Source organism: Amblyomma maculatum, chromosome 9, assembly GCF_055883805.1.
Source record: "Amblyomma maculatum isolate TAMU_Amacu chromosome 9, ASM5588380v1, whole genome shotgun sequence".
Lineage (NCBI taxonomy): Eukaryota > Metazoa > Arthropoda > Arachnida > Ixodida > Ixodidae > Amblyomma > Amblyomma maculatum.
The window spans coordinates 64,715,942-64,824,990 of NC_139352.1; the positions used below are offsets into that span (position 1 = coordinate 64,715,942).

Here is a 109,049-nt window from a genome sequence, read left to right on the forward strand (position 1 = left end):
TGGCAGCATCGATTATAGTTTTAAGCAGTTCGTAGGGCCGGATGCGGGGGATAGGGTGCCAGGCGGGAGCTGCAGTCCGACCGATATGATGTCCAGGCGAGATCTGGCAGGTTTCGCGGCCTTGCGAGTGGCACCAACCGTTTTCCAGCCATCGTCCGGGGATGGAGTGAAGTCCATGGTCGGGTGGATTGCAGCAGCCGTGAGATCTAGCGGGTCAGAAGAGGCGCCTGCCGTCACTTCATGGAGAGGAGGCGAGTCTGAAGCAGACGACGCAGCTGGCTGGCCATGAGGCGGCGGCGGAAACACTTGAGACGCGGGCTCGGGGGTGTGCGTCTGAGATGTATGGACGAGGGTCGGCGGGGATGCGGCGGGTGCAGCAGCCCCTTGCGGCTGGTGCAGGGTACGGTCAGGCATGCCTTGAGATGCGGGCTCGGGGGCACACGTCTGGGATGCATAGGTGAGGTTCGGCGGCGATGAGGCGGGTGCAGCAGCCCCCTGCAGCTGATGCAGGGTGCGGTCAGGCATGCCGGCAGTCTGCGTTCCTGCAGGCTTAGCGCTGCGTGGCGCCGCTTCAGTACTCTTAGAAGTCCTGGCTAGATGGTGGAAAGCCTGACCTTGGTAAAGATGGTATCACCAGGTTCCATGGAACGTTAGGGATCGCTTGATGCGAGTCTCGAAGCAAACGGAGTCTGTCAAGTGGTAGGGACTGAAAGAACGGAGCCCGTGAAGAAGCCGTGGCTTTTATGTGTGCTTTCAAAGTAGAAAATATGCTGATATATATATAGCAGCACTAGCAGATGTAATGCCTGCACCTCCATTGTAACGATCTAGAATTGGGGAAATGAGTAGCAGTTGAAGAACAGTTACATGGCGGAAAATATAGAGCAGGCTTTAGCTGCAAGTATAGAGGTACATATTTCTCTATTCTCTCCCTGAAATCCTTTACCCAAGAATATAGCAGAACCAAAGTACCCGAAGAGGTACGCTCAGATTTCTCATTTTTGAATGTGGTAGCAGTCTTCTCACTTTTTTTTTTGCATTGTGTAACGCGCGATCGATGAACGAGTAAGGGAGAAACGTAACACTTAGGGCAATTTCGAAGGCATTATAACGCAGGAAAAAGATTTGTGAGCACGAAATCAACTCAAATATCGCATATGGTTGTGCCTGGGGTCCAGTAAGCGAAATACTTGTAAAAGGTGAAGCGAATTTCCTTTATGTGTCGCTTGAGGAGCATCATGTAATGCGTCATACTATGAAAAACTGCTTTAATAATGATGAACTCGTCGAGTGATGAAGTTTGCCGAAGATTTCACAATTCCGAGGCTTTTCAGTGACCATTATAAGAATTTCACAGGAAGCAAGTGGGAAAACCGGGGACCGAACGACATTCAACGAGGTGAGTTCGCTATCTATAAGCCCTTGCACAGGACAGGCATCCAAACGCTAGGTGCTGCCCAAACAGATTATCCTCATTGTGTTTGAGGCGCAAAATGAAAATTAGGGGAACACGGCCATTAAGGGTATGACGTGACAGTGTTGCGGTTTTTGTTGACCAAATAGCATATGGCACATACCCACAGAGGGGGATCGGCCAAGAATTGGGTAGCAAAGAAAATTTGATGAGGAGTCGAATTGCGCAGAGTTGATCGGTAGCGGCGGGTGTACAAGAGGAGAAACGATGAGTTGATCGCGGGCTCGGTGAAACACAAGACACTTTGCCAGAGCGGCCACGAGAGAGGCCCGAATCACGGCCGGTCTCGAGGGAGAGAGCGCGCTCTCCCTCAAGATCGGCTGTGACTGAATCTTCCCAGAACGCACTGCCGCGATCGTGCCGAAGCCTGCGGTTTGCCTTTTTATACCCTCGGCTGGCTGCGCTGTGGCCGCGTCAAGGACGCGCAGTCGCTGTCCCGAACATCATGACGAAGCATGCTAGGAGGAGCGAGGAGATCCCGTAAGTTCCGCTCTACATGCGAGGAAGGAGGTCCCGTAACTTCCACTCTATAGGTGAGGCAGCTTGTGACAAATACTATCTCTACCGATGTTTTTTTTTTATTGCGAAAGCAATACTACTTTCACTTTTCAGCCCTTCGCGTAGCGAGGCGGTAGCTACCATTGACCTTTAGCGTGACCTTTGGCACGCCGCCAAGCACAGCTGCGCAAAAACAGGGACCCCAACTCGCGCCGTCAACTCGCGAGGCGGTAGCTACCAACCGCGGCCTCCCTCCGTGAGGGAGCGCTACAGCCGGAGTGACGTCATTCCATCTGCTGCAAAACCAGGGGCCCCAACTCGCGCCATCAACTTGCGAGGCGGTAGCTACCAACCGCGGCCTAACTCCCGCTCCTTCCACGAGAGGCGCTACAGCCGGAGTGACGTCATCCCATCCGCCGCAAAAACAGGGCCCCAACTCGCGCCGTCGGCTCGCGAGGCAGTAGCTACCAGCCGCGGCTTAACTCCCGCTCCCTTCGTGAGGGAGCGCTACAGCCGGAGTGACGTCATCCCTGAGACTGTTGTGAGACCGTTTTGAACGACGTTTGGGGCGCAGGTTCGGGTACGCCCTTACACACCGAGAGTTAAGCCCAATGTTGATCTACGGCCGGGCGGAGCTGCACTTGTGCCACATGCTCCTAAAGCTAAGAAGAATTATGAGGCTGCAGCCGCAGCTACCGCCGGCGGTGCAACGTTGGATACGTTGGGCAGGTGGAACCAACGCAGTTTCCAGGGATGCTTTCACTTCTGCTGGCGTAAAGTATGCCGTTGCAGCCGGTGCCGGAGCGGCAGTTGTACACAGCCAAGTACATCGTTGCAGCCACGACACTCCTTGCCTCGCTACTAGTTATACACATTGAAAGGGAGTTTTTACTGTGCTTTAACAGGGATAATAGCCCTGTCGAAGTTTCACGGCGAACCACACAAGAACACAGCCAGTCTCAGTCTCCACAAGCGAGCACGAGCAGCGCAGCGGCACTTCGTCGTCCTTATCCTCGTCTTCGTATATCCTCGTGTAGTTCACTACAATTTCCCCCGGAGCGAGGATGAGCCATCCTGGCAACGAGGGCAAGAGGAGCGGATCGTAGTACGTTTTGAGGCGGCTCACGTGCACAGTTTCGCGGCCGCGATGACGCATGTCCGAAGAGGTAGTGAGTGGCTCCACGATGTAATTCACAGGGGAGGTTCGACGGACAATGCAGTAGGGGCCGTGATACTCGGTCCGAAATTTTGATGACAATCCCGGTGGGGTGCCGGGAACCCAAAGCCAAACAAGGGATCCTGCAGGAAAAACGTGTGGCGTCTGATCTTTGTTGCGGTGATGCTTTTGGCGGCCTTGAGATTCCGATGTAAAACACCGGGCCAACTGGCGACATTCCTCCGCATGTTTGGCAACGTCTGAAAGGAGAGTACACTCAGAGGAGTCGGGACGATATGGTAAAATAGTGTCCATCGTGGACGACGCCTCACGCCCACAAAGGAGGAAGAAAGGGCTAAATCCAGTAGTTGACTGCGTGGCGGTGTTATAAGCGTATGTCACGAAAGGAAGGACAGCGCCCCAGTTAGTATGATCGGCGGCAACGTACATCGTCAGCATATTTCCGAGAGTACGATTGAAGCGCTCAGTCAACCCGTTTGTTTGAGGGTGGTAGGCTGTTGTGGTCCGATGTATGATGCGACATTCGGCCAGTAGAGATTCAACGACGTTGGAAAGGAAGACGCGTCCTCGGTCACTCAGCAGCTCTCGCGGCGCGCCGTGGCGAACAAAATGATGTAGCAAGAACAGGGCAACTTCACGGGCAGTAGCGGCGGGTAAAGCGGCGGTCTCGGCATACCGGGTGAGGTGGTCGATGCCGACGATAATCCACCGGTTCCCAGAAACCGTGCAGGGGTGGCCCGTAAAGGTCAACGCCAATGCGGTCAAAAGGGCGGGCCGGGCATGGAAGTGGTTGTAAGGGGCCAGAAGCACGAGGTGTGGATGACTTCCAGCGCTGACAGGCGATGCAGGAGCGGACGTATTTGCGAATATAACCGTACATGCCGCGCCAATAGTAGCGTTGAGAGATCCTTTGAAACGTCTTCACTACACCAGGATGGGCACACTGAGGGTCGGCATGGAAAGAGGTACAAATTTCACGTCGTAAATGGCGTGGAATGACGAGAAGCCACCGTCGACCATCAGTCATATAATTGCGGCGGTAGAGAAGACCGTCTCGTAGGGCAAGGTGTGGTGCTTGACGGCGTAAAGCCCGAGAAGGCGCAGCAGCGTTAGGAGGAGTGGACACGATCTCGATAAGAGATGCGAGCCACGGGTTATTTCGCTGCTCCGCAGGCATCTCAGCGATGGTTAGAGAGGAGAGGACGGGATCAGCCGCCGTAGAGCAAGCAGGTTCGTTGGAGACGGGAGAACGAGATAGTGCGTCGGCGTCCATGTGTTTACGGCCAGAGCGATATATAACGCGGATGTCAAATTCCTGTAGGCGGAGAGCCCATCGTGCGAGGCCAGACGGGTCTTTAAAGAGAGGACAGCCAACATAACGCGTGGTGGTCCGTGACGACGTCAAACTGGCGACCGTAAAGGTAGGGTCGGAATTTTGTTAATGCCCACACAATTGCCAAACACTCCTTTTCCGTAACTGAGTAGTTGCATTCAGCTTTAGAGAGGATACGACTCGCGTACGCGACGACGTATTCGTGAAAACCGTTTTTCCGTTGTGCCAAGACAGCTCCGAGGCCAACGCCACTCGCATCAGTATGGACCTCGGTGGGTGCTGTCGGGTCGTAGTGGCGAAGGATTAGTGGCGAAGTCAAAAGACGGCGCAAGGCGTTGAACGCTTCGTCGCACTCGACCGACCACGCAGTTAAGTCACTGTTTTCTCCGAGTAGTTTCGTCAGGGGTGCAATTATCGAAGCAAAACTCTGCACGAAGCGCCGAAAATAGGAGCATAGACCTATGAAGCTTCGAAGTTGCTTGAGCGAAACCGGCTTAGGAAACTCCGCCACTGCGCGCAGCTTGGCCGGATCAGGGCGAACACCTTCCTTAGAGACGATGTGCCCCAAAATAGTCAACTCCCTGGCACCGAAGTGACACTTCTTGAGATTCAGTTGTCAGGCCGGCGTCAGTAAGGCAAACCAAAACTTGCCGCAAGCGCTCTAGATGCGTAGCGAAGTCGGTGGAAAAGACAACAATGTCGTCCAAGTAGCAGAGGCAGATGTACCACTTGAACTTCCGCAAGATGTTATCCATCATCCTCTCGAATGTGGCGGGCGCATTGCACAGACCGAAGGGGATCACATTAAATTCATAGAGGCCATCCGGCGTCACAAATGCGGTCTTCTCTCTGTCACAGGCGGCCATTGGTACTTGCCAGTAACCTGAACGTAAATCAAGAGATGAAAAGTACTCGGCACCTTGGAGACAATCAAGAGCGTCGTCTATACGCGGAAGGGGGTAATTGTCCTTGTGGGTAATTTTGTTGAGACGCCGGTAATCAATACAAAAGCGAAACGAGCCATCTTTCTTTTTCACTAGCACCACTGGTGAAGACCAGGGGCTTCGTGATGGACGAATTACACCACGTTGTAGCATGTCCTCAACTTGTTCATTGATCACGCGACGCTCTGCCGCTGACACACGATAGGGGCGCTGTCGAAAAGGCGAGTTAGAGCCGGTCTGAATGTAATGCGCGACTGTGGAAGTGCGGCCGAGAGGTGTGTGGGCGGCGTCGAAAGCGAAGCGAAATGTCTGTAAAAGGGCCACGAGCCGAGTCCGGTAGGTGGAAGGAAGAGCGTCATCGATGGCGGTTCGGAAGAAGTCGTCTGGCAATGAATCAGGCGTCGGATCGGACTGCAGAGCATCAATGTAGTTACTGCGGTAGGTCTCGGAGGCATCCAGGTCAGAGAGAAGGTGGGCTGGTTGAATGGAACCGGGAGATTCCCCACGTAGCAGAGTAATCGGGCGTGGGGACGGATTGTAGATGAGTAGCTTCGTGAAGCCACCGTGAACATCGAGAACAGCAGATGGCAGCGGCAGGTGCTTGCGGTGGATGAAGGATGCAGACGAAGTGCCGCTGCGCTGCTCGTGCTCGCTTGTGGAGACTGAAACTGGCTGTGTTCTTGTGTGGTTCACTACAATATAATAACCAGGTAGTACCCCGCAATAAACAATAATTGAACCACATGCCGTGGCCAGAGTGAATCCCTGCATATAACCATAAGCATAACCACAAGCACCACAACCAGCTACACCACCAGCTGAACCTAGGCGTAGCCATAGCTATTGCTTTCGCAATTACCAGGCTTAACTAAGCTAAGCCACTGCTGATTTTTTTTCTATGCGTTCAAAAGCTAACGCTCCAAAACTCGGAAGGGATCGTCGTGTGAAAAATGTGAAGTGTTGTAAGTAAAGTAAAAGAGCACAAAGTCAGTCATTTTCCCTACGAACCGCCTCTGGTTTGGCTGATCACATTGTGTTATGTGTTGGAAGGGCAACAAACAAAAAACATAAGAATCAGTGGTGCGCTTCTTTGTGCATGGTCAGGTATAAGTTAGCCCATACAAGGTGCAGTCTTTAGCGTGAAATAAGAAGGAGACGGATGGCTTTGGGTTCCAGTTTTCGTAGACTGCATAATTAACATGAGCGCAAAAACCCGAACACAGAAGAACGCTTTCTCCTGCGTTTTGTTTTTCTTATAATTTAGTCTTCAAGAAGCATAAGCGGTTGTCTAGTTAAGTACACGCGGTGAAAAATAACAATCATCCAGTTTGCGATAGGACGGTGCAGGAATTTGCGTTCTAGAAATTTCCGCAAGGCGAATTGAATTAGGTGCAGTGGCTGACCTGTTTTTGCCGAAGGTACGCGTGGCCTATCGTCATGAGCTGTGATCTCGGGCGTGAACACGGGCTGAGTGATCGAACGTGCCGCATGATCCAGATGAAAAAGAAGCAACGTCTCTGCTCAATAGGCCGCATCTCATCCTCTGTCTTCGTTCAGTTGACTGGATACACTCGACCGCAACAGTATTATGGGTGCGTACCAATCAAGTCTATGCTTACTTGCAAGCAATGCATAGACAAAGAAACCGCACGTCTACAACTAGCGGTGATAACATGCTAACCGTGCCGACCGTAAGCAGATCGTGTAATTCTGAAGGTTAATCTTGGACTCGGAGTAAAAGTAATAACCTGCTCGGCATGGCTCCTTTGTAGGAGACATGCCTTCCCTGCTCGGAAGTGTTCATGCCCGCCAATCATCGTCTGATTGCCTCTTCCTTCACTCCCGTTACGACGAGTCGGTGGCTGTGGCTAGAGGATGCGCAGCTCAAGATCATGGGCCCTCTGTTTCTAGACAGCGGCGTTAGTATTCCGGCGACGAGAGATGCAAACACGCCGGTGTTCTTCGACTTAGGTGTACAGTCGTGAGCAAAAGTGGTACACGTACAGCAAGGTGGCGGACCTCGGGAATAATGGGAAACTAAAAACTGCATTGCAGTGCCATCTACTAACAGTTATCTAAGATCGAGACAATCGTGACGGTGCCTTATTTTATGGACATGCTGCGTCGCTGTGACAGTCTCTATCATTGTCGCTGGATGGCGTTTCAATGCAGTTTCCCCTTAGTTTTCCCCCAGCTCCGCCACCGGCTACGTGTTGTTGACCACTCACGACTGTACGTTGGGAAAATCCTAATTGCTGTAACGCGTACACTCAGGAGAGCGGGAGGAGGGGGTTGGAGGGGGGCTGTGATAACCCTCCGCCAGCATCTGGTGCCAAGTTTGAGAACACTGAACAGTACAATGTGCCAAAGGCGATGTATCCTTGTGTGAGCGCGATTTCCGAAGGAACTTCATCTAGATCTGCCTCCTTTGGGCTCTTGCATTGACATTTCACGCCAGATATTAAAAATAAAAACGAAGAAATTAACGAAGCGCGTGCTCTGCGAGTGGGGAAAAAAACTACGACGATATCTCTTGGAAGATGGCAGCAGAGCAGGTAACAACACAAAGCATAAAAAGCACACACAAACACAAGGACAACGCTGCACTGACAACTATATTGACAATAAACCGCACATCTCCTTTCACTTCACGTCTGCAGCCAACATCTTCCTTGTCTTTAACATCCAGCCGGTTTGGCAGAAATTCTAATTCCTTCTTCAATCCTGTCATTGAGATATCTTTCTGTCTGTCTGTCTGTGTCTGCTTTTTATGTTTTGTGTTGTTACTTGCTCTGCTGCCTCCTTCCAAGAGATGTGTGACCAACTAGCTCAGCGTTCGGCTATTTTTGTACGTAGATGTGTCTTGTGAAAAAATGTATTGATGTCGGTGGTAGATTGCTCGTTCGATATCTAATCCAGATAGCATTCCGTGGTGCTGGATTTAAACGTTCTTGCATCGAGAAAATCAGCATACGTAGCAATGCTGATTTAAGTGTGCTTTGTTCAGACGAAGAGCACGATGAAGAGGAGCAAGAGCAACCATTTGAAGGCGAGGAGCCCATATGTAAGTGCTTGAAGTCGAAATGAACGAGCGTTTTCTCGGGCCTGGCATTCTGATTGTGAATTACTGATTCTTAGCCAAAAAGACAACTGAAGCTGGGACCGCGACAGAACCAGGTAATTAAGCTTGAACCGCACTTGTTTCTCAATTGCATTTCATATTTATTAAGTACCGACGCTAACTATAGCAACTGGATTCCTTTCAGGTGTTGATCAAAGGTAATCCGAGGTCCTTCTAATTAAGAGGTTGTTACATGTGAACAAGACTGGCGACGCAGCGATGTTGTTTTCAATATGCCCTTATAGTTAACTTCAAGTTCAATCACCATGATTGATTTTGTGTGACACCGTAATTGAAGATCTTAGGAAGAGATCGTTTTGTGACGACCTTTTTTTTAGCTTAGTTTCACTTTGCATGTCTGGCAGTGCCCGATTGCGCAAATCCTTGCATTGCTTGATGATATTACATACGCTTGCTAACAAATTTACATTTTGTAGCGAGAGCTAAATTGGCCGTAGGCTTGCCAATTCGCTGTGTCTGTCCGGTGCCTGACCGTGCCTGTCCGAAGAGCGAAGAAAGAAGTAGAGGAAGAAGTAGTAAAAGAAGGGCGCTGTGGACATTCAGCCGTTTCGAGGTTGTTAGGGCCCTGTGGAAGTTGGTGGCCGTACCTGGGCCCACCTACGGAAACTCCGTACTGTGCATCTCTTCAACTACACGGGGGCCCTCGAGGTCCGCCAACGTGAGGCTGGCCGTCTTGCGCTGGGAGTCCATGGATATGTTACGAACGAGGCCGTACAGGGCGAAATCGGATGGTCGTCCTTTGAAGCGTGTGAGACCACTGGCAAACTTGCCATGCAGCGTCGCCTGAGTGCTCTGCCCGACGGTAGATGGTCCAGGGAGGTGTACAAGTACATAGTATTTAAATGCTCCAACACCAAGTGGATGCTGCGAACTCGGAGGCTGGCCGAAAAGTACGAAATTCCGCAAGAGGTACCCCAGCCTGCGTGGAGAAAGAAGATCCGCAACCAGGTTCGGGAAGCGGAAACAGAGAGATGGCTCAGAGAAACACAGGCGAAGTCATCTCTGGCGGTATACTCCAGTGCCAAGCATACCATCACTAAAGAAAACCTCTACGACAACACACGAGGTAGCGGGCTGCTTTGCGAGGCACGGAGCGGCGTGCTGTGCACAAGGACAATACGAGCCAAATACACCGAGGGCTTGGATACCCGGTGCCCCAGGTGCGGCGCGACCGACGAGACCATCCAACATGTAGTGATCGAGTGCCCAGAACTGCGACCCGCCCCCACTACAACAGCGACAACACCAACGGAGGCGCTTTTGACAGCACTCGGTCTACAGTCGACGTCACCACCCGAAGAGACTAGGGTAATCATGAGGGCAGTGGAGACGACAAAGCGCCGCCTCGAGGACTGGTGGCGCAACAGAGAAGCCTGTTAAATTTCTTCTTTCTCTCTCTATCTTAATTCTTCGGACTATTTGACTGAACATTTAGCATAGAATTTTCTCTCAATCCTCAATTTTTTCTAACCGTTTCTCCTGGCCTTATCCAGAATTTTGTGATCCCCCGATACAAAGGGGAATGGCCGCATCAGCATCATCATCAGAACAAGGAGTAGGAGAAGAAGTAGAAGTAGAAGAAGAAGTAGAAGTAGTAGAAGTAGTAGAAGAAGAAGTAGTAGAAGAAGGAGAAGAAGAAGTAGTAGAAGAAAAGAAGAAGTAGTAGTAGAAGAAGAAGAACTTTCTGACATTACATTTGGCAGGAGCTACCAACTCGGGGCTCTCCTTTCATATGGGAGAGTGATATCAGAATCAGCTTGCCAAAACTCTTGCATTCACGTTATCCCTATGCCACGCAGGCATGTTCATACGGCTCGGTTAAAGCGGGGCTTTATCTGTTGGCCGGCAGCTTACGCTATCGCGTCATCGCGAAGGTGGGAGTGAAAGCAGGAAAAAGAGGTACCGTAGTGGAAGGTTTCGGACCTCCACGCTATAGAGGCGTTCGCCTCATCGCACTTTAGTGGTCAAAAGTTCCCCCTATGGCATAAATAAAGCTGAAACAGTAGGGCAAACTACTATGCGCAAAAGCCATGTTTTTACTTTCAAGCCAAATCTAAGCGCAGCCATGCAGATAGCTCCCGCGTAACTCCAGGTTTAACTACAAGGTAAACTATGGCAAATTTTTTCATTGTTATTTTTGTCTGACATTAGTGCGAATAACAGACAACTAGTGACACATTCAGATAATTAAATTAATTACTATACGCTTGTGGCAAGAGAGTGAGCGGTTGCGGACAACGCAGTACTGTCATGACATTTCAAACAAACAATGACACTTTGCAAGCCTGGAGCAGCAGGTGTCTCGGAACGCTTATACAATATACCCGGCATTATATTTTTAGCATACAAGGCATAAGCATAGCAGGCCCCGCTACGGCGGTGGAGTGGATAGGGCGCTGGACTCCAGTGTTTAGGGATGCGGGATCGAATCCTGGTCGTGGCGATGGTTTTTAGACGGAGGCTGAAAGCAAGGCGTCCGTGTGCTGTGCGATGTCAGTGCACCTGAAAGAATTCCAGATGGTCAAAATTTTCGGTGCCCTCCATTACGGCGGCTCTTATAGCCTAGGTCGCTTTGGGACTAACCCCGTAAACCAAACCAAACCACAAGGGTAGCGGAGACGTACGAGCTTAGACTTATACCCCAGATCAGTGGAGTGGCTGAAAAGCACTCGCAATGACAACATTATTTTGCTTCCTGGTTACTGCAGATCTGAACGAATCACACCAGCAGTCCCTATATGCGCTAGCACCACTAGACATAGTCTTCGCTATTGTCGAAGAGGAGATTGAAAACTTCTTTTTATTATTTTCTGATGACAATTGCAGGCCAAAGATCGGGGCCGTGCTCTGCACCATCTTCAGTATCGCCATCGTTATCACGTTCTGCATTCTTGTGGTGTCCATCCTTTTGATGCCCGCGGGAGGTGAGCATTGCATCTCTTCAAGATTATACACCAAAAAGGAAATCTCAAATGTGGATCATATTTTTAAAATCTATGCATTCATTAAATATGCTCGCCGGCTAAGGCAAGGTAAAATGTTCGAAATCCGAGTACGTTTTTGAGCACATTTACCTTTTTTGCACGTGCACAGGTTCTCAAGCGCGGAAGGAGCCCCTGATTAACGACAGTTACGTGGGCCCCAGCGGAAACGACAGCGACTCAACGAGCAGAGAGAGTATCTCTGCAAGTGGAACATCCAGCACAACACCTGAGGAGGAAGGTATCCAACGCTCAATCCCGATCGACTTGCAGTCATCGCGCCAGAGTGTGCCTCCTGTCCTAACAAACAAACAAACAAACAAACAAACAAACAAACAAACAAACAAACAAACAAACAAACAAACAAACAAACAAACAAACAAACAAACAAACAAACAAACAAACAAACAAACAAACAAACAAACAAACAAACAAACAAACAAACAAACAAACAAACAAAAGCAAACAAGCAAACAAGCAAACAAACAAACAAACAAACAAAGAGAGAAAGAAAGAAAGAAAGAAAGAAACAAACAAACAAAAATTGTAAGATCTGTATACAGGTGTATGCTTGCTCATACATCTAAATGCGAGCTGCCGAAGTGTGATAGCAATTACTACTTCCACCATGCCGTGTTGGCACAGGGGCTGGGGCATATGGCGTTCGTGCTGGGTCTAAGGGGGCAGGTTCGATGCTAGCCGCGGCGGCGCGTTTCAACGGGGGCGAAGAGTTGTATTGTACGATGTTAATGTGCGTTAAGGAATTACGTGTCAAAATTATCGGAACACTGCACCACAGTCCTTAATAGCTAATCATGCCCCCCCCCCCCCCTCCTCGTTCTGTTCGTTGACCAATTCGCTTAATTCACTTACCATACTGGCAGAAACAAAAGCTGCGCTTTTCTGAACTTTTGCTGCAAAAAAAAAAAAAAAAAAAGAAAGAAGCCTCTTGCCACAGCCGGCACATAACTCAAATGGCACTACGGTGCTGTATCTCTGAAAGGACGAAACTCAAGTGGCCAGCCGATGGCAGGAAAAGACAGAATCGATAATTGGTTTCAAGCATTTATAATACTCTACAGTTACAGGCCTGACTCCCCCATAGTCTATGTATGTTCTTTGGCGCACCATCATTCTTCTTTTTTTTTTTAATTCACGCATGTTTATTATTTTTCTTTGCGAACATGCATCGCAGCATATAAATGTACCTTTCAAATAGATTTAAAGGTTTTGGCTGTTGCACTAAAGTCAGTCTCATGAAAAATAGAGCCTTGTTATGAAATTTGGTGATTAGCTGCATGGCAGCACGAGGCCTGAACGGATAAGGACGCAAGTGACGTTCCCCAGACCGGAAGGGACAACTATGGTTTCAATGCGCCTTTGTTGCCACCTCTAGACACATTCGGGGAAAGGTCTGAGCACCAGCTAGGTGATTAGAGCTAGACGTCTTGTGTGCACAGAGACAGGTTCTTCACGCTTTAAAATGATTTCTGGAGGCCTTTCGACAACTAAGACCGATTGCAGTTATCGGAACGATTTTTTATGTGAGAAGCCGGAACTATGTCCTCCAATGGTGCAGCAATCACAGCAAGACGGCATAAACACGCCGAAAACAGGCGAGGAACACGCTCATCCTCGCTGCTGCCAAGTGGACGCTCACAAGTGACATAACGAAAGACTGCGTGAAGGTTTCTTTAGTGGCAAGCTTATCTCATTGATAATGATATTGATATTGAGTAGTATGCATGCATTCCAGTAGTGAGGTAATCTATAACGTGACACAGATTGCACCACAAATGTTTATTTAAATAATGCCTCTGCATCCCGGCCCACCACGTATCCTCACTCCAAAATATAGGCTGCAGTGCATGTCGCTGAATTAGGAAATACGTTTTTTAAACTTTTTGCGTGTTGTTGTTTTTGTTTCTTTTCTTTTCCTTCTTATTTTTTTGCAGAAGACGAAACGACTGCAAAGGAACAAGAGGGAACAAGTGAGTGATCGATGCGTAATAACACTTTCAGAGTGAGCGCGTGAACTGTTGGTCTGGCTGCATGAGTCACAGAAAAACTATAACAATCATTTATAGTCTATATAATGCATAATACTGATGTCGATGCTGGCGACCATGCGCATACTGACATGGCACTCTCAAAGCGGCCTTGACATTGCGTATAGATGTTTTCACAGAATGTGCAGCGGGGCTAAAATAGGGAACCCTCTTCCTGCATTATTACTCTAGTCTCACAGAAGTGATGTGACCCCGCAATCATGAAGGAAATGTCTAGCGGAATGAGACAGTGGACTTACTATATGCCAACAGCAAGGGCTTTGTTGCTCTTCTTCATAAACAGCATATTATTTTCCTTATGTAAGGCACCAAGCCGTGCCAACGCTGAGCACACGCAGAAAGCAATGCACCGGACTGCACCGGCGATGTGTAGTGATGGTGCATGACTCAAGAGAGGCAGTGTGTGATATAGGGCCGCAATGAATGCATTGCTTATATGAGGCATCGCTATAGGGCACCTCTCGAAACATTTGTGTTGGCTACATGGGGAGGTTGCCGTCCTGAGGACGCGAGGTCCTCACGTGTTCGGAAGGTACCGACATTCTTTGATGTTCCCGCAGACCTCTTCACTTTGGCTTATACTCATTTATGCAGGCCTGATTGGCCCTGCAATGCCCACATGGTTTTTACTTTTCCACATCTCTGATCGGCTCGACTACAGCAGAAACAGCTTTGGTTTTTATTTAAATTGTCAGAATTTAAGGCAATATGTAAGACATGACTATATCGTGTAGTGAATTGCGGTGAGCAATTGTACCGATGATTAGCAAATGAATAAAATGAGGTTTTACGACGCTAACTGACCGTAAGCGCGGCTCAAACCAGTGCAAAGCTTCGCGCTTTTAAATCTGCTTAACGTTTTTACCCTTACTGGGGAGGCTAGCGAGGCGAGGCAACGTCGTTTTCCCATCCCCAATGTCTTTAGGGCAAAACCTTTCTAATGTTTCATTCTGGTTAAGTGCTGCTGAAAAACATGTAAAAAACAACGCGGACAAACTACAACTCAGTTCGTGGGAAAACCATCATGTACGCTGTAATAGACACTGAGGTTTATTGTTTTCACTAGGAGCTGCACATATCCTTCTTCGTCAGGGAGGCGTTGCAACTTTAGGATAACACGAGAATTCAACTAAATCGCATGAGCTCATCTGCGGGAACGGCACGAAAATAAACACTAAAGTTATTTTCCTTTCTTAAGCATTTAGTGCATGGAAGTTTACCGGTGGGAGACGGCATGCTTCGGGCGGCCTCATTCCCCATAATTAGTTTCCGAAAGAGGAACATCTTGATCGTAATTTTCCTCTTTTGGAGAAGCCGTCAGCGTTGCTGTTACGATGGATACTGGTTTTACTATTTAAGAGCGTTAGCTCCTACTCATCTCTTTTCTCCATTTCTTGGGGTCTGCTACCACCTCCTTTCGGCGTGCCACCTCCTTTCGGCGTGAAATGTACCGAGGAATTCAAGATGGTGGTCCCCATAGTAAATCATTAGCAACCCAATTGGTGATTGATTGTTGATATCACTTATAAATTCAAGATGTCGGCCAATAATGGTAATTATTTGATGACGTCATTGATTATTCCGAGATTGAGGCCGAATTGAGCCGCCACGCGACTATGACGTCATAATTTAAGATGGCGACCAAATTCGGGTGTCAATGATGACGTCGTAATTCAATATGATGAATATACGTGAAACCTGGAGACTAAGACGTCATAATCAAAGATACCGGCATAGTTCCGGAGTCTCAAATCCAAGATGTCGGCCAAGTTCGGGGGCCAATGATGAAGTCAGGGTTCAGTACCGCGGACGGAAGTGAAACCATGTGATTATAACGTGAGGTAAAAAATGGCGTCATAGTTTCGGTTTCCCAAATCCAAGTAGCTGCCCTCGGTGTGACGTCATAGCCAAGATGGCGCCCACTAATATTTGCTGTGCTCGCACACTCCTCATGTAGTGAAATGATGGTGATAGTAGCTATGATAATGACGATTTATTTAGTTAATAATGATGGTAGTAGCGATAGTGATGATAATAGAGATGAAAATGACTATGCAGTTAGTGAAAACAGTCCTGTAACGTGGCCTTTGCCATTTTTGCTCATATGCAGACTCAGCACAGTCGTGTAGTTTTTGCGGAAATCTATTGCTTTTGTTTGCCCATTCTTCCTGAAGATAATTTTGGGATCAGTTGGGGGGAACCAGAACTCAGAGCGCGGACGATATCTGAAACATTCTCTGCGTAAAGCCTCGTTCAATTTATGTTACTGAGCCGCAAAATGTATCGTATGATGGCACGCTCTTGCCTTTGCAGCCTGGAGTTCGAGCAGGAGAAATAAGATCGGCTACTAAGTGTTTTTGTAACGGTAACGCAGGTAGGCCACGTCAAGAGCCACCATCAACTCCAAAATCTGGTAAGATTTTAATTCGACGCTCCAGTGAAGAACAAGAAAAATTGTGTTTTGAAGCACGAACGGAACTTCAACACATGTCTTAATATTTACCTTTTGTACGCACGAGAAAGCAGTACACTATACCGGAAGAGAGATGCTAATAATTCTCGAGTATTGGAGTACCCGACGGCCGGAGCAGAGTTTGCTCACTTCCTGTCATGAGCATGGAAAAGCTCCAACCGACATGTGTGTCACAGTTTAGCAGTTAGAGTTGCAACGCGCCTTTCTTGTAAACACAGTATATTAAAGAAGTGTTCCGAGACAATAACGGCTCTCGATTTCATGAACTGACAAGCCTCTGACGTGGAACAGTCGCCGCTGGTTTCCCCACTAGCAGGCCAATTCCTGACGTCGGCGATTTTCTACAGCTGTCACAAGCTCTCGATCGGTTTCTTCATGCATTCGCGGCTTTGGTTTTGAGTCGATGTCGCCCCTACAACCCATTATGTCAATTCTAACTGCGCTCAAATCTGTTCTGTAAATGGAAAATCGGATTTCACGCGGTAACCAAAGTTGTAAAAATATCTTGATTGTGGCGATTCTTATTATTAACGCTCTAAACCTGCACACAAAACTGTTGTAGGACATGCATCTGGTTATCCACATAGACTCGCATCAGCAGCCTGCCGAATATGCAGTGCTCAATAAATGGCCGCCATAACTGGCCGCTGCGAATAAGTTTTATATTACTTTAAGCAATTAACGATTGTTTACTTGTTACTGCCATTGTTGAGTTTACCGAATTTCCCCCTACAGACAGACTCAAGTGATTTTTCCGACACGCTTCTGGCAATTTCAGACGGAGGAAAAGGTAGCGAAACGAAGCCGGAGGCGACGACTGGAGGAGACGACATAAGGAGAGGACGCCACACCACGAAAAAGGAGCCCGAGAAGCTCCGTGAGAACTCTCTTCTAGCTAAAAGTCCGCTGTGGTTAAACGCGGTTAAACCAAATTTGACGAGTGATAGCTGTTCTATTTAATGCTGCTAATTCCACGGGTTGAGCAGACGCCACCTCACGCCTACATGTGATCTCTGATATTATTGAGATGAACCACCTTGCAAGGGCAAAAGTCAAGGTCAAAGGTTAATTATGTGCTCGTTGAAATGTTTACTATAGCATAACACACTAAACGAGGCTTGCCGCTAAACAGCGTAAATCCCGGTTTGACCTCAGCTCAGCATCACGGTCACCGCCCAGTCGGGAAAAACTAGAGAAAATTTTCTTATGTTACGACAGAATTTCTGTGCGGTTTTTGACGGGAAACTTGTTGTGACAACAGAACATTCTGTAGTAACATCAGGAGTTTCTGCTTTAACAACAGAAAAGGGCTACAGAACTACAGACAACAGAAATATGCTACAGAAAAATTACAGAACTACAGAAAAATCTGATGGTTACTACAGAACTACAGGATATTTTGTCGTATTTTTGACACAGTTCTGTAGTTTTTTTCGGGTGGGCAGGATGGAACCAAGAGGCTCCCGGGCTTGCACGTGGAGGAGTATAGCTATCACGCTAAAAATAATTCTAAGGACGATTAGGATACTATCTAACGCGAAATCGGAGAGCAGCTATTAAAAGTGTTTTTGTGATGTATTGAAGCAAATAATTTGAGATATCCTAGTACGTATGTGCGTGCAGTTATAAAGCCCTTTTTTTTTCTCATGAGCCAGAGAGAACGTCTCAGAAGAAGAGAAAGAAGAGTCACGAACGAATGGAACAGACCTCGTGGCTCTTCTTCTGAGGAATTCTGTTTTACTCCTGACTCTCCCAGGATTCCCAGTCGGAAAAAAACTACAGAAAATTTTCTGATGTTACGACAGAATTTCTGTGCGATTTTTGACGGGAAACCTGTTGTGACAATAGGACATTCTCTAGTAACATCAGAAATATCTGTAGTTACAACAGAAAAGTGCTGCAGAACTACAGACAACAGAAATGTACCACAGAAAAACTACATAACTACAGCAAAGGACTACAGAACTACAGAAAAATTTGATGGTTACGACAGAACTACAGGATATTAAAACAGTTCTGTAGTTTTTTTTTCGACTGGGTTGTGGCTCTCCACCCCGTTACACCGGTATGTGCACCGACGGCGACGCGGCCCAACTGCCGAACGGACGCATAAGAGCTCTATTATACCAACAATAGCGTGAAATTCCATCTTGCGATGATGAGCAGGAATTTCATTTATCATGGTCACAAGAAATGAAAATCTGTTTGTTCTTACGCAGCGAGCGACTGCCGCCAAGTGGCTAATTCTAACAATTTATTCGTTCCTCAGCTGAGACAACAGAAAAGAAGACAGAACCGAGTAAGTCGAAGAATACAGTTGATCACGCTTGGGTGATCAAGGCAGCTTTTTTTACAACGTGAAAAAGTTTTGAAAACACTTCTCGTGCCATGGTTTGCAAGATTCTGCGGCGTGCCATGATAACCTAACCGCAAATGCTGCTCTTATCTACCTCTGGAACACGAACCGAGCCTCGCGATGCGTGTCTCCTATTTCTTTGTTTTTCAGGAAATATGATGTACAGTATGACTTTGTTTAACTTGAAACACACCGATGGTAGTGCGGTCTGCTCTCAACAGGTGGAGTTTTCACAGACGTTGTAGCAGTTCGCATGTCGGTAAACCAGAAGTGCGACGGAAATCCGCTCGGTTTTCTGATCCACTTATCGCCATTTGTTCCAATCTGCATTTCGCGTGTAATAACGACCGTGTAATAACGACGCCACTTAGAAAATGACCTTGAGTGCGCAATGATACAGATCACAAGTCCTGCTGCCTCTAATGGCAGCGATATTCAGGACCTTTAACCACTACCGGGACGCTTCCGCTGGTTTGTTAACTATGTTCCGGCCACATTACTTACACATCGCAAATTATATTGAACGCGGCTGTACGCTTAAGTTCCGGCAGCCTCACCGGGTCAATGTCCATCGCTTTCGTTGAAAGCTCCGACCCTGCACTGAAATCAACAGGCGTATAACCACAGAGGGCAGATGGGGCTTTACGTGTGGCGGTCTATAATTGCACTTTTTTCTTTTCGACCACTAGTCTTAAGTTGAGGATAACTATCAGTGAAATCCTTGACAACACTAAACCAACGAAGTACGCTCCTGTCGGTCGTCTGCTGTGCTGTTATAACTATTCTGTTGAATTCGAGCTCTTATGTCACTTTTGTCCTCTGCGTGTTTCTCCTTGACAACACACCAGCATAACCGCATTCACATTTGTCGCCGTTGAATTGGCGTCGTTTGGGCAGCGCTTTCTAGATATTCCTCCTCTTCGGTGCGTTACAAGTCGTCGTCGTACCTCATCCCTCATGCTTTCTTCACATCCCACTGCTCTCGCCCAAACAATTGTTCCTATGGCATTTGCTGGTCACACCTCTTTCACTCCAGTGTTCCGGGTGCCAGTCATGTGAATACACAACCAATCGTTAATTTTTTTTGGTATCAGCAACGTTCTTAGATAGACAATTGGAAAACTGCGCGATGCGAAGTGGGCCAAAACAATTGCCGATCTAACGTGAGTTGATCGCAAAGCGATCGCAGCGCCCCTCTCTCCCTCTGCGGTTGATAGGTGAGGCCATAGAGCTAATACACAGGCGAACATTTTTAAAATATTTCTAGGCCTTTATTTTCAGCAACGCAACGAAAAATAAAACTGCGCCTGCATTTTTTAAACACATATTTGTACGCATGAAACGTCACCGCGTTTGCATACGTAGCTCAAGCAGGCAGGTAGCAGACGACCCACTTGAGCCGCGTCTGCGACCTCCTTGCTTCAGACGCGTCTACGCGGTGACTGCCATATTCGTGAAAAAGTGTGTTTAAAAACGCAAATGCAATTTGTTGGTGAAAAGAAAAGGTTAATAATATTTTAAAATTTCCGCCTGTGCATTAGCACTAAGGCCTCGCCCATCTACCGCAGCGGAGGAGAGGCGCGCTGCGGTCACTTTGGATCAACTCAAGGGGGACCGGCGATTGATTGGGCCCACTTCGCAGCGCGGCGCGCCAGTACAGTTTTCCAACTGTCCAGTAAGTCTATCCTCAAAGATAGAAACTATATAGCGCGCCTATGCAAGCAACCATGACATGTAACAAGACGTTGGTCGCATCGCAGCATCGCCTCGCGGCTACAGGAGTGTGATAGTTAATTAATCCGGTTCTCCAGCATATGCGATAATGACTGGAATCAGATATTTTCGGGAGAAGAGTTCCTAATGAAGTGAATCATTATAGGAGACGTTGCTTCTTCGATTTTGTCGTTAGCCGAAAAAGTTCTGCGTTGCTTGAAGGCCTCGGTACTTAATGCCATTAATTAGTAACAGTACTCATTGACACTTGAGGTCGCTATTGTTACGAGTAAAATAGATAATTTAGGTTTGTTCTTGTGAAATGATCTAGTGCATTTTCAAATTTTTGTTCGAGCCATGTGAAACATTCCGTGTATTACGATTGCAGCAAGTTGGCTTTGTTGCACTAAGGTGCATTTTGTGGCGAAGCCACCTTTTCAGCAGTGCTAATATTGGAAAGGAATATGCTGGGTAGTGGACACCGTTCTGCGTTTCTTGAATGCCTCCGTACTTAATGCCATTAATTAGTAACAGTACTTATTGACACTTGAGTTCGCTATTGTTACGAGTAAAAATGAATAATTTAGGTTTGTTCTTGTGAAATGATCCAGTACATTTTCAAATTGTTGTTCGGGCTACGTGAAACATTCCGTGTATTACGATTGCAGCAAGTTGGCTTTGTTGCACTAAGATACTTTGTGTGGCGAAGCCACCTTTTCAGCAGTGCTTTGGAAAGGAATATGCTGGGTAGTGGACACCGTCATCACATTTTTTTCTTGATCAGCCGGCCACCGTGCCGAGAAAAGCGGTGTCAAGTAACTACTTTTCAGATGCAGTTATGATATTTTGACATAAATTTTGCAGATTTACGTCGATGCTATCATGAAGAGGGGCAACGTAGACATGTTCAGTCTAGTTTTAAGAAAGTGTTTTACCTCATGAGTGAGTGAGTGAACTTTGTTAACTGCTCGGGGATCTTTTTCTTCGCCTCTTCAACCGAGGCTTGTGCGGTTATTGGGTCGACATTTCATTTAAGAGGAATGATGCGTGTCTGCGCTGTGGACCAACTAGCCCTCCAAAATGCCCTGGTGAACGCACAGTCCTTACGTTCCTGGTAATTGTTGTCAGGCTGCAACAAACCGCTGAACATGCGAAAACATGATGGCGGAATTTGTCACCATCTTATTAAACGTTTATCGCGCACTTTGATATATACCTGGGAGGGGGGGGGGGGGTCATACGTGGTGAATTACTCGGTGCTTCTTTTCACATTGTAGTAACAACAGCTGCTCGGAATCCACCTACAGTTTCAGTCAGCACCACCACCACCACCACTACCATGACGACGACGAAGACGACAACAGGTAAATGCCAATTTATTTTCTGCTGCTTGTTCTCCTGCATTGACCTAACAAGACTTATATGCATAGCTTTTGCCTCAACGCGGAAATAGCTAGACCCGGAAAGAAATAGGGCTGCTACAAAGCGAAAATTTTATGGTGGCGAGTTCGGCACATGTGCATTTGAGAGAAACTGCAGACTGCTTTGTTCGATAACACTTTCGTAGTAAAGTGAAATTGAATGTTTTTTTAACACGACAGCCCCTCTAAAGGCCTTACGAATACAAGTAAAAGAAGTTGACGCAGTCGCAGATGGTTGCTTTAGGGAAATGGGCATTGTCGCTGATACCTGCATTAAATTTCATTCCTTTTAAGCTCCTAAACGTTTGTTATCAGTGAGAGCAACCTATCGCTAGAACGTGTTAATGAATCATTCGACACTTACTAAATTGGGTTTTTCCTAGGTTTTTATAACTCTGCATGGCGATTGGCAATGAAAATGCCAGTTAAAGGTCATAAACTTTACTGGTACACTTGCTCTTACATTGGCGAAAAGCAGGAAGCTTGTAAAAATGATTGAGCTAAATATTAATGTATAAAAAGTAGCAACTTTTCTGAAGCTCTAATAACGCTAAAACTGTATTAGTACCCGAGACCAGTAGTCACTTGACTTTGACAATCTTAACCACATCTCTTCGACAATGTGGATTTGCTTAGATGACTTGTTTTCTTCTTTTTAATCCATAGCCACTACAACACCCGGCACATCGAAAGAGCCGAGTGAGTCGTTATTATCATTATTATCATGCGCATGTATCTTTTTCTAAGAGGTGTAAATAACTATTCAAGTTATACATTCAGAGTACTCAAAAGGGGAGCAGCCACCAGCACCACTAGGCATTTACTGCCACATAAACTCGTGATACTTTACTTCATAATGAAACCCCGTGCTACGTTTCACATGGGAGGATTACACATGCGCAGCATGATTAGTATAAAATATTTGGGGCATTAATTCGTTTAAGTTCGTTTGATTGGATCCCAGCCGCGGCGGAAGCATTTCGACGGTGGGAATGAAGAAAAATGTCTGTGTGCTGTGTACTGCAACTGCAGAGCGCATGTAAAATAAAATCCGCAGGATTACCCGCAGTTGCCCACAGCTGCATCTCTCATAACTTGCGTGCAGTTTCGTGATGCACTCTATGGCAAGGCAAATCAGCGTGTGATATGCCACGCAGCCGATGTTAAATGAAGCTCCAACTATTGACAAGGTTCTTAGCGCTTCGTAAATTAAACTGTGAGGATGTGGCGAGCAGGGTGTTGTTACCTGAGGTGAACGGAGCGCGAGAAGGGGCGGTCAGAGGCGAGAGACTTGACTGTCGGATGCTTGTATCTTGTCTGTGTTCAACCTATTTTTGTGCTTCATTGCACCCTGTTTGTTGTATTCTTAGGAATGCTTTAGTCTTGTAAATGTTCCTAATACTAGTAATCTTAACCATACTTCTTGCGTTACTTTCAGCGACAACGACGACGACTGGTAAGTATACTTAGAAAAGGAGGAAGTAAGGCGAGTTGATTGAGATGTATAGCTGAAAAAAGTGCGAAAGGGACAACCGAACGAAGAATAGACAAGGACTAGGCTAAATTACAACTGAAGTTCGTTCGACAACGACAAAAACGCAAGAGCAGTTATCTTCACTTGACACCCAGGCAAAAGAAAATGAAAGCACAACGCCAGAATATCTTTGAAACCTAATAGATAAGGCCACCCTGTATACGCAGTGCCTGGTGTCATCGACGGTACCGGAAGCATGCAAGAACGCAAACATTATCTTAATTCATAAGAAAGGAGATGCTAAGGACATGAAAATTACAGAACAATCAGCTTACTGTCTGTTATATATAATGAATTTTCTAAGGTAATCGCTAATAGAACCAGGACAACCTTAGACTGCAATCAAGCAAAGGATCAAGCGTGTTTTTGGAAAGGGTACTATTGATAATATCCATACCATCAACTAGGTGATAGAACAATGCTCGGAATATAACCAGCCCTTATACACAGCACTCATTCATTACGAAAAAGCATTTGACTCAGTAGAAACCTCGGCAGTCATGCAGGCATTGCGAAATCAGGGTGTAGATGAGGCGTGCGTGAAAGTACTGGAAGGTATGTATAGTGGCTGCATAGCAACCATAGTTCTGCATAAAGAAAGTAACAAAATTCCTACTAAGAAAAGTGTTAGGCAAGGAGACATGATCTCCCCAGTACTATTCACAGCTTGCTTAGAGAAAGTATTCAGAGATTTGGAATGGGAGCAGTTAGGGATAAGGGTAGATGGAGAATACCACAGTAATCTGCGATTCACTGATGACATTGCCTTGCAAGTACTCAGCGGATGAACTGCAAAGAATGATGTATGACCAAGACAGGAAAATTAGAAAGGTAGGCTTGAAAATCAATATGCAGAAGGATAAGGTGATGTTCAACATTCTCGGGAAGGAACAACAGTTTACGTTAAGTAGTGAAGCACTGGAAGTAGTAGGCGAATATGTCTACTTAGGACAGGTAGTAACCGCAGATCCGGATTGTGAAAGGGAAATAACAAGGAGAATAAGACTGAAATGGAGCGCATTTGGCAAGCACTCGCAGATTATGAGTAGCAGCTTACTGGTATCGCTCAGGAGGAAAGTATACAACAGTTGCATCTCACCTGTATTCACCTATGGGGCTGAAACGTGGAGGCTAACGAAGAGAGTTCTACTTAATTTGAGGACCACGCAGAGGGCTATGGAACGAGAAATGGTAGGGGTAACATTAAGAGATGGGAAGCCAGCAGAGTGGGTCAGAGAAATAAGAAATTCTATTGGAAACCAAGAAGAAGAAATGGGAATGGGTAGGAAATGTAGTGCGAAGAGAGGAAAACCGATGGTCGCATAGGGTAACAAACTGGATTCCTAGGGAAGGAAAGCGTAGCAGGGGCCGGCAGAAGGCTAGGTGGGCGGATGAGGTTAAGAAGTTCGCAGAGGTGAAGTGGATGCAGCTAGCACAGGACCGGGTTAATTGGAAGAATATGGGAGAGGCCTTCGCCCGGCAGTAGGTATAGTCAGGCTGATGATGATTGTAATCATGAGATAAGGCTAAAATTAATTCGCTATCCGTCAAGCATACGACCATTTGACTGATGCAGTTTTCACTTTTCAGGCGCATGTAAAGGGCATCCATTACTTTTCGAACTAATCTGTCACGGTACCTGAAATGAGCAATGCGCTCCAAAAAGAGCGATGTGCACGGTTTCTGTTTCCCTTTCGAGCTTTCTTTAGTTATGATAAATACCCGAATTGCACATAGGTTGTTTCTCTCATAAACTTTGTCGTATTGTCTCTTATTTTATGACAGGTGTAATTTGGCAACGAGTGCTTTGGCGCAGCTCCGTATTGCTTGTGGTGTTCGTAACGGTGTCGGTTAGTAGTGTGCGCGTGTCCATTAATTGGAGGCCATTAATAGGAGTTCATTAAAGGGAGCTAGCGCTTATTCTTTAGATACAAACCTTTAGTACAGTACCGGGTGGAAGCTTTCTATACGTATACGTACACTCTAGAGGGAGAAAACGCAGGTGTAGATACTACCTGCGCCATTAGGTTGTTCGAAATTAAGCAGTTTGTGCACTTCACAAGGTTCACTTCTCACCGACACAATAGAAATTTGTTACCGTTGTTACCGCTTATGGGGCACAACTCTCGATAAAAATAATAATAAATAAAAATAAGAAATATGTAAATAAATAAATAAATAAATAAATAAATAAATAAATAAATAAATAAATAAATAAATAAATAAATAAATAAATAAATAAATAAATAAATAAATAAATAAATAAAAAATATTGAACAGAAATGCTAGAGGTCCACACATCGTAATATCACTTTGCGGTCTAAGGTAAAGATACATAAATAAGCCCCATGGGTGCAGTTGCGTCACATATAGAAAATCTGGGGGAACACTTAAGCCCTGACTTAACACCGGAGGCAGAAGGAAGTTTCTGTTTTGTTCCTGGAGGGAGTTTTCGTTTTGCTTGGTAGAGATGCGAACATAGGTTGAAATCGACGCCATAATCATGTTGCTAGAAAATGAACACGTGCGTTTAAGAGACGCCACATGCATGCTTACAGCGGCGAACACATCGACTCATAGCAAGCACGGCAAGGGCCTCAAAATCATGAGGGCTCAGGTTATCGGAAACATGTGGAATGTCGAAAAAGTAGTAATTTTTTATACTAATAACTCATCTATGTAAGTCTGTGCGAATGTTGCCGTTATGTTTTTTATATATGCGTTGTTGATTGGAGATGCACGTAGTGCTTATTCAAGGCAACCCATGTGTCCTATGTGACAAGCCCTTGTGAACGCTTGTATATTCTTTCAGACTGAGGTTCCTTATCGTCGACTTCCCGGAGGCTATCAGGGCCAAGTGTTTCACACAAGCATAAGACCTCACTCAAGACATGAGCAAAGTTGCCTGCTTTTAGACTAATTTTGCGTTGTTAACAAGAGCTTCGCTGAAGCGTAGCGTCATCGCTCTTTTTTCTTCGCGCACAGTGAAGCCCATGCCTTACAACTCCCTGATCTGCACCCTGAACGCCAACATGAACCAGAAGAAGGTGTCCGAGCTGCCGGAAGACGGCCTGTGCGACTTGTCCTTCTACCAGGCGGACGAGACGGACCACGCCGTCCTTGAGGGTCCGGGGGGTCCTTTTGCAGCGACCCTAGAACTGATCGTGCAGGCGGCCGCACAGCACACGAAGACTGAGTACGGGCTGAGCTTCGACTACTAGTGAGTATGCCGGCATAAAGATTCTCAGGTTTGGGGGTGAAACTCTATCGACCTTGATTGGTACAGCCTCGCCGTGTGTTACAGGAAGATACAGCAGGAGGCTCAGATGATGCTCGAAGTAAAACAGACACACTCAGTCGTCTAGTACACAGTAAATACTGTGAAATGGGGAACGTAACAATAGACAGTGGAATATGAAGCGAAGAAATTAGGCTGTAAAATCCCCAGTTGCAGCTAGCCACAGCCCTGGCTTAGCCATACTGAAGTGTGATTAGGCATAGCTACGCTCATTAGCTTAGCGCAGAACAAATAGGAATGTATAGAACAATGAGGGGTGTCTCCTTCGTCACCGGTTTTAAACGACTGGAAGTTGGTATTTCAGGACGTTCATTATGTTCTCGCCCTCGAAAAAGAGCGATAGCTCATGTACTGCGTTTTCCGGTGCATAACATGCACCCCTCATATTCAGAGTTTTTTACCGAAAAAGTTGGTGCATAAGGTGCAGCATGAATTTACTCAGTTACGGCAAAGGGATTCGGCTGTGCATGCTTGCGCGGCCATCGCGAAATATTCCGTGTCTATGGGAAAAGTCACTACGCGAAATAATAAAAAAAAAACAAAAGGAATGATCACACCCAAAAATACTGTCGCACGGGCAGTTCATAAACAAATAATTTTTATGCAAAGCTTGGAAAGGCGGATGCGCTATCAAAGCGTTCGCCAATTCTGACTACAGAGATGCTGAGACACACTCTTCCCACTCATAATCATAATCGCCGTGCTCTGGTGTCTGGTGTACGCTGCGCAGTACACGCAGGAATTGGAAAACACACATGCAGTAGCCACTAAGCAATGTTTTAGCCGACAAGCGGAAGAGTGAGCTGACCTCTCCTGGATTGTCTTCGTTGTGAGAATGGGCGAAGAGAGTGGGTGTCGCCTGCTTTTGGCTTATGAATATGAATATGAATATGAATGAATATGAAGCGATGAAATGAGGCTGTAAAATCCCCAGCTGCAGCTAGCCACAGCGCTGGCTTAGCCATACTGAGGTGGGATTAGGCATAGCTACGCGCATTAGCTTAGCCCAGAACAAATAGGAATATATAGAACAATGAGGGGTGTCTCTTTCGTCACCGGTTTTAAACGACTGGCAGTTGGTATTCCAGATGATATAGGTTTCATAATCACGGAAGTCACTACCACCGCCGTTTCACGGTGAAATTCGCCTAAAAACGTTGCGAAAATGAAAAAAAAAAGTATGAAGCAGCATTGTACAGAAAGCAATGGCAAAATGTCTGTAGACATAACGTTTTATACACCAGAAAATACGGTAGTGCTTTCACTTGTTGAAGGTAACAATTATACATTCTATAACTGGTTCCACACAAATGCTTTCATGTTTTCTATTCAGCCACATGAAAGCCACGGAAAAGCTGCTCGCTGATGATGTCGCCAAGAGGACGCTGGATGATCTGTGGAAGAAAAAGATCTACCACTACGGGTTTCTCCTGCTTTCGTACTTTAAGTTGGACGTGAAAGGGTACAGACAAGTATTCCACAACCTACAGGTGAGCTCGCGAGCAGTCTTATTTGGCATGGCGTAGTCTGAACAACAACGTTCTAGTAGGTCTGGAAGGAACCGAAACGAGTCGTAATTTTTCTATTGACATACCGTACCACTGCTGAATTCCAGCAGGCAAGCGGCAGGTTTTGCAGTTGACTTGATCATAGCAGCTGCGAATCAGCAAGGATTCAAAAACAAACAAACAAACAAACAAACAAACAAACAAACAAACAAACAAACAAACAAACAAACAAACAAACAAACAAACAAACAAACAAACAAACAAACAAACAAACAAACAAACAAACAAACAAACAAACAAACAAACAAACAAACAAACAAACAAACAAACAAACAAACAAACAAACAAACAAACAAACAAACAAACATACAAACAAAGAAGCAAGCAAGCAAACAAACAAACGGGTCCCTAAACACTTACAATTTATTTCTGCAGAAACACCATTTGTTTGTTTCCTAAATATTGACGACATATTGCATTCTGATTGTTATGGGATTATAATTGTTTGCAATGTATTTTAATTTAATTTGGATGTTCTCGGTTTATTTTATTTAGCTGGTGCATTTCTTTTTCCCCACTATTTTTGTGCGATAAGCAGCACACATATTCGGTCGCACTAATATATCCCTCCTACATCCTTTGTCCTGAGATGTCGTTTCGCTCCAGGCTCATCGATGTATAAATATCTGACACGAAAATACTTGATACTGATAGCCGTCATGTACAGAGCCATTATTTTGTACTTTAGGGAGATCCTAGGAGCTTCTTGCGTTACTTCCCCATGACCGGAGATGTTTACCTCTGGTTTCCTAACATATTCGGGAGCCGGTTGCAGGAAGTTTGCATGTACATTTGAAGGCGCTCATAATCGATCTTTTTCTTTCGCGCCAATGTTATTGCACAGAAAGTGAAAGATATCCTTCAACGAGACTCTGTGCCAACGCGGCCGAGCTACTTTCTTATCGGCGAGACGTTTTGCACCGAACCGTGGTTAAACCACGGATTTAATAATATTAGGTAAGTGACCTGAATTTAGTGACTCAAGTAAAAGCCCGACATTCGTGTATGCGTTTCCTGATGGAACACTATGCTCGATACCTTGTGCGAATGTTCAATGCAGTGGACATTTCTATGAGAAACCTCTTTTACCCGTGACACTAGATACTTAGCCTAAGTTTAGGTTTTATTCAATTTCATGGCTTCCTTTCTTTGTACGTAGCTCATGCTTCGTAACTTCGCTCACTTTACGTTTTTTGAACGTCATAATTAGTTAACATTGCGCAAGAAGGTACCACTGAAGATGCAAAGATGTACACTAAAAACTTATATAAAATTATTGTTCTAACACTGCAACATACAAGCCGCGGTAGCTCGATGCACATTTCTGCTACTGAGGAGAAGGCTTGGTTTGTTTGGTTTGTGGGCTTTAACGTCCCAAAGCGACTCGGGCTATGAGATAAATCATAGTGGAGGGCTCCGGAAATTTACATCACTTAGGGTTCCTTAACGTGCACTGACATCGCACAGCACATGGGCGCCTTGCTTTTCGCCTCCATCTTAAAGCGGCCGCCGCTCCTGGGATTCGATCCTGCATCCTTGGGCACAGTAGTCGAGCGACCTAATCACTGGACCACCACAGTGGGGCTGAGAACTGTGGAAAGCGGTAGAAATAGAGAACATATATAGTTCACTCTGGCCATTCCGAGGCTGTTTTAGTAAAAGCTTTTTTTTTTTTTTTCTCGTTAGTGAAGGAACTATCAATAGAGCCATGTTTCGAAGTGTGTCGTGCTGACTGGTCCAGTAATTGCAGATCTGCGAAATATTTATGCCTTTTGCCATCCAAACCTTGCCTTAAGCCAATAAAAGGTTGAAACTAATTTGCTTCAATTTAGGAGAGATTGCAGGCATTTACCTTTGGCATTATTCTGTTTACTCTTGATGGATTCCAGATATCGAACCACTGTTGTGGTATGATCAGAAGCCTGTTTTTGAAATGCCGCTGCTCACGGACCAGGGCATGCAATGCCATAGCTGTGCCGAATAGGAAAATTTTGTGTCTATTATGTGAACTCAAAGAAATTGTAGCTCTTAGGGAAAATGAATGATAATGATAGTTGTATGAAGTTATTACTCGATATCACCGCAGGAATGTTATTCGGTTTCATTATGTTCTAAGTAGCATTTACTAGTAAGCACTATTTTTTCTACTTTTTTTCTAACCCCTGGGGCCTAGGGAAAGAATGCACGTCCACGGTGCCATCGTGTACGGCCATATCGTCGAAGACGACCGGGGTGTCGGCCAGATTCTGCCGCCAAGCTTCTGGAACTGGACGAGCATAAGGAGCCCGAAAATATACGAGTATAATTTGGTAAGTGCCGTCAGTTCTTTGCCCCGTTATAGATTTGTAGAGCTAAGACCAATTAAGTTTCGTGGAACAACTCGTTACCGACAGAGGGCTGGTCCTTAGCTTTGAGCACAGCAGTTGTCTTGTAGACCATAACCTTACACTTTCTACGAAATATTTTCGAAAAATGTAGACGTACGCTTTATTTCGGAAGGAAGTCGCCATAGCGAAAACCGTGGCTTATTCCGCAAGCCACTGATATTCTCTACTGATATTCTAATCGAAACTGCACCTAATGCGAGGGCAAATAACCGATGCCGCTAAGGGTAACAATTTGGATTCCAAGGGAAGCAAAGCGTAGTAGAGGACGGCGGAATGTTAGGTGGAGGGATGAAGTTTGCAAGAATGGGTGTTTGTACTTGGCAGGAGCGGCTAATTTAGAGGTAGAAGGGCATTGCCCTGCAGCGGGTACAGTAAGGCTGAATATGATTTCTTTTAAATTCAAAATATTCCAGCTTTCATATCGTCTTCGCATTGATAAAAAATAAAGTACCCCCCCCCCCCCCTCCCTCCAAAAGAAAGGAAGCACTTTATAATTGATGGTGCTTGGGCCCAGCATCACGCAGAACAGTGAGCACCGAAATAGATCGACGTTCTCTCACGGCAAACAGTCATTATAGTTACAGTACGCGTGTGAACGTTGCGTTTATGAAGTTCATTGTTTTAATTCGGTGGTGAATATTTCCTTATTCCACCATGCTGAAAAATGAGCTACCATTTATGGTCGAAATTAATCCAGAACCTTGCAGTAAGTTGTGCTTCGTGTACAGTATGTCTGGGAAGTTAAAGATTTAAATAAATATTAAAATAATAAAGAATTTGGCACAGGTTGCGGGAGATGCCGACGCCTCCAGAATTTTAGTGGTGCAAGTACTCCGACTCCCCCACCTCCCCTAAAGATAAAAATAACGACATTTCGAAAAATGGCGGTGGAGTACAGAGCGGCAAAAAACGTGGTGGAAAATGTAATTTAGAAACGGAGAGATAAATTTTCAGAAGGGAATCTCCCAAAGTAGAGTACAATATGTAAACATTAGCTGGTGGTTTGAATATGGTTAACCCCGGAGGGAAGCGAAAGCTTCATGTACATGGCTACGCTCATTGCCAAGCTTGGATTAAACACATTATGCGTTTCTCCAAACGTAAAGCCCGTTCTTTGTCGGTCTCTTCTGCATGGCGCCTTTTCAGGGCCTCATTCCAACGTGCCTTCGCATTTCGACGCGCTACTTAGCAGGGTGTTCGTCCTCCTGCATCTCGCGCAGTGTTGTAACCTACACAGGAGCCCGAGGGTCTCGCAATCTAGCACCCTCTACTTCCACATTACACTGACGTCATCTCACGTGACCTTGACCTTGACAGTGGTCACGGGCCACTTGTTGGCTTACGTGAATGTGCCCCGGTCACACGGCGACCACCAGGCTTACACAGAAGCTTGCCCTCTAAATCTGATGACCTTCACCTTGACAGTGGTCACGGGCCACTTGGTGGATTACGTGACTATGCCCCAAAGTTACATGGCCACCACCAGGCTTAACACAGAAGTTTGACCTCTAATTTTTGTGATCTTGACCTTGGCAGTGGTCACGGGACACTTAGTGGCCTACGTGACCATACCCCAAAGTCACATGGCGACATCCAGGCTTAACACAGAAGTTTGACCTCTAAATCTTGTGAGATTGACTTTGGCCGTGGTCACAGGCCACTTGGTGGCCTACGTCACTATACCCCAAAGTCACACGATGACCACCAGGCTTAAAACAAAAGTTTTACCTCTAAATATTCGTTACCTTGACCTTAACAGGGGTCACGGGCCTCTTGGTGACCTACATAACCATGCCCTACAGTAACATGATGATCACCAGTTTTAACACAAAGGGTTCACCTCTAAATCTCGTGACCTTGACCTTGATAGAGGTCACGGGCTACTTGGTGGCCTACGTGACTATGCCCCAGTCACATGGCTATGTGACTGCCCAAAGTCACATGGCGACAACCAGGTTTAACACAGAAGTTTGACCTCTAAATCTCCCTCTATGTGAAAACCGTGCATACCCGACGGCTCGAACTCGCTTCGATAAGTGAGTGATTACTCACCAAAGCGCTGTAATGCGGCTACAAGGAAAGCTGTACAACTTTCTAGAAAACTTCGTACTTAACGAAAAATTCGGCCTGGTCCGGTATACTCACGGGGAGAGTAATCACTCCCTTATCACAAATTCTAGTCCACCTTGGAAGATTTCCTTAAACCTTGAACAAACAATTTTTCCTTCGTGTTAATAGACTCTGTATGTGCTTCCAACTATTTCATTTGAACTTCTAGGCGCATAGATATGCTTTTTGATGACCTGTGCATCCTCTTGGAATAAATAATTGCCTTTGAGTCCCACTCCCAATATAAAAAACGTTATTTTATACCTTCTTCATAAGCTTCCTCTGGCTTCCTTCATCGTGATGGAAACAACGTCCCTATTACTTTTGTTCCCTACAATCATTCTACTTATCTTATATTTTATTGCACGCCGTAGACTTATTTTCTACAGGTGCTGTTTGATGATGCTCTTTAAATGCATGCTTTGACACTGGTTTTCCATTCAGAAAATTTACCTTTCTTTCAACGAAGTTTAGGCATTAAAATTGCCGAAAAAATAGTGTTCTTGAGTCTTGAGAGACCTTTAGGATTGAAAGCTTTTTTTGCAATGAAATGCTGTGTTCGAGCGACTGCCGAGAAAAAGGGTCAGAAAAAAATTTTTGGTACCAGTTGAGAAAACACTGAGTTACGAAAGGAAATTTAGAGTATTTAGAACACTTTCGGCATGTCCCAGAACGGCATCCAATTTGGGACTTTTATAAATGATCGGCACGGCTATCTTTCAGGACACGGCACATACAGCTCTTTCGAAGCTTCCATACAAGAAGCTCGGCTACACGCAATTCTTTCTATCAGTGTCGCTGGGCGGCCGCTATTACACGCCCACCAAGGGCGAAAAGCATGAAATCCTGGCCGGCAACGGATACCTCACCAACGAGACGTTGCTCATCGACATTGGCAAGGTGAGCCGCAAGTAAAGAGCATCAGAATGCTTCGTCGAACTCTAATTTTCTTAAGTTGCACGTGGCCAAGACTTGGCGCCCAGCATGGCTCCTTGGAGACTGCTATCTCGGGACGATGTCACGCGCCGGCTTGGGTTGCCCATGTAACACAGCGCCGTTATAGCCCAAACCTCTGGAATTCGCTCTTAATTAATCAAAAATTAATTACTTTCTTATATTGAAGTGATGGTGACTCTGAGATGATTATGAACTTGGTGATTATCGGCTGTTGCGATTTAACCTCAGGGACCCACCTTGAAAGCCTATTGACATCAGGGAAGGTTATTGAGGGAACAGCCGGAAGGGGTGTTACTTCCTTTATTTGTAGGCCTTTCCTAGTTTATTCGGAGAACCTAAGCTTTTAGCAAAAATAGCCCCTTTCTCATCACGAAGCTCTGATTAGCCGAGATAAGCCAGCTTGAGTTTGTATTGGACGATCCTTGTGAACTCATTTCATGAATACATATTTCGTGAAAGTATCAATTTTTTGAAGTTAATTGACAGGGTCACATTAATGGAGCTTTTTTTTCATTACTTTCTACATAAAACCGACGTCGTAAACAAAACTTCAGTCAGTATTTGGGCTTAAAGAGCAGTGTCTCCGTTAATGTGTCTGGCCGCCAGCAGCTACGAGGCTCATGGCGAAATCCATCGAGATGGCAGCGAATGTGTCCACTTACCACACAGAATAATGCCTCATATGATAATTCCGCATGGTGCCTCATTGACTCTACTCTCACTTTTTCCAATGGTCGTTAGGTCTGCACGGACAAAGACTGGGTGGGAGCATATCGTGAAGAGAGTCCCATGGGTGGCTATTACGACAACAGCAAGATCGAAAGGGTGGTAACGTACGACGATCAGAAGTCGTTCCGTTGGAAGGTGAGCGGCGAGCTTCAAAACTGCTGCATAAATTTAAGCTTAGAAATTAGGAGGTGGAAGAAAAAGTGGGACACACTGCGGCTTATAGAAGATCTGCACATTTGTTTTTATTGCGAAAGCAATACTGCTAGCACTTCGAGCCTTTGGCGTGTCGTGGCGCCTCCATACATGACCTTTCACGTGACCGTGTGACGTCACGCCAGACTGAGAGACGGGGCCCCAGCTCGCGCCATCGAATGGTGGCGGTGAGTCTTTACAGGAGCCGCAGCGGTGACGTCGCGCCATTTTCACGTAACCGTGTGACGTCACGCCAGACCGAGCTCGCGAGACCCAGCTCCCGCTATCGGATGGTGTGACGGCGAGTCCATACACGGCGCTGTGTCGCAGCCGAGAGAGGGCGCTCGCTGTTTGTGACGTCACGCTAGGAGGATAAATGGGGCTGTGGCTCGGCTCCTCGCAGTAGTCGGAGCGCAGCCGCCGAACAAGGCGCAGCCAAGGGTATTGCTTTCGCAATCTTCCAGGTTTAACCAAGCTAAGCCGTCAGCCAATTTTTTTTTGGGGGGGGGGGGGTACGTGTAACTCGAAAACGCGATGCTATCTTGACATTGGCACATGACTGTTTCCTCTCCGTGCCTGCACTAGTGTGGGCAGCCTAAGTATAGATCAGCTTTATGACAGATTAGGGCAGAATAAGGGCAGTGCGGCAGAGGGCTGATCAGTTCAGTATTATCTGGAATTGACTTGCGCCCAGAAGAGAGCCAAGTAATCGGCGGCGGCGGCGATAGCAACAACCGTGCTCGGCGGTCGTCGAACAAAGAATGCCGGTTTTCCGCTTTAGCGCTCGATTTAAAGGCTGCAAAAAAAAAGATCGAGATAAAACCGCAAATGGTGACTAGCACAACCTTGAACATTGCAGAAATATACACGAGTCGCCGGAATCTTCGAGAAACATCTAGCACGACATAGCGACAGAGCATCTAGCACGACATAGAAACTGATAAAGCTGCGTCTCGCGACAAGCATGATCAAACAAAGAACACAGAATTGATACGCGTGCCAGAATCAGAGTGACGAATCCGCATGCCGGCGGCTGTCGAAAAAAGAACAAATACCGGTTTTAATTGTTTTATCGGCACTATGAGGAACAATGCAGCAGACAGAGTTCGACTAGACCTGGTGTGTGGGTTTTAGCGTTCACTGACGTCACATAGTACACGGGCGCCTTGCTTTTCGCCTCCATTAAAAAGCGGCTGCTTCTACCGGGATTCGATCCCGTGCGTACTTAGTCTCAGCATTCGGATGCCGTAAACACTGAGCCGCCACGACGGGGCTGGTCAGAAGTAGGCCTTGGGATAACAAATTTGTTTATTACACAAAAATGAAAACAACAATGATCATAAGATGTCAATTTCTGTAGTCATTTGTTCTCCCTTCTCCCGCTCATTAAAAATCTCCATCTCATGTACGCTTCGCGTCCTAAAGTAATTTCATTGTTTCTTTCTTTCACTTATGATCAACTTTACCGTTGATATTCACACCGGTCTGTGCATTATCGCACGCGTCCGTGTTATCCTTTGTTTATAGGTTATGGTTGTTGAAAATTTTATATTGTTTCGTTAATATCTCTCACTCGACATTTGCTTATTCCCCTATGCTCATTTGCTTCATTAGACATTTAGGCAAATGAAACAGCGGCAACAAGACAAGTAACAGCATCAGCATCAATTGGAATATTATGATGAGTACAAGGTGCTGTGCAGCGGGCTTTCGGTTAAACAGGATAAAGAGCTTCTGAGAAGCTTGTATATAGCTAAGGCAGGTGTCAGTGCAGATATTATATTATTATATTATATATACTGTACATTAATATTAATGAGATCACTACTCGAGATAATTTTCATGACAATCGAGCAAACTGTCCGATGTGAGCAATAAACTTATTTTTCTGCCATATTTCCTTGTAAATTCATGCTTAGCTATTAGCTGTGGTGCACGCATGATAGAACGTCTGCAAATGGTGCAGTGCATAGATAATGGAAGATCAATGGAAAAAGCCTTTTCCCAGAATGGACGTAGTGAGGCTTAAGTTTATGGTGATAGGAGACAAATGGTAATTATGTGTTTGTATTTTCCTGACGGAACGCAGCTGTGCAAGGGCAAGAAGCAGATCGTGAAGGAGAAGTACGGCATAGCCGCATACGACGCCGACTTGGACGACCCGGGAAACGTTTGCGGCAAGGGGGCGTATTCACGTCTGCGCTTCCTCAAGAGCCTGCTGCACTTCTTGAACGAGAAGTTCAAAGCTGAAGGCGACTACGACGCGTGTATGAAGCTGCAATAGCATAAGTTTAGGCTGCGCACTGGCCGTCATCGCGTATTTGACGAAGGGTGTGCGGAGCCTGACGGACGCCACGTGGTTGGCGGTTCGTTGAAGCGCAGGGTAGCGCATAAAATCGTTTTCAATTTTGGCTCCCTCGGATCTATATCGAGGCAAAAGCCTCTCTTGGCCATGGGAGGTGTAGACAGGGAGAGTCTGCAGTAAATGCCCACAAAAGTGCCCGCACGAACTGACGCTGAGTGTCTCGACTGGGAATCGAACCCAATATCCGCCCCGATCCTCCGCCAAGCGCGCAGACCACTACTCCACTCCAGACTCGTAAGATGTTCAGTTCAGGCGTTCAGTTGTGTCCGACTCTTCGTGACCCTATGGACCATGTCACGCCACGCTTTCCGGTCTCTCACTATCTTCTTAACATCACATAGCTTCATCTGCAATGCCTCGAGAATGCCATCTAACCATCGCATTCGCTGCCTACCCCTTCTCCGGCGACCCTCAACCTTTCCCAACATCAAATCTTTCTCCAGCGACTCCTCTCTTCTCATCAGATGACCAAAGTAGCTGAGCTTTAACTTTAGAATTTGACCCTCCAGTGAGCAGTCAGGGTTTATGGTCGACAATATCGACTGATTTGATCTTCTGGCAGTCCAAGGAACTCTTAAGAGTCTTCGCCAGCACCACAATTCAAACGCGTCAATTCTTCGGCGGTCAGCCTCTTTCACAGTCCAACTCTCGCATCCATACATCACAACTGGAAAGACCATAGCACGGGTTATACGGATCTTGGTTGGCAGACTAATGTCTCTGCTCTTTACTAGGCGGTCAAGGCTAACCATTGCTCTCTTTCCCAGAAGCAGGCGTCTCCTAATTTCATGGCTGCAGTCTCCTTCCGAGGTAATCTTGGCGCCCAAGAACAGAAAATCTGTCACAGCTTCCACTTCTTGTCCATTGATGCTCCAGGACTTGATAGGGCAAGACGCCATGATCTTCGTCTTTTTAATGCTCAATTTAAGCCCAAACTTCTCACTCTCTTCTTGTACGCGCATCAGAAGTCTCTTGAGTTCCACTTCACTTTCTGCCATTAAAGTGGTATCATCCGCATATCTAAGGTTGTTGATATTTTTTCCAGCAATCTTCACTCCAGCTGAAGACTCGTCCAGACCGGCCTTCCTCATGATGCACTCTGCATATAGGTTAAATAGGCAGGGCGACAGTATGCAGCCTTGCCTCACCCCTTTCTCAATCGGAAACCAATCAGTAAGACCATGCCCAGTTCTGACTGTGGCCTCTTGCCCTTCATAAAGGTTCCTGAGGAGACAGATGAGGTGAATTGGAACTCCCATCTCTTGGAGAGCTTGCCACAATCTGCTGTGATCTACGCAGTCAAACGCTTTCGCATAATCAATAAAGCAGAAGTAAATGGGTTTCTGGAACTCTCTTGCTTTTTCCATGATCCAGCGAAGGTTGGCAATTTGGTCTCTAGTTCCTCTGCCCTTGCGAAACCCAGCTTGCACGTCCGGAAGCTCCCGATCCCCATACTGCTGCAGCCTACCTTGCAGGATTTTTAACATCACCTTGCTAGCATGCGAAATAAGCGCGATCGTGCGGTAGTTGGAACAATCTTTGGCACTGCCTTTCTTTGGAATGGGGATGTAAACTGACCTCCTCCAATCCTGTGGCCACTGCAGGGTTGTCCAAATCTTTTGACATAATGTATGCAGTGTGTTAACAGCGTCGTGGTTGAGGTTTTGAAGCAACTCAGCTGGAATACCATCAATTCCGCTAGCTTTGTTCTTAGCAAGGCTGGCTAAGGCCCATTCAACTTCACTCTTCAGGATGCCCGGCTCGAGATCAGTAATCACAACCGTCCTATGTTGGGTTTGCACATCCGGGTCCTTCTTGTACAGTTCTTCTGTGTATTCCTGCCACCTCTTCTTTATCTCTGAGGCTTCAGTGAGGTCCTTGCCTCGTTTGTCCTTTATCACGCCCAGCTTAGCACAGAAGCTTCCTTTGATATCTTTGATTGTCTTATACAGAGCTCTTGCGTTCGTTAATTGGCTGTTGTCCTCAACTGCTTGACACTGTATGTTCAGGAAGGCATTCTTATCTCTCCTTGCTATTTTCTGAAAATCCGCATTGAGAACCTTGTATCTTTCTCCTTCCCCCATACCTTTTGCCATCCTCGTTTCCTCAGCTATTTGCAAAGCCTCTTCAGATAACCAGTTTGCTTTTTTGCATTTCTTTTGCTTTGGAACTACCTTAGTAGCAACTTCTTGTATTATATCACGAACATCAGTCCACATCTCTTCGGGCTCTGTCTTCTAGATCTAATTCTTGAAATCGATTCCTCACTTCCACAGCATATTCTAATGGAATCTGATCCAGATCATACCTGAAAGGCCTTCTAGTTTTCTGCGTTTTCCTCAAGCGAAGCTTAATTTTGGCAACAAGAAGCTGATGATCGGTGCCACAATCGGCCCCAGGCCTTGTTTTTACTGCTTATATAGCGCTTCTCCATCTCTGCCGGCAAATAATATAATCGATCTGATTCCTGTACAGACCGTCCGGTGAAATCCATGTGTACAGGCGCCTCTTGTGCTGTTGAAAATGAGTATTCGCTATGGTCAGGTTGTTTTCTTGACAGAACTCTACTAGCCTCTGCCCAGCTTCATTTGGCTCACCAAGACCGAACTTGCCTGTAATTCCGGATATTTCTTCACTCCCGACCTTAGCATTCCAGTCTCCTATGAGAAAAACGACGTCTGATGGGGTGCGGTCTAAAAGGCATTGTAGGTCCGCATAAAATCTCTCAACGTCAGCTTCTTCAGCAGCAGTGGTCGGTGCATAGACTTGGATACTGTTATGTTGAAAGGGTGACCTTGGATCCGAAGTGAAATCATTCGGTCGTTTTTGGGGTTGTACCCTAGCACTGCTTTGCCCATTCTTCTGTTTACTATGAGAGCGACCCCATTCCTTCTCTTGGATTCGTGCCCACAATAAAAGACATAATGGTAGCCGGAGTTAAATTCTCCCATTCCGGTCCACTTGAGCTCGCTGATACCCAAGATATCAATGTTCAATCTGTCCATTTCTCGCTTGACGATATCCAGTTTACCTTGCGTCATAGATCTTACATTCCATGTTGCTATGTGATATATCTCCTTGCAACATCGGACTTTCCGGTCGCTTCCCGACACATCCACAACTGAGCGTCCTTTTGGCTTTAGTCCAGCCGCTTCATTCGTCCTGGAGCTACTAGGAATCGCCCTTTGTTCATCCCCAGTAACATGTGCGACGCCTTCCAACCTGGGGGGCTCATCTTCCGGCGCCATATCGATAATGGTATTGTGACTGGCCATAGGGTTTTCTTGGCAGGAAATACTGGAGTGGGTTGCCATTACCTTCTCCAGTGAATCACATTTTGTCAGAACTCTCTGCCGTGACCTGTCTATCTTGGGTGGCCCTACACAGCAGAGCTCACGACTTCATCGAGTTTCGCAAGCACCTCACGACAAGACCTGCCTTGTCGTAAGATGTAGATCGTCGTAATTACTGTTGTCTATCGTGAGGATATTAGCGATGACAGTGACGATGCAGTTAGTGACAATGATAGTAGCGATGATAATGATGCTGCAGTTAGTAATAATAATAATAATAATAATAATAATAATAATAATAATAATAATAATAATAATAATAATAATAATAATAATAATAATAATAATAATAATAATAATAATAATAATAATAATAATAATAATAATAATAATAATAATAATAATAATAATAATAATAATGCATTATTGCACAAAAAATACTAAGTTCCAGAAGCGGGCCTGTCAAAGCCACCAATGGCTTGAGGGACTAGGCCCGGCAAAAGTCAGCGAACGAGCGTGTAATAACCAATATTAACATACAGAAAGGTCCTGTAATAGTTTGGAAGAATTATATCAGCAAGAGCAAATCACAAAATAAGAATGAACATCAAACAACTCAAGAGTACATATTACATACAGATGCATTTTTCGTGTGGCAAAGAGCCAAGCATTTTCTGTAATATAGTTTTGGTTGTAACCGAGAATATCTCATCCGGCAAATCATTGAAAATTTTCGGCACGTAAACACTATGTCTAGCTTTTTCCATCGTGTGGGGCAAGCAGCAAACACAGTAATTTCGTGTCGCAGAGTGCTGTAGACAAGAGCATGTGCAATAGTTTTTTTATATGAAATGGAACGAGAGATCTAATATGAAAGAATAACCATGCAGCGCGTCCAAGCTTATTGCATATGTGTAATAAGTAAGTGTTCCACTACAAATCACTGTCAAAGAATACTCCTAAGTATTTCACCGAGTTCATGCAGGTGACAGGCGTGCATTGACACGGATGGCAATTGTGACCGTGGAGAAAAATTGGTGCATATCTATTACTGTTAATTTTAGAGGGGATCTGAAACAAGCTGCGTTTTTGAGACGTTAACATGTAGACAGTTATCAGCGAACCAAGTCATTGCTTTATGTATATTATTCTGCAGATTGGAGATGGCCACACTGTAAGAAAAATGTTTTGAGAACAAAACAGTGTCATCAGCGTACTTAAAATACTAAACCTTTGGAAATTACCTGCGCGAAATCATTAATACATATATTAAAAAGCAGAGGTGATAGAATGAACCCTCGAGGAACTCCGGCCTTCACAGGAAATTTACGACTTGCATTTGTAATGTCGTCTAAGAAACCCATTTGTAATCGTTCGGCAAGGTAGCTTTTGAGGATATCGAAAAACGGACCCCTGAAACCACTGGAATAGAGTTTTTGTAATAAAATGTCGTGGTGAACTGTATCAAAAGCTTTAGATATGTCTATAAACAAAGCAAGATCGAAAGTTGAGAACACTTCATGAGATAATTCCTCTAGAAGGGCGACTGTACCACGGTCGGAGACGAAACCAAACTGACGAGTAGACAAAATAGAAACTTTTTTAACAAACAAAGACATTGATTTCAAAAAGAACTTTTCAATAATATGAGAAGGTATAGGAAAAGAATGGGTCGATAGTTCTTCATATCATCTTTTTGTCCTCCCTTGAAAAGTGGTTTAACTACAGCAGTTTTTAGGTTTTTTTTGGAATACACGCGGTATCAAGCCGTTTAACATAAACAGCAAAATACCGGATAAAGCTGCAAAGTTCCTTTGCAGCACACTGGCTGATAAGACGTAAATACCAGGAGGCTTATTGCGCTTAAAGCTGGAAATTATATGATAGGAGTTCATTTTCTGAAATCCTGGGTAGAAAAGTAGATGCTGAATGAGATTCTTTAAGCGTGCATTGAATAGTCTGACATGAAGATGCGTTCTCAGAAGCCCGTGCAAATAAATGGTTGAACTTGACTGCGACCTCGACCGAATCGCCGAAAAAAAAAAAAGGAAAGCGGGGAAATGTTTACAGCGTTGGTGCCACGAAGGTGGTTTATTAGTTACTATGCTTTAGCGGCATTCGTCAACGACTGGCGAAATTTTAAGAACAAATACTGGCGCTTTGTTGATCTTACCAAGGCGACTACTCGATTCTTTGCGGCTTTGTGCTCGAGACGTAGGTTTTTATTTTTTGAGGCATGCTTACAACGCTTCCAAAGCATGTCTCTGTATGAAATGGCACGCATTATATTCTCGGTCAACCAGTTGTAATCCTTTCTGCGTTTCTTTATTACAACACCAGAAGTCACCATAGACGATCTGTGGTGAATTAGAACTGGTTAGGGCCATCCAGTGAAAACTACTGATCAGGTTATATGAGATCACCTTGTCAGTTATAGTGATGCAGAATATCTTATTGGGTGGGGTGGACCGAAGTGAACTTGGCAAAGGAAAAGAAGGAGATGATCGGCATGCGACCAGGTAGTGGTCCGCAAAACGTTGCAGAATAACACAAGAAGTAAATGAGTAGTTAGGTGCTCGGAAAGCGATGTGGTCTAGGCAGGACGTTGTTAAATGGTCACCAACTATTTCTTCGCGGGTGGGAGCTGTTTGTATTTGCAACACCTTACGACGATAGGAGAGACAAATAATCAGATACAGAGCCAACTGTAGGGCATAAGGTATTTATATTCAGGACTCCTACAAGACATAATTCTTCTACTGAATTCCATCCATGACTTCAACGTTTCCTCGAGCTCCAACAGAAAACGGGTAACACTGTTGCAGTGTGGCCGATAAAGAGTTATAAATTTTAAACACCGGGCACCGCAAGTTATCGTCGTCAGCGCTAGGCATTTCGCGTGAGAGAAGTTCACGTCAGTAGGTGAAATATCAAACGTCTCTTTTTATGAAGATAGCGATTCCACCTCCTCGTCGATAAGGCCGCGTCACAAAACGGCACTGATAGCCCGGTACTGAAAACGTGTTCATGCAAGCGTCTGAAACAATAATTTCTGTTAAAACGAATACGTCAACAAATCCGATTCCTGACGTGGCAAAAAGCTTAAATTCTTCCCTGTATTTCCGAAGACTTCTGACGTTTGTGTTAACGACGGTAAATTCATTCACTGAGCTGTGACCGAATGTGTTCTTGAAAGACCTAAAGTTTGGCAACTGGCAGCAGGTGTTGTCCATTGCAGTTAGATAATTTGATCCAGGTCAGCTGGCCTAATTATCCGAAGAAGAGACGAGTTCTCAGCCTTTTTCACGTAGATCTTTCCACGTTTAGACCAGGCAAACTTACTCATTTTGCTTGGCCCTTGATTTTGCTCACTAGAAAAAATCTCGATTCGGTCTTGTCAAGTTCTTGTTGAAAAATATCGTTTGGCGCTTTCCAGGTTCGCAAAGATTTTCAAGCTTCCTGCGCCTCGAATAGCTTTTCCCTGGAAGCAATGGAAGCGAAGCGCACTAGTACCTTCGGGATAGAATCCCGCCTGCCGGGCAGACGTTGGATTGCTTCAACCTCTGGCAGCGAAAAATCTTGAATTTCTAGTTTTTCAGCGATCTCCCGTAGACTTCCTTCAGATTTTCGTCAGTTTCTTCCTTGAGACCGTGAATTTTCATATTTATGTTGCGACTGTATTGCTCGTTGTCATTTAGCTCCGCTTGTATCTGATCAAGTTGTTCGGCTTGAGCATGGATAATTGTTCTCATTGCGCGTACTTCCTCTTCTTGAGAGCTTGCTTGTTCTTTCGTTGCTTTCAATTCCTCAAGGATATAATCGTACATTTCCGACAGAAAACTCACTGAGCTCTCCAATCCTTGAACTGTGTTGGTTAGATCGACCACTTCAGTTCTCAAAAACAGCAGTGAATCAACCTTCGAGTGAAGCGCCGGTAAGCATTCTAGACTCTGATATTTTGCAGTTCCAAGAGCAATGCCGATTCCACGCTCCTACTTTTATCGACCTCGACAGCATCCGTCAGGAAGTTGTAATCACCTACGCGTTTCTTTGCCGCTCTGTATGACTTGCATACCCATACGTCCCGTTTTGCTGTACCCACTGTGTGAAATGTGTCAGGCGCGATTCCAGAACAATTTGACCAAAATGGCAAGAAAAGTTACAGCCAGTACAGATAATGAATTTCCCGTCATCGGGTAGCGACTTGTGACAAGCAGCAATCGAAAATTCAAGTTTGAGTGATAACAGCCAAAAAGGAACACGCTACCTGTTGAAATACAAAGTGTCAGCGCCCTCGCCGTCGACTGTAGAGGCTCACCGCTATCCACTGGCTTGGGTAATTTGCAGGCGTTTTCAGCCGAGCTGGCCGCTTGACGCCAGCGACAGCTGGATGGACGGCACTGAAAAAGGTGATAGCAGCATTCGGGGCACACACGAGAACAGCATGGGCCCTATTCTCGTCAATTCGCCATTTTGTTCATATTGTGACGTATGTATAACGTGTGCAGTAGTACGGTGCCAGGTAACGTAAGCACGCAATCGGGTTACGCATTCTGAAGAAAAGGAAAAAAAAAAAAAACTGACAAAAAGCACGCTGTCGTCTGCTGCTATATATTGGCACCAAGTATGAAAAACGACGATGCTCCTGCAGGAACCGATACGCTGCGGTGCATTCCGTGATTCGGAAGCCTCGGGTTGCAGCGAAGCGAGTGAAGTATGTTGTGGCGTTGCGGTATTAGTGTGTCATGACATACTTGCGGTCGAACATTCGTCATCGGCTACGGAAAGGCTGCGCGAGTTTCTGCTGAACAGCAAGAACGCCAACGAAATATTCGCAGTGGTGCAAAATGGGAGCGGAAAGTAGCATTACCGTTCATAAGCGCAGATGATCTCTCACATTCACCTAACAGCGGCTTTTAAATGCAGGAACTAAAACGTTTAAGGAATTGCTCGTAAACAGAAGGAATCGACAGATTTCTAAAGTTGCTCCAGCACTGACAAAGAGGCGCCGGCGCAGCCGGCATTGTCCATGTCCGAGGACAACGCTCGCAGTCTCAAAGTATCAATTACTGTTAGGTACTGGCTGTGCTACCCACCTTTTTCGAAAAGCCGCGTTATGACCAGCTACTGTCAGGTCATCAAGTTGCTTAAGTTTCTAACGTATTGTGTCGGCATTAGTTGTTTAGAGCGCGGAAAGCAGCGCAGAGAGAGAGATGGAGGGAGACAGAGAGAGAAAGACAGTCTTCCACACACACCCGAAGTGGAAGGCATACGCTGGGCCTTACACCTAGTTGGGTAAATTTTCATGCGCTGGCGTGCGAAAGGCTCTAGCGAAAAGCAAAACACGTCCGAGAAAGAGAAAGAAACAGAAGAACGGAATAGCAGGAAGGTTAATTAGGCGATGCTCAGGCTACTGTACACGTGGAGAGGGGGATAAACGGAAAATAAGGAAAGAAAGCGAAACATGATCAAGGAAATCTTGGTATGAAGATAGGGTCGTGGCGCGCGCTCGTATTTCTTACTGTCCAAACGGTAAAATGCAAATCAAAAAGGGATATTTTCCGGCTGTATTAAAAAAAAGCAATCAATACATGTCACTCAACAATATCATATGATTAGAGCGTACCGTCATAACGTGCTCTAGACTTTTTTTTCTTAAATAAGCATATGGTGAGCCCGCATGCATATTAAAAGAAAACGTAATATATGAAACATCACATGTGGCAAGCAAACATCTGCCATGTACACGAAACATACATATAGAAGCTGTGAGTATTTCTGCTTTCTTTTCCCATCGTGGAAAGGCTGCTCAATTCACTAACATTGCAGTGAGCGCATAGTGCAAGGCAAAGAAAGGCAGTGTTTAGGGCCGACGTTTAAGACAGTCTTTGGTGATCCGTCGCTGCCAGTCGCGCGAAATTCCAGCACAGCCATCGAACCATATGACCCCTCAGGTTCTACTCCCGAACTGACCAGACAGATAAGTATAAAGTATCGCGGTGCACTCTGAAATTCATGGTGGTTTGGTGGGCGCGGTTTAACACAAATAAAAAGAGAAGAAAACACGGGACTGGCGCCTTTATTTCTCTTCTTTGTCTCTGTGTTAAAGAGCACCCACGAAACCACCATGAACAACATACAACTCGCCCAACTTTCCCTTCTGATCTCTGAAATGTCTCGTCTCGCGCAGATCAACTGCTTGAGACAGGGGGCCGCATTGTTGCGCTTGGCACCGACGGCGCGAATCAATGGTTTCTCTATGAGAGCAAAGCATTTGCAATGGGAGGGTAGCTACGACCCTCGTGCGGCTGTAAATCTGCGTCTTCATTATTAATCCATCTAAAAGATCATGGAGCTGAAAAGTTTCCTTATGACGTCGTTGCAGTGCTTTTTGAAATTACAACAAGATGTGTCAGCTTACTTCACCACCCACAAAACTCTCTACCAAACTGCGGTGAGCTAACAGCCGCCTGAATTGCACGTCGAATTCGCCATGTGTTTTTCGTGGCTGCCTCAAGTGGTTCGAAATGCGGCGCCCAACTTTGGTCATTTACAACAATGGCAAAACATCCTTTACGTAATGAAACGTCATTTTGACGTCATCTATAAATGTTTATGCATGACGTATTTCCCTCCATATAACGTCAACCAATTAAGAGTTGACTCTTGATAGTGGGCAGTTCATTTCAGCCCATCTGTAATGCAAGTGTAACTGCTTCCCTTTCTACACTACACTTCGTCGCCCAGGTCTTCGCTGGGCAGCATGGCCTTTCACTGCTCCGGTATGTGATTTTCCGGTATGTGCGCGTGTGTGATTTTGTCAGCCCCGTATTTTGTGGAACCGTGTCAGTCTGCCCCGAACCAACGACATGTGTCTGCTGCAGGGGGGCGAAACAGTGTCAGGTGAACGGAGGAGGCTAGGAAGTTTGCGGCGTTGAGGTGTTCGCAGGTGGCACAGGATGGGAATAATTGAGGAACTATGGGTCATTCCTGCAGTATGAAGAAGGTCAGGAAGGGAGATCCGCTGACAGGAATGCCAAAAACGTCACAGCATAATTGCAGTATATTTGCCAAGCTCTGTTGAATTTAATAAGAAAGCCGATGTTCCTTAGCTAGCCTGTGACACCCTGTACTCGCGATTAAAGGACGTGTGCTAGTCCCGAACAGCCAGAACATAGAACACGCGACAAATATTGCCGATTACAGAATACTCCGCTGGAAGCAACCTTTAGTTGTGAATCCAGGAAACATATGACGCCGGCTGCTACTACAAAACAGGTAGGTAAAAGTTAGGCTGGAGCGCTTGAATGGGCACATTTCGTTATGAAACCGCAATAATGCCCAGCCTCTCGGAAAAATAGCTTGCTTTTTCTCGTAATGGTGCTTCTGCCTAAATAAAAAAAAAGCTATTCAATTGGAGGGGCGGCTTAAATTGGGATCCGGTACTGAAACTTAGCCTTGCTAGCCGAGGGTTAACCATCACTGATGAAAACCTCATCTCTTATCAAAAACGAATGAAGTGGCCGGCGGCGGCCACTTCAAGTGGCAAAATTGAAAAATATTTTCCTTCCTCCGCGATATTCGCCTTGTCCACTATCTAAAAGGCCTGACCACTGCCTTGGTGAAATGCTCCCAGTTGTCGGAGGCAGAAAGGCGATGGGTAATTTACAGATATATAAAAAGCAAGAAGACGAAATATATTCTTTATTGAATGCGAGGTGTCGGTGTCTTTCTTCTTGAGGGAAACTCTCCGTCCAAGGTACCGCTTGTCGCAGTGACTCGGCAAATGGCTCGCTCAGCCGTTGCTGCTGTTTAATTCAGGTTGTAGTTAGTCGGAACAGCTTCTAAGAAAGAAGGGTTGGGAGTTGGGGGTGGTAATTGCTTTTGTTGTGGCACTTCCAAGCGGAAAACAGGGGCGGTTACAAAGGACGGTTGTCAAGTACTAAACTTTAGCTTTACCAAACACTGTTGTTGTTTAGAAGGTTATTTCTTGCTCTTCACTGAGCGTTTTTATCACAGCTCAGTCCTCATTGCGATCGCCTCATGTCCTCATAGCCAATTCACCAGTGTAATATCGGAAATGCAGCTTGTTTTCAATTCTATACACACACCTTGCCAAAACCTGCGAACATTTATAGCAGCGTAGAGTTCTGATACCAGCAGCTCGGAAAAGTTACGCTCAGTGCAGAGCCTTCCAGTTAAATGTCATTAATGCGGTTATTATTTGCTTACAAACACACATTTTGTAATGAGGCATACGCTAAACAAAAACGTCTGATTGCGAATAATTACTTCTGGATGGCCATCGCATGTAGGTGCATGAGTAAGAGGGCAACATTACGGAGTCGCCAAAGCTTCTTGTACTGGCCACTTGCGCAGCTGGCCGGGTTGACATCAAATTGATCTTAATGAGGTCACCATGAAGAGGTGGATGTGGCGTCGCTTCAACAGGCGCACCTGCAAGAAAAACAATTCGCGGATGGCGTTAAGAATAAGACGTTCACACAAGAGCCCACTGCACTTGTATTGCGTCGTCTTCTTCTTTGTTGTCACTTTTTGCGCTAAGTATCAGAATTTGTACAACTACCATTTCTTCTCGGCTAAAAATAGATGGCGCCTGACGTCTAACCTATGCTTTTCTCATGTAGTTATATTTTTATATACCTGCTATAGCTGTTCAGTACACTAGGTGGTCAAAATTAGTCCGGAGCCGTTTTCTGTAGCATTTTTTCCTTTCTATACTCTCTCTGAACATCAACTTATTTGTTTCTACCAGCCAAGGAATTGTCACAGAAAGCAAATAACTTAGTACAATAACTTCGTTTGAACTGTAATTGATTTCCATGCTCATTTACAGCCCTTGAGCAGTAAGTGAACAGCTATACAGAGAAGTAATCGATTTCTGTTAAGATATAGCTATTCTGTCCTTTGTTGAGAATTTACTCATACTAGAATGATCTAGGGCAGGTCGTTTGGCCTAAAGTATATTGTAGTACATGCGTTGCTGAGTTCACCTGGAGAGCTTTCTCAGAATTTTATTCGGCATATTTTCCATTTTTTTAATGCTCAACCATGTATGATGCCTATGAGCCACAAAACCAAAAATAACAAAGCCACCTCGAATACTGTAACACGTTACAATGGAGAGAACCTTGCTGTAAGCGCAAACACTCTTTCGAGAATTTCACAAGATGCATGCGTTAGAATATACAAAAACTTGTAGATTAAGCTCAAGCAGCGGTTTTGCGCTGCGATTTCAAGGTATACCATGTAATCAACTATTAAAGACGATCTTCAGGCTTTTTCTCACAGCAGCAAAGTAATGCGGAGAAACTTAACAATGGCGTCATCATTGATGATGCTTCAGATTTCAACGCTTTCGCCCACTTCTTTTTTTGAGCCGTCCGATGCTGCAAAGCAACGGCCTGCGGCCATTACCTTCTTTGGCGTTGTTTTCTTATTCAGTGCAAGCGTTTATGCGTTCAAAATTCATCCGTGTGCTGCAGAAAAGCCTGTACGTCGAAACAGATTTAGTCAGCGATTACGGCGTCAATTTAAAAGCTTGTGGAAAGGAACTTAGCATACTTAGCAAGTTTCCTTGTAAATAAAACGAATAAAAATTTATTGATTGATTCATTTGCCATTAGCCTTCGTAGATTCGACTTCTTTTTGAATTCTAAAATCATTTCAGCTGCCTTTACCATACGAACACGCTGAGAAACGTCCAGAAGTTGCGCAAAGCCCCGCGCTTTTGAGTTGTTCGCGTTCTGAGCGGACGCAGTCTAACTGGACAACATTTCTTTGTGGCATCGAGAAGAAATGCGAAGTGCGAAGGCAGCCTCAGGGCAGGTCAAATACATGTGTACGTGCGGACAACGCCGCGCCACGGCTGCTCTGCAGCTTTGCCATCGTCGCCCCAATGCGGGGAAATTTCATGCTATAGAAGTGTTTACCAGCTGGTCGAGGTTCTCGAAGTTACATTTTGTTTATTAAACTAATAGAGTACTGGTAATTTAAAACTAAGAATCGTTACTTTACCGAGAAAGTTAAACTTTGCAAAAAGTAACCGATACATAAAAAAATTCTAAGATAATTTATATTACCGCAAGTTATCAATTACTTGTAACGCATTATGTACAAGTCGGCCTTGCGCCAGAATGAAGGTCTAGGCGCGAGAACCATGAGGGCGCCATCTGCGCTAGACGTTATTACGTTCTAACTAGTATCGTTGGAAGGCAGGTAATAATCAGGCGCGCCCTGGAAAATAGGGTCATGTGAAAAGAGTAGCAGGGGAAATAATAATGGAGATCGGTGATAGCGTAAGCTCCGCCAGTGACGTCAGTGGCAGTGACGTCAACCCGAGGATATTTTTCGGGTGCTGTGGATATTTTTAATGCGTAAGCAGTAATACACTCATGCCGCAGAAAAGCGCTTGCTGAAAATATTTGCAGAAAGTGTCTGTCCGCATTCCCAAAATGAGTCTACCTGGAGCACCAAAACTGGACCTCCTCAAAATTTGACCGATATCTATGGTTAACCAAATTCTAGTATGGCGAATTCATTAGTGACTTCCAAATTTAGGTGAGCCACACGCCAATTTTGGTCTCCTGGCACCCCGCATTTTGACTTGTCAGAATTCGATGAAAACCACAGTTGTGTCTTCAAAATTTAGGTGGGCCGGCCCCTAAATTTGCCATGCTTAAGTGTTGTTTTGTGCGTGGCAGGTTACGTGTACCCTTAGATGTTTTTAAAAAATCGAGTACGCATGTTATCTGCTTGACACTCGACACAATAATCCCTATCACAAGCAAAATACATCTGCGGCAAAGGACTAGTTTGACCTTGGTGAGCAGGTGCCTTGAACTCACTACTTTCAGCGTCTGTTGCTATGGCTTAACCTTTGGCAGAAGTGCAGACGTCTGCGATGACGATGAAATCTGGGGCCTCGCAGACGCATCGGCCCTCCACGCAGCGGGCGGCGCCACGGCAGGCACTGAAGTTGTCGCACGTGCTGTTCACGCTACCTGCTGCATTGGTCGTAAAATTATTTGGGTTATAGGGAAACTGAGGTCAAACTGGAATTAGTTCGTATCGACACGTTTTGCCATTCTAACAATAAACAGGGAGCTTCTGTAATTCAGAAAGAAAAGATGTACACAGGTTTCCGCCAGCAACCGTATTTTCAGGATTATCAGGTATCAATGAGATTTTTTAGACGCCGATCCTTGAAGCTAGACTACGCTGCTATACGTTAAACCATCGAGCGGTAATAAAGACTTCGTTAATTACCATGAAACACTAATGATGCAGTCCTTTGCGTTCTTTTAGTGCTATTATTGCCAATTTGAGTCTTTTCGCCATGGGTTCGAGTATAACATGAAAAACCCTTATATACAATTTCTATCATGCAATAAATGCAACATTCCGACAAGGGGAAATCACAAAATATTTATTTAGATAAGGAAACAAGATCGATTACGTTCGTAAGGTGGCTTTACTGAATAGCGAAAGGCACAAAAAACATTTCGCTATTCAATAAAGTCACTTGCGAACGTAATCTGTCTTGTTTCCTTATCTAAATAAAGGTTTTGTGATTTTACCTTTTCTTTTTTTGCTTTTTTGCTTTGCTTTTCTGTGCATTTCGCTTCGATTTAAATCTAGGCCGTGGCAGCAACTTTTCTAGCAGGCGAAATGCAGACCGAATTGGCGCGCTCCATACAGTGCCTGTGTATATAACGAGATCCTAGTTGGCATAAATTTATTGGGAGTGTTCCATCACAGGTGGATATTTGTCTTTTATATATTTATTTATTTTGAGGTACTGTCAATCCCAATCAGGGATTTTTACAGGATTGGGTTCATTTGCTCATACAGGATATACACACATATATGTGCAGAAGGGTAAAATCGAAAACACTTACAATAAAAGAAAAATGAAAAGGAGGCAAGCTTACGAAAAATAAAAGATACTGTCATTCACAGGTTGACGTCATCACAGGTTCACATTATACAAGGAAATAAAACAAACACATTAATGATGTCATCACTTCCTCGTGGTTGATAATACAGAATTTCCGGCAAGTTCAACAAATGTGTCGATAGTGGACTTTGAGACCACTTTCTGACCTAAAGAGTTCCAGTCTCGCATAGCTCGCGGGAAAAACGAGAAACTGTATGTGTTATTAGCGCAAAAAATGTTCTTGAAGTGTGAGTTGATGCTTATGACGGGTTTCTCTGGAAGTATGTAGGTGTCAGAATTTACTTTATTCTTGTTATGCAGGATGAGACACAGAAATTTGAGACGTTGTAGCATCGCACGGCTAGTTAATGTATGAATACCGATCTCGGCCAGCATCTGCGTCGGCGAGTCGGTTCGCCTATATCTGTTACAGATAAAACGCGCGGGTTTTCGCTGGACAACTTCGAGCGTAGATATTTGATTTTGGGTGAAAGGAAACCACGCCACGTTCGCGTATTCAACTGCTGGGCGTATAATCGTCTCATAAGCCAGAAGAAGAGCTGTGGAGGTCGCCATATTTAACGAGGCAAATTCTACCGAAGCCGCAGTTAATTTGCATATCTGCAACGTTTGAAGTAAGACTCGCAGCCAGGTCAGAACCCTGTTTTGAGTTCAGACAAAGAAAGGGCACACGAGCTAGAATGTAAGCCCTAATACATATCACTCGAACACTAGAAATGCGAGCAGTTACTCACGCCAATTGCTGACGACATCCGTATAACTTGTGGTAGTAGTAGCAGTGCCTGCATAGTAGATGTGATACTGCATTAGACCTATCGATACAATTACTGTACAAAAAGGTAATAGAAAATGACAAAACGGCGCAGCTCTCAACAACTTTCAAGAATGGAAGTCCATTTAGAATAAGAATTACAGCTCTGTGTATGTTTAGCTGTTTACAATTACATTAACATTACCAGCGGCGCCGACAAGTGACTTGTTTTCTTCACCACGAGAGCAGTTGAAATATTTTTCAGTTTGACAGGAGGTTAAGTGAGGTGACATCCATATGCTTCGTTACGGTGTTTCATAGGACACGTGGTTTGTGTACTGAGCTGTACAGTGGGAAATTAACACTGCCGATTAGTGCAGACAGAAAGTTTGTTTACTTACTGTATAGGTGGTTGATCAAAACTGCGAGGAGGAAACAGAGCGACAAGTTTAAGTATAGTTTATGTAACAGAAGAGTTTAAAGCAATTTTAAAGTCCTTGAACATTTTTCTGGCATTTGTAATTGAGAAATAGTACGAGCTTAGTGATAAAACCATTTCATTACTGGTGTAAGCACTGACCTTTCCGAAAGCCTACCAGGCTGGCGATGAACACGATCAGGCCAGTAAGAGCCAGCCACATAATGAAGAGTTGCCACACTTGAAAGATGGACACCTTTCTTTCGAAGAATCTGGAAAGAAAAGTCGATCTCAGCTGATCACGTGTAATTAAATGCAATCCCCTGCAGGGGATTTGTCTAGCCGGGGGGCTGATATTATATTTTCGCTGACTGTAACGCTTAAAGACAGGGACGAATTTAAAACTAATTTATTGCATTGAAAATGCATATTCACAGCAGAGAGTTCACGTTTTCTCTAACGACAGTCCTATAGGTCTTCAACACACAGGTAAGGAAATTATATTTAAAGCATAGCATGCTCTGCTTCCATTCTTTGTTTGACCTGAAGGGAACTCGTGCTGAACCAAAGGAAGCTCACACAATTGCATTAAATGCTCGAGGCCTGAAAACCTTGATGGAATCGTTGGAGTTTCTTGAAGTGCAGAAAAGAAATGCGGCGAACCAAGCGCCGAATTATACGCGGTGAAAGAGATTTTTTGAATAAAAATTTCCACCAGGATACGTCGAGTGAAATATTTTGGCGCTAATAAGCAAAACGCGTCTGTGGTACTTCATCCGGGATACCTCTTGCAGAGAAATTAGCAATAATTGCGTGGGTATAATTGGTCATCAAACAGTGTTCAACGCTTGGTGTTTTGGACGTAAAACATGCTCAGTGCATGGCTTGAAAATGTTGGAGTATGATTTCAGTATTTATCTTTGCTTCTCTTAAGCACTCAGCAAAAGAGCACAGGGCCAACAAGCACCTCTTGTAGACAGACGTTGCCGAGAAAAAGACCCAATCTTGATATTGAAGGAACTTCAGATTCTTGCAGGTTTTTCAAAACCAAATTCTAGATTCCTGAAATCTTGTTTCTCAACATATCACAAAGGGGGATATAAATTTTCCTTGGTACGATCAGAGTCGTTCAATGCTCTGGTATAACGGAGCATGTGAAGAGTCACGGTCAATACCGGAGGCAATGCTAAACCACAATAAGAGAAACAGAGAAAATCCGCGGCCCCATTGCAAGGATAAATATCTTACGATTAGTTTTACACGGCCAAACGTGTGGTTTACATCGTCACCTAATATACTTTGCCATTTTTCGCATTTGGCAGGTACTTAATGTAGTCATTACAGACAAAGCAGTACAGAACGCGCCTTAAGTTGGAAACAGGGTCAGTGTTTCGTGACGTAGAGCTCGGAATACTCCGTTGCGCTATAATTAGTCTACTTGTATCTTACATGCTAATTAGGTATGCGACAGTTCGGAACTTAAACCACTCTGTGTGCTTTGTTGGGAAAACTCACAGCGTCTTGGTTTCGTCCAGGGTCGACTCAAAGTCTTCGGACATGGGGTGTCCGGGCTCACCGTAAGCGGGCAGTGCGACATCTTCTGGCGCACTTCTTCTCAAAGCGGGCCGTCTATGCGCAGCGGCAGAAGGAGCGGCGATCCTGGGCCGAGAAGCAGGAGACGGAGGCCAGATTCGATTGTACGGTCTGTATGGGTAAGCTGGCCGAGCCCCGGAAACTGAACCAGGGACTGGTGAAGCCCGACTTGGACGCCAAGGCTTTGTGTATGTCGAAAAATGTGGCGAAGGGTTGAATTCTGGCCTCGATGATCCAGCCGGCCGATTTCTGGGACGTTGTAGGCGGAACGGTGTTTGATTTGAACTCGGTGGTCGCATCTTCTTCTTCTTTTCTGGTAGGTATCGCTGGCAAACTAGTTCCTTGTTAGAGAATAGTTTCCCTAGTCCGGCTATTACATGGGGGCCACACAAAACCCACCTGCTCTAATTCATGACACCTGGGACAAATAAAGTTGTTTCTCTCTCTCTCTCTCACTGTGTTTTACTTATATTGTTTCTCACGTCGATTTATCGACTGTTGATTACGGCACTTTGTGATTACTTCAATTATTTTAGTAGCCTGCCGCTTAACTAATACTTCTCAGCCGCAGTAACCTGTAAAAGTTACGGTAGATATAGCTAGGCGGACCGTCTGAGGTTGCCTCAATATCAACGACCGTCGATAGTAAAAAAGAATATCAACTAGCCATTGTTTAACCCTGTAGAAAAGAGCCAATGCCGAGAGTCTCGGGGGCGGTAATGGAATGTCAGTTTATCGCATAGTTGGAGGAATGATGTCAAATATTGTGATTACAAGGAAGGCGGCAAGGAAAAGGATGCTTCCTAATTAGTCTCCTCTAGTATTAGAATGAATATAACTACACCGATGCTACCTTTAATCAAATTGACCCACCGCGGTGGTGCAGCGGTTAGGGTGCTCAACTGCTGTGACTGAGGATGCGGGATTGGATCCCAGCCGTGGTGGCTTCTTTTCGGTCGAGGCGAAAAGCAAGGTGCCCGTGTGCTGCGTGATGTCAGAGCACGTTAAAGAACCCCAGGTGGTCCAAATTGCCGGAGCCCTCCACTACGGCGTCTCTCACCTTACATTGCTTTGAGATTTTAAATCTCATTAGTCAACCCAAACTTTTAATCACAGCATCTTACGAACAAAAGCAGGATAAGATCTCCAACATTTCGACTTTCTATCTGAATCAGGCAACTGACGCGCCATGCACGTCTTTGCGCTTCGTGGCTCTAAAAATAATTAAAACCATCTGGCAATGCCTATTCTTTTTATAGCACCAAGCGGCCAAGCGAAACAGTTTACCTGACGTGGCACTACGCGGATGCAGTTTTAATAAGATGGAGTGTAGTGTGTACGTCATCAGCGGGCGTCCCACTTCCGCCTAGATTCCCATGAGTCTAGTGCGCACAGTTTTGGTTTTGTGGGGGAAAATGTTCCAGACGTCACGGTTATGTGGGGCTTCAGAAAATGATTTTTTTTTCATCGTTTCGAAAACTAGTCAATGGCTTAGAGCTCTCCATTCGTACTAAGTACCCAGTTGAGCTATCAAAACATTGCGATCACGCCGGTTAGGAATGCCACATTGTTTTTAGCGCTCTCTCTGTTGGTTGGTTGGTTTATGGGGTTTAACATCCCATAGCGATTCAGGCTATGAGAGACGCCGTAGTGGAGGACTCCGGAAAGTTCGACCACCTGGGGTTATTTAACGTGCACTGACATTGTACAGCACACGGGCGCCTTGCTTTGCGACTGCACCGAAAAGCGGCCGCCGAGGCCGGGATTCGATCCCGCATCCATGGGTCGAGCGCCGTAACCACTGCGCCACCCCGGCGGGGTACCAACAAACCAACCAACCTTGACCTACGACTAGAAAACGTTTCTTTTACAAAGAGAAACCTTCGTTGCATTTGGCTTTCACCTATAATTATTGCGACGCGGGATTTGTAAACGTCAATTTTACTAGGCATAATCTAACCGTACAGCACTGCCATTGTACTGGACATAAGCTACATAACGTGTCCTGCGATCTGCGTTTCGGTGACGGCGTCCGGGTGGCGTATTTGGGTTTGCTCGGTACGGTGGCTCCGCAAGGGACAAAGCAACAGAAGAGACGAAGAAAACGGGCTGTTCCGACTAGCATCTACCGCCCCCAGGAGCCGAGCAGCCTAGCGATTAGCGGCGCATGCTTTTTCAGTGGGCGTCACGTTGGACGCCCACTAGCTTGAGAGAGCCTATACTACTACTACTACTACTACTACTACTACTACTACTACTACTACTACTACTACTACTACTACTAAATAATAATAATAATAATAATACACAGTAATATTTCTCCGCTAATTATTGTTATTAATATTATTATTATTATTATTATCATTAGTAGTAGTAGTAGTAGTAATATAGAGGAAGACTCGTTTCACGAAGCTGGCAACTGAATTGTCTAGTTAACGGCCGAATTAACTGGCTAAATATTATCTTCACAGTTTTAATTATTACTAATAATAATGATTGGTTCACAGGAAGGGAAAGGCGCAGTATCTGTCACACTTATGTCTGTGGACACCCGAACTACTCCGTAGCCCTCCGCTACGACTCCTCTTTCTCTCTTCCTCCCTTGTGGCTGTGGACACCTTCATCCCTTGGTGTCCACAGACACAAGTGTGACAGATACTGCGCCTTTCCCTTCCTGTGACCCAATTAATATTATTATCATTAATAATTAAAACTGGGAAGATAATATTTATCCAGTTAATTTGGCCGTTACCTACAGACAATTCAGTGCCAACTTAGTGAAACGAGTCTTGCTCTATACTACTACTACTACTACTACTACTACTACTACTACTACTACTACTACTACTACTACTACTACTACTACTAATAATAATAATAATAATAGTAATAATAATAATAATAATAATAATAGTAGTAACAGTAGTAGTAGTAGTAGTATAGGCTTTCTCAAGCTATAGTGCCGCGTCCAACATGACGCCCATTCAAAAAGCATGCGCCGCTAATCGCTAGGCTGCTCGGCTCCTGGGGGCGGTAGATGCTAGTCGGAACAGCCCGCTTTCTATGTCTCTTCTGTCGTTTTGTCCCTTGCGGAGCCACCGTACCAAGCAAACCCAAATACGCGTCCGGGTGCTGTACGTTGTCAGTGCACGTTAATCCCAAGCGGTCGAAATTAATGCGTTGCCCTCCACTGCGGCTCCTCTTTCTCTGTCTACTTTCAAACCCACATTCCTTAGTTTATAACGTTGTTCAGGCGTGTACGGAGATGTGTGATAGATTCTGCGCCTACCCTTTCATGAACCAGTGTAGATTTATGTGCTACAAAAGTGAATCTGAAACCATAGTGGGGCTCTGTATTATGTTCGGAACTTAATGACTAAAGTGCGGATGCGATCTCCGTGTGTCCGCGTGTGGGGCTTCGCTTGCTAGAGTGTAAATACCTGACCTTGCAGATAATCGTAAAGTATAACAAAAACTTGAGTAGATCAACAGAACGTACAGCTAGGCTTGCGTTTTCATATTCTTAGAAAGTTCTAAGTATCCCTCGTAATCCTTATTTGTATTGGTGGCATCTTCTTATAGACATTTTAGCTGAGCTAGCAAGTCTCTTCGTAACTCGTAACTCGTCGCGGTGGCTGAGTGGTCAAGACGCTCGGCCACTGACTGATCCGGAGTATCGGGTTCGAACCCGATTGCGGCGGCTGCGTTTCGATGGAGGAGAAATGCAAAGACGTTCGTGTGCAGTGCAATGTCAGTGCACGCTAAATATCCCCAGGTGGCCGATATTACTTTGTAGCCCTTCACAATGGCTCCCTGTCCTTTCTCTTCCTACTTCTTTCCCATCTTCCTTTCTTTTATTTTCGCACGATTCAGGTGTCCACCCAGATTGCGGCAAATACAGCACCTTTCCTCTACTGTAGATTGATTGATTGAATGTCATTTATTGAATGGGAAGGCATTCAGTCTTCACATTCAATAAAGGACATTCAATGGTAAACGAGTTTCCAATTTCGCTAATAAACATACTGTCCGCGACAGTTTACTACAGTGATCATAATACTGTGTTCGTAATCATTGCAGCTTGAAAGAAATCAGTAACAATAACATTGACACTAGCACAGTGGTCTTATATCAATACAGTTGTTTCGCCACATTCCTGAAACAGCAATGAACGCTAGTTTTTTAAGCGATATATTTTAATGTTTCTAGCTTTTTGTGCAAAACTTAGCAAAAGGTCATATCATGATATGCCCAGTGGTTTGTTATGATTTTTTTTTACAGCATTGCCGTCATGGAGGAAGGAAAGCTTAGGAGAGGCCCTGACGTCATTTTTTTGAAGCCGGCGCGGCCGCGCCGCGACCGGGCGCTGCAACGTCTCTCCTCCACCTTTAACCTTTCTCCGCGACGCTCACGTAGGTAGGGCCCTTAGCAACGCTGTTGCTAGTGGCCCGAGTTTTCATAGCAACGCGTCGCCGTTGCTAATGGCCCGACTTGGCTAACCCTAAATTTTGACGTCACTTCCGCCACACTTTCTCCAATGCATTGGGAATGGCAAGGGCCTCTCCTGAGTTGTTTCCTTCCTCCATGATTGCCGTACATTTACAAGACATATACAACTTAAAGGTCCCATTGGTTCTGGAAGAAAAATTAGCTGTGGCTTAGGTCTGGTTAAGCCTGAGTGATTGCGAAAGCAATACCTTCCTGGCTGCGCTTGGCTCTGCTGGTGGTTTGGCACGGCTTCGCCTTTTGTGCAACTAAAGGGTTTACTCTGGACACAACATGGTTTCTACTGTTTGTTTATTCCAATGAACACGCTTTGGTGGTGTGTAAAGTAGTGACTCTTGGTCTGAACACTGGTTTGCTCACTGAACTTGTAGCACGCCGTTGGGCTCGCCATTCTGCGGCATAGACGCGTTGCTTAGCCAACCGCTCTTGCCTTTCTTCATCTGTCCTCCTCTGCACGGCGCCGGCGTTTGCGCGCAGCACGTCGCTCCAGCGACGTGCTGCTCGCAAACGCCGGCGCCGTGCCGAGGAGGACAGATGAAGAAAGGCCAGCGACGCCTTGTACAACTCAAACACGACTAAGCGAACCGCGCCTGCGGCGCCCAGTTTATCCTGTCCTAGCGAGCGCCCTCACGCGGCGGGCCGAGGAGGCAGTCACGTGGTAGCCGCAGCGCCGAGCGAAGGAACGATTACGGCCGAAGAGACGAGTTGGGGCCCCTGCTCTGATGATGATGATGATTAAACTTTAATTTCCACCAATTTGGGAGGCCCCCTACTCCCCGCTCCTGGCACGCAGGCCTGAGGAACGGGGGCGGGAACCTCCGCGACTAAGGACTGGCGAATATACATTGGTTATTCGCGGTCTCAGCCGCCAGGCGGACGGCTTTTTGCTGGTCAGCGGGGATGTCGCTTCGCAGCAGGGTTACCCAGGCTTCTCTACTTTTAATGTTGTCCCTAGCGCCCGGAGACGTAGGGCATTCCCAAAGTATATAGTTGAGGGTCCCCCTCGCTTCGCAGGCTTTACATTTATCATGTTTTCTCTCATCTATCTGGGTGTGAAACCGTGAAACAACCAGACACTGGTCGTGACGTCACGCTGTCACGTGGTAGCCGGAGCGAAGGAACGACCTCCACCGACGGCAGAAAAGTGCTAGCAGTATTGCTTTCGCAATATAATACGGACGTCATGATTAAGATGGCTTCTTCAGAACTTTCCGACTGCATAAAAAAAAAGAAGCGCACTTCTTTTGGTTTTGGCTGGGAGTTCGCGGTGGCGCCAACACACCGACACCAACGGCGGCTAACCGAAGTGCTCCTGCGATGTGCCTTTCCATTCGACATCGAAACGGACCATGTTCTGCTCGGATACCCACGGTGGCGCAAATCACCGAACAGCGGGGGCGTGCCACTCTGCTGCTCCTGTGGGGGCGTGTCCACAGCCTGAACCCCGAAGGGCCCAAGTGCTTGCTTTCCCGCGACGGCTCCCTGGCGGCAGAGAACCGACGCGGAAAGGGGCACTGACCGCTGCCTGACGGCAAAGCTCTTATGGCTAGTGGGCAAAGCACGGTGGCGTTGCTGACGGTCGAAGCACCCCCTGTTTGGCTCGGTATCCCCACGGTGGCGCCACTCACCGACATCCGCTGCATACAGCTACGATGGCCTGTGGAGTGGGCCCCCCGGGGCTCAGGTTGGAGACGCGCAGGCGCACTGGCCAACGTTTGCTAGCCAACGAAGCTCTGGCGCCGCTTCGGAGTCCGCGGTGTCGCCACACACCGACACCCAAGGGCCTGCTAAGGTGCTCCTGCGGGGTCCTGTTTCGACGGATATATGGAAAGCACTTGGCTCGGAAACCCACAGTGTCGCCACTCACCGACACGCCACGTAATGGGCGTGCTCCTGTGGGAGGATGTTACTGCAAGTAGTGGCCCAAGTAGCTTTGGCCAACCTGGGCTACCACAGGCACCTGCTAGTGTTTATACACATGCATCCTTCTATACTCGCTAGAGTAATCGCCACCGACAGGTTATGTGATGACGACAATGGAAGAGTTATGCAGTCGCTAATAAACCAGTAGCGATCTTTGTAGTGAGGAAAATGCATGGGGCTTCTGTTACTGGCTGTGCCAACTGGAGGTGTAAAGTCGGACTAACGCTCGTTGGAATAGATTGAAACATAAGTTTTGACAGCTGTATTCTTATTTCACGGCTGGTCTGTGATGTCTTTGCTTTGTTAAAAATAACCGAGCATATCTTAGAGCGTAGTGTGGTAGCATGAAACGGCATTTTTGAGGCGTACTTAAATACACGCGATACGCCCGTGGGGGAGTCGCCGATATAGGGTGCACAAGAAGCAAGCACGGCCCATGCTATTCCAAGCAAGTAACAAGACCTGAAATAAGTTTGGTTCGGTTCCTGGAGCTTAACTTCTCAAAGCGACTCAGGCTATATGAGAGACGCCGTAGTGGAGAGATCCGGAATTTTCGACAACTTGGGGTTCTTTAACGTGCACTGACGTCAAATAGTACACGGTCGCCTTGCTTTTCGCCTCCTTCGAAATGAGGCTGCCACGGCCGGGATTCAATCACGCGTCCTTGTGATCAGCAGTCCCGCGCCCTAACCACAAAGCCACCACGGCGGGGCAAGACTTGAAATAGTCTTTCGCAGTTTCAAAGTGTCCCCATGGGAGCTGATGTTCGTTAACGGATGGATTTTCTCGGTTTTTTGAAATTGAAACTGGCCCGAGTACGCATTTTGGCCAAAGTAATCACCGTCTCTAGATTCTAATAAACGTTCATATCATGAGCCATTCTTTCTTGGGTAAAAGAAGAGGAGGAAGAAGAAGAAGAAGAAGCAGAAGAAGAAGAAGAAGAAGAAGAAGAAGAAGAAGAAGAAGAAGAAGAAGAAAGTCCGGTTACCGGTTAACCTCCCTGCCTTTCCTCCTCATCTTCCTCCTCCTCCTTTCTTGGGTAAAGCGTACTATGGACGCTCTCGCTTTTGAATGTTTTGGAAATACTGCAATATTATTTTTGCGTTCGGTTAATATTATGCTACAGTGGTTCGCTGAAATGACGCGATGACATTAAGAGCACAAGGATGGGGCGGGCATACATCAGTGTAAGAAGTTTCTTTGTTCCCCCGATGACATTGATTTTATGGATATGATGATCAACCGTGCTTTTCGCTCACCTTCCGCTTGGCGCAACGCAGCCTGTGTATCAGATTTTCTTAGATCGCTTTCTTCCACAGCGCGCATATAGGCTTTGCTCAGAAATCCCTTTGCAATATAGCGCTATACACTCTTAATCTGGTTCCACATAGGTTCCAGTTATAAGTAGAACTTTTAAAAAAGTTCCGCTTATAAGTGGAACATTTTTAAGAGTTCCACTTATAACCGGAACTTATGTGGAACCAGATTAAGAGTGTATAAAAACATGTATATTTGAAAGCGGCGCTGGAGCTCTGAAGCAGTAAGTAGCAGTAGAAAGCATTTATTTGTAAATGTTTTTTCCAAATAACTGGGCGACGCCTACACACGCGTTTGGCAAGAAAATGATCGACCAAAACGTATCAGGTGGTTTTTCGTATAATGTGGCAACTTACTCCCGTTTGCTATGCATATTTGATATGATGTGTGATGTGTGCAATAGCATAGAAGAAATTAGCATTTAGTTTCGCGCTGTAGCTTACCGCCACTGTCTATCACTACTGCGCGTCGTCAGCGGTACACGCGCTGGTTCTCTCTGAAAGGGTCTGTTATGTTGTCTTGCTTTTTTATTTTCCTGGTAAGTCTTGAATTAAGCATACTCAATTTCCTAAATATAACGTACGCAAATACGGTATTTCCGTTTTTTAATGCATATAAAATTTTGGCTGCCGGTTTTCTTGCCAGTTGTGGCTGTCTGGTCTCTTACAGGTTCCTGTCTTCAGTATCTCAAAATGTAGCGTGGTACACATGGGAAAATGAGCATCAAATTTTACATCAATATTCTAAGAAAGCGGTTTATTTTTGTCTCACGTTTTCACTGCTTGCTGGGGTGATAATTTCGATTATTCTTTAGTGTATTAGAAATAAAAACTTAAGAAATAAATGTCCCGAGAGTAGCACATAGAGTCACTGGAAGTATCTCTTATAGATCTTTCTGAACGAGAGGAACACTACGTACGTTATTGAAATTGCGTTACTTCAACGAATATCATTTTTCACTAAAACATGCACATAATTATTATCAGCGTCCGTAGCTGTCGTTGACTCGCGCATACACAGTTGTTATGCTGGACGTCTTCACAACCGTCTGAAACTGCTTTGAGGCATTTGAACAGTCCCAGGTAGCCTGTTGCATCATTCCCTTGATCATGATGATCTGCCCCTGTGGGCGACATCCCCAGTTTATTGCAAAACTTCACCGCTTATTTTTTTTTCATTTATTTGTCCCTTAAAGGCCCGAAGGCATTACATAAGGGGGGGGGGGGGGGGGCGTACATACAGGTTGGAGGGTAGTAGCAGAGAACACAAAAGAAAGCAAGGGGGAAAAATACAAGGGGTACCAAAAAAGTGTAAAATAATATACAAACTAAAAGCAAGAAATAAACATACAAAAAGAAAACAAGGAACAGTTGGCACTTCGGTGTCGCCGTATGAATATGTTTATGAGAAGTGATTAGCCAGTTTCTCGCGGAAAAGGTGGCGATCGGAGCATGTAATTACGTTGTCGGGAAGGCCATTCCAGAGCACTATGGCGTCGGGAAAAAATGAACTGCTCATTGCGGAGGTGCGGGTTTTAATGCGTATCTCTGTTTTGACGTTCGCTTCAGTTTCCTCGACACAGATATGAAACAGTGGCGCACGCAAAACCATGTATGCTCGCTTTGCCGGCTTGAATCCAACTGAACTCTCCACATTGTGAAGCTGAAGGGTCCTCCAACATCCCCCGAAATCAGTTTCCTAACTTCGCTTATATGCGCACAACGCCACTGGTTTCATTATATGTAAAGCGTGTTCCGAAATGATATGCGTGCCATACAGAATGCTTCTCCCAGCGAAACCGCTGAATTCTTGCAGCTCACATTTCACACATAAACGGCATTTGGGCTTCAATATTTTTAGGCAAAATTTGTTTGCGTGGCACTTGCTTGATTCATGCAAAAGAAATCGGAGGTTCTCATTGCCTTTGGCGGCAGCGAAGCAAGATGAGTTACTGCTCCGGCAATGACACCGGTGGCGCTTCTCATTTTGTATGCGACGTGATAGCCGCAGAATGAGAAATTTGATGCCCAAAGCAATAGGCTAGCAACAAAAAAAATTAAAAGTAAGGAGTTAAAAATTAATATGGGTTTTAAATTTCAAGTCGAATGTTCGCAATAGTCACGGAAATAACTCAAAAGCAATGTTTTCGACTATTCATAGTGGTATAGACTCTCTATCACAACTCCGAATTACGTGTCACAGAAACGAAAACCATCTTTTGATAATATAATAACAAATAGAAATTAAATAGCTTATGCCGAATCGTGCAATAAATGTGCAGCTAAGCTGTAAATCACTAAGGAAATCATATGAATAAATATTTTCAACAATATTTGCAAGTTCTTCCAATATGATAGAAAGCGAACATTGGCACCAAAACAAGACACATCTTGCGGCTTACACTACGATAAATCCTTTAGTTGCAATTTTCCTTTCAGAAAACGATTAATCAGATTTATTTTAACCTCAAGAGCCCCCAGATGGAACATTACATGAGGGGTGGGCACTTGAACGGCGGTTAACAATGGTTTTTGTGAGATGATTACAAAGATGATGAGGCTGCTTCGATGGCAGTCTTGAAATGAGCAGGGTCGGAGATTTGGGCAAGGCTGCTGGGAAGGTCACTCCAGTCGCGAGCTGCGTACACGAAAAAAGACTTCTGGAATGTAGTAGTGCGGGAACGATGCGGGATGACGCTGTTAGAATGGCCTGTGCAGAATATTCGACGTACCGATTGGATGAGCTGGCTGTCACGAGGTGAACTATGAAAAAACTTGTGATAAAGGCAGAGGCGTGAAATATGGCGACGGGAAGCGAGAGAAGGAAGTTGAAGCTTTAATGCGGATATGCTAGAATATCTTGATACCGTATGACATCAAAAAACTAATTTAGAGGGCTTTTCAGTCCAGTATGGGTACTTGCAAAGAATGGATGAATACACTATCTTCCGTGTTTAAGACAGCAGTATCTAACGGATGCTGGTTATACTTTAGAAGAATGATTCCTACCGGGCAGATTTTGTTGTTTCATCCATCCTTGATAACTATTAAACTAATACAGTATATGGATTATTTTTGGCTGTCTTCCCTGAACCCTGGCATATCCCTCCTCGTGAGTATGTGCCATGATACAAGGAAGAAGAATACGGAACGCGCTCTTCGTGCTCCCGTGCTCGTGGCAGCTTCACGAGCAGCGCAGTCACGAGAAGAACGCCAGAGCCGACGCCCACCCGGTCGCTTCGATTAGACGCTGTTCTCTTTCACGACTCGTTGCCTCAACCTCGGATCCACCGCCGTCCAGCAGCAGCTAGAGGATGCACCCGAGTGAGTGGTGGTCGCACGAACCCCGACCCTTGTCTCATTAGCCACTGCTGGCCGTGGCACTGGCGAGTTTCTCCACTAGGCTTCGTGGCCAAGGCCTGGTTTAGTAAAGCATGCCCAGTTCACTAGGCTTAGCAGCATCAATGCGACGAACAGTTGTCTGTAGCCAAACGGATTGATTAATAAGTGGACAGAGTTGTATAGAGGTATAATCCTTTCTGTCCTGAGAAAAGAGCTTTCAATCTTTTATTTTGTATAGGTATCGCATGAGGCCCTCCGCATGTGCCGGATACAGTGCAGGCGAAAGGCTGCTCAGCTTCGGCAGCAACGCTGTTGATGTGATTGAACGACGCGCAAGGCGCCCTTGCTCATAAGCGTACTCAGAAGGAGGGGGGGGGGGGGGGGGGGAGGGGGCGACCGTCCCCCCTCCCCCGCTGCGTGCGAACGCAGCTGATGCCACGCAAGGAAAGAAAAAAAGGAAGACCATGTTGACGAACGTACATGTGTCGCACACCAAAAAAATAGAGGAAAAATGCGTTCCTATGAGCGTATGATTAGAAAGCTTGAGACATCGACTCAGTACTGATTTCCACAGCACTAGACTGTAATATGCTCCATTAGCGCCTTCAGAATAATAAAAAGAGGAATGTTTAAATACATTACCCCGATATTTAACTGCGAAAATTTTCGTCCCATCCATCTATCCGTCCAGGCACGAAATGTAGAAACAATAAACATCTTGTCGATAATTTACGAGATACCATCTCAAATCTGTTTTTTTATTTCTGCGCCTAAAGAGGCCCCAAATCAAAAGGCTGCCAAGAGACATGAAATTATGAAGTTACCAAATCTCTTTCCCTCCTCCTTTTCCCTGCATTGCTCGGTTTCGCTCGTATTCGGGAGATGAAGAATGGACCTTATCGCAGCAAGAGTTCTTTTTCATTGGTCTATGAAAATGTTTTTTGCCTCTTCATAGTAAGTATGCGCTTGTCGACGGGTAACATCCGAAGCCTTCTTTCCTGTATGTCAGATAGGTCAGATAGATAGCTGCACCGCCCGTCTCATCCTTTTGAACACGACAAACAGTACTCTCTAGGCAACCCGACTGATTTCTTTGGTGCTTTTTTGTTTATTTGCGGCACCAGACAAAAAATTGTGTGGCCCATGATTTTTGCTGTTGCCGCGGGATATTACAGTGAGCGCCCCTTCTGATGCGGAATTTGAGTGTACCGCCGCAGCGTGCATGTGGAGACGCTTGGTGTTCGGTCACCTCCCGTTTAGACGATCGGGTGTGGTGGTGCGTTTGCTGGCCTTGAAAGCCAGCAGCCGATGCTAAAACCTATTGTGATGCTTCTTACAGGCACAATGCCTTTAACTGGATGCAATGCACAAACAGATATAGTGTTCATCTGTAGGATTTGTGCTTGTGACTATGTCAAAGCCAACTATAGGATTGCAGAACTGGTTGACGCTGTGTTCATGACGGGAGGTTCTCCATCAATACATTGAATCAAGTTGTGCTCTGGCAACTGCGATGCCTGAAAGTGATCCTTGAGCAACTGCTGTGAAAAACTGCTCCTGAATTGGCTGGCCGCACAGTTTGTACAGGTCCTTGAGCAGGGCTGATGCCCAGAGTTACACGTGCACACCTGGGATCTCGTTGGAGAGCTGCATGGCAGGCGTGACCATGTTCATGCTCTCCCGTCTATTGCCCAATGAGAAGATGTGGCCCAGAAGCACCAACGAGCATGTGAGGCCCATGAAGGTGCCCACCTCTGGATTCAGCACGGAAATATACCTTCTTATATCGTCCGTGTCTGTCATCTTCTAAGCTGCTTGATATGCACTTGCAGTGGAGACCACGGTTCGCGGGAAGAACAATCGCTCCTTCCTGTGGGCGCGCCAGCTGTATATTATTCTGTGGAAGAACATCTACGTGACACGCCTGTGCCGCCACTACCCGACGACGGTGCTGGAAGTGGCGCTGCACGTGGTCCTGCTGCTTGGTATCCAGGAGGACGCCGTGTCCAGGGAGCCCTTCGTGCGCCGAGGGGACACCGTGTTTGTGGCGCACCGCACTTCCGAGTTCTGGAACACACAGCGTGACATGGCCAGCATAGACACGGTGAGCCAGCCAGCGTGCGCGATGCTCTGGAGAGAAAGCGATCTCTTTTGAAGTTAGATTATGTACCGCACTGCCCAGCATGAGCGGCATCGTCACCGGCTTTTGAAGTGGCATGGATAGTATACCATGCTTAGAAGACTCAGTACGCAAGAAAAAAAGGTCGACAGAACGAAGTTTTCAATTAACTTTTGGTTAGAAAAATGGCGAACCCGTGTTTAAGATGTGCCTATCAGGTCACATGACTACAGCAAAAGTAACTGGCAAAGGCAAAAAAAATAGCAATATGGTACACTCAATGATCACGACTTGCAATTTACCAGTATCCCTAAAGAAAAAAAGTATATAACTACAATTTTTCTGGTACTCATCTACAGGGCAGAAATGGGAGGCTAACGAAAAGGGTTGAACTCAAATTAAGTACAATGCAGAGAAATTTCAAAAGGAAGAAGTTCGTTTGATGTAACGATAAGACACAGGAAGCAAGAAGAGTGGGTCAAGAGAGCAAAGGTGAGGTACTAGCCACATTGTTGAAATCAAGAAGAAATGGGTGTGGGCAGAACACGTAAGGCGAGGAGAGGATAACCTATGGTCGGAAATGATAAGTTGGAATCCAAGGAAAAGAAAGCGGGGCAGAGGCGGCAGGAAAAATAAAGTGGGAGGATGAGGTTAAGAAGTTTGTGGGGATTCGTTGCATGAAGATAGCAAGATGTGGTTTAGTGAAGCACTTCATGCCCAGCTAATTAGGCTTAGCACCATAGACTGGCTGGTGATAATTGTGGTTTCGATACTTTTGACAATAACTCGCTTCCTTTGTTTTCATTTTCAGAGCTTGCAAATTTGAATAGAGGACATATAGTCTTTTATGACCTATCCCTGCTTTGTCAATATTCTCTCATCCGAAGACAGGTCTGAGCATGGATCGAATTTAACCGCACGCAGTGGCACAAAGTAGAGTCTAATAATAAGCGACAGTCAACCGCCATAAGAGAGAAAAGTGCAGCGATAACCCCGCACTGACTTTCTTTCTGTGTAGTCTACTTATTTAAATTCGAAGTTGACCACACTGTTCTGTATGCCGGTGCAGTATTACAAGCTGAAAATAGGTTTTTGTTTGCATCCTCAGCCTGCATCCTCGAAGTATTGAAGGCAAGCCTTGTCTGCGCGCAGGTCTACTTCGCGCCAACGAACAGGTACCTGGACCTCCTGACGCACTCGGTGATGGCCGAACTGGGCGTCCAGCACGTGGTGGCGATGAGCTCCAAGCAGCAGCTCCTGATGGCCGCACGTAAAGCGGCCAACAGTTCACTGCCAGTGCGCAAGCTGGCACTGTTGTTCACGGGCTTCAACGCCAATGACACGAGCCACGAGCCTGTGAGCCTGCACGTGTCCTTCTTCGCGGGACGCCTTCCTTTCGACCTTCAGGTATTTCTCGACAGCCGCTTTCTACCTGCCTGTCTACATTACTGTATAAGTACAGTTATCGTGGAATATGTTGTAGGTAGGCTGACACTGAAGTCGCGCCGGACGATCCGAGACCACGAAAGCGGTTGAAAAAAAGGGCATTTTTTCATGCGCGCCGATAAGGGCAAGTTTACTTTAGGTCTTTCGATGCCTGTTCGCATTTTATCTTACGTCCGATCTGAAGTAGCGGTTCTTTTCCCGCTACAACAATCTCGACCCGTTGTGTTGACGTGCGCTGCACAGCTTATGCTAGCGTCCGAGATTTCAACCTAGCATCCGTAGCATCCGACATTTCACATGGGACCATATCTGCATATGTAGTATATACGGCGGCTGCACGTGCCCGATCACTGCTTTTCTTTATTTTCTATTTCGCTGTGGCCCATGATGAAGCTTCTATGTTATCGCTAGCTGCATGCTATTTCATCGACATTATCCTTCCAGTAGATGCTTGAGCTCAGCTAATTTCACCCGGGGCTATATTCTTTATGGTGCGTTGCCATATATAATTTGCATAATGAGCAGTACTTGATTCTTTGTGCCATGTTTCAATTCAATTCATTGTTCAATACCTTCCCTGCTTTAAAGTACTGCGGGACATCTTTCAGATACAGCTTCAATTTCAATCGAGCCTTTCACTCGGCGCTGATGAAAACACTTTTGTTAATGATGAATATTTTAATAAAGACGCGAATCGCCTGTCCTAATTAACCTATCTCTTTCACGTTGTGAGAAGGAGGTGAACTAGTCGCCTGTTCATTGGCGCTATGCATGGCAAGAAGTAACCATTCCCGCGGCGTCTGCGCAGCTGCACTACGCCCAGCTGCTGATCTCTGAACCCGAGGGCCCCGTGCAACAAGAGCAGTTCCCCGAGATGAACACCCTGCTGCCAATTGTGGGGGCGCTACAGCAGCGCCACCTGGAGCTGCAGGCGAAGCGCTTCGGGTACCCACACCCGGTGGAGAAGATCAAACTGCAGCGCTTCCCGTACCCGACGTACATCGAGCAGAAGGACACCAAGAACTACGCGCTGGTGCTCACCCGCTTCTGCATCGGCATGCTCATCCCCTTCTCGGTGTTCGTCGCGCGGCTCAGCGACGAGAGGGCCACCGGTGAGGGCTCTATTCGCCTATGGTTGTTGATGATGATGATGACATCAAGGTGACGTCCACTCCATTAAACACGCGTTCACAGTTAATTTACCATTCACCACAGTCCTACACCTGCTGGGACTCCTGTATCCCAGCATACTAGCCCCATTCTGCTCCTTTTATGTCAGCATATTGCCTAATTTAATCTCTCGACCTGGTATCCTGCCACCAGCGGTAAAGTTTGTACTCCCTTGAAATGCGATCCTTCCTAGTGTGGCTCGTGTCAGCTCCTTTCACAACGAGTCGCATAAGGATAAGAGTTCATATTTCCTGCTTCACACCAGCTGGGAAGACAAGCACAGTCATTGTGCCCAAGAAAATGGTACAAGAATAAATTCAAACCGAAGGCGACACCCCAGAGAGCGGTCGTATAAAACCAGGTGTGAAGCGCACTGGAATTTTTCTGCTTTCACGAGGCTGCTGTAGAGCATTGTACGTAACCTTCAGATGCGTAGCAATATCTTATCTTTAGAGTATGTCCTGAACTTGCGGCGAGGAGTTAAGCTTGTCCTTATGGCCTCTATAAACACGTGCGGGCCATTCCTCAACTTTAGCACCCACGTATCTGTGCGTATCAGGAGTCATCGGCGTGCACATATAAATAGCGTGTTTTCAAGGCCCCACGTACTTGCATTATCAAGCCATCGGCTCGATCTTATATCTCATCATCGCCCTCTGCCCTCACTCCGCAGGTATGAAGGAGATGCTTCGGGTGGTGGGGCTCAACGATTGGGTCTACTGGATCAGCCACTACGTGAGCGGCTTCTTCATGCACATCATCACCGTGACGTTGATGATGCTCTTCACCAGCGTCAAGCGCAACGAAGAAGGACGCGCCTTTATCCAGTTCAGCGATCCGTCGCTGCTCTTCTGGATACTGATGTGCTTCTGCAGTTCGTGCCTGATGCACGCCATACTGCTCTCCATGTTCTTCGCGAGCCGTAAGTGGCACATCGGTTGGTCCATTCATGATGCGGGCAGTTGAACTATATCTTCGCGCTACCACTGCTCGCATTGCTTATTATAATTAATGCTATTAATACTATGCTTTTGATAATGCTCACTCTGGGTAGATTAAACTCTTCAACCACAGTGCGCTGAAGACGAAAGCTGTTCATATCATCTTGACTACTAGTACTTTGGTCTCAACCGAATAAAGCGTACGTTGTTTATGAAGGCGAATGACCACCAGAAATAAAGTTCTCCCAGAGCAAATGGCTGCTCCTTTTCCAATGAAAGGACCATGCGAATGACAGGACCATACAGTAATAACCGATTCTCAATCGCTGTAGAAGTGTACTGGATAATAAAACAAGCCTCTCACAGTGTTGAAGCCGTGCTCTCGTTATAGCTGACAAGTCAGGAGAGCCGATATGCGAGTTTTCCGCCGACATGGCGGGCTTGCTATCTCTGTGAAGCAAGCATTGCCTTTGCGTGAGCGTTGGGTGCTTGCCTTCATTTGTATATATTGCTGTCGTGCCTGTTGAGATATATTGAGAAGAGTTATGGAAAGTGCGCCATATGCAGCGGTGCTATTAAGCCGGTTTATTGTCCTAGCGAGGTGAAAGCTATGCCCGCGAGATTGCTAGGACAAAATACGCTAGGACAATCAGGTCGGAGTCGATTAAAAAAAGCGAAAAAATAACTATACAGTACAGCTCAGGAAGTGCTAAGCTAATTGAGACTAAATATGTTGCGTCAAGCTAATTTGATGTTCATTTTATTTTTGCAGATTAGTCGCCCTGCGGAACTTCCTGCTCTCGCTCTCTGTATCTATATTCGTTTTTTCTGCAATGAAAAGCTTTCTATTTAGTATCGCTTGCAGTGTGTCCTTTTTTTTTTTCTTCTCAAGTTTCATTCTCGTCGCAGCGGGTAAAACAGCAATGTCCCCTTGGAGAGATTTGTGCGTACTACTTGATTCAGTTTCGCGCATGTAATAAGAACGCAGCACTAGTCGTCCTTCTCTCCTAAAACATTCGTCGTCGTCATCTTTATCAGCCACAGTATACACATTGCAATGAAAGGCATCTCTTATATCCCCCTAATTAACGCGGTCCTGTGTGAACTGCCTCACTTTGGCCTCCGCGAACACAATAGACACGCTGTTTTCCTAGAAAATTCGGAAAATTCGGCAATGACCTTTGTTACAGGTATAAAAATATTTCGAAGAGTACGATCATATACATATGGGAGAACATGCGCCAATCATCCTTCAAGTTTCAGCAGGAATTCGGAAACAGGTTTTCGTCGCAGTATTTTCTTGTGAATATCTTTTAAATTATTCTTACAGTAGCGTTCTTTGTTTCAGTTACGTAGACTTAGCTTCAACGCTCATAGTAAGGTCAGAAACATCTTTAAGCCAGTCAATACATAACGGAGAAGTAATTGCAAACTGTGCAGTTACTGGACACGGAGCAGAAGAGACAAGCACGGCGCTGAACTTACAACTAGTTATTTGGAAGACCTGAAGTCAAAATATAGACACAAAAAAACATGTTTCATTGCTTAATGTTATCGGAGGTTTTTATATTACAGTACGTATGTGCGTCGATTTCCTAGAAGCTAGTATTAAGTTCAGCTCCGCGTTTGTCTCTTCTGCTTCTTGTCTTGTCCTTTGCACCGGTTACTTCCCCGTTATGTGTTGTTCTTCTAAAGAAAGTCGTTGAAAGCAGCCCGGGAGAACATGAGAAGAATACTAAAACAGTGCTTCTTACAAATAAGTTCCTATAGGCCATATTTCATGTAACAGTGAGTAGAGCGTAGTGATGGACCAAGGCTTCGTGGTATATTCCTAGCGAAAAAACCTTCAGTCAGAATAACTTCATGCAGATTTCTCATACTAAGACAAATCTCATATCTCACACAAATATCTCGCACGAAGTATGAGAAATATATGAGATTGTATGAGATTTGTATGAGTTTAGTATGAGAATTCTGTATGAGGTTGTTGTGACTCATACGTTTTTTTCGCTAGGGATAGCCCTCAAATCTTTGATGCCTGAAATAGTACGATGTGCCCTACTGCAACGCTTGAATGTCTGCGTGTTGCAGCCCATACGGCCGTAGCTGGTGCCATGCTCTACTGGACATTCAGCTGCGTCATGCCCTTTCTGACGCTCGAGCATGCCGGCGGCCAGGGCTACCAGTACATCCAGCGCAAGCACAAGTTGTGGACCGCCATCTTTCCTGGCATGAGCCTCCACTGGAGCTTCCGGGTGCTGGAGCGCTTCGAGAAGTTCGGTACGCCAAGAGGGCATACAGAGTGGTAGCGGTGCTCATCTAGATGAAAACGAGTGAAGTGGACGATATCATGAACCCGAGGGATAACAGGATGCTACAAACTCCTTTCATTAGAAATAGCACAACAATGTTCTAGCTAACATTGTACAGTTAGAAATGTTTGTAGAAGCCTATTGCTAACGGTTCCTTTGTATCATTAATTTTGTATTCTGTCTGGTGTCTGTTTCTTGGAACTGTTTTCCACTCCTGGTGGAGTTGTAATGTTTCCATGCCTCGTATGTGCGCTGAATAACTATGTAATATAACCGAACTGACTGGTGGAGTTGTAATGTTTCCATGCCTCGTATGTGCGCTGAATAACTATGTAATATAACCGAACTGACCTAGGTTTGTTTAAACATCATCATAATTTGTTGGTACCACAAAAACAACCGAGACTGTAGAGCGAATACTATAACTTAAGTTTCACAGAATGTACACTTAATTAAACCTTAAATGAAGAGCCGTGCATGACACCCGTGCTAAAAAACGGTGTGCTGGGTTCGAACAGAAGTTTTAACGAAATCATTGCATTGAAGAAACATCTTTCCTGAACAAGCTATGATATCTTAACACTTCATTCCTTCTAAAAAAAAAAAAGAAAACATAATATACCTTGTGCTTGGCGCATGATAGCCTGAGTTGCTTATGCGCCATAAAACACAACACAACACAACACAACACGAAATCATTGCATTATCCCGAATATGAAACCAGAGCACTCTACAAAGGTGTCCGCATTCGAAAATGCATTTGCGCTGATTGTATTCTTCGCTTTAAAGGTCAGCCTGCACATTAGTCGAACCGATGGACTTGATATTGTCAAAGCTATCGCTGTCGACAGCAGTACGAATCTTCATTCAGTTACATTCAAATAAATCACCATTAGTCTATCCCAAAATATGCGCTGGAGTAAATGCCAGATTACCAATATCGGCGTCATTTGCAGTGGAGAACGGTGCGAACTGGACCAATTTCTACGACCGCGCTGCCACGCCCGACAACGTGACTCTGGCCGAGATCGTTTTGGTCGGTGTCCTCACCGACTTCTTCATTATGACCACCGTGTGGTACGTGGACAACGTGCTACCCATAGGGCCGGGAATCGCCAAGTCGTTTTTGTACCCCTTCAAGGTGAGTACCCCTTTAAGCAGTATTTGTCATCCCACCTTCAGCCCTATAGTTCATCTTGGTGCCGCTTGAAGAGCGGAACTCATGTAGATTCTAACCTTATTAGGAACTTCAGAACTCGGCTTATAGGTGAAGTTGGTGTGCTCTAGCTTCGGTTTGGGGATTAATTCTTCAAAAAGAGTGACTTAAGTCGTGCTCGCTGGCCTTCTAAGAAAAAAGAATTTTGCACAGTAAAAAAGAGAGGTTTGTTGGTCACACCTTCAAAAAGGACAGAACCAGACTGCACTCATATGGACTCATGCGGTTACTGTGTGTGCTATTTGGCCCTGCTGTAAGATAGCTGGCACAATTTGTGGGCTTATACCCCGCCACTTCAAGGTAGATCCTGTGATAAGCTGTCGTTTCCTCATGAACTATGAGCCGTTTCAAATGGTCTCTGTACAAAGTGCGAAAGCTGCGCATGCCACAAGGTAACATTGCCTCCACCGCTAAATCCATGCACTTGTCTTAGTGACGTCAAAACTAACGCATTTTAAAAACTATCCAGGGTTAATCGGCATCATTTTCATGCCATCCACAGGTCAACTACTGGATTCCAGCCATGACGTTCGTTCCAGTACCAGCGAGGCCACCACAGGAACTTTTAAATTTCGAACCTGATCCCACTAACGAACTGGCCGCCATTGAACTCGTGAATGTTAGCAAGGTATGAACCTCTGCAGTACGGTTATTGAGCCGGCAATTTGGTACGTTTGCATACCTTCGGGACCTAAAGGTCACCGATCTAGGTAGGGGAAACACAGCCTGCGTCGTTGTTTTTGAGTGCTTGTTTTAGTTTTTTAAGATTCTTAGGCAACAAGTGTTTGTGGTCCTCGGAGGAGTGCAGTAAAAAAAATTCGTGTTAGCAAGCATGAACGAAAGTACAAAGAGAAGGAGCCCACTTATTGGGGGGGGGGGGGGGTGCGGTGACAGACATCCAGAACTGTGTGCTACCCCAAGGGGCATGATCACGTGAAGACTGCGTACACATAACCCGTTCCTTATGCTTAGCGCTTATGTAATAAAAACAGGAAATTTTTCGGGACAAAATGTGATTTTAGTCGTAGTCATTTCACGTTCATACAACGGAACGTCGCGATACAAATGTGGTGAGGACTACTCCTCACCACGTGGCGCAGTGGTTACGGCGCTCGACTACTGTTCCCAAGGACGCGGGATTGAATCCCGGCCTCGGCGGCAGCTTTTCGATGGAGGCGAGAAGCATGGCGCCCGTGTGCTGTGCGATGTCAGTGCACGTTAAAGAACCCCAGGTGGTCGAAATTTCCGGAGTCCTCCACTACGGCGTCTCTCATAGCCTGAGTTGCTTTGGGACGTTAAACCCCGCAAACCAAACCAAACCAATCCTTTTTCATCATCGCATTTCAGCTGGGGCCTCTTTTCCTTACGTGATCGACGTTCGATTCTGGCTGGACTCTGTTCTGGATTTCATTCAATAAAGAATTACTGTTATTATCAAAGTCCAGAGAAGATGCCCACATTATAAAACACGGCTTTAAATGTTTTTGGCGTCAGCTCAATATGAGGTGTTCGTACACCGCAAATTATACCAATACGCATTTTTTTTCCAATTAGTGCGATTATTCTAATCTTTGTGGGTGCTCGGGTAGTTTTGCTTGTAGCGAACATCACATGATGGGTTGCTTTTGCCCAGATGCAGATGCCAATTGCGTTTGCAGCTACGAATTTTATCTGCATTGTAACTGAGCTGCTTTCTCGGTCAGTTGAATATCATAATTTCGAGACAGTATTTCTTTGCCAGTTACGTAATCTTTTATTAATTTTTCATGACCTCATTGTCGTTCGCTGTGATTGACTCCCCGTATCACTTCTCTGCTTCACGCTGGACGCTACCTATGCGGCGCGTTCTCGTAATTTCGCGTTTCGTGTGAACTGTGTTGTGGTCGTTCTTTGCTTTGTGTGTCGCCTCTGTTTTCACCAGGCAGCATGCTTTTGATTCGTGTAGTGGGCCATTTACGTCGCTTTTCAAGCTCCAAATCATTTCATCCATCGTGTTTTCACCTTTTAAAACGTTGCAGTTCCCTTTGAAGTTTTACGGGCTTCATAATGAGAGCGACGAACAAAAGGTGCAGGCTGGCTACCATCTGCAAAAGCGGTATATTGATGGCTTCCACTGTGCAAGTTATGATACTCTGAAACCTTCATTTAGCTGTGATCACGACTGGCCAGCCAATGGTCGACGCCGCAGTGTTTCGGCGAAATTGAAACGGTTTAAATCAATCAATCGTCCCACTCTCTACACCCATCGTTGGTGATGATCCATTCAGTTTTGATACTGTGTTGATACCACATGTCACCACTTTTTTTTTTGAGCTTATATTTCACTCTTGCAAGCGCTAGAGAGTGCGGCCGGCATATTAGGTGTGCGACGTAGGCTTCTTTGTCGTATTGATGCAGGCACTAGGAACATTGGTGCTTAGGCTTACTTTTGTCGCAGGACTACAACGGCGTGGTGGCCGTGCAAGACGTGAGCATGCGCGTCTTCGAAAACCAGATCACCGTGCTACTCGGCCACAATGGCGCTGGCAAGACTACCTTGCTCAATATGATCACCGGTGAGGCAATGCTTCCTTAGTTGTGATATCCAATTTTTGTCATAATAAAACTTATTTACAGCAGAATTGGTAAACGATACTTAGCAGAATCCAAGAAATTAATTTAAGCAGAATTTGAATTGAAGCAGTTTGGTTAGGAACATGGCCTGACGGGCGACGCGTGGCTAATCGTAGTGGACACGGATTATCGCACCATGTGACTTAACGTTTGTAGGGAGTGAAGAGCGGTCGTTTATTGAAAGCACTGTGCAGCCAGGTGAAAGTTCTACCTTCTCTAGTATGTGCCTCCTGGCAGCACGTGGTCGCAGTGATTGTCGCTCCGGTGCTTAGTATTGATTCTATCGAAGGGAAGCCGCTAGTGATTCAAAAATAGTTGGAAAGGGAAATATAGGAGATAGAAAAAGCGGCTGTGAGCCTGATTTTTTTTTTTCGCAAGGCCTGAAAAAGTAATCCTCACAGTGTTCAAACGTGCTCGTTGGTATCGGACGTCACACAGCTAAGAGTGAAACGAACCGATGGTACATGTAACATGTGTAATATTATTGGCTAAACCATCTTTACAGTTCACTTGCACTACAGCCCATGGAGTGGCGGTGCGACAAACATTGTGTTACAAATATTATTGTCCCACGACATTGAGACATTGCAGGAGTGGGTACAGAAAAATGTCGCCTAAGACTGAACAATAACATGATAAGAAAAAAAAATATGTATTGAAGTTCACAAGAAAATGTGTTCTAAGTATACACTTTGTGAAAGTGCAATTTTTGATTAAACTTCAAGAAAAAATTGGCAAATGAATAATATTCCTACACCGTCAGTTCGGTCACTAAGCGCGAACCGTTGAAAGAGGCGAGATAATGCATCAGTTCCAGCCTTTTCCTGTAGCGACGTACGTATTGTTCTTAGGAGGTGCTTAAAAAACGCCTAAATCTTATAAAACGCGTCGTGAAATTTACCAAACGAAATAACTATTCTGATCACATCAAGAAGACTAAGAAAGCGGTGCTCGCCGCGAATACATATAGTCTCTACATTAAAGTGCGAGATCTGAGGCCCCTTTCAAATATAGAAGGGTGGGTGGTCTAAGATTAGAACTTGTGTGAATGCTCATCACGTGAAAGAGTGGTGAAATAAATTTTCAATTTTTGAATGGGGATCGGGAGCGCTGGGCAGAGTACATTGATCTGGTATTTTTTATTAGTGCGATTTCTTTCTACTCGAAATATCCTCTGTAGCACAAAGTAGCCTAGGAGGTGTGGACTTCTGAGGACTCGATGCCTTTAGACATCGTGGGCAGACGTGGGTTCTGCAACTCTGGCGAAAGTCAACTCAATGTGGAAGCCAGCTCACAGAGATCCGTCATGGTTAAGCAGAAGCAAGAAGCTCTCAAGATTAATGCTCGATTTCAGATTCAGCACTTCTCATAGAACATGCAACCGATACAGGCTGCGAAGTGTCCACATATATTTACCTGGTGCCACGTGGGTATTCGCGAAACAGACATCACCCCCAGCATCCTTGACGAACATTACGCAATGTCGAGTGCTACATCGGTTGCTTCCCTAAGATATCTCCTTATAAGCCACAAAATGACACCTAATATGTAATGAGCATCCTCGCGACATGACTGCCTAAATGGATCTCTGTGTAATCTACTGAGGTAGTTCTGCGGCTTCAAAAAGGAGGCATTTTGAAGGCTTAAAGGATATCAAGTGATTTTGCGGATCTGTTCAAACTACCTAAAAGTTTAGCGCACCATGTCCCTTCCTTTGTGCACCCAGGATTTCTGGACTGCAGCTCGGGAGTCGTCCTAGTGGGCGGCTACGACATCAAGACCAGCACCCGGGACGCGCGTGACAGCATCGGCTACTGCGCCCAGTACAACATCCTCATCGACGAAATGACCGTCGAAGAGCACCTCGTATTCTTCGCTGTAGTACGGCACTGGCCCATCCCTCTCTCTTTGGCTTCTCATGCATTGCCATTCATATACAGCGGCGTTGCTCCGTTCGTCTAAGCTCATGATTAGCCGCAGTTTGTTAAAACAATTGAATCCCAACCCAGGAGCTATGCGAATATCTCGGTGGCAGACAGTGGAAATAAATACGAAGGGAATGCAGCTGTGTGGATTGTAAACTGAATAAGTGAATGTCGTATAAGAAGGCGCGGTCTAGACAAGTGCTCTCGAAGATATTGTCGCGTTGAATCATATGGAGGTGATACCTTGATCAATGTGTGGTCGGCGCTGCGAGTCGAATGCGGTGACCAGCAGGATTCTGAATGTAGCCAGCATTGGTTTGGTTTGGTTTGTGGGGTTTAACGTCCCAAAGCAACTCAGGCTATGACAGACGCCTGACTGACATCGCACAGCACACGGGCGCGATGTCAGTGCACATTAAAGAACCCCCGTACGAGCGTTTATATCTATTGCGAAGCTGACAACTTTCGGTTTTCATTCATTTCACTCAAGGCCCACAAAATCAAACAATAAGCAGTGTAAATGTCTCGAACAATGAAAGAAAAAATTGTGGCGGTTTAAGCATGGCTCGGATCTTTTTTTTTTTTTTTTTGTACGCAAACTTGCCATAAGGCATAAGTACGGGTAGCGAGTGTTTTGTTAAGCACGGTTATGCGTGGTTATGCATGGCTTTGTTGTTTGATTTAGGGGACATTCAAGCTTTACCTCGAGAGTAGCCGCGGTAAGAACGCCTTCTCAATCCGCGTTTTTTAAATATTTTTATTTACGCTATGGTTTGGAAAATAGTAAGGCGCGGAATACTTTCGGATGGACACCACGGAAGTGTGGACACATGCACTTAATCAATTCAATGTCACATTTTCATAATTTTGTCGATGGAGGCGAAACAGTGTCGTCCGTTGTTGTTGTGGCTGTAGGAAGAAGGAAAAGAAAATGCACAGGCTTGCTACTGGCTCTATAGCTGAGCCACCTGCGCTGTCTCGTGCGGACAGAAGACAAAGTAGAGAATTAAGGAAAAGAAGAGGGAGAGAAAGACGCGCGCCGTAACAACAGCCGTCGTCCACCACTGAGGCGGTGGCGGGTGCAATGACGGCCTACAACACATAAAAAATTACCGACGATTACGTTACTTCCTAATGCGAAATTTGAGCGCAGCAAATAAGCTGTTTCACCTTTTCGATAGATTGAGGCAAAGAAATCGAGCAACACATGTATGCGCTATCACAGAATTTTTTAATTTTTCACACGTATTCCTTTAACAAAGACTCCACTAACAGTTCTTGACAGTCATGAAGGAAGCTTTGTGGTCAGAGAAATAGACTGATATATGGTCGACTTGGTACACCAATGCTTGATTCTCAAAGACGAGATCTATACAAGTGCCTCGCGAGGTTGTCATAGCCGTGGGACGCGTTACGAGCGAGAGGAACGGGATGTTCTCCCGCATAAGTGTGAAGAAATTCCTGTTTGTCTTTATGTCAACATTAAAGCCCCCCACTACTAACATCGGTGTGGATCGATGGACGGTTAATACGAGTTGCAGGAAGTGCACGACGTCTTTCGTGAGTGCCGTAGGGTCGAAGTAGGCAGCTACTACCAGCAAGCCGTTGGGCAACTTTGCGGCGCACAGTTCGCGAACTTCATGTGACGTGCCAAACATTTCGGCGGTCGTCTCGCTCATGGCTCAGACACAACTGGCAGTTAATTTCGCAGTGGCGAACGGCAGCGGCAATTTCGGCTCGGGCGGTGCACATATACAGATCCGCCGCCACCGATCTGGCTCTCTGATTGCCACAGGGGTTGCATTGGAGGAGGAGCGAAGAAACGAATTAAGTTCGAGCCGGCGCTTTGACAACCGGAGACTCACAGGAAGAGGGGGGAGGGGGGCGGCGTGTACACCCAGCGGCAAACGAGGGCAGAAGCGCGCGCAGCAAGCGGACAACGCGATAAAGGGAGGAGGGAAGAGATAGCAGCGACTGACTGATGCTGCTGACGCCGATAGTGAGTCAACCCCAGCTGCGGAGTTAGTTTCAGGGACAACGCCGCCGATGCCGACGCAAACAATATGATACCCTCGCTTCCGCAGCGCCAAGAACCAGGCCTAGCCGTGGGAAGGTGGTCACGTATTCGTCGACGTGCCGGGGCCTACGTGAAATAACCGGCGCGTCGGCAACTGAAGAGCACCCTATCCGCCACACAGGAACGGGGGGGGGGGGACCCTCCCCTCCTCTTTCTGCATGGCGGCGACGGTGTTCTATGCAGTCACGTTATCTTGACTCTCTAGGGGCGTCAGCGGCATCCAGCGGTATCAGTCGGTCGCTGCTAGCGCTGGGGGGATGAAAGGGGGGCGGAGCTGGTTACGAGGCCGACGACGACGCCGACGCGAAACCCAGGAACGGACGCCAAAGAGCTGCGCTCTAAAATTTGATGGCTCGCTAGCCCCTGCCGCAAGCGGCGTTGACCTACCATCCCAGCCCCGTAGGGCCAGATCACCCGCGTGCTGTGCGATGTCAGTGCATGTTAAAAATCCCTAGGTGGTCGAAATTAGTCATGAGCCTTCCACTACAGTACCCATTTCTCTCAGCTTTCACTCCTACCTTCCTTCCCTTACTGCGCGGTTCAGGTGTCCACAGTACAAGAGTGACAGATACTTCGCCTTTCTTTGCTGTGAACCAAGCAATTACTATTATTAGCGGGATCGAATCCCGGCCTCGGCGGCCGCGTTTCGATGGAGGCGAAAAGTACGGCGCCCGCGTGCTGTGCGATGTCAGGGCACGTTAAAGAACCCCAGGTGGTCGAAATTTCCGGAGTCCTCCACTACGGCGTCTCTCATAGCCAAAGTCGCTTTGGGACGTTGAACCCCCACAAACCATACGAAACCAAACCAAACCAAACCAAACCAAACTATTTTTATTAGTAGTATTTAAGTTGGTTTTGGGAGAGGAAGCCACAGTACACTTTTGTGTGGAAGCCAGGGAATGGTGGAAACTACTCATAATCGGGTGAAAGTCGCATCACCTATGTGAAGGTCAGGCGGCGAGACAGCTGCGGATACATTGCGAGTGAAACATTCGGTTCAAAAATCAACCACAGTAGGCTCATAACTATTGCATAGCAGAAAAAGGTGACGGTTAATTATCGCGCAGCTGAAGGGGATACCGCTGCGCAAGGTCCGCTACGAGCTCGTCACCCTGGTCAACGACGTGAACCTTATGGAGCATCGCGACGTGCGAGCAGTGGACCTCTCACTGGGCCTCCAGCGGCGTCTGTGCGCAGCGATAGCGATCGTCGGCAAACCGAAGGTGGGTACAGCGTGAGCTAAGGGATGATCAGAATTTCTATCATGTCTAGACACAAATATTCTGGCTGTCGTGTCTTTTTGCTAAATCCAAACCTGGCCATGAGCTGTACCCAGTCAGGGATGAGGGATCGATCAAGGTGGCCAAAATGAACCTTTAGGCGTCCTCTACCGGACAGTCTTTCACACACGTCTTGCCTCATAGAACGGTTCAGGTGTCCTTCTGGAATCAAACAATTTGTGAGCCTTTGTATTCTTGAATCATTTCATATATTGCAGAATTACACAAGATGAGAGCAAGACGTAAGTTTGTCGTGTTCGTGAAATAAAAATGATCGCCAATATTGCTTGATAGGCTGTATTTTGAAACTTTATAAGATAGCTATGGCAAAATGTGTTCATGCGTGCCAGGGCACTACAATACTAAAAATTATTGTCAATATTGCTTGAGAGGCTGTATTTTGAAAATTTGAGGTAGCCATGGCAAAATGTGTCGGGGCACTACAATACTGCACGCGCGCGCGCGCACACACACACACACACACACACACACACACACACACACACACACACACACACACACACACACACACACACACACACACACACACACACACACACACACACACACACACACACACACACACACACACACACACACACACACACACACACACACACACACACACACACACACACACACACACACACACACACACACACACACACACACACACACACACACACACACACACACACGCGCACACGCACGCACGCGCACACGCACGCACACGCACGCACACGCACGCACACGCACGCACACGCACACGCACACGCACACGCACGCACGCACGCACGCACGCGCACACACACGCACACACACAGCGACAGTGGCAGGGACAGCGACAAACACACATGCATGTCCATACAACGGGGCACCATCTCGATTGTCTGGATATCGCACAGCTGTTGCTAATTAGCGTTACAATACAGTTTTTTTTAGCTGCACTCCCGGCTGAGTGTTGTATACCACTCTTGCTCACGACTACACATCTGCGGAGTTATCGGGCCTGACCAGTCGATCTTACTCAGGTGGTCATCATGGACGAGCCGACTTCCAACATGGACCCCGACGGTCGGCGAGAGATGTGGGAGCTGCTGCTGAAGATCCGCCGCAGCTGCGCTGTATTTCTCACCACTCAACATCTGGATGAGGCTGATGTGCTTGGTGACCGCATTGTCATCATGGCGAACGGCCGCATCAGGTGACACACGCGGATGGTATAAGTAGTTGCGTGGGCCACAACGACTGGGCATGTAAACATAATGAAAGGTCTATGAATTCATTTGAAACCTTTTATTATGGTTCCAAATACCGTAGTTCTCTTTATTCATTATGCAGCTCATATGCCCTCCCATGTGGATTAGTTTTCCGTGCGACTCGTACGCACCATACGGAATGTATGCTGCCTGTGTGGGTAATACAGATGTCCGATCATCGTCTGGACCTGGTAGGATGTCGTTAATATTATTCAAAACTATGATCAATTCACAAAGAAAACATCGAAACGCATGCGATTGTTTTTTATTATTGTCTTATTAAACTTCCTCTTGTTTTCTTTTGCAGAAAGAGTGCGGCTATCATAAATATAAACTATATCATTCCTAAATTTTTATTTTCATCGAAGAAAATTTACAGGACTGCTAAAGAGCTGATAATGCCACAGCCTGTCTCTCTTCCGCTCATATGCTGCTCCCTGCCGCACGAGACTGCTGTGCTGGGCCATTTTGTGTCAACTTCGCTAGATGGCGCAACGCTTCCAATGGGAGATTTGTTCTTTATTTTTCAATTTTTACAAGTGCGGACTTCGAAACGTTTTCGTTGCTTGCTATAACCTTACTATGGGACGAGATTGTTGAATTTTTCATTTTGCACCTTTTTCTTACTATCGGTTGTTCTTTGTCTCAGTGCCCTCTGGCGTCCTTACTTTAGATAAGGGGAATTACAAACGCTTTCTCAGTCTACATGGCATAGTGGTTTGTGCTCTCTGCTGAGGAGCGGAAGTAGAGTGGTGGCATTCCTGACGGTGACGCGATTTTTTATGCAATGTCTGTTTATGTGCACACATTTTTAGCTGAAACGTTCGGCGGACACTTCCTGCCTACAGCACTCGCGAACCAAGAAATGCTTTTGCCTTAAAATGTCTTCAAAAATGCAGTTTTACAGAAGCAGAGTGGGACCTTCATCGAATACACAATATGCGGAAGACTAGTACGAATAAGGCGCTAAGTTGTACGGTCCCTATGTGAGCTTGGAATAATGAATCACATCTTCACATCTTTCAGAGCTCCATAGCGTTAGACATTTAACCTCTCACATTCACTCCTCTAAACTCACAGCTCAAACGAGGTCACTGGTCTGCCGTATTTCGCAATAGGATTTCGTGTTGCGAACTTAGATAGTATCTAATGCGATATTATATGTGTCAAAAAAATGAACGATGCTATGTAGGATGTTGCAGGTCTTCTATGCACTGTTCCTCACATTGGGTGTACCTGCTCAGTTTGAGTGGTATGGTATCCGCCGAGAAATCACAATTGTGAGGTATGTGCGAAGTGCACTGCTATTCTTTTGCTTAAAATCTGTTGGGCTCGAAAGAACGCTTTCTTATTATCAAACATCGGCGCTGTGATTGCTTCGCATACCATATAGACGCCTGCTGTCATCTATTCTATTTGCACGAAAATAGTGCTTCATTGCTTTCCAGAAATGCGTTCAGTCAGTCGGTGTTTTTGGCAGCGATTTGTGTATCGTGTTGGAAACAAATTTGGTATATAGGGCGGTGTACATGTGATAAATCCGACCCGCTTGCGTGGCGAACATATGCGTGGCTCCGTTTTCCCTGTCCGTATCAATATGCCGAGGTGTCCATATAATTACTTTTTTCAGACGGCCCATAATGATGTGAAGAGTAGCCACGTGTGGATGTTTGATGTATTTGAGTTCATGATCAGAAAACTGTTGCGCGGGTGTACCGTACAGAATCCTGGCTGCCGACCGGCCGTAATTGTTTATATTTTGTTTGGCGCGATTTTTCCCGTCCTCCACCGCGCTTGTTTGACAGCCGGGAGGTTGTGTGGAGCCTCGGTTTGCAGTTACGTTTTAGAGCATGAAGACGTTGGCAATGACTGTTACAGGCAGAGATGTGACCCCCCGAGCTTTTTGTTGCCCGTTTGCAGATGAGACACCGTGTTCGCCAAAGTACATGGTGGTATGTTTTTAGGTGTTCGTAGCATCCTTTCCGTCCATCTAGGCTGAATATTTCTACCTTTTCTGGCGAAAGTTGTAGTCCCCAATGCTGTGAATAAGTGTGGTCTAAGATTCGTGTTTGTAGCTCGACTTGAATGCTTCTTTCGTTTGAGTAATCCATCGCTTCCCTCCACATGGCATTATCCTCAGCCTAAGTATTGCAGTGGGCCGAGGTGTATAGTTCGAGTGCTTCTGTTGCATGGATCGACTTGAAATACAAAGGGCCGAGAATAAAGCCCTATGACACTCCCCACCCCGCTCGCAGTTGCTTGTTTAAACATTCCACAATCAATCGACATACAGCTAGTAAATCTTTGAAGAGCCCCATGTGGGCTGTTATTTCTAGTATCGGCATAGGGGGAATGAAATAGTGAAATGAGAACGTCAATACTAGACCACCGGAATGTTCTTTGACGCGACGCTTTTCGTCGGCTTCATGTTGCAGGTGTGGTGGCTCACCCACATTCCTCAAGCAGCGATTCGGCACCGGTTACCACATGCGAATCAGCAAGTTACCCAAGTGCAACATTGCGGGAATCGAAGCGCTGCTAAAGAAGTACGCACCAAAGGCCAAACGGCAGACCGATTCGGACAACGAGGTGGTCTTCATCTTGGGCCAAATTGTGGCCACGCGCAAGATCGTTACCATGTTCAAGGTGCGCATGCGCGTGAATTTCACTTCTTTGCTATGATACCTTACTCGTCGGGTATGTGTGTTGAGGGAGTTAGATAAAATGGTAAGAGGGAGTAGGGAAGGAGAAACACAACTCACCTTTAGCTTAGCGCATGCTATCTTAAATTGGCTGTGAATATTGATACTTGGCTTCTTCTAAGTTTCAGCGCCTCATTCCTGTTCCTGAAGCTACATCTTTTCCACGGTGTAGTATAGTTGTGGTAGGAGCCGACGTTTTTTAAGTTTTAAGTTTTAAAGGCCACTACCGCCTAGTGTCGACAGTTAATCAGAAGCCACTTGAAACGGTCTAAAATAATATAGGCTTGTGGAAACATTATCTTTCGACTCTTTATTGGCCCTTATGACATTACTTATCGGATGGGATCATGCCATAGGCCTCATTCCTAAGTTTGTACGAATCATTTCGCATGGATTAATGACATGCAGAGAATGTACTAAGAGATATTCCTCCTACGTTTTTATTTACTTTGGGCCAGTTTAAGAAACTGCAGGTGAGCAATGCCAAGCTGCAGGTGAGCAATGAATTCTCCGAATCAAGAATTTTGCTAACCTCAAGCCGAGGCGAACGAATTGAAAGCAATTTTCCACTAGAATAATTTTGACACAAGTATAGTCTACATTTCTAAGGAGACTCGAGAGATGAAATATAGTAATGGGCACATAAAACAAGTGTTTTAGGATATTCTTAAGATATATTTTGATGAAACCAGTTTAATGGGACAATACCTATCTTTTATTTCACATTTCATGCATAAAACTAACCGGAAATCTGCGCCAAAGGGTTAATTAGGTTACGCAGCACGGCGCCCTAGTGATCTCTGCTCTGTAGGGTCCTTATATAAGGGTAAACTAGATATTAAAATTTTAGTGTTCCTTGTAAAGAGACAGCACATGGCTCATTCGGCTGTAGTACGTATGCAGGAGCCGCTGAATTCCTTTTGACGCTTAATCCCCGAGTGGTGCTGCTGGCGGTGACCACACACACGCACGTGCACACACGCACGTGCACAAATGAACGGACAGACACCACACAACACACACTCACGCCTAGCCTAGTTAATGCCGCATTAACGTCTCTTCGATTCGATGCTGGTTTGATGCGCAGGACATCGAGCAGCGAAGCGAAGACTTGGGCATCGCGTCCGTGGGCTTGACGGTGACCTCCCTGGAGGACGTGCTGATTCGCGTAGGCGAGGAGCATCATATTCACCGTCACCACAAGCCTTCGGAGACTGTTAGCGACGTGGTTTCGCTGATTGATTCAAAAGGTTGAGTGGCGGTCAATTTTCTCATCAGCCAATTGATGCCGCAAATTGCTTGTTGGTGATGATGTTCGCTTACTTGTTCGCTTTAATGCTTTTTAGAATAACTTTTTCACGTCTACACTAGAAAATGGTGTGGTACAAACTATTGAGCAGAGCAAATTACCAATCATGTGTGTCTGTAGGGTATCCAATAAACTTTATTCCTGTTATTTTGTATTCAGATTGTAGTCGTTAGTACGGTAGGTTTTATTTCCAAAAACAACCTGATTTTGTAACATAGAATCCATTATGGAACTGGAGTCTGTTGCATGTTACAGTGCGTTTACCGCGGTATGTGACGTCCCCAAAGGGAAAAAGAGAAACGGCCTGGACAGTCATACGAGCGTTTTTTTTTTTTTTTTTTTTTTTTTTTTTTTTTACAGTTACAATACTTGCAGCTCCACCATACGAGACTCCCCAATGAACATTGCTGCACATGGGAAAAGAACTCAAAACCGGCTCTGCCGGGTGTCTAGGCATAGTGTGCACAGAAATCTATTGATCATAAATTATCCAATCGCAGGGCCTCCGTCTGCTCAAATTAAGTTATAGATCGCATGTGTGCTTTCCCATTATCTAATCCAGCATCCTTTGCTGTGACATGCCTAATGGCATTAACTTTTTGGCCTTGCTTTTTTCTCGTGACGTCTCGCCCTATAAATGCAGATAAGTAATAAATGTTTGTAACGCTGCCATTTTTCTTCCTTATGAATCGGGGAGCACCAACGATTCATCACGGATCAAGCGATACTCATTTTTCCTGAGTCCAAGTTCTCGAGATAAAGTTATTTTCTATGGTCTAATCGACTGTCATATTGGTTGGTACTAGATTATACAACTCACTTTTACTTCCACTGGAAATACGGAGGGGGGGGGGGGGGAGGAGGGGTTTCAAAATATAGGGTAATCCCGGCAGCAATCAGTAATACAAAAATGGGCAACGATTGTACTACGCTTTGGAACAGATTCGGGCTCACTACTGATTTTAGAGTCTCTAAGCACCTATAGGGGGCCGATGTTATTAGGAACCTATTCAATTCACCTTTTCTCACAGCCTACAGAGTCGCTTTGCATAGATTAGATTACATAAATTCTACCTAAATGCTAGCTTTTCGCATAAATGATAACGCTGCTTTGGTAGAGTAATCACAGTTAGCAGCAATCTATATGAAGTGGAGGTGCCCCCTCTAGAACCCCTACTAGTTGCCCGCTGACAGCCTTGCTCTGTGCGCAGGTATTTTGTTGAAGACGATGGCTAGCACAACGGCTAACGAGCCGACCTTGATGGCGCAAGTCTGGGGAATGCTCGTAAAGCGCGCCATCTATATGTGGCGGCAGATGAAGATGCCCTTGTTCAGCTGGTTGATGCCGCCCCTGCTGCTCGCATTGCTCTTCTACCTCGAGTACATCAGCCTGAGAGGCAGCGGCGGACGGGCGATTCAACACGTGGGACCTTCCCTCCGGTACAGATTTCCGGAGTTTATCGACACGCCTCAGGTGAAGCATTGCAACGGAAGCATGCCGTACTGCGACCAGGGTTTAACAACACATGTTTTATGAAAATCAAACGGCTTTGTAGGGGATGACCTAGGGTTATGGGCGAAAAATCACGTGAATCACGATCCCTCATGACGTAGCAAGTTGTCAAGTCTAACCTGCTTGCAGGCAGCTCCTTTAAGACGGGAGGTTGAGAAAGGAACTTAACCCCGCAGGAGACATGAATCTGGAATAAGACATAGGAATCGCCCTGTCGTGGTGCTGCAGTGTTAAGACGGCCGTCTACTGTGCCGGAGTACCCGGGTTCGATCCCGATCGCAGGCGGCTGCGTTTCGATGGAGGCAGAACGAAGTGACCTCCGTGTGCTGTGCGATGTCAGTGCACATTAAAAATCCTCAGGTGGTCGAAATTACTCCGGAGTTCTCCACTACGGCTCCTCTTTCTCTCCATCCACTTTCACTCCCACCTTCCTCCCTTCCCTACACAGAAAAAGTATGACAGATACTGCGCCTTTCCTTTCCTATGAACTAATCATTATTATTATGGGAATTATGGGCTACGTAGGCACGTTAGCGCAGCTTGGTTAAAGCAAAAATAAATGGTATGTGTGACATATCAGTGGCGGAAATTAAGGGATAATTGAATAACCTAGTGGCAAAGGGCATGCACGTACGCCAACGAGTATCCGCGAACGCAATCGCAGGTCGGAGCCAATAATGCGGTCGAGCTTGGTCCCAGGGCAAGCTTTAACTGTCCTGCGAAGCCTCCACTTGATCTGCTTCCCTCTTCAAAAATCAGACATTCTTTAATTGATGGAAATATTTTTCTCAATAACGAATTTAGAGCACTGCTACAGTTTTAGACACTGGAAAAAGATTTTTTTTTTATCTGATTTCGACTCCAATGCAATATTTTAAGGAGAAATCCTTTCTAGGCTCATGGCAACGTTAATTGTCGTTCACCGGAACTGTCCGGAGCAGGAAATAAAGGAAAATCTCAGTAGCGCGCTAACCACTGCTCTACTTTGTCTAATTAAAATGTCCTAAGCATAGCCAACGTTTACAGCCATGAAGTACATTCTGGTATGCAAAACTGCATTTTCAGTTACTCCAAAAATTTGTTTGCCCGCTCCCAAAAATACATGCCTGTAGGCCATGCATTGGTTTCGCCTTCCATTTGCCTTCCATTTTCTATAGCCATATAGAATGGAGGCCCGTCAGCATGATCTGGCCAAAAGGTGCTCCACCTCGTTCGCAGTAGGCTACAACAATAGGAAAATTTTTTTAGTCCTTTGCAGGACATCAAAAAAATTAACTGCCTCCTAACAATTGATAAATACACCGCTGATCGCTACTCTACGCCGAGCTTTTTTTCTTTATGCCACTATAAGTCTAAGTCGGGCTAGTGAGAAACCTATCGTAATTCTCCATGTATAGGGAGGATGACAGTAGAGATAAAAATGTGGACGCAGTTAATGATAATGATAATAGCAATGATAATGAAGCTGTATTTAGCTGTTAATGATAGTAGGGCTAGACATGACGATGATAATAGGCATGAAAATGACGAAACAGTTAGTGAAAGCACTGCCATGAAGGGGCTTTCGCCACTTGCGCTTTTACGCAGACTTAAGTGCAGTCTTTTTTTCATCCCAGTTTGGTGGGTTTCTCGGGACAATGCGTCAATGTAATTTAATTTGCATTTATAGGCGAATCTTGATGTAGTCGATCGGTTTGATTCTGGTTCCTAGCTCTGGTGGCTTTTTCCGGACATGCACCACTGATGAAACTATTGAATAAATTTACTTACTAAATACCCGCTGAGGAGTATTACATAAAGGGTGGGAACACACATCATGAAGAGCGAGCGCATACACAATTAAAGGTGATTTTAGTTTCACCAAACATGGGCGAGCATTTAATGGCAGAGTTGCATGCAGCAGTACGGAAAAAAATAAGTGGCAAAGGTGACGGCGTGTCGGCAAACTTGACATGAATGCCGCGTGTGGTGTGGTATGCGGGCTAGCAGGATAATGTAGAGTGCGAATTCGAATGAACTGGATTCTGCTTCCAGTGATAACACACTGATGCAGTAAAAGTATGAAAATCTGGCCACGCTGTTTGGAAGTGATTCAAGTACATTGATAAATTAGTGTGACGTGGATGTGGATTTCGAATGGGTGATGCATATTCCAGCAGAACGCAAAGCTTGTGCTGGAAATGCTTAGAGCTATTTGAACATACGCTAGTGGCGCCCCGTTTAACATTTATATATAGCTACTGAGTAGTTGCGTCCTGTATATGGGACACTAGGCGTATATGCGTTAAGATCCTGACTTGGTACCTCTACGCCTGCGTCTGTCGTTACGAAATGTCCCGATTTCTTTCTGCGGCCTTATCATTGTCGCAACTTTCAATATTAATTTTCTATCGATACATTTGTATAAACAGTTGTCCACACCTTGTAATTTACTGAGTCACAAATGGCGCATACCGGCGGCAGCGCAAACGGAGATAGTTCCATTCCGTTGCGGTGTGGTCTGAGCATTGATCCAGAATACCCAACAGCCATATTTTATCAATAGCAAGGAAGATACGTTCGCATCGTTCTGGAATCGTTCGTGTCAGGGAAAGCGATGGCCGCCATTGGGCCATCACGTACACTTCATGCGTTGCTTCTCATAACCGCACTTGCCTTTATTTGGTGTCGACTCTGTAACCACTATTGAAGGAATCGAGTATAGTTGACGGTTTATGCTCTTGATATCAGTTATATCAGTGTTTTTCTTGGAACTTACTCCCCTCACCTTGCTGGGTTCTGAAAGCAACTCCTTAATTTGCAAATACTTGTCTTCTTTTTTTTTTTTTTACTCTGACCAAAGATGACTGGTGCTTCTTCTCATAATAAAGAACGTTAGACACTTCCCCTATTTCAGTTACCGAGGAAATTAAGTTTTGTTCGCAACACACTTGGTCGTCTTTCTGTTTATGTTCTTTCCGTACCTGCAGCACAGCTATATTGTCAATTCTTTTCCGTCAACGTATTTCATTCCAGGTTGGGTTAATGACAGGGTAAACGGGAAGGGTCGGTGGGGGGGGGGGGGGGGGGGAGGGGAGAGGCGATATATCTTAGCTGCTGCTGCGTGTAACTTAGGCTTAACTTTCACATTCCCGTAACGATTCTACCCTTATCCGGACCTCTCAGTAACTGACCGAAATTTATTCCCTTTCCTTCTTCACTGAATAATCATTTGTCATGAATTGGTGTTTCCAACTGCGACGCTTATGGGCAGTAATGGTACGCTGCAGGGATTTATACAAGCAGACTCATCGGAGCAGCAGTTCCTCGACGAGTGGCTTATGCCGCTTATGGTCGCACCTTTCCACGTGACGTCGATTGACACAAACGTCGACGTCACGGCCTCTCTACTAAGCGCGTCCAAGGAGTCCCTGTATGCGTACGTCTTCAACACACACTTCGGCATCCAAATGACTAAAAAAACCGGGTAAGTCTGTCCGGTCAATTTGTTCTCCGCCCAGTTTTTCTACCCTCATATCAGGTGTAGCAGGTACCGTGCAGTTTAGAAAAAAGCGCCCTCCAACGTTGTCCGGCATCAACGACACAAAAAAGGCGCGGAACTCGAATCGCTATCTATATGCACATAACTCCTCCAGTGTACGCGAAAGTGAATGAGTGAGCGAGTAAGTGCGTGTGTGCATGTGTGTGTGAGTGTGTGTGTGTGTGTGTGTGTGTGCGCGCGTGTGTGTGTGTGTGTGTGTGTGCGTGCGTGCGTGTGTGCACTAAGATCTTTAATGCGTCATTCCAATATTTTATCCCCGGAATATGAAACAAGCCACCAGCCACCAGCCACCAGTAGATGCCAGCTGAAATATGATTCCATGACCTTAACCCCCAAAATATCAGGTTACTGAAGCGTGCAGATAAAAGCGTAATAGCTGTAGAACGTGGCTATCTATCAATCGAATTATCGAGTGTAACCTGACCTCGCTGAGAGCCACAGTATGGTCATAATGCGAAACTTCTTTTAGGTACAGAATCTGAGTACTACCTAGGGAAGAAAATATTCTGAAGGGATGTCAGGTGCGCCAAGAAGACCCGTTCGCTTGGGAAGTTTGCAGAGGACATGGGTTCTGTGTTTGGGCAATACTTGCAGTTGAAAAAAACAAAAACGATTCGAAGTCGATATGCACTCGCTTCTAGGACGTCCGGGACGTCCAAATACCTGTATATTCTAAGCTAGTTACCTAGACTATGTTCGTAAAGCCCTACGACTAATAAAGAGCTCTAAAGCGTTCAGCAGCGGCGACTCAGAGTTGGAGAAGTCCCTGAGAATGGACAAATATCGCAGTTTGAGGCTCACATTTCTCTCTTTCAGCTAGGCTCTGGCGCCAAAAGCTGTTACGCCTGGCCCGCATGGAGAATCTTCTTAACCGCTTAACGCGTCGCGCGAGGAATGTATACGGGAAAATGCCGAGAAATATGCGTTGTCAAGGGCGTTTATCAGCAATGCAGCCTAACCAGGTCTGTTTTATGCAGGGAGTGTTTGCACGTAAAAGAAAATCTACGTGCGAGCCAGTTTTATACATTTTAAAAGCAGAGGTTCCAAAATCGCGCGACTCAACAGAATACGCTAATCTATAGCAGGCACATTTAGGCTTTGGTAGGAAACTGCTGTAACGGTGTGAAAAGATGGTGGCGATGGTCAAGTTAACCGTTCGCAGCCGCCTTCGCGCCGGAGACGCCCGTTAAAGGCTCCCTTGTATTGTCCGTGCCTCGTCTTCCTGCAAGTGATGCATTGAAATTTTTGAACATCGCGCCATAGCGTCTTCCTCTGCTTGCGTAGTGTTTGAGCTAGCCTTGTCTTGTGTACGTCGTTGTTTATGTTTGAGCCAGCCTTGTCTTGTTTACGTCCGCCACCGCTGGCGACGGCTTTTGCAAAGCATGGCCCGCAGTACCTTTGTTTCCCCGTTTGCCTTCCTGTGTCCAGCGAGTGTTTTCTAAGTGTCAACTACTTGCAGGAACGTGTTGTGGTACAATGGACAGATACAACACATGGCGCCTCTGGTGACGAGGCTGTACAACACAGCTCGCCTACGGAACATCACGAATGACGAGACGGCGGAGTTCAGCTTTGACGTGACGTCAAAGGGCATCGAGGGGGAGCGTGAAGCAGCGGAGCACGGCAGCACGGAGTCCGAAAGCATTCGTAGCCAGAACACGTACCGAACACTGGTCCCCAAAGTTCTGCGGTCCATTTTTTTCCCCCTCGTCTCTAGCCTTATGTGCAGCAACTTCGTCCTATTTCCGATCTCAGAGAGGGCGCTGCAGGCAAGTTTCTCTAGTAATTTTAGAGATACTTAAGATACACAGGGAAAGAAGCCAAGTTTATAAGATGACGTTATTATTACACACGATGTCTCTTGCGATAATGGCTAGCTAGAATGTTAAAAAATTATTAACGAAAAATTGTTTCTAGTGCTTTTGACGGTTAGAAACAGAATGATTTGCTGTTAGAGGTTAAGGCTCGGTACATGCTGTATTTCAGTGTAACGCGCTTGAGATTTATATAATGCAAATGGTCATGAAAAAGAGCCTGGTCCTTCGTCATTGGCGAAGACTAAGAATGAGTTCACGAAATACATAAAGTAAAATAACTATAGTGAGCATGCTGTCAATGTTAATAGTGAAACTCAAAGATAGAATTTACCCCTACGCGTGGTGTCAAAGAGGTGACCATCCCTGCATACAATGTCGTTTTAAGGCAAACGCCTTTAATGGCTCATACTGTCGTCGACAAAAGCTGTCCGCGCGAGCGGCGCATCTGATTGGTCGACAATAAAGTGGCGTCACAAGTGTCTAGCGTTCCTGCCATCTGCAATCCCACACTTAAACGCGCGCCAAGGAACGCCACGCGACAACAGGGATGGTGTACCGTCAAAACGCACACTTGTCGGATAAAGTGTGCCAGATACTGCGGCTTCCCTTTCCTGTCGTCGTCGTCGTCATCATCATCATCATCATCATCATCATCATCATCATCATGATTATACCCACTGCAGGGCGAAGGCCTCTCCCATATTTCTCCAATTAACCCGGTTCTGTGCTAGCTGCATCCACTTGATCCCTGCGAACTTGTTATCTCATCCGCCCACCTAACTTTCTGCCGCCCCCTGCTACGCTTTCCTTTCTTTGGAATCCAGTTTGTTACCCTCGGCGACCATCGGTTATCCTCTCTTCGCACTAAATGTCCTGCCCATGTCCATTTCTTCTTCTTAATTTCCACTAGAATGTCGGTAACTTAGTTATTTCTCCTTTCCTCCCTTTCCTGTAAAACATTTAAATTATATGTAGCACTGCAACGAACGCTGAAAAAAGGCAAATAAAGAGAGGCAAATGATAGGAGAGGAATGGTTCGTCATTCTCGTCCTAACAGACATCTAAGAGACCCTCTAATTTTTTTGTTTACACGCTGGGAACTCACCGAGTGCGGTTACCGCTCATCTTACTTAGATCCTTCGACCTTATAGAAGCTGCGTCTTTTGCATTCAGTGACTCCCGAATAATGGCTGCAGGTGAAGCATCTGCACATGATCACGGGCATGGGACCTATACTCTACTGGCTCACAAACTACGCTTTCGACTTCTTGTTCTACATCGGCACCGCCATGATGGTTCTGCCACCTCTTGCATTCATCCCGTACACCCGACTGACTGCGAGCGATATCCGTACGTTCACCCCTGTTGCTCATCGCTCTGATGCTTCCTTAAAATGCGCATATCTGCTTTTGTAGTGGATATGCCATGTGCCCGTACGTTTCACTTGGAGACAGTGAAGTTGTAAGATGACAGGCGTCGGAATGCTAAGTGTATAGATGTAGCTGTAAGGTAAAGTTCAGATTTTTGTGATGCCGGTGGACAACTATTTGTTGTCAAAATATTACTCAGAAGTGATCGAAATGAATCTTTATCGTAACAGGAAATATCGCAACAGGGAAGCGTTAGCGGAAATATCGACGAACAAGAGCTGTATGCTCTCTTCGAAGGGCGGTGCTTACACCCTTGTCTCCATGACGGATTTCACTTCTGTGGATTCACATGTTCGTGCACTCACTTGCATTGGAATGAAAACAAAGAAAGACCATGCTCAAGTTCTTGCACACAAGACGATCTCTTCTTTCGTAGGGCTGATCTTCACCCTCAATTTGCTCCACGGCTACGCGGCGCTACCGATGATCTACATGTGCTCCTTCCTGTTTGACAGGCCGGGACTCGGATTCTCTGTGATCGCAATCACCACTTTCATCGTCTGTGAGCGCTCTTGCTGCCTATACGAGTAACCGATACCAGATATGCTTTGAGTAAACCACCGGGGCCGGCGTAATGTTTGCTTTTCTTTTTTGATTGCAGTTAGTTTTTTTGCTAGGTGCCAGATGGCGAAGAGAGGAAAGTTGGAATTGGAACTGAATCTTTTACCGGTCAATGACATCAGCGGAAACAAGATTGTTTTATATAAAAAACAGCTGCGAAATGACGTGGGGTACACGGGGTAGCGCTGTCCCGTGTACTTCTTTTCTTGGGCTTCACTGTCTTTCGCTGTGTCAATTATTTCAATTCGCACCAACTAGCCAAAATGATCACCATGTTAGTTTCCCCGTTGTCTCACTACAAGTGCTTCTTGTAATAGTCGCTCCTCGTAATTCACTTTCGCTTTCCGCTGAATGTTGTGACGCGCATGTATTTCGTTTTTTTTTTTTTTTTTTTTTTTTTTTTTTTTTCACCCACGCATTGCCTAATCACAGTGAGTTTAGCAGGGGAGTTATATGCTGAGGCCATTAGGAAAAATGCGTTGGAACAGATCAGGGTGCCATGTATGCTTATTGAAATGTTTTTCGAACATAGCCGAAATATGGAACGTGAACCGACGGCGACGACTTGTTCAAAGTGCTTAAGGCATTTTGTAGTCGAATGAAACTTTAATTACCAGTGGCTGTTAACGATGTGTAAATTGAGAAATTCCAGTCACTACAATACTTAGGAAAATTCTTTGACTCGTTACGGTGTGGTCCGCGTTTCCCTTTCGCTAGCGTCTGCTGGCTGTGTAGGCTGGGTGTTCAAGGAGCACTACAGTGAGGACATTGAGAGCGCCGGCCTCACCACCGCGCTGGAAGTGGCGCTGCAGGTGCTGCGGCTGCTACCTTCCCAGTCGTACTCGCGGGGCATGACCAAAATTCTGCAGCTGGCTCAAGAGAACGCCCTCTGTCGACGCGGAGGCATTGAGCTGCAGAGCCGCTGTAACGCAGGGGACGCCAAGGCCCACCTTTCATTGTGGCAGTGCTGCCTACGTGAGTGACGCGCTCTATCGGCTAGGTGTCATCCCTTTCCGGATTACTGCCGTCCACAGGTTTTTTCTTCGGTTAACTGAAGTTTACTTAGGTTTCCCTACAGCAAGTAAACCAGCTAGGGAAGGGCAGAAAAAAGGGGTTATGTACTGTAACACCGCCTAATTTTGTTCTCCTCAAACAAAGACAAACAAGATTGTTTTAGTGCAGAAATTCGGGACGACAGACAGAAAAAATGAACACTGTCGTCACGTCTTTTTGCGCTTAAAGTATGCTTGAGAAGTCTGAACACCAACAAGACCAACATTTAACCATTTTGAGTAAAAAAACAAGACAACCGCAAAAGAATGTACGTACAGTATATGCAAGTTCGATGTGTATAATTTTGACAGGTATGCTTTGAAGGAAAGAACACAATGTGTTTTTAATAAATGAATTAAAAAAAAAAACGACGTTGCTATTAGCTCACTCAACACAACAATTGGCCACGCATTCAAACTTGACTGGTAATGAAATGTGGGTGCTAGACATAACGGTGGTGATAACAAAAAAAAAAAGGACAAGATATTCTATGAAAATGAACAAAGTTTCTACGAGTATTAGACCAGCAAGTTATGAAGTAAATTTTTAAATCACTTCTAGCTAGTAGTCCGCTTTTGTGTAAGTATGTTTGGAAGGGTAACTAATATTTTTAAATTGCTAACCAAATTTTTGAAAGCCGTAGTTCGTACGAGGCCGGCACCTAATATGCGAGTGGCGTAATTGGTAAGGTGGACTAACACTTGTGTAATTATTTTCGAATGCTTGCTTGTCCCAATACTATGGACTGTGTACCTGCATTGCTAATGGAATAAATGCACCTACGAAACTATGCCTTCGACCTGTCAGATAAAAGACGAATGGTTTTGCGGGATTAGGCCGGTATTAGGTGCTCTGGCACGTCGGGTGTCACTTTGGTTTCAATTCGAGGTTCTTTCCTAGGTCAAGAAGGCTTTATACAAAACCTGCTGAAACGGGTGGTTGAGACCCAAGCCGTAGCACATTATAAATGTTTAGGAGATACAACATCTGTGTGTTTTAAATTCTTTGGAAGGGATGGAAGTGGATGAAGACATGCCAATCACTACTCGAGATAACGATAGTTAAGCACGAGGAGTGTTCTGAAGTAGTGGTGGCGTGGTGGTTCAATGCAGTGGCCAACAAACCTGATCTGTTCTAGGCGGAGCTCACTGCGATATGGTATTTCATTTTATTTTATTGTAAGGTTAAGAAGAATGGCACAAAGGAACACAACTGAAGTCGTTGATTGGTGGTTCCAACATTCTGGCAGCAAATTTCATTCTTCCTTCTCTAGATATTTATAATAGTCTTCGCCTGCTGTGTTGCCGAAAAGGCAACCGATGGTCGTCCGGCATCACGGGGTAAATTTTCAAGCACGTTTGGTTTAGTTTGGTTTATAGGGTTTAATATTTGAAAGCTACTCAACCAAGTGAAATGTAATAGTGAAAAGGTCCGGCAATTTCCATCCCATGTAGTTCTTTAATATGCACTGTCATCACAGTGCACTGGAACAGTACACGGGCGCCTCGCTTCTCGCCTCCATTGAAAAGCTAATTATGGCTGAAACATGGAAAACTACTCCTGGAAAGGGCTGCAGGTTAAATTAAATACATGCTTACTTATATTATCAGTTGAAAAGCCTTCTGTCTTCAAGTACAAACAGCCTAGCTAACCGCGATAAAAGGTTATGATAAGTGACAACCAGAAAGATATTCGTAGCTTTAAAGGCGTTGATTCTTCACATCAATTTAGCAGTGTCAATTTGCTATATACTAGATAATGCACTTATGATTTCTGATTCAATGTGGCGCAGACTCTGATTCTGCGGACCCCTCCGACTATGCCATTCAGCCATTGGACGTGCATCCGTACTCTGCCTTCTACGACCTGCTCACTCTCTCCGCCGAAGGCGTAGTAGTGTTCGCGCTGCTGATTTGTGTCGAGTACTGGCTGCCCAAGCTGGATCGCTATTTGAGCGAGCCCGACAAGTCCGCAAACCGGGAAGATGGGCTATATGCCCCGAGGCCCAACCATTCTCCCATCGCACAAGGCCTTGCGGGGCCAAACAAGGTCAGCTGACATCCCTTTTCTTGCTTGTTTAATATGCCGGTATTACATGTCTCACCAGTCAAAGAAAAAGGAGAGAGGGTGGCGGTGCCACTTGATGTCCTTTGGTTGACAATGTGATGGTATCACACAGAAGGTAGATTGGTGCGACGACATCATGTAGCAATTAATGAGAAGCCGTCAAGGATTTGACGCTATTACCTGTAGCGCTAGAAGCAAGCTACCTTTAAAAAAAAAGACAAAGCCAGCGAACGACATCGTTTCATTAAACAGCTACGCCTTGCCATGATTGGCGGGAGTCCAAATGAAGAGGGACGTCTCCCTTTCAACTTGTAAGGGAGAGGATGGAAACACCAAAATGTGCTGTAAGTATCCCTTTCTCCCACTAGAAAATAAATGTCACTAGGGAAATGACTATAGAATATAGTGCCAAGAATGAGAGAGTGCAAATGAAAATGGTCACGAACGACACAGCAAAAAGCAAAGCAACGTTTCTTGACAGTTTTCAGTGAGAAATGGAGCAAATAACCTTTAATGAGTCAAGGAATATTTGGCAAAGTGTATAACAATTGAAGAGCAAGTGGTATACGAGAATGAATATACCGCAAGATGATTTAACGTTAACGCCTGTTGTGCAAAATGATGGTTAAAAGCACCACTCATTGACCAAAAGACTGAGTGAACGCATTATCCCGTGAATCGCCCGGTCACCTACGGAGGCAGTTATGAGTGGTAGCTGGTGATGACCCTATATTTATTCATCATATGCGTGCAAAGATGTCCCGCAAATTAACAATGACAATGCTGTCTGACTTGGATTTTGCTTTTGTGGAGTTGGCATCGGCGATCAGGCATTAGCCGCGGTTGCGAGGCAGCCCAATCGCTACAAGGGTATGCAGGGTCGTACCATGATGCGAATGTACAGCCTTTTCCAAACTTTTAGAACTCAGATGTGCCGATTCTGCTTCTAAGAAATGTAACAGCGCTCCTTCAGCATGCATGCAAGTCATTTTCGTCGGAGAGGGTAAGAGAAAAAAAAATCTATCTACAGGAGATTCGAAACACTAGGAGTGAATTGGGAGCCACATTGTACAGCTCAGAGACAAACCCCTTGGTCTCTACATTTTCGACAAAGACTGTACTGCATTTTAACCGTAAAGAAGAGAAGCCGAAAAGGGAAAACGTCGCTTATGATGTGACCAGAAATTTGTGTCTGTAATTGGTATTTTTTGGCTTTAAACGTCCCGCTTACGCATGTAACAGGTGCGATTTGATTCCTGAGCCAATGGAGTTCTATCTTTGTGGCCATTAGTTTGGGTCTCCGTTTATTTGTGACCTTTCTGTCCGCATCTTGTTTGCGCATATCTAGTCCTCTTGATATCAACCATGTACTCCAAAATCATTACTTTTTGTTAGAATTTTCTAAGTATTATAGAATCGCACAGGTCTGTATGCAAAGCGGAAAGTGAAACTCCGTAAAATTATACTCTCAAATCCACAGTGTATCGTAATCGCTGTCGGTACGTCCTGGACGCCAAGCTAGAACTCATACCGGCCCAAATTTTCGTATTGCAGATAGCTGAGAAGCATGAGGACACGGATGTGCTGTGGGAAGATAGATTCGTTCAGGGCCTCGTCGCTGGACAGGCGGTGGCGCCCGCCGAAGGTCGGCCTTTCGTGATCGCGCATCGCCTGTTCAAGGCCTACGGATACATCGATAGCAACGCCGTGCTTCAGGTGAGTGCCATTTACGATGATCGTGTTGAATGCCAATTGTTAAAGAGAACTTAAACATCGTTACACGCATGGTGAGAGTGGACAGGCCTGAATAACCTTAATATTCTAAATACTGTGCAGGCAATTAACGCCTTAATTGCTCTTATAAATGCACGCTCTTTAAAAATTAGTATGTTTACTCTCTGAAGCATGAATTACCGCCACGAAATATACTCTAGCTAAATATGCTAGCAAGAATTTGGCAAGATTCTTTAGGAAAACGTTTTATAGGGGGCGCCCTGTGCGATATTTCTCCGAAAGAAAGCGGACAAGCTCGAACTTGCGTGCCAACTGCGTTCTTGCAAAGAATTCGAGTAGCGTCATATAATAAAAGTCGAAGTTGGCATGATTGAGATCGTGCGCAGAGTTGTGAGTAGTGCAGTAATTGCGGGTTGTGCGCAGGGACTGAGCTTCACTGTGCGCTCCGGCGAGTGCTTCGGTTTGCTGGGAGTCAACGGAGTGGGCAAGACCACGACGTTTCGGATCCTGACGGGCGAGCTGCTGCCGCACGAAGGAGACGCCTTCGTGGCGGGATTTTCTCTCCTCTGGAACCCAGAGCAGGTCAGGCGTGCTGACGAAAATAGGGGAGGGAGGAGGGGGTTAAGAGGCAACTCAATTCACATATACGAATGTCACATCACCACTAATTCTTCAGCCAAGAAAGGCACGCGCACCGTACGTCGTATCCACAATACTAGGATAGGCGTTCAACCAGGACTTACGCAGACAAAAAAATATGTATCCCATACGGAGTTAGACATATAGAACACACTCAGTGGCTAAACGTTCGGTATGGCAATTTCTACAGTAGCGTATGCTTTCGGTGTGGTTCCTATCAAAACCACTTGAGACATATGTTTCGCACTATATAGCAACGCGTTCTACAAAAACGTAAACTCAGCATGATGTCATACAGATTGCAAAGAAAAGATGCAAATAAAATTAATACACAAATGAAATCATAAGGAAACCATTATATGCCTTGCACATTTTGTATACCTTTCTTAGCGCGGGACTGCCTACTTAAAGGAATCTATATGCGTGGACGCTTTTAAAAGGGGGGCATAGCTCCCCAGTAGAATGTTTCACGTGAAAAATATTCAGCAGTTTCACTAGCAGAAAACACATTAACATGCTACATTGGGTCGTGTTGCACTGAAGAAATACACGTATTGCATTTGCAGCAGCTTAAACTGTAATTATTAACAGTGTAATGTTACGGAGCAGATATGGAAAACAGTTTATATATGTTTGAGAGGTCGACGCCAACTCCTTGGAACCGCAGTCCCGACGCTACGTGGGATACTGCCCCCAACGCGATGGCCTGCTGGAAATGCTCACAGGCACCGAGACGCTCGTGCTGTTCGCGCGGCTCAAAGGCGTCCCCATGTCGCCTGATTACATGACCGTCCTGCTGGACATCTTCCACCTCGGCGAGTTCGCGGAGCAACTTGTCTACACGTTCAGGTAGGTGGGGATTTTAAAATGAATGTTCATGAACTGAAGTTGAAGCGAATGTGAGAATAATTTGGCAAATTAAAATTTGGTTTTACTGATGTGTATAGCCCTGCTAAAGAACAAGCAAACGTATACGAAAGAATTGTCCTGAGATAGAATGTGGTCTGCTCTTTGAAATCCCCTGTTGAATAGCTTGTGATCTCATGAAAGAAAATGGAAATATCTGACGAAACCAGGCTTGTATGCGCACTGCCCATTCAACAAGTGCTGTGGCATGAGGAGGCACGGTGATGACCACGTGCTGTTTTTGACATAGCTAAGGCAAGCTCTGAAATCAAAAGGAAACCAAGCTAGAGGAACAAGAGTCATAGACTGGGCCTTATTGCTTGTGCTTTTCTCTAGATCGATTGAAATCAAGACTTCATCTACAGAGACGCTCGTGCGTCTCTGTAGATGATAGTTTGGCTAAAGTAGTAGATAGTTTGGCTAAAGAAGACTAAAATGGTAATGGCGCCTCCACAAAATCATCTCGAGGTATGATTGGTTCGTGCGGGCAGTAGTCGGGGGTAGTGTCCAGATGCATGTTAGTCTGTACTAGGGAGTAATACATTCGTTTTTTAATGCATTTATGTATTAACTGCTGCTGAGGCAAACGGTACTGACGACGAAAATGGTAATGGTGACTCCACAAAATCATCCCGAGGTATGACTGGTTCGTGTGGGTACTAGTCGGAGCTGTTGTCCGGATGCATTTTAGTCTCTATTAGGAAGTAATACGTTAGTCGTCTTACTCATTTATGAATTACAGTGCTGCTGAGGGCACACGATACTGAGCAGATCAGCCAGCGTCTCTTTTCCCGAGGGTCTAATGGTTGATACAACGCAGTGCCAGAGGACTGAAGTTGTCCATCTTTTATTTATTTTTAAATTGCTATGCAACTGAGAGCACTTTGTAGTTAACGCACCGATAGCGCCTCCCTTTACACGAAGCTCATCCTTTGCTTTCTCGTATTTGCAATGGCGTGTTTTGTACTATACCTCTGGCAGTGCTGGCAACAGGCGCAAACTATCGCTGTGCGTCGCCATGATGGGCATACCTCGCCTGCTGCTGCTGGACGAGCCGTACGCTGGCATCGGTACCACGGCGCGAAAGCGCATCGTCAGCTACGTCAGCGCGCTGCAGAGGACCACCAAGTTCTCCATCCTGCTAAGCTCGCACAGGTGAGGCCGCTGCCTGCGGGCAAGGTGTGGGCCCAGAGAATGCACACTGACTGAGTGTCATTAGGCGTAGTCTGATATGCCTGCAGTGCAGGACACCTTAACTGAGGGCGCACGTGGGCGGCAGTACAACTGTCGCAGTTGAGGAGAAACACATCATAGCCGAATGCTCCCAACGGCTGTAGCCGGGATTAATAATGCAGTAGAGCTCCACGCAATGTACTTCGCACATATACGCGCAAAGTATACTGCGTTAAAGAAGCTGCTTGAATCCTGGTTCTTGCTTGTCTGACACTCGGAATCGCCCTGATTATATAGCACCATTCTGACAATGTCTCGGGTGAAGTTCGCTGATGCGAGTGAGGCTTTAAACCAAAGAAATAAATAAGATGTCGTACTCCATAAAAGCCAAAGTGCGAAATCTCACCCTACGCTCACTAGGACGGAATTTACAGGTCAAGCACTGCAGCGTCGCAGGTGTTTATTCACGTTGGGCCCCGAGTAACTTCCGCCGAGAACATGCGGGGCAAGGAAGGATTTAAATACTGCAGTATATGCATAAAATTGCAAGAAAGGGATCTGTGGTGTTGGAATCGCATTTCAATAGACTTCTAGCACTTGCATCGTTCTTCGGAAAGTACGACCACCAGCTCACTGAACTTTCTTCGGTAATGACCGAGCAACAGATGGAACCATGAAAATAGTTCACGCAACATTGTATATGCATTGAAAACGAATAAGAAGCTTCGAATTTGACCAATGAAAGTAAAGCCTTCCAGCAAAAAAGAACATAGTTCTGTGTCCAAACGAGCAAGTTAATTGAATAGACTTTTTAATAGGCCTGCCATAGAGAAAATATGCAATTTTTGTAAAAAAAGGTTAAATCAAATTTGCGCCCGGTTTTGTATATTACATACTTATTTAACTATATTACTTAAGAATATTACTTTGTACGGGCTCTGACAGTCGAAGGAAGCATTTTTTTAAGTATCAGAAATCGTAAACCTTACCGCCGGTGCCTCACTGCAACAACTGTAGCTTAAGAGTTTATAACGTTATCTCCACCTTGATCCCGTCTAAACATGAGACCTTATCACAGCATGGCCGACGTGGAGTTCCTGTGCAATCGCATAGCCATCCTGGGTGCGGGCCGTCTCCAGTGCCTTGGTTCATTGGCGCACCTCAAGGAGAAGTTCGGCAAAGGCTACACTATCACCGTCAAAACATACCCTGACCGCAAAGAAGACATAACATACCACAAAGAAGTGGCTGCAGACGTGGCCAAGAACTTCAAAGAAGCCGAGCTTGTGCACAGTTACGAGGTACTTAACCTCCTTGCTCTCGCGTTCTGTCGTCAATTTTTATCGTCAATTGGAATCTTAATGGGGGCTCATTGCTTTATTTATAAAGATGCTGGAGCGGTACGAGCAACGGGGAATATTAAATAGGGACTACGATGGACGCACACACTCCAGCATGAAAAGTGTTGGTCAAAACTTCTTACCTCATAGTTTTCGGATGTTAGCCGTGGACTATTTGAATTACGGCTCTGAAAATCTGACAGCAGCCTCTTGAAACCTTGACAGCTTCATAGGCCACAAGGTGCCCAAGTATAGTTCTCGAAAGCACCACCTGTGGCGCTCAGTTACGCCGAAGCATACCTCAACTGACTCATCCTATTTTAGTGTAACTTGAAGGGGCCACGTTGAACCCCCTTTATATTTTTCTCCACTTGTAATGTTTAACGGGTCGCCTGCTCTTAGTTTCAATTGCAATCAAATGCAACTTTGTAGATAAAAGTGCTGCAAATATCTTAGAGCATTATGGAAAGAGGCAGGGGTGGGTACCTGAGCCTGCAAGCTGGCGCCCCTGTTCATACAGCTTAATATTTCAGCAAGACATGAGCGCCAGTCCCATCGCGAATACTTAATTTGAAGAAATTAAAACAAAAAAAAAGCACTGATGTGCAACTGCCAATTGAACGCTTGCCCCTGATTGCTCCTAAGATAGTTCATCTTTCAGCCTCGTATTTGAAGCAAGAATGTAATCCGAGACTGATAATATTCAACACGATCTTTTGGTGGAAGTAAAGGATGCGGTCGTCCATTTGCGTTTTGTTCTGAAAAGATGATACTGTCCTTTTTGCAGGGTCAGTTGGAGTTCCGGATGTCGCGGGTTCGCATGCTGTGGAGCGAGATGTTCACGCGCATGGCGAAGATCAAAAAGAAGTTCAAGCTGCAGGACTTCTTCATCACGGACACGTCTCTGGAGCAGATCTTCCTTAGTGTAACTAGGAAGGAGGCCAGCGAGGCGGCGGCCGCGGCTGCGGCTCAAGCTCCCGCAGCACCCCCGGTTGCCTTGCCCACAACACTGGGAATATAACAGCTCTGGTCAACTGAGTCTTTGCTTCGTGTCTCACTGTTTATCCCCTCTGACACACTCACTTCCCCAAATCGCGACGCGTCCAGAGTATGTCGCATTGCCACTGAATAAACCACAAAATGTTTTGAGTATTCAGTTTACATGATTAAAGGGGTACCCCATTCAGAGCTAGGTTTCAGTGATTTTGACCAGCTCTTAGGGATTTGCTTGGATAAACGTTGCAAAAATGTTGCTGCGCCAAAGAAACTACGCGTGTTGATACGTACAGTGTGAATAACTAAGGAGAAGCAATGCATAAAATTACGTATATTCGAGACTTGCATTACCTACAAGCATACCGAATGAAAGTAAAAAGCACGAATGTTTGGAGCCCAATGCAGCAGTCATGTGAATAGGGAGTAGTGATTTTCGGGTTTTAAACCATGGTGAATTCATCGTCAGCATCTTAAACCAGTACCGGTAAACATACGCTTCTTTAACCGGTAGGTAGAGGCTGCTCTTTTGCACGCGAAAGTGCTGTAATGTTTGATAGAAAAATGTATCTGTGCTCGGTATTTTACATCTAGGTTTGCTCGGGGGAGTCCACTAAATTTTGAAGTCACAGGTGTAAATTATCCTTTTAGATTTATGCTTTTTCTGTTCTTGCTGCATCATCTGCATAATACAGAGACAAGCTGTGTGGCCAAGCAGCGACTCCACGCATGCCGTCTTTGCAACGTACCAAGACAGCGGGCAACGACGCCAGTTGAGCGTTGTCCGACTGGTTCCAGGTCAACGGTAAAATGACATCCCGTAGACTTTAGTAAAGAAGACAGATTTAATACTGGAAACCATTCTCCATCAAGTAAAGTACAGCTTCATGGTGGAAACAAATGGGAGAGGATAGGGAAGGTGGTCCGAACGTGTCTGAAGCTCGCTTTACACAATGGTAACCGTCGTCTTTTTCTGAAGTATGCATAGTATTTGCATATTGCCATTCCAGTTTTTTCTGCACTACTTCCTTTCATCTCCATTTCCCGTTCTGTATTCTGTTTCTAACTTGCTGGCTGTGTCGCTCGTTCTCAACATTTAGATCCTTACACTGCTTGACTGGTACCATCTTCCTTGCACATAGCCACTCGTTTTGCAAAGAACATAATGATTTAACGTTGAATCCATAGATCTTTACCTCTCCTGCCGGTTGTTTGCTCTGTAGAGAATAAGGTATTTGAATATTCTTTTCGCAATAATAGGGTTGCCATTTACTATCCTTCATTACAACCGTCAAATATGATTTCAGTGCACGTTAAAGAACCACAGGTGGTCGAAATTTCCGGAGTCCTCCACTACGGCGTCTCTCATAGCTTGAGTTGCTTTGGGACGTTATACCCCACAAACCAACCAACCAACCATACCCTAAAGACCATGGGAGAAGTTGATCCGCATAGATATACAATTGGAACCCGGCCTTGCCCTCAACGCCTGATATCCCGTACACTTCTTTGTAAATTTGGCTTTCATTTTTAAAATTTAAATTTTTTGTGTGTTTTCACTCGCACAACTTTTATTCGTGCCACATCAAAACCTTTCCCAAATGACTTGCTCACCTTCTCTAATTCCTAAATATTTATTTGCCTTATCGCATGAACTAAACCGGGGTGATTATTCTGCCTGGTTTTGCATCCAAACCCAGTGCAAATCCCCACCGGGGGTATGTGCTTGAACTGAGGACCCACCTGCTTCGGTCAGAATTTCTGATATAGTGAAAATAAAATGTTCTCTTTTTTTTTCGACCGCCTTGAGAGGCAAGAACAACAGCAACGTTGACATACGTTGAAAGTGACTAAGAGACTCTCAGGGTCTCCGCCAACTATGTGTTAAATTTGAAGAAGGCCATTAGAATTAATTTTAGATGAAGATCTTGGGGTTCAAAATGATGGTCCCAACAAAATGCACGCATAATTAAGCGAAGGCAGGAGTACAAGATTGGAACGAAAAGACGCGGACGTGAAGAGAAAGAAAAATACTTATTACAAATCCAATCGAGAAAAGAGGACGAAGAAC

At 45.6% G+C, this 109,049-nt stretch overlaps 2 protein-coding genes and 1 long non-coding RNA gene across 3 annotated transcripts; 2 read left to right on the plus strand and 1 right to left on the minus strand.

Annotated features, from left to right (window-relative positions):
• Positions 1 to 26,108: 26,108 nt before the first annotated feature.
• On the plus strand, positions 26,109 to 36,639 carry LOC146179243 (uncharacterized). Its single transcript, XM_084580155.1, has 7 exons — positions 26,109 to 26,335; positions 27,747 to 27,903; positions 28,826 to 28,938; positions 30,155 to 30,290; positions 33,201 to 33,377; positions 34,176 to 34,298; positions 36,445 to 36,639. The coding sequence occupies exons 1-7, from the start codon at positions 26,109 to 26,111 to the stop codon at positions 36,637 to 36,639; spliced, it is 1,128 nt and encodes a 375-aa protein (XP_084436281.1).
• Positions 36,640 to 48,290: 11,651 nt separating this feature from the next.
• Positions 48,291 to 53,428, minus strand: LOC146179244 (uncharacterized). The gene is made up of 5 exons (XR_014700913.1): positions 53,325 to 53,428; positions 53,146 to 53,166; positions 52,728 to 52,775; positions 50,882 to 51,040; positions 48,291 to 48,470 (listed from the first exon to the last, which is right to left on the minus strand). It is a non-coding gene; the product is annotated as an uncharacterized LOC146179244 (long non-coding RNA).
• Positions 53,429 to 71,250: 17,822 nt separating this feature from the next.
• On the plus strand, positions 71,251 to 107,006 carry LOC146179245 (phospholipid-transporting ATPase ABCA3-like). Its single transcript, XM_084579853.1, has 23 exons — positions 71,251 to 71,499; positions 73,610 to 73,798; positions 74,787 to 74,971; positions 75,549 to 75,674; positions 77,484 to 77,601; positions 79,386 to 79,540; positions 82,729 to 82,884; positions 83,973 to 84,145; positions 86,636 to 86,846; positions 87,990 to 88,152; positions 89,423 to 89,685; positions 92,994 to 93,190; positions 94,725 to 95,034; positions 96,279 to 96,432; positions 96,889 to 97,014; positions 97,791 to 98,048; positions 99,919 to 100,175; positions 101,748 to 101,909; positions 102,351 to 102,509; positions 103,234 to 103,415; positions 104,454 to 104,627; positions 105,724 to 105,946; positions 106,773 to 107,006. Exons 1-23 carry the CDS (start codon positions 71,253 to 71,255, stop codon positions 107,004 to 107,006), a joined length of 4,422 nt encoding a protein of 1,473 aa, XP_084435979.1. The 5' UTR covers positions 71,251 to 71,252.
• The last annotated feature ends 2,043 nt before the right edge of the window (positions 107,007 to 109,049 follow it).

What these genes read in the sequence shown, in the direction of transcription:
- LOC146179243 (XM_084580155.1), top strand. Translation starts at nt 26,109, where the DNA reads ATGCCTTACAACTCCCTGATCTGCACCCTGAACGCCAACATGAACCAG. An exon ending in AAGTATTCCACAACCTACAG is followed by an intron (nt 27,904 to 28,825) that starts GTGAGCTCGCGA and finishes GTTATTGCACAG; the next exon opens with AAAGTGAAAGATATCCTTCA. An exon ending in AAATATACGAGTATAATTTG is followed by an intron (nt 30,291 to 33,200) that starts GTAAGTGCCGTC and finishes GCTATCTTTCAG; the next exon opens with GACACGGCACATACAGCTCT.
- LOC146179245 (XM_084579853.1), top strand. Translation starts at nt 71,253, where the DNA reads ATGAAGGAGATGCTTCGGGTGGTGGGGCTCAACGATTGGGTCTACTGG. An exon ending in ACTGACTGCGAGCGATATCC is followed by an intron (nt 96,433 to 96,888) that starts GTACGTTCACCC and finishes CTTCTTTCGTAG; the next exon opens with GGCTGATCTTCACCCTCAAT. An exon ending in AATCACCACTTTCATCGTCT is followed by an intron (nt 97,015 to 97,790) that starts GTGAGCGCTCTT and finishes CCCTTTCGCTAG; the next exon opens with CGTCTGCTGGCTGTGTAGGC.